This window comes from Lepisosteus platostomus, assembly GCF_059453375.1.
Source record: "Lepisosteus platostomus isolate fLepPlt1 chromosome 5 unlocalized genomic scaffold, fLepPlt1.hap1 SUPER_5_unloc_3, whole genome shotgun sequence".
NCBI classification, from domain to species: Eukaryota; Metazoa; Chordata; class Actinopteri; order Semionotiformes; family Lepisosteidae; genus Lepisosteus; species Lepisosteus platostomus.
The window spans coordinates 526,627-668,091 of NW_028291473.1; the positions used below are offsets into that span (position 1 = coordinate 526,627).

The window sequence follows — 141,465 nt, forward strand, 5'->3', positions numbered from 1 at the left end:
AGCCAGACCACAGACAGCACCATCATGTAACCCCCCTGTTCATTCCAACAGAAAAGCCGAACTGACCCCCACCAGCATGGCGACGCTGCAGCTCTGGTCACACCAGCAGGCCCAATGGGCTCAGAGCTGGGGGACATACAGATGCAGCCATTCAAAATGCGTGGGCGATACCGCATTATTTTCCGGTACGCTGTACGCAGTCTACCGCGAGTTACCGGTAAATACCGCTAGTTACCGTAAATTCTCCTATAATATGACAAGCAAAATAATAGTATCCGGAATTTCGGCAAGGTGGAGCTAATAAAGCTCAACCTCTCATGTTTGAGCTGTGGCCATCAAAGTCTTTAACGAAGATATTACTAATAGTATTAATAATGAATGACCTTGGACAAGCTGTAAGTGTAAACTCAAAGTATTGCCCTGGTCAACATTCTTTTTTTCATTGACCGTCTTTGTAAAAGTAACACCACAGCATTTCGCAATCACGCATTTGTTTCCAATCATGCAAAGTACAGTAATTTTTGAGAATCGATTCACCATGCCTTTCACATGCTCATAAAAGAGATTGATTTAGGAAAATAAACTTATTACTGTATGAAAACTGTACTGTATACAGTATGTATATGTATATTTAATGTCTTAACTGTGCCCGTTTAAGTATTGAATATTCATATCAAATTTTACCACTGAAGGGAATTCTTAGTAGCTGAGCATAAAAAGAATAGGAGCATACTGCTACGCGTGTGAAGGCCATAAACGATATTAATTTTGGAACATAAACATACAGTATATGGCTGGTCTCGGTACTTTAAAGAAAACATACACGAAACATGGTTTCATTATGACCAGAATCGGTCTTGAGATATTTTTAACTTGATTTTCAGTATTTGAGAGGTATGTCTTAACACCGATACTACAGTACGTAAATACTGCTCACGTATATGTTTCTAGGTTTATATTATGCATTTCATACGGTCAAATTACTTTTGAGCAACTAATAAGAAGCGCGAAACGGTATGCCCAGGGCGTTTTAGTTTCGTTTTACTGGGACTCTGCTTTAACAATGTCTGCTTTAACAATGTCGCCGTGGATTGATTAGAGATATCAAGTACATACAAGTCATTTTTTAATTGTTGTAGTTCGTCTTGTAAAAATGTTACGAGTACATCATGCATCAACAATTACACAGGTTCTGTTTCCATATTGCGGATTTTGGTTACGTAATATTATTTTCTAAATTTCACGTTGTGAATATATGATTTGGCAAACAGAGCCGCAAAGAAGTACATTATGGGTTGTTGTTTTTTTTTTGCAGTTTTATCTAGAACAAGCGATGCTTAAACCTTTGTCTGATTCTTGTGAAACTATCCACACGACAGTTACAGTACCTAGGAGTTGACTTCAGTGATGTCACTGATGGGATGTTTCTAAAAATCCATCCTCTGTAAAACGTCTTCTGTAGTTGTCCTGCATATGTATTCGCTAATGAAGCTGTGTGTTCTGAGCCTGGATCTCTACATTTCTGTATGAACCAGCTTAGAGGGCTAAAGACAGCTTGTGTTTAAATTGAGTGTAAGGCAATTTATGCTTCTAAAGTCATGGTCAGCATTTATTTTTGTACTGTGCTGTAAACTTGTTCTGTGCCAAGTTACATTATTTTATAGCGTTTTTATAGCGTTATCAAATCCGGTGGCGCTGTGTGTTAGTTTCCTGACTCCCATGTCACATGGTCTGTGATTGAAACCTGTGAAACCGGTTTAATTCATCACAGCCAGCACTCCGGCAGAGAGGGGGTTGTACTCGTAAAGTAGAAGCAGGCGAGATTTCCAGCAAAAGACACCTCGCCCCCCCCCCCCCCACCCTCATACGATTCAAATTGTATTACAGCATTGTAATTACACATTGTAATTGTATTACACATTGTACACATGCTTAAAAGAGAAGAGAGAAAACGCAAGCCTTCTTCAGGTGTGAGGGTCTTCTGCTCAGAATGAAACGCTAAAATGTAATGTAGGCTCTGAATGGGTTCAATTGTGATTTGGGCTTGATTAAGGTCGCTGCCTTTCATCTAAAACCCTACTTGAATCCTTCTAAACTAAAAATCAGTGTTAGTGAGTTCTAAATAAAGAGGTATCCAGGTAACAGTGAAACGGGCGGACAGTCTGGGGAGATCGCCTGTTTTCCATGTAAATAGTCCCTGGTTCCGCACCCCTTGGTGTTTCTCTCGCTCTCTCTCGGGTCACCTGATCATTAGCTCGAAAGATTTCAGTGCTTTGTGTATATTCTAATGGTAGTGGGGGCAGGGTGTGTGGGAACAGGTTTGGTTGAAATTGCTTTGGAGATCTATGTTCTTCACACCTGAAACATTTTCTCTTAAAGCATTTTCTTCGCAGTTTAACCGATCTTCTTACAGCATGTTACAGTTTACTATTATTAACCACATTAATTTTAAGTGCTTAATGCCATTTTTTGACCAGGCACGAATATTCTTAAGTCCATATCTTCGCAAGGGAATCAGTGCGAATTGCAATACTAATTAAATTAAAACTACTAACTACTAACTAATACTAGCTAATTAAAACAAACCATTGACATTGACAAAACAATGACATTACAAGTGGAAAGATTACAGATTTTAATTGTCTTTAATTTTGTTACGTTATTCATTTTAGAAACGTTTCATCCATACAAACACCACAAAACTATTTTCGATTGTATTTCTGAATAGTATGTTACACTTAGTTCACTGTTTTAAATACATCTAATTAAGAAAGTTAGGTGTTAGCATAAACTATTAGCAATCAATAATATTAAATTTAGCACTGTAATAAGCCGTTGCACTTTCCCCCGCATCTTGTAAAAATATATTTTCATTGTTCAAATATACATTAAGTCTGACTATCATATAATAAGTTAAATACAAAACTAAAGAAAAAATAGGGTTAAATATAATTCAAAATATTTTGCTAACAATGTTAACTGTTTATGAATAACAAAATGTATTAACTAAGGAGTAGGATGACACAGTTGTTAGTATGTTTTTTGTTTTGTTTCTTTTTCATAAATACAACAGTAGTACCTGATGTCTCAGTGACTTTCAAAATTAAATTATGCATGCAAACCTGTGAACTAGAAAGATAACTAAGATATCCATCTGTAGCGGCGAGGCTTAATAATAATGCAGAATTAAGTGTTTCTGAGCTTCCCAAATGAGGCCCCATTTCTCTGTTCATCTCTGTGGTGCAGCCACAGAGAAACTATTCATGCAAGATGTTTTCTTTTGATAAGGACAGCTCCCAAAGGGGGATGCACTTAGCTAAGCCTGGCTATCATGATCAATGGTTATCCATTGGCGCCTATCTGTCTAGGGAGTGCGAGTTGGACATCTGGACTGCATTACTAAGTGTCAGAACTAAGTGACTCATATCTCACCTTGATCAACCAATCAGGGACTGGCAGGGCCGAGTAACCCACGTGGGACTCTGATGCCCATGGAACTTTCAGCCAATCAACGAGCTAAAGTTCCCCCAGGTAAAAACAGGCAACACAGAGAGCCTGGGAGATTCAGATTCAGATTCAGACAAGATTCAGATTCAACAATTCTAAAGGGAATTCAAAGGAGAACTCCAGGGCAGGACGGCCCAGGAGCAGAAGGCTCCCAAGGGCAGGACATTCTCGCAGCGCGCCTCCTGACCATCCTGAGACTCAGCCCGGACAACCACGGAAAGGCCAGTGTGTCCGAGTGCCAGAACTTTCCTTTGTTCTTAGAGTCTAGAGTGGAGGTTGCCAGAGAGTAACCAGCAGCAGGCCTCGTGAACAGGTCGGAACTGTGGACAGCTGAATTACTATTCAGAACTAGCTCTTCATCAGGAACGAACCGGTCGTCTTCCTGACTTGCTGGGACCCACAGTCATCTTTTCTCCTGTGCACAAACTTTGCTAGTTAAAGCCAACAGTGAACATCAGCAGCGCACCGTCGCAAGCCGCACAGCACAGCCTGGCACCGAGCCAGAGAGCGCGGATTGGACGGCAACAGCCTGCAACTGTTTCTTTGTGCCCGCAGGAGATCTGAATCCCCAAAGATTGGATGAGTATTCAACTTCAATGCATTACAGCTGATATCAATTTAATTCCTAAGAGTTATGTACTTGTTTGAGTATCTAATGTAGAAGTTGTAACCAAGTTCACTTTACGAAACGGTCTAAATGAATGATATACTGAACGTATGTCCTCTTGATATGTGTAACACTTTGTAACTGATTGAATATATATCTTTTGTATTCTGATAACCCTCTCGATAAGATCTGTTAGGTTTATATGCATATTCTATGTATTAATAAATGTATCCTCGTGTATTAGTACCTGTGTGTGCGCGTTGTTTGAGTTATGTCGCATGGTTGGATTCTAAAGCCATCAAAAGAATCAACTTTGTGATTTACTGCTACAATTAATAATTGTCTCAGTAAATGCCCAAACCCTACAGAACTGGTGCCTTCAGAGAGCCACTATGAATCACTACATTATTTGGCGTCCCTGAACCGGTTTTCCCTACATTATTTGGCGTCCCTGGCACGGGCGTGGCAAGACTGAAATGAGTCAACCAAGCGGAATAATTCAATATAAAACGCCGCAGGTTTCATACACGACAATACAGTGTGTGCTGAAAGCCGAAAGGAAAAAAAAAGTTCCCCTTGCTCTTTAAGCAGTGCTTGATTGTTTTGTGATCTTTTGCGATCTACCGGGTTGATTGCATACTTGATCTTGTGGTTTTCTGTGGTAAAACTGTGATTTCGTACTTATAAGTAATACTCTTTAAGTTTAACGATGGTTGCTAAAAGGTCTGAATTCGAGTTGCTATTAAGCACTCTCTCTAGCAGCGACAGGTCTGACCACGATCTCTTCCATATCTCCGTCAGCGGAGCTAGGAGAATAAATCTCCATTCTCTGAGAGAGCTAGCGAAGGACATAGAGAGATTTGACCCCGCAGTGTCAGAGAGTAATATCGAGAGTTATATTCAAGACCTCAGGTATAACCTGCAGTACCTGCCAAACGCCACAGAACAGGAGAAAGTGTTTCTGGTTAGAAAAACTACCAGCAGAGCTGTACATGAGTGGATGGCTAAGCAGATGAAAGAAGTCTGTAATGATTTTGAGCAGCTTTGTCAAGCACTGATCGAAGAATACAGTGCGTTTATTGACCCGACCGCTGCGATAGCCGCCGCTCTTAACATTAAGCACGAGAGAGCAGAGTCCCCTCGCGAATATTACGAGAGACTTAGACGAACTTATTTTGCAGGGCGAAATGATGAGGGTTGCGAAGAGAACACACATTTCAAGGGTTTATTCATTGCGAATCTCCACCCGTCAGTCAGAAAGATGATCTTAATGCATACAGATGCACAGACCATGAAAATGACTGATATTAAGAGATTCGTGCAGAAAGCCTGGGAGTATGATGTCCAAAGTCGCTCTGAGCAAAAAGCTGCTAAAGCGACTGTGTTCGCCGTCAGAGCCAGCAGGGTTAATTCCCCCCTGCTCGAAGGAGCACAGGCTCCTGAGCTGGCTAAGCCCCGTTCCAAAGCACTCACACAGGACCGCACCCAGCGTCCTAAGTGCCATGAGAACGCCGGGGGAGGGAAAGGGCTAGAAAAAGCTGAACAAAAGGATTCAGTAGCCGCCCGCCTGGCCAGGCTTGAACAAGCTTTATTAGGACAGGGACAACCGCTCCCCAAGGCTGCCAGAAGCGTGAATGAGCTGATACTCTCCACTGGAGGAGGTGGAGACCCGCCCCCTCTCCCTCCCTCAGTCTATCTGATTGAGCGGAAGGGTTCCTGCCTGGATGAATTCAGCCACTCCCAAGTGAGTGCTGACTCCACCCCTGAAGTCACAGAGCAGGCAGTAAAACGCAGAGGAAAAGCAAGAAGCTTTTACTTCAAGGCTGCCATGGGAGATGTCTTACCCAGTGAGACACTGATTGACACTGAGGTTGAGAGGTGTTTGATGTCACACGGCAAGCTCAAACGGGTAGAAAAAGGAAAGGGCATGCGACTTGGAGAGGAACCTTTGGTGAATCACCAGAAAGGCAAGGTGTGGAAACAGGTCAAGGCTCCTAAGCCTTCTGTACAGAAGGAAAGGGGGGCCAAGAGGCAGACTGTGCTCACACAGTGCCCACCGAACACAGAAGCCTATGCGGAAATTCCTTCTGTTCCCTCTGGACAAGAAATAAAAATATTTCCTTGTTCCCCAGATATACAGGGAAGTCGTGTCTAGGCTGAGGTCCCAACAGCCTCCCTGCCACAGGAGCGCTGCTCCGAGCAGCCGCCTGATCCACCAGGTAAAGCACACCCCTTTTACATCCCTAAAGAGGAGCAGATCTCCCCACCTGGCGATGAAAAGGAGCTTTCCCTGTACACCCTAGCACCCAAGAGGGGTCAGGACCACCACCCCGCAGTGGTGGAAGGGATCCAGATGGCAGGAGAGCAGGTTGGTGATGTAGCCCTCACCCTTAGCCCTGAGAGGTCCTCTATTAGTGAGGATCTGCTTGAGCAGCTGTCACAGGGCCACCGCCAGGTGCCCCTGGTGCAACATTCACAGGTTAGACAGGAGGTCCAGCTCGACGCTGAGACTACTGCGCTGTGGACACACCTGATCCCAGATGCCGATTCCCTCTGCTTTGACCCAGGGAACCTGCAGTCAGGTAACATTATTTCTCACAACTACCAGGTAGTGAGTGAGACTGACCTGATTGTTCCTGCCTCAACGTCAGGGTTGCCAACACACCCAGTCCCCCAGAAGGGACAGGGAATGAAAGCCGAGCCGGTTTTCTTACAGCCACCAGCTCAGTCTGTCAGTCTGAGTCTGACCAACAGTGGTTCAGCCAGACTGGAGCTGGATGGTAAAGTCACCCGCCTGCCAGTGCAGGACATCGCAAAGAGAGGTGTCAGAATCCCCGCCTGCACTGACATGGGCCTGGTGAGTGATAGTGAGTTCAAAGACAGTGAACTAGCTATCCCAGTGCTGGGGCAGCTCCCTGAACCCCTAGCGAGGGAAGGGGGGAGCGAGCAGGTGTCCTACACCTACCCCCAGCGAACGATTGTAAACATGCCGATAGAGGGATTCCTCAATCAGGAAGTGTGCAGGGTGGACCTGAACAGTGAGAATGGGATAACAATCCCAGATCACTCAGGTGCTCCAGATGACCACTCAGCCAAGGGTCAGGCAGGCTCCACCGCTGCACCGCCCCCTGCAGGGTTCCTAGAGCACAGGCATGAACAAATCCAAAAAGCAGATGCCCTGGAAACGGAGGAGCAGCATCAGCCGCTGCGTCAGATCTCCCCAGATTTCCAGGATGTTGGTGCCCAAGATGCCACAGGGCATACTGAGAAAGACACCATGTACATGCTGCGCCAGCTTAGAAAGGCAACAGTCACTCAGAAGGAGATGACTGGGATCAGCCACCCGAAAAGACTTTTGGGAGGACTGATTGCTGCCACCACTGTTGTGCATTTGCTATTTCTGGTAGGTTTGTGTGCTACTGGCACTCTCACCCTGACTGCCCCAAGAAGGCAGGTGTCAGAGATGCCAGAGGGTAGTGACAGACTGTATCAACAGCAGCAAAAGTTGGAAAGCTTAGGGAAAACCCTACAGGCAACTTCCTATGCAACAGGGTTAAACCTTATTCCCCAACCAGTGGACATGATTGTTGGTGTTATACAGTGGGTTTATGCTTGTGTGCAACAGGCCAGAATGTTGACACAAGACCTGTTAAGGGAGCTTAGTGCCACTATAGCCAGTCTAGACATGGCACAATTCCCAACCCACTTGATTCCACTCTTCTCAGTAGAGGAGTATGTGGCATTAACCCCATCGCTCATAGCTCACCCAGAAGGCAAACCAAGATTGAATTTGGTTCCAAATCTTGAGATGGGTATGGCTACCAAAGCTATCCATTGGCTGTGTCTAAACGATTCACCAATGAAGGGTGTGAAGCTACTAATGGGCAGAGGGAGGTTAATGAACCCCATGAAGAGCAGGTGGGAAGTAAATGGCTGGTCAGCACACCACATTTAACAGACACTGTGACTTGTGACAGGTATGATACAGCTACCACAATGCAGCTACTTAATCAAACAGTTTTCCTGCAAGTTCCCGAGGAGGCCACAGTGTTCTTGAACTTAATACTGTACGGTCTGGAACCAGACAATTTAAGACCAAACTTGAGGTCGTAGATGCCTTCAGGTGCCACACTATTGAATTGGATAGAAATCCAAGAAACAGTAAGCCCTGAAGAGGTACAGGTAGTTAGTTTGCTTTAATGGAACAAACCTCCAAACCACCCTAGCAGACACCCAACACAGGTGTTGTGGTTTATCGGGGGGCTGGGAACAGGAACTGTTGTTGTTGTAAAACTACTGCCGAGTAGGTGGATCATGACTGACAGTGAACTTCCTGATGTGTAGTTCCTAGACTGAGATAATGTCTCCTACCGTGTTTATACATACTCCAGATGTTATTCATCCTGTTTGTATCCAATGCTGGTTCCGGTATGAATTCTCGAGGAGTAATGTAGACATTTAAGGTTAATGTTCTAATGGCAAGGGACATCACTTAACTCTGTTTTGTTTTGAAGGCAACAATGCCTCAGGACCTCGTGACCTTCAAAAAGGGGGGATATGTAGCGGCGAGGCTTAATAATAAGGCAGAATTAAGTGTTTCTGAGCTTCCCAAATGAGGCCCCATTTCTCTGTTCATCTCTGTGGTGCAGCCACAGAGAAACCATTCATGCAAGATGTTTTCTTTTGATAAGGACAGCTCCCACAGGGGGATGCACTTAGCTAAGCCTGGCTATCATGATCAATGGTCATCCATTGGCGCCTATCTGTTTAGGGAGTGCCAGTTGGACATCTGGACTGCATTACTAAGTGTCAGGAGTAAGTGACTCATATCTCACCTTGATCAACCAATCAGGGACCGGTAGGGCCGAGTAACCCACGTGGGACTCTGATGCCCATGGAACTTTCAGCCAATCAATGAGCTGAAGTTCCTCCAGGTAAAAACAGGCAACACAGAGAGCCTGAGAGATTCAGATTCAGATTCAGATTCAACGAGATTCAGATTCAGATTCAGATTCAACAATTCTAAAGGGAATTCAAAGGAGAATTCCAGGGCAGGACGGCCCAGGAGCAGAAGGCTCCCAAGGGCAGGACATTCTCGCAGCGCGCCTCCTGACCATCCTGAGACTCAGCCCGGACAACCACGGAACGGCCAGTGTGTCCGAGCGCCAGAACTTTCCTTTGTTCTAAGAGTCTAGAGTGGAGGTTGCCAGAGAGTAACCAGCAGCAGGCCTCGTGAACAGGTCAGAACTGTGGACAGCTGAATCACTATTCAGAACTAGCTCTTCATCAGGAACGAACCGGTCCTCTTCCTGACTTGCTGGGACCCACAGTCATCTTTTCTCCTGTGCACAAACTTTGCTAGTTAAAGCCAACACTAACTAGCCGGTCAGTGAGCATCAGCAGCGCACCGTCGCAAGCCGCACAGCACAGCCTGGCACGGAGCCAGAGAGCGCGGATTGGACAGCAACAGCCTGCAACTGTTTCTTTGTGCCCGCAGGAGATCTGAATCCCCAAAGATTGGATGAGTATTCAACTTCAATGCATTACAGCTGATATCAATTTAATTCCTAAGAGTTATGTACTTGTTTGAGTATCTAATGTAGAAGTTGTAACCAAGTTCACTTTACGAAACGGTCTTAATGAATGATATACTGAACATATGTCCTCTTGATATGTGTAACACTTTGTAACTGATTGAATATATACCTTTTGTATTCTGATAACCCTCTCGATACGATCTGTTAGGTTTACAAGCATATTCTATATATTAATAAATGTATCCTCGTGTGTTAGTACCTGTGTGTGCGCGTTGTTTGAGTTATGTCGCATGGTTGGATTCTAAAGCCACCAAAAGAATCAACTTTGTGATTTACTGCTACAATTAATAATTGTCTCAGTAAATGCCCAAACCCTACAGAACTGGTGCCTTCAGAGAGCCACTATGATTACATATTTGGCGTCCCTGGGCCGGCTTAATCTACAATGCGATAGTTCCACCACTAAGAGAAAGGATGAGAAATGGCTTTTATCTGTCACTTTTCATGTCAGAGGATCTCAATCTGCTTTCCCTGTACAAGAGGATGTCCAACTCATGTAGCTAAAGACGTAGACGACAGTGCTCCACTGAAATCTTGATCTCACAACCCTCGGCATGACTCCGCTGTGTTCTGCTTTAGACAAAGGGGGGAAAACACTTCTTTCATCACACGTTTTGCACTGTTTACGGTGTTTGCAGTGCTCTTTCTTAAATGAAAACCAGGAATCGGCACCATATGAGGTGAGACTAGATAATATTGGAACAAGTAGCCTCGCCATTCCATGCGTGACGTGAGCAAAGTGTAATTCCTGTCTTTATAGTGTGCTTGTTAGAGACATAGCTGGCACCCAGAGCGCTTTAAATCCGGGAGTCAGCAGCCCAAGACAAGAGAGTTTCCTTCGTCTATGTTTTTTGCGTGAAGGAGGAAACCATGCGTGTGCTGCAAACGATCTTAGTATCGAAGTGCCGTCCCACATAACCGATCCGAACAATCTGCTTTACAGAGGAGCACTGCCAGAGCTTATCGTTGGCACAACTTGACACAACTTTCTGGATGCGGCTGCTGTAAAAATAAAATGACATCAAGGGTGCTGTACGCAGAGGTCTGAAACCTGCTCCACAGAAGATCTTTATCCAGAGGTGTTAAAGAAGTCGAGATCTCGCCATGAGAGGGGAAGCATCTCAGAAAAAGCAGGTGCAGTCGGTTCCACGGTCATAACGCCACTAATTCGGGCGACAAGAGCAAAACCCACCCGGCTTCCTCCGGGCAAGTAATGAGACAAAGAGACAGTGCACAGCGGGTAGCGTGGCCGAGCGGTCTAAGGCGCTGGATTAAGGTTCCAGTCTCTTTGGGGGCGTGGGTTCAAATCCCACTGCTGCCAGGTGCTTCTGTCGAGACCCCCTTTCGGCTGGCTTCAGACGAAGGGAACTGCTTTTTGGCAGTCTCTCGAGAAACTAAGCAAAGTCTTTAAAGATACTTTCTCAGCTTGACATCAAGGCACAAAACAAAAACCTTCTTGCGTCCTCTCAACCCAAAAGCGCTTTGCCACTTTTTGTGTTATGCAGGGAACGACGTCTGCCCAGATCACTTTTGTGTCAATGCAAATCGTAGTGTGCCCTGCGTTTTAATTTTGGCTGTGCTGGCGTGCTGCTTCTGTCTGTGAAACTTGAATGTTCTGCTTCTTCACACCAAATCGTCGGCGGGGGTTGAGCTTGTTAAATCTTTGCGCATAGCGCTCCTTTGGAAGTACTTTGTCCAAGTTCAAAAGCAATCGTGGGATTTACTTCATGCGTGCAAAAAGCATGCCTCGCACGACAGATTTAAATGGGGAATGGAGCCTGCTTCTTGCTGTTTTTCCTGTGGTTGCAGTTACAAAGTTGATCGTGCTTTCACATTCTGTTAACAGTATTCACTGGCTGAGCTTTATCAGTTGGTTCGTAAAGGAATCTCTGCTTCGGTTCCAGAAAAGTCATCTGTAGTGTGTTTTTTTTCCGTGCCCATGGCAGTCTTTTAAAGCTGGTAGTAATGGCGGCGAAGTTAATTTTTTATCCTCTTTAAAAGAATAAGGACGGGCTGGGGCGAGCTCCATTTACCACTCTTTCAGCTAACCACCGAACTCGCGAACTGATTACACTGCAGAGCCACAGGCACCTCGCTTTTCTCCATTCTCTGGGTTAGGGTGAAAAAAAAACTTTGCTGGTATTAGCTGGCCTGCTGGGAGTACCTCTTCTTCACTGATAAGCAAGATTTGTGTTTCATCTTTCGCAAGCTGTATAGATTTCTTTCAAAACAAGTTGTTCCAGAAAGGAAACGAACACTTGCATGCACCTGAATTAAAAGGCATGGGATTTGCCCATTAGGATAAATTCTGTACAGTAAGACAGGAAGAAAGGCACCGCTGGGAATCGGACCCAGGATCTCCTGTTTACTAGACAGGCGCTTTAGCCAACTAAGCCACGGCGCCGGCAAAGTGCTGTCCTTTGACAGCCACTTGGACACGTCTCAACTGCTCTGAGACATCTGCGTTCGGTGTGTACCGAGCCTGCTCGCCTTGCAAGTTGCCTCATTTACATGCGATAGTTCCACCACTAAGAGAAAGGATGAGAAATGGCTTTTATCTGTCACTTTTCATGTCAGAGGATCTCAATCTGCTTTCACTGTACAAGAGGATGTCCAACTCATGTAGCTAAAGATGTAGACGACAGTGCTCCACTGAAATCTAGATCTCACAACCCTCGGCATGACTCCGCTGTGTTCTGCTTTAGACAAAGGGGGGAAAAGACTTCTTTCATCACACGTTTTGCACTGTTTATGGTGTTTGCAGTGCTCTTTCTTAAATGAAAACCAGGAATCGGCACCATATGAGGTGAGACTAGATAATATTGGAACACTTAGCCTCGCCATTCCATGCGTGACGTGAGCAAAGTGTAATTCCTGTCTTTATAGTGTGCTTGTTAGAGACATAGCTGGCACCCAGAGCGCTTTAAATCCGGGAGTCAGCAGCCCAAGACAAGAGAGTTTCCTTCGTCTATGTTTTTTGCGTGAAGGGGGAAACCATGCGTGTGCTGCAAACGATCTTAGTATCGAAGTGCTGTCCCACATAACCGATCCGAACAATCTGCTTTACAGAGGAGCACTGCCGGAGCTTATCGTTGGCAAACTGAAGACCAGGCTGACCTCTTCTGTGACTCTTGAACACTGAGTCTCAAGGTTGTGAATTCAAGCTCCACGCTGGCGGGAAATTCCATAGGTAATGATCACATTTTCTTGCATGCTAATCAAAAGAAATATTAAGAAACTTTTCCCGATACCAGTTTTTTACAAAAGTAAAGGCACACGGCACATGTGTGCCACATCACGTCCGAGTTTAGTGACAACTACCTCAGAGATTGTAAGCTGGGTAGTTTCAGATCAGATCACTTTTTGTATCAAAGGTTCAAGCAAACCCGAATACTTTTGCAAGAGACATTTCAGAATCCCAGTCAAATCCAGTACGATTGCTGGATCCTTTGAATTCGACTGAACTATAGCACAGATCTGCAGTCCACCATTAGAATACTGTGGGTGTGCTGTATAAGCCATACCGCCCAAAATAGTTCTAAAACAGGAGAAGCATCCTCGTTTAGGAATGTGGTATAAAGTGAAATGGTCTGGGAAGAGTCCTACGTTTGAACAGTTCAAAATAGACGTCAAGGGGTATTTACGGACTCTTTCGAAATGTAAGAACAAGCTGTGCGGACCTTATCTTTATTTACCTTGTGTAATCGTTTTTCATAAAGTGTAACTGTATTATAGCATTTGCCCCTGACGATTTTCTTGATACGTTATATGTGCTCTTGTTTGTATTGTATGTAGTTTTGTTGTTCAAATAAAACGTAAAAGACACAACTTTCCGGATGCGGCTGCTGTAAAAATAAAATGACATCAAGGGTGCTGTACGCAGAGGTCTGAAACCTGCTCCACAGAAGATCTTTATCCAGAGGTGTTAAAGAAGTCGAGATCTCGCCATGAGAGGGGAAGCATCTCAGAAAAAGCAGGTGCAGTCGGTTCCACGGTCATAACGCCACTAAGTCGGGCGACAAGAGCAAAACCCACCCGGCTTCTTCCGGGCAAGTAATGAGACAAAGAGATAACACACAGCGGGTAGCGTGGCCGAGCGGTCTAAGGCGCTGGATTAAGGCTCCAGTCTCTTCGAGGGCGTGGGTTTGAATCCCACCGCTGCCAGGTGCTTCTGTCAAGACCCCTTTTCAGCTGGCTTCAGACGAAAGGGAGGGAACTGCTTTTTGGCAGTCTCTCGAGAAACTAAGCAAAGTGTTTAAAGATACTTTCTCAGCTTGACATCAAGGCACAAAACAAAAACCTTCTTGCGTCCTCTCAACCCAAAAGCACTTTTTGCGTTATGCAGGGAACGATATCTGCCCAGATCACTTTTGTGTCAATGCAAATCGTAGTGTGCCCTCCGTTTTAATGTTGGCTGTGCTGGCGTGCTGCTTCTGTCTGTGAAACTTGAATGTTCTGCTTCTTCACACCAAATCGTCGGCGGGGGTTGAGCTTGTTAAATCTTTGCGCATAGCGCTCCTTTGGAAGTACTTTGTCCAAGTTCAAAAGCGATCGTGGGATTTACTTCATGCGTGCAAAAAGCATGCCTCGCACAACACCTCTACATACCCGACCACCACTGCATCACACAGGTGCCAGCGCACCTCACCGTGCCAGGCCACCACTGCGTCACATAGCTGCAAGCGCACCTCACCGTGCCAAGCCACCACTGCATCATACAGCTGCCAGGGCACCTCACCGTGTCAGGCCACCACTGCGTCACACATATTTCAGCGCCATATATTTCATGGATATTATGGAATATAATGGATGGATATCTTAGTTATCTTTCTAGTTCACAGGTTTGCATGCATAATTTAATTTTGAAAGCCACTGAGACATCAAGTACTACTGTTGTATTTATGAAAAAGAAACAAAACAAAAAACATACTAACAACTGTGCCATCCTACTCCTTAGTTAATACATTTTATTATTCATAAACAGTTAACATTGTTAGCAAAATATTTTGAATTATATTTAACCCTATTTTTTCTTTAGTTTTGTATTTAACTTATTATATGATAGTCAGACTTAATGTATATTGGAACAATGAAAATATATTTTTACAAGATTTTACATTAAGCACTTAAAATTCATATGGTTAATAATAGTAAACTGTAACATGCTGTAACAAGATCGGTTAAACTGCGAAGAAAATGCTTTCAGAGAAAATGTTTCAGGTGTGAAGAACATAGATCTCCAATGCAATTTCAACCAAACCTGTTCCCACACACCCTGCCCCCACTACCATTAGAATATACACAAACATTTTAGCGTTTCATTTTGAGCAGAAGACCCTCACACCTGAAGAGTGCTGGCTGTGACAAATTAAACCAGTTTTACAGGTTTCAATCACAGACCATGTGACATGGGAGTCAGGAAACTAACACACAGCGCCACCGGATTTGATAACACTATAAAAACGCTATAAAATAATGTGACTTGGCACGGAACAAGTTTACAGCACAGTACAAAAATAAATGCTGACCATGACTTTAGAAGCATAAATTGCCTTACACTCAATTTAAACACAAGTTGTCTTTAGCCCTCTAAGCTGGTTCATACAGAAATGTAGAGATCCAGGCTCAGAACACACAGCTTCATTAGCGAATACATATGCAGGAAATCTAGAGAAGACGTTTTACAGAGGATGGATTTTTAGAAACATCCCATCAGTGACATCACTGAAGTCAACTCCTAGGTACTGTAACTGTCGTGTGGATAGTTTCACAAGAATCAGACAAAGGTTTAAGCATCGCTTGTTCTAGATAAAACTGCAAAAAACAAAACAACAACCAATAATTAACTTCTTTGCGGCTCTGTTTGCCCAAATCATATATTCACAACGTGAAATCTAGAAAATAATATTACGTAACCAAAATCCGCAATATGGAAACAGAACCTGTGTAATTGTTGATAGATGATGTACTCGTAACATTTTTTCAAGACGAACTACAACATTTAAAAAATGACTTGTATGTACTTGATATCTCTAATCAATCCACGGGTCCCAGCACAAAACGAAACTAAAACACATACCGTTTCGCGTTTCTTATTAGTTGCTCAAAAGTAATTTGACCGTATAAAATGCATAATATAAACCTAGAAACATATACGTGAGCAGTACTTAAGCACTGTAGTATCGGTGTTAAGACATACCTTTCAAATACTGTAAATCAAGTTAAAAATATCTCAAGACCGATTCTGGTCATAATGAAACCATGTTTCGTGTATGTTTTCTTTTTCATCTTGAAATAACTAATTTCTAAATACCTTTTTCACTGTTAACATCTTGCAGCAACTCTGCAACAAAATATACACTCTGACAGTTCATCCTGCTACCAACATTAAATAAAACAAATCTTAAGATTTCTATATTTATGTCTTTATTTAGTGGTTTCATTAGTGACAAAGGCTAAACTTTCTTGGAAAAATGTCTTTTATGTGTTGCGGAAAAAACTGACTTGCTTTAACAAAATATGTTTACAAATCCTTTCACCTGGCATTTTCGTAGTTAGAAATTATGGAATGCTCTGTTAAAAGCAAGGGAGTTTTTATGTCCGTTGCAGTTCTTTTGCAACATGAATTTAATTATATCGTTATTAATTTCTTGAGATACGCGATTCCATATTATATTCCCTTTTAATCAAATTCTAAAAGTATGCTTGTTGACTCCGGTATCACGTTAGTTAAAGACTTCGAAGCTTACAATGTTTAGGGAGAAATGGAATACTGGTGTGTATTTTTTTCTTTAAAGTACCTAGACCAGCCATATACTGTATGTTTATGTTCCAAAATTAATATAGTTTATGGCCTTCACACGCGTTACAGTATGCTCCTATTCTTTTCATGCTCAGCTACTAAGATTTCCCTTCAGTGGTAAAATTAGATATGAATATTCAATACTTAAACGGGCACAGTTAAGACATTAAATATACATATACATACTGTATACAGTACAGTTTGCATACGGTAATATGTTTATGTTACGTGATTAAAAAATAAATAAATACAAATGAAAAGTCCAGCACCAGCTGGATTTGAACACACAACCTGCCAGTTGGTAGTCACACACCTAGACCAGTAGGCTACAAGACAGCTCGCATGAACAGGCAGGCGAAACAGCCCTACACAGCCCTGTCGCAGTACATGGATATAATCATACCGTTATTAAATTCTTGAGATACGCGATTCCATATTATATTCCCTTTTAATCAAATTCTAAAAGTATGCTTGTTGACTCCGGTATCACATTAGTTAAAGACTTCGAAGCTTACAATGTTTAGGGAGAAATGGAATACTGGTGTGTATTTTTTTCTTTAAAGTACCAAGACCAGCTATATACTGTATGTTTATGTTCCAAAATTAATATCGTTTATGGCCTTCACACGCGTTACAGTATGCTCCTATTCTTTTTATGCTCAGCTACTAAGATTTCCCTTCAGTGGTAAAATTCAATATCTACAACGGGCACAGTAAAGACGTTTACAGTAAGTCTTTCTACGACAGACCAACGGACCACGAGTGCCCCTGTCGGTCAACCAATCACATACCGCGGTATTTTGCGTCATCGCGCGTCACAATGCACGAAGCCGTAGCCAATTACCTCCGGTACGTGTCTGTACCGCGCACTTTGAATGGCTGCATCTGTAAGGAGATTGGAAAATATAAGAGCGTCTGAAACGTATAAGTACAGTACAGGTGGACGTAAAAGTAGTTAGATAAACAGTTTTTGTATTTTTATACAATTAGTTGCAATAGTGGAAACAATTTGGATTTTTTCAAATGTCTCGAAACCAGACATGCTGAAACGCTGTAGGTTTAGAATCGAGACTGGGGAGAATAACGTCTTGTGAGAAGGTCTGTTTACCTTACGATTAGATCCTGTAAATCCCTTGTAGCCTCCCTAAGTCTGTCCCAGTCCAGTGGATAAAAATGTATTGTTAATGGAGTGTTGGTTTCTCTGTTAGGGGATACTGGAGCACTACTGTCATGCTTGTTTCACTCCTCTGTTCAACAGTGTGCTATAGAGTAATGTATATGGGGAGACGGCAGGAAGCCACAGGAGTATTGGGGCAGCAAGTTTTACTTGCCGAGTACCAGATTTTAATGGGTGGTTTTATCCCAGATCTATTGGGTTGGAATATTATGCATTACAAAGAATGACTATCCAGAACAGGGTATCACGTGGCTTCAACTGACTGTGATCACTCAGTATGTTGATGGTATTCTGAGTTCTTCCCCTGACGAGGAAACCCACAAGTCTGAGTTGCTTCAGCTTTAGAGTGTCTAATATTAAGCAGTTATAATAAGGCCCTTTTGTGTCGAGCATTGTGGAATTTTAACAGGGCCAGGGTGCAATGTTTTTACGGGGTGAGCACAACTTTTAACAGATCTTCTTAAGGGGGGAGTGCAGTACAAGGACAAGATTGCCTTGGTTCCAGCAGCAAAAGCCGCCTGTAATAATTTGAAACAAGCTCTCTTACAGGTGCTGAGACTGGGGTTTCCTCAGATGGATCAACCATTCCTTTATATGTAAGTGTGGACAAAGGGTTACTGTATATGTATATAATGTATGTATTTGTTGCATGTAGGCCACAATTCTGGATGGCTATGGAGAAATAGGATTCTCTCACAACGGCAGGGACTCCAGTTAAGAATACTGGGCTTGTCTCTGAACTGATTTGTAGTTTTACAGCTGCCGACAGAAGCAGCTTGAGTAAGGTGTAAATAACACAATAAATAAAGAATTCCAGTAACTCAAGGTAACAACCATGCAGATGCAGATGCCAGACGAGCGGCACTGGGAGAGCGGGAGTCTGAGACCCCTGTGAAACCTCTATTGGGGAAAGGGGAGAATTCAGGTTGAGGGCTTTAATAGATGTTTAATAGTGGTTAGAACAAATGTGTAAAAATGTGGGGTTGTATAATGATGGGATGTGGGCTGGCACATACCCAAGTGTATGACAAAGATGATCCCGTGGTACGGACTGCCCTTCCCCTTGGATACTGATCTAGGGGCATACTACACTGGGAAGGTGTGCCAGGCTGTAATTGCCTCACTAGGGGTAAGTTAGAAGTCACATTGCCCCCATCACCCACAGTCTGAAAGACCAACTAAGGAAATATCAACTGAAGGAACACCGTGGGTAGATGCTCTACCTGCAGTCCTGTGCGGTTTGCGGGCTGGAGCAAACAGAACTGTGAGACTGAGCCCATTTGAGATCATCACGGGCAGCCAAAGAAACTCCCTGGAGGCCAAGTTTGGCTAACGCACTGATGAATTAACTAACTCTCTATTAAAGTATTGTAGGTTTGTTAACTGAAGCAGTGCACAGGGCTCGTGAACAGGTGCCGGACGCTTGGGGACCTCCAGTAGAGGGGAGACACGACCGGATACCTGGCGAGTGGGTGAAGGTGAAGAAGAGATACCCTGCCAGACGTTGCAATCCTGCTGGGAGGGACCATATCAAGTGCCACCAACTACTGACTGTGCCATCTGAGTGACAGGATGAGATCGCTGGATCCGCGTATCGCACTTTCACCGACCCACGGCACCAGAGACTGAGTGAACAGAAAGAAGGATGTTGTTACCGTTTCTGTGTCTGATGTTTCCTAAGACCAACAGTGTGCTTGTTAGGCCTGAGGAGCATTTCTGGGGATATGGTATCAATACATTCCGGGTGTTGGCATATCTATAAGCCAAAAAATTATAATCGGAGTTGGGTCAGTATTGCTGTTCCAAGATCCTGATGATAGATCTCCACATGGCTGAGGTTTGCGTTTGGGTCCTGGAGTAGGACTTTATGTATTTGTAGGATTAGGGTTGTTTTATATGTATAATTGTAACTATCACTTGTACAAAAACATCAATAACATATTGTTGTAACTGTGGAACACACAATGTCATGGTAATGCATGCCTGTACATCTAAAAAGGAAAGATCTGCCCTGACATTGTATGTGTAAAAATAGGCAGTCCTGACGTATGCCATATTTTATAAGGGGGGAATGAAGTAAGAGATAAGATGTAAAAAGGGTTAACTTAAGTTAGTTCTGCCTGAAAATTAGACTTCTAAGCAACAGGGGTTTATGGCAGGAAAGGGGGTTAACTGATAAGGATTCCAGATGCGAACAAGGAACCCCCTGGGGGCATAATCTTAAACTGACCATTTGGCCAGGGCCTCTTAACTGGCCAAATACCATGACCCCCCCCCCCTTACCATAACATTGAATGACGTCAGAAGCAGCAAGCAAGGACTATATAACCTAAAAGTTTGTACCGGCACATCGAACAATACTTCGGTTTTGTTGTTTCTTGCGGGAAACAAGACTTCGGCTTTATTGTTCCTTGCATGCAATAAACTCATCTGTTTTACTTCATCTTGGGATCAAGAACCTTATTCCTTCTGTTACAACAGTACCAAACGCACGTTTCTTCTGTGAAATGCTGAACCGTTTCGAACCGGGGACCTTTCGCGTGTGAGGCAAACGTGATAACCACTACACTACGGAAACGGTGGTAAGACGTGCCCAGCGGCCCAGCGCTGAGCTTCGCCAATGCGATTCAGCTGCTTCCAGTGCCTTTATTGGAGTGCGCTGATGGACCGTGCTCTCTCTCCAGAGACCAGCACGCCTGTCATGGACGGAGCAGGAAAGGCGGCGCCACATTCTACAGCCCTCTCCACGCAATCGACGAAATCGGGCTACTGAAGTGGAGAAAATCGCCTCTCCAGAAAGTGCAAATATCATCTTGGAGACTATAAATCCTATTGCCGAAGGTCAGCCCTGTCTACCAGAGTAACCCTCCCACAGCGATGATCAGCTCGTCTCACACGCGAGAAGTTTCGGTTGGAAACAAGCGCCCCCTCTTCTCGCACGTTTTGCACGTTCGAGTAGTTTTAATGCGGCTCTTTCGTACACGGTGCTGATCTTTTGGAAAGCAGGAGGCAAAACCGAGTCGAACCGCCTGGGTGAAAACCAGGAACCCTAACCGCTAGACTATATGGCAGCGAACAACCATGCTGTTCACGGCATCAAGCAAGCAAACTACATAAATATGAGAAAACACGCAAGAGAGTTGTCACTCAGAGTGTCGAAGGGTCGATGTATACTGGGGCTCAGTTGAAATGCAACGTCAGGACTTTTCCGAATTATGTCACACGAAGAGAGCACAGCCCTTTCCGCCCTGCCGCGTGTGTCTCGGTAACTCGCTGTGATCGTATAGTGGTCAGTACTTTGCGTTGTGGCCGCAACAACCCCGGTTCGAATCCGGGTCACGGCAGAATAGGGGCGTCTGCTTTTACTACTCGCACGAATGAAGGCAAAAAAAAGCCAATCGACGTGAACGAACGGCGCTTTACAGAGGAGTACTGCCTGACTGGATCGTTGATGAACGACAGAGGCCACTCCGACCTCTTCTCGGTTTTCTTCAATGACTTACTAAGGATCTTCTTCACATTCGCCCATGCAGGGGAAGCCAGTTACACCAAAGCAAACGCAGGAAAGTGCATTTCAAGCAGAGACCAGGAGGGACTTGTTTACACCGAGAGTGGGCGGAGAATGGAACAATGCGCCCAGCCCTGTTGCTGGAGCCGATTCTTGATGAGCTCTTGGGCTCACTAAGAGGCCCCCGCTGGATGCTAATCTTTCTGTTGTTCTTGCAGGTCCTGCGCTGCTTTTGAGCCGACAGAGCTCGACCTGGTCTGTCGGCACAGCCCAATTGCAAATGATCGGCTCCGCGTACAGAAGGAACGTGCGTTTGGTACAAGAGTGCACGAAGGCACCGGAAATACATTGGGAACAAATGACCGGTCGCTCAAGACCTCTGTGAAGTACAGGAGCGTGCAAAACGAGGCTGTTTCCGCCCGGTCTCGAACCGGGGACCTTTCGCGTGTTAGGCGAACGTGATAGCCGCTACACTACGGAAACCTGTAGGGACTGCTGCTGGTGTCTCGCTTGCGTTTCGGGCTGAGAAAGGGACGCGTCACTTTAGGCAGGTGGCGCTGGAGAGAGGAACAAAGGGCGCGATGAAACAGAATGCCGAAACCCGGGATCGAACCAGGGACCTTTAGATCTTCAGTCTAACGCTCTCCCAACTGAGCTATTTCGGCAGTGCGCAAAGCCCACAGCCACCTGCTCCAGCCTTCCTGTGTTGTGGCATGAGCGCACCAAGAGTAGCGGGAGAGTGTTGCAGGAACGTCACTCAGAAGGAAAGCCACCCAGCTGCGCCCTCTGAGCTCTGTCCAGCGCATCTTCCTCGCATGGACTCCTGCCTGCGACGGGCAGGAAACAATTAGCAAGAACAGAACGACACCCCATGGGTGTCTCATGACCGCACCTTAGGTTGTGACACGTGCAGGTGTGAGGGGTTGCCGGGCTACTTTGGAGCAGAGCTTGGGCGGAGGGGGGGCGGGAAAGCAGACAAAGAGGTGACACCTCAAGGTCTGCACGATCACAGCTCTCCGCCGCCCCAGGCTTCCGCTCGATAAGCTACTGGACACACCCGCCCCTCCTCACACAGACCGTGGAAAAGCCCCCGAGTGGGAGGGCTCGCTCTTCCTCCCAGGAGCTCTTGGACACGACGCCCAGACAGGGCGCGGGGAGCCGCCGCCTGCAAACACGGCTCCAGGCAGGACTCCACTCCGCAGGAGCCGCAGAGCAGAGGAGATGAGGGCAGCTTAGCTCCTGTGCAGAGACCTGAGCTGTTGTTGCTGTGGATGCTGTCTTTTCTGCACTCGGGGTAGGAGTGAATCTTGAGTTGCACTTAGAAATGAAGCAGAGCACTTCAACGGCACGGGTGTGTGTGTGTGTGCGCCCTGGTGATTCTGGGAGACAGATCGAACCTGGGCTAAAAGAGAGGGGGCTTAGCCCTCTTCCATTTGCTAGTTCAAAGTTGTACAACCCCTTTGTATCTGCTAGGCGGCGCAGTCGTCGTGCACAAAGAACACTTTGAAAAGCGTCAAAGGCAAGTCATTCCGAGTTGGTCGTTTGTGTTTTCCGTTCAGACGCGAAATGCTGACATGATCTCTCGGCTCCTCGGTTGTCATTTCTGCTCCGTAAAGGGATCACAGCACGCGTCGGCTTCCAGCATGCTGGGTCGGGACACGATGCCGGGGGTTGGAGAGAGCGATGTCTTCCTCGTTAGTATAGTGGCAAGTATCCCCGCCTGTCACGCGGGAGACCGGGGTTCGATTCCCCGACGGGGAGTAGCTTTTCTTTCACCTCCTTAGAGAAATGACTGCCTTTCACTTCTCTGTTTTCTTTCACAGCGTCGTGCACCTTTTCATTGCTCTCGCTTTCAGAGCCTCCGCACGGCAGTCGACTCGACATCAGGAAGCACATTGAAGTGAAAGCAGGAAGCGCTGCGACATGCACTGTGCAGATCCCGCCACACTAAGAGGTGAGTGGGTCTGTTCGATGCACAAAGAACGCTTTGAGAAGCGTCAAAGGCAAGTCATTCCGAGTTGGTCGTTTGTGTTTTCCGTTCAGACGCGAAATGCTGAAATGATCTCTCGGCTCCTCGGTTGTCATTTCTGCTCCGTAAAGGAATCACAGCACGCGTCGGCTTCCAGCACGGTGGGTCGGGACACGATGCCGGGGGACGGAGAGAGCGATGTCTTCCTCGTTAGTATAGGACCTGTCACCTGTCCCCACCTGTCACGCGGGAGACTGGGGTGCATCAGGATGCGCCTTGAAGTGAAAGCAGGATGCGCTGTGACATGCACTGTGCAGATCCCGCCACACTAAGAGGTGGGTCCAGTGGGTCTGTTCGATCACAGCGCTAGGCGAATCCCCAATCCCCTTTTGTGCCTGGCGACAAAAGATGTCTGTTTCCGCCCGGTTTCGAACCGGGGACCTTTCGCGTGTGAGGCGAACGTGATAACCACTACACTACGGAAACGGTGGTAAGACGTGCCCAGCGGCCCAGCGCTGAGCTTCGCCAATGCGATTTAGCTGCTTCCAGTGCCTTTATTGGAGTGCGCTGATGGACCGTGCTCTCTCTCCAGAGACCAGCACGCCTGTCATGGACGGAGCAGGAAAGGCGGCGCCACATTCTACAGCCCTCTCCACGCAATCGACGAAATCGGGCTACTGAAGTGGAGAAAATCGCCTCTCCAGAAAGTGCAAATATCATCTTGGAGACTATAAATCCTATTGCCGAAGGTCAGCCCTGTCTACCAGAGTAACCCTCCCACAGCGATGATCAGCTCGTCTCACACGCGAGAAGTTTCGGTTGGAAACAAGCGCCCCCTCTTCTCGCACGTTTTGCACGTTCGAGTAGTTTTAATGCGGCTCTTTCGTACACGGTGCTGATCTTTTGGAAAGCAGGAGGCAAAACCGAGTCGAACCGCCTGGGTGAAAACCAGGAACCCTAACCGCTAGACTATATGGCAGCGAACAACCATGCTGTTCCCGGCATCAAGCAAGCAAACTACATAAATATGAGAAAACACGCAAGAGAGTTGTCACTCAGAGTGTCGAAGGGTCGATGTATACTGGGGCTCAGTTGAAATGCAACGTCAGGACTTTTCCGAATTATGTCACACGAAGAGAGCACAGCCCTTCCGCCCTGCCGCGTGTGTCTCGGTAACTCGCTGTGATCGTATAGTGGTCAGTACTTTGCGTTGTGGCCGCAACAACCCCGGTTCGAATCCGGGTCACGGCAGAATAGGGGCGTCTGCTTTTACTACTCGCACGAATGAAGGCAAAAAAAAGCCAATCGACGTGAACGAACGGCGCTTTACAGAGGAGTACTGCCTGACTGGATCGTTGATGAACGACAGAGGCCACTCCGACCTCTTCTCGGTTTTCTTCAATGACTTACTAAGGATCTTCTTCACATTCGCCCATGCAGGGGAAGCCAGTTACACCAAAGCAAACGCAGGAAAGTGCATTTCAAGCAGAGACCAGGAGGGACTTGTTTACACCGAGAGTGGGCGGAGAATGGAACAATGCGCCCAGCCCTGTTGCTGGAGCCGATTCTTGATGAGCTCTTGGGCTCACTAAGAGGCCCCCGCTGGATGCTAATCTTTCTGTTGTTCTTGCAGGTCCTGCGCTGCTTTTGAGCCGACAGAGCTCGACCTGGTCTGTCGGCACAGCCCAATTGCAAATGATCGGCTCCGCGTACAGAAGGAACGTGCGTTTGGTACAAGAGTGCACGAAGGCACCGGAAATACATTGGGAACAAATGACCGGTCGCTCAAGACCTCTGTGAAGTACAGGAGCGTGCAAAACGAGGCTGTTTCCGCCCGGTCTCGAACCGGGGACCTTTCGCGTGTTAGGCGAACGTGATAGCCGCTACACTACGGAAACCTGTAGGGACTGCTGCTGGTGTCTCGCTTGCGTTTCGGGCTGAGAAAGGGACGCGTCACTTTAGGCAGGTGGCGCTGGAGAGAGGAACAAAGGGCGCGATGAAACAGAATGCCGAAACCCGGGATCGAACCAGGGACCTTTAGATCTTCAGTCTAACGCTCTCCCAACTGAGCTATTTCGGCAGTGCGCAAAGCCCACAGCCACCTGCTCCAGCCTTCCTGTGTTGTGGCATGAGCGCACCAAGAGTAGCGGGAGAGTGTTGCAGGAACGTCACTCAGAAGGAAAGCCACCCAGCTGCGCCCTCTGAGCTCTGTCCAGCGCATCTTCCTCGCATGGACTCCTGCCTGCGACGGGCAGGAAACAATTAGCAAGAACAGAACGACACCCCATGGGTGTCTCATGACCGCACCTTAGGTTGTGACACGTGCAGGTGTGAGGGGTTGCCGGGCTACTTTGGAGCAGAGCTTGGGCGGAGGGGGGGCGGGAAAGCAGACAAAGAGGTGACACCTCAAGGTCTGCACGATCACAGCTCTCCGCCGCCCCAGGCTTCCGCTCGATAAGCTACTGGACACACCCGCCCCTCCTCACACAGACCGTGGAAAAGCCCCCGAGTGGGAGGGCTCGCTCTTCCTCCCAGGAGCTCTTGGACACGACGCCCAGACAGGGCGCGGGGAGCCGCCGCCTGCAAACACGGCTCCAGGCAGGACTCCACTCCGCAGGAGCCGCAGAGCAGAGGAGATGAGGGCAGCTTAGCTCCTGTGCAGAGACCTGAGCTGTTGTTGCTGTGGATGCTGTCTTTTCTGCACTCGGGGTAGGAGTGAATGTTGAGTTGCACTTAGAAATGAAGCAGAGCACTTCAACGGCACGGGTGTGTGTGTGTGTGCGCCCTGGTGATTCTGGGAGACAGATCGAACCTGGGCTAAAAGAGAGGGGGCTTAGCCCTCTTCCATTTGCTAGTTCAAAGTTGTACAACCCCTTTGTATCTGCTAGGCGGCGCAGTCGTCGTGCACAAAGAACACTTTGAAAAGCGTCAAAGGCAAGTCATTCCGAGTTGGTCGTTTGTGTTTTCTGTTCAGACGCGAAATGCTGACATGATCTCTCGGCTCCTCGGTTGTCATTTCTGCTCCGTAAAGGGATCACAGCACGCGTCGGCTTCCAGCATGCTGGGTCGGGACACGATGCCGGGGGTTGGAGAGAGCGATGTCTTCCTCGTTAGTATAGTGGCAAGTATCCCCGCCTGTCACGCGGGAGACCGGGGTTCGATTCCCCGACGGGGAGTAGCTTTTCTTTCACCTCCTTAGAGAAATGACTGCCTTTCACTTCTCTGTTTTCTTTCACAGCGTCGTGCACCTTTTCATTGCTCTCGCTTTCAGAGCCTCCGCACGGCAGTCGACTCGACATCAGGAAGCACATTGAAGTGAAAGCAGGAAGCGCTGCGACATGCACTGTGCAGATCCCGCCACACTAAGAGGTGAGTGGGTCTGTTCGATGCACAAAGAACGCTTTGAGAAGCGTCAAAGGCAAGTCATTCCGAGTTGGTCGTTTGTGTTTTCCGTTCAGACGCGAAATGCTGAAATGATCTCTCGGCTCCTCGGTTGTCATTTCTGCTCCGTAAAGGAATCACAGCACGCGTCGGCTTCCAGCACGGTGGGTCGGGACACGATGCCGGGGGTCGGAGAGAGCGATGTCTTCCTCGTTAGTATAGGACCTGTCACCTGTCCCCACCTGTCACGCGGGAGACTGGGGTGCGTCAGGACGCGCCTTGAAGTGAAAGCAGGATGCACTGTGACATGCACTGTGCAGATCCCGCCACACTAAGAGGTGGGTCCAGTGGGTCTGTTCGATCACAGCGCTAGCCTATCTGTCAATAAACACGGCTCCAGGCAGGACTCCACTCCGCAGGAGCCGCAGAGCAGAGGAGATGAGGGCAGCTTAGCTCCTGTGCAGAGACCTGAGCTGCTGTGGATGCTGTCTTTTCTGCACTCGGGGTAGGAGTGAATGTTGAGTTGCACTTAGAAATGAAGCAGAGCACTTCAACGGCACGGGTGTGTGTGTGTGTGCGCCCTGGTGATTCTGGGAGACAGATCGAACCTGGGCTAAAAGAGAGGGGGCTTAGCCCTCTTCCATTTGCTAGTTCAAAGGTGTACAACCCCTTTGTATCTGCTAGGCGGCGCAGTCGTCGTGCACAAAGAACACTTTGAAAAGCGTCAAAGGCAAGTCATTCCGAGTTGGTCGTTTGTGTTTTCCGTTCAGACGCGAAATGCTGACATGATCTCTCGGCTCCTCGGTTGTCATTTCTGCTCCGTAAAGGGATCACAGCACGCGTCGGCTTCCAGCATGCTGGGTCGGGACACGATGCCGGGGGTTGGAGAGAGCGATGTCTTCCTCGTTAGTATAGTGGCAAGTATCCCCGCCTGTCACGCGGGAGACCGGGGTTCGATTCCCCGACGGGGAGTAGCTTTTCTTTCACCTCCTTAGAGAAATGACTGCCTTTCACTTCTCTGTTTTCTTTCACAGCGTCGTGCACCTTTTCATTGCTCTCGCTTTCAGAGCCTCCGCACGGCAGTCGACTCGACATCAGGAAGCACATTGAAGTGAAAGCAGGAAGCGCTGCGACATGCACTGTGCAGATCCCGCCACACTAAGAGGTGAGTGGGTCTGTTCGATGCACAAAGAACGCTTTGAGAAGCGTCAAAGGCAAGTCATTCCGAGTTGGTCGTTTGTGTTTTCCGTTCAGACGCGAAATGCTGAAATGATCTCTCGGCTCCTCGGTTGTCATTTCTGCTCCGTAAAGGAATCACAGCACGCGTCGGCTTCCAGCACGGTGGGTCGGGACACGATGCCGGGGGTCGGAGAGAGCGATGTCTTCCTCGTTAGTATAGGACCTGTCACCTGTCCCCACCTGTCACGCGGGAGACTGGGGTGCATCAGGACGCGCCTTGAAGTGAAAGCAGGATGCGCTGTGACATGCACTGTGCAGATCCCGCCACACTAAGAGGTGGGTCCAGTGGGTCTGTTCGATCACAGCGCTAGGCGAATCCCCAATCCCCTTTTGTGCCTGGCGACAAAAGATGTCTGTTTCCGCCCGGTCTCGAACCGGGGACCTTTCGCGTGTTAAGTGAACGTGATAGCCTCTACACTACGGAAACCTGCAGGGACCGCTGCTGGTGTCTCGCTTGCGTTTCGGGCTGAGAAAGGGACGCGTCACTGTAGGCAGGGGGCGCTGGAGAGAGGAACAAAGGGCGCGATGAAACAAAATGCCGAAACCTGGGATCAAACCAGGGACCTTCAGAGCTTCAGTCTAACGGTCTCCCAGCTGAGCTATTTCGGCAGTGCGCAAAGCCCACAGCCACCTGCTCCAGCCTTCCTGTGTTGCGGCATGAGCGCACCAAGAGGAGCGGGAGAGTGTTGCAGGAACGTCACTCAGAAGGAAAGGAACATGTGACCGGTCGCTCAAGACCTCTGTGAAGTACAGGAGCGTACAGAGGCTGTTCCCGTCCGGTTTCGAACCGGGGATTTTTCGCGTGTGAGGCAAACGTGATAACCGCTGCACTACGGAAACGGTGAGAAAAGAGACCTCCTGGCAGTGAGTATTGAACCTTATTGCATTACTGCTCCCAACCAGTTGATATCAATTTAATTCCTAAGGGTTATGTTCTTGTTTTGAGTATCTCATGTAGACGTTGTAAACAAGTTCAATTACGAAACGGTCTAAATGAATGATATACTTATGTCCTCTTGATATGTGTAACTCTTTGTAACTGAATGAATTTATATCTTTTGTATTCTGTTAAGCCTTACGATAAGATCTGTTAGGTTTGCATGCATATTCTATATATTAACAAATGTATCCTCGTGTATTAGTACCTGTGTGTGCATTGTTTGAGTTATGTCGCATGGTTGGATTCTAAGACCATTAAAATAATCAATTTTGTGATTTACTGCCACAAAAATAATTGTCCCAGTAAATGCCCAAACCCCTACAGAACTGGTGCCTCGTGAGAGAACACTACAACAGTGTGTGATATCCTGTCCCAGCCTGAGGAGCAGACAGCGAGCCTGTCTCTTAATAATGCTAATAATACAGTGTGTGATTCCCTGCCCCAGCCAGAGGAACAGACAGTGAGCCTGTCTCTCAATAATAATACAGTGTGTGATCTCCTGTCCCAGCCTGAGGAACAGACAGTGAGCCTGTCTCTCAATAATAATAATACAGTGTGTGATTCCCTGCCCCAGCCAGAGGAACAGACAGTGAGCCTGTCTCTCAATAATAATACAGTGTGTGATCCCCTGTCCCAGCTTGGGAAACAGTGAGTCAGCCTCTCAATAATTATAATACAGTGTGATCTACTGTCCCAGCCAGAGGAACACACAGTGAGCCTGTATCTAAATAATAATAATACAGTGCGTGATCTCCTGTACTAGCCTGAGGAACAGACAGCGAGCCTGTCTCTCAATAATGATAACCTAGTATGGAATGTCCTGTCCCAGTCTGAAGGACATACAGTGAGCATGTCCCTCAGTTATAATAGAACAGTGTGTGTTCTCCAGTCCCAGCAGGAGGAACAGACAGTGAGTCTGTATCTCAATACTAATAATACAGTGTGTGATATCCTGCCCCAGCCTGAGGAACAGACAGTGAGCCTGTCTCTCAATAATAATAATACAGTGTGTGATTTCCTGTCCCAGCCTGGGGAACAGTGAACCAGATACTCAATAATAATAATACAGTGTGTGATCTCCTGTCTCAGCCTGGGGAACACTGAGCCTGTCTCTCAATACTAATTATACAGTGTGTCATTTCCTGCCCCAGTCAGAGGAACAGACAGTGAGCCCGTCTCTCAATAATAATACAGTGTGTGATCTCCTGTCCCAGCCTGAGGAACAGACAGGAGTGAGCCAGTCTCTCAATAATAATAAAGCAGATTATGATCTGCTGTCCCAGCCTAAGGAACAGTCAGGAAAGAGCAGGTCTCTCTATAATAATAATACAGTTTGTGATCTCCTGTCCCAGCCTGAGGAACAGACAGGGAGCCTGTCTCTCAATAATAATAATACAGTGTGGGATCTCCTGTCCCAGCCTGAGGAACAGTGAGCCTGTCTCTCAATAATAAAAATACAATGTGTTATCTCCTTTCCCGGCCTGGGGAACACTGAGGCTTTCTCTCAATACTAATAATACAGTGTGTGATATCCTACCCTAGCCTGAGGAGCAGACAGTGAGCCTGTCTCTCAATAATAATAATAGAGTGTGTGATTTACTGTCCCAGCCTGAGGAACAGACTGTGAGCCTGTCTCTCAATAATAATAATAGAGTGTGTGATCTCCTGTCCCAGCCTGAGGAACAGACTGTGAGCCTGTCTCTCAGTAATAATAATAGTGTGTGATTTCCTGTCTCAGCCTGAGGAACAGACTGTGAGCCTCTCTCAATAATAATAATCCAGTGTGTGATCTCCTGTTCAAGCCCAAGTGAAGACACAGTGAGCCTATCTGTCAATAATAGTAATACAGTGTGTGATCTCCTGTCCCAGCCTGAGGAACAGACAGTGAGCCTGCCTCTCAATAACAAGCCAATGTGTGATCTCCTGTCCCAGCCTGAGGAACAGAGAGTGAGCCTGTCTCTCAATAATAATACAGTGTGTGATCCTCTGTCCCAGCCTGAGAAACAGACAGTGAGCCTGTCTCTCAATAATAATACAGTGTGTGATCCTCTGTCCCAGCCTGAGGAACAGACAGTGAGCCTGTCTCTCAATAATAATAATACAGTGTGAATTCCTGTCTCAGCTTGTGGAACATACAGTGAGCCTGTCTCTCTATAATAATAATATAATGTATGACCTCCTGTCCCAGCCTGGGGAATATACAGTGAGCCTGTCTCACTATAATAATAATACAGTGTCTGATCTCCTGTCCCAGCCTGAGGAACAATGAGCCTGTCAATCAATAATAATACAGTATGTGATGTCCTGTCTTCGCCTGAGGAACAGAGAGTAAGCCTGTCTCTCAATAATAATAATTCAGTGTGGGATCTCCTGTCCCAGTCTGATGAACAGACAGTGAGCCTCTCTCTCAATAAAAATAATACAGTGTGTGATCTCCTGTCCCAGCCTGAGGAACAAACAGTGAGCCTGTCTCAAAATAATAATAATACAGTGTGGGATCTCCTGTCCCAGCCTGGGGAACAGTGTGCCAGACTCTCAATAATATTAATAATAATAATACAATGTGATCTACTGTCCCAGATTGAGGAACAGACAGTGAGCCTGTCTCAATAATTATACAGTGTGTGACCATCTGTCCCAGACCGAGGAAAAGACAGTGAGTCTGTCTCTAAATAATAATAATACAGTGTGGGATCTCTTGTCCCAGCCTGGGGAACAGTGAGCCAGACTCTCAATAATAATAATACAGTGTGATCTACTGTCCCAGCCTGAGGAACAGACAGTGAGTTTGTCTCTCAATAATAATACAGTGTTATCTCCTGTCCCAGCCTGGGGAACAGACAGTGAGCCTGTCTCTCAATAATAATAATACAGTGTGTGATCTCCTGTCCCAGACTGAGGAACAGACAGTGAGACTGTCTCTCAATAATTATAATAATACTGTGTGAGCTCCTGACCCAGCCTGGGGAACATACAGTGAGCCTGTCTCTCTAAAATAATAATTCAGTGTGGGATCTCCTGTCCAACTCTGAGGAACAGACAGTGAGCCTGTCTCTAAATAATAATAATACAGTGTGTGATCTCCTGTCCCAGCCTGAGGAACAGTGAGCCTGTCAATCAATAATAATACAGTATGTGATGTCCTGTCTGAGTTTGAGGAACAGAGAGTAAGCCTGTCTCTCATTAATAATAATACAGTGTGGGATCTCCTGTCCCAGCCTGGGGAACAGTGAGCCAGACTCTCAATAATCTTAATAATAATAATACAGTGTGATCTACTGTCCCAGCCTGAGGTACAGTGAGCCTGTCTCTCAATAATAATATAGTGTGTGACCATCTTCTGTGGTCTGTTTCAAATCCGCCCGCGATGAGACACCGAGGAGAAATGAAGAGCCCCAGTCGCGCTAGAAAATCACCCGGGAAAGAGACTTTCAATGTAGGAAAAAAAAGTCGTTAGTAACAGACATAATATGTTTGTTTTGTTTTTTTAATCGCTGCGATGTGTGACTAAGCTCATACGACTAAGAGTTGCCCCCTTTGTCTAGATCTGGTAACCTGCTCGTCGCTGGTGGGCCAGATCGTGTCCCCCGTCACTACACTGGGGCATTAAGACCCACACAGAGCGCAGGGTGAGTGCCCCCTGCTGGCCCCACTGAGAGGTTGTATCCCACCTCCTCCGCTCTCTGCGAAAAGCAGTATCTTCAGGCCCTGACATCCCACCCCTGCCACTCTCTGCGTAAATAAGTATCGTCAGGCCCTGACATCCCACCCCCGCCACTGTCTACGTAAAGTAGTATCGTCAGGGCCTGACATCCCACTCCCGCCACTCTCTGTGTAAAGTAGTGTCATATGGCCCTGACACCAATCCCTCCACTCTCTGCATAAAGCAGTGTCTTATGGCCCTGAAACCCTCCCCTCCACTCTCTACATAAAGCAGTGTTGTCAAGCCCTGACATCCCTCCCCCACCACTCTCTGCGTAAAGCACTGCCGTATAACCCTGACACCCACCCCTCCACACTCTGCGTTAAGCTGTGTTGTCAGGCCCTGATATCCCACCCCCGCCACTCTCTGTGTAAAGCAGTGTCATATGGCCCTGACATCCCACCCCCACCACTCTCTGTGTAAAGCACTGCTGTATGGCCCTGACATCACACCGCCACCACTCTCTGCGGAAAGCACTGTCATATAGCCCTGACACCCACCCCTCCATTTTTTGCATAAAGCAGTGTCGTCAAGCCCTGCCACTCTCTGCGTAAAGAAGTGTCGTATGGCCCTGAAATCCCACCCCCACCACTAACTGTGTAAAGTAGTATCGTCAGGCCCTGACATCCCACCCCTGCCACTCCCTGCGTAAAGAAGTGTCATATGGCCCTGACATCACACCCCCACCACTCTCTGTCGAAAGCACTGTCGTATAGCCCTGACATCCCACCCCTCCACTCTCTGCATAAAGCAGTGTCGTCAAGCTCTGACATCCCACCCCCACCACTCTCTGTGTAAAGCAGTGTCATATGGCCCTGACATCCTAGCCCCGCCACTCTCTGTGTAAAGCAGTGTCATATGGCCCTGACATCCCACCCCCACCACTCTCTGTGTAAAGCACTGTTGTATGGCCCTGACATCACACCCCCACCACTCTCTGCGGAAAGCACTGTCGTATAGCCTTGACACCCACCTCTCCACTCTCTGTGTAAAGCAGTGTCATCTAGCCCTGACATCCCACCCCCTCCACTCTCTGAATAAAGAAGTGTCGTATGGCCCTGACATCCCACCCCTCCACTCTCTGCGTAATACGGTATCGTCAGGCCTTGACATCCAACCCCCGCCACTCTCTGCGTAAAGCAGACACGTTACAGACATTTACAACAAAGACATATTATAAAATATTGACATATACTGTAGGCGGCTGGAGCATTATTGGGAGACAGACTCACTGTTCCTCAGGCTGTGACAGGAGATCACATACTGGGCTGCCAGATCAACTGAGTTCACTCCTCCCTCTCCCAGTAGGATTGGGACCCGTTGTGATTCTGGCAGGTGTGGGAACTCTGGGATTAGATTTCTGAATTTCGGGAAGAATGTTTCTCTAATCCCAGAGTATCTGTCACAGTGCAGTAGGAAGTGCACCTCTGTCTCTATTTCTCCCCGCTGGCAGTGGGAGCACAGCCTGTCCTCTCTGGGCAGCCAGGTCTGCCTGTGTCGCCCAGTTTCTATGGCCAGGTTGTGGTCACTGAGCCTGTACTTCGTCAGGGTCTGTTTCTGTTTGTTATTTTTTATTTTGGTCAAATATTCAGCTAGTGTGTATTGTCTGTTTAAGGTTCTGTAGCATTCCAGTTTATGTTGTGTTTGTGTGTGTGTGTCCCAGTGTGTGAGATATTGCTGTTTGATCTGTGCTGTGATGTGGTTGAGTCTGGGTTGTGGTGCTCTAGCAGTGCTGTCCTGAGGCTGGTTAGTGTCGGTGTCACTCACTGCGAGTGTGATCTCAGCAGAGTCTCTGTACTCTTGGGACACTTGACTCACCTGTCTCTCTCTTTCTCTCCCTGTGCTGTCCCTCTCCTGCCCCCTCTCTCCCTCCTCGGACTCCAGCTGGAGGAGGTCCAATCACCACCTCCTGTGAGACAGAAGAAAAATAAGGTGGGTAATGCTCTGATCCTCTCTTTACATTTGTCCAGTGTCCAGTCAGTATCCAGTCAGTGTGTCTGTATGAACCCCTCTCTCTCTCTCAGTGCAGTGTTCATGTACTGGAGTGTCCAGTCAGTGTGTCTGTATGAACCCCTCTCTCTCTCAGTGCAGTGTTCATGTACTGGAGTGTCCAGTCATGTGTCTGTATGAACCCCTCTCTCTCTCTCAGTGCAGTGTTCATGTCCTGGAGTGTCCAGTCCGACTCTTAACGTGACTCTCCTGTCTCTGCTTCAGAAGCACTGGTGCGTCTTTTTAAAGTCCCTGAGCTGCGTGTCGGTGGAGACAGATGATCAGGACGAGCTGATGGAGGCGGCGGAGACCGTGGGTCAGGAGAGGAAGAGCGAGGGAGAGGAGGAGCAGGATGCCGGGAAGGACAAGTAGAGGAAGAGGAGGTGCAGGTGAGCATACAGGGGGGCGCCGCCCGGTCATGTCTGTGATTCAAGGAGGAGTCTCCTCTTGCTGTTTGATGTCATGGTGACGTCTGTGTCTGTGTCCCTCACACCTGCAATAACAATATTCTTTCCAGGTTCCTTTCCTGGTTCTGTGCCAGCTAAGATCTGGACTGGACTGGACTGGACTGGACTGGAGTGGAGCTGAGGGACGCCAGACTGGACTGCACTGAAGCTGAGGGGCCCCAGACTGAACTGGACAGGAGCTGAGGGACACCAGACTGGACTGGACTGGAGCCTAGGGACACCAGACTGGACTGGACCGGAGCTGAGAGACACCAGACTGGACTGCACCGGAGCTGAGAGACACCAGACTGGACTGGACTGGAGCTGAGGGACCCCAGACTGTGCTGGACCTAAGCTGAGGGACCCCAGTCTGGACTGAAGCTGAGGGACCCCAGACTGTGCTGGACCGAAGCTGAGGGAACCCAGTCTGTGCTGGACCGAAGCTGAGGGACCCCAGTCCTGACTGCACTGGAGCTGAGGGGCCCCAGACTGGACTGGACTGAAGCTGAGGGGCCCCAAACTGGACTGGACTGAAGCTGAGGGACCCCAGACCCCAGTCTGGACTGAAGCTTGTAATTTTTGTTCTTTTGTTAAGCATCAATAAATTTTTTTTAAAAAAAATCTATTTAGCTTTTGGTTTTTTCCCTCCCCCCCCCCAAAGTTGCTGCTGGGAGAGGTGTGAGTGGGGCCAGCAGGGGGCGCTCTCACCCTGTGGTCTGTGTGAGTCCTGATGCCCCAGTATAGTGACGGGGGACACTGGACTGTAAACAGGCGCCGTCCTTCGGATGGGAGGTCAAACCAAGGTCCTGACTCTCTGTGCTCATTAACAATCCCGGGGTGTCTCTGGAGAAGAGTAGGGGTGTTACCCCAGTGTCCTGGCCTGATTCCCCCCCTGGTCTTGACCCATCATGGCCTCCTACTCACCCCCCTCTCTGAACTGGCTCCATCCCTCTGTTCCCTCTGATGTGTGCTGAGCGGACTGGAGCATCATCCAGGTGGGGGCTGCACACTGGGGGGGCTGGAGGGGATCCCCCTGACCTGGGAAGAGCTCTGAGTGGAGAGTCCAGACGAATTAATTATTATTATTATTCGTGCTGCACTGGGCTTCAGTCCTGGCAGTGAGAGGGGGACTCTGTGATCAGTACAGATACTTATGACTGTATAATAATACACGATAGAAATGGAAAACAGGGTAGCGCTGTAGTCTCTTCGAAACGTTTTGAACTGTCAGAAGAAGTTTTCACAACCCGGACTCGTGAAGGTACAGGTCTTCTCCCATCGTCCGGAGCAAGGTGTATCGTGTCCTGGTGATTTCTCCCGTTTCGAACGGAGTTTAATGTCGCATTTCTACTTTATTAGAGATGGGCACTGAACATCCTGTGATGGACTGGTGTCCTGTCCAGGGTGTGTGAGGGTGTGTGTGTCCTGTGATGGACTGGTGGATCACAATATTAATTCTCCTCCTTGATTCCCTCCTTCATCACCAGAGTGAAAGCGGGACACGGCAGTAAAAGCTCAGCCCTGCGGGTGGTAGTCCTCTCGGCCACACGGGGGTGCTGTGGCTCCACGGGGGGCGTTATGTTCAAGTCCCGCTGGGAATCGCACCGACGCGGGAGTTCGTGAACGTCCCAGACACCAAGAAAACGAGAGAGAAAAAAGGTCGTTTTCGGGGTTCAAGAAGCAACCCCGAGATTCAGGGAGTTTCCCCGCTGAGCTTACTCTGCCGAAAACACGCAGGTTTTATTTTTTTCCCGTGCCCCCCCCTCACACAGGCCGTTTCTGTAGCGTGAAGTTGTGTTTTTTTGCGCGGCGGTCGGTGAAGGGCGAAATTGTATTTATTTTTTTCCCACGGTTTGAAACAGAAACAGCCGGGTGGTGTTGTAGAGAGGTCGACGTGCCCGGTTTTCCTTGTCTGCGAAGCCCGTTTTTTTTTTTGGGGGTGGGGGGGGGTCGTGAGGTCCCACGCAGCGCTCGGAAAAGAAAATGGCGTTTCTTTTCCCCGCAGGACAGGGGGGGAACCTGTGTTTTTTGGACGTGGCGTGGCCCGAAATTTCCGCCCTTGGGCGCTAGAGGGGGGTGGAGTTTGGTCTTTCTTTGATTTGGGGGTCGGCGGGGGGGTCTAATTTCACTGAACCAAACCCCACGGAAACCCGTGCTGGACGTGGTGGTGCTGAATGCGCCCTCGACGTGATTTTGTCTTTAAATTCAAGTGCAGCTTTTGTAAGCCTTGGGCCGGAAACAGCTGGACCCGTTTCCCCTGCCTGTCCGAGGTGGCGACTACCGGGGTCGTACAGGGACACCCGGCTGGCCGCCGAGAGTTGGGAAAAATAAAATGTCAGCAAAAAAAGCAGCAACCGTGAAAAATGTCGGCCATTTTTGTTTCGCGGCCGAGCCGTGAGCGCGTTTGGGGCGACGTCACGGGGGCGTCACAATGAGCCGCCTGACGTCACAGAGCGGGGGCGGCGCCGGAGCCCCATGAGCTCAGAGGAGTGAAGAGAGAAGAGGAGGAGGAAAGCGCTATATAGTCCTTTCTAAACACGTGTTTCTTCCAATAAAGTTACTTCGACTTAGATCGTTAGTTTCAGCTTCAGAAACGCTCTTCAGAATCCCCGTGAAATCGGTAAGTCAGTCAAAAGTGAGAAATAACAAAATAAGTGGAGAAATAAGTTGTTTTTTTTACCGTTACTCAACTCTTATGGGTGTGATCGTGCTGTAAAAAGATATTGAGAGGAGGTGCACCTCTACTCAGAGAGTGGTGGGGGTGGGGAACAAGCTGCCCAGCCCTGTGGTTGAAGCCGATACCCTGGCTTCTCTCCAGACACAGCTGGGTGAGCTCCTCCAGTCAGGACAGGAGGCTCTTCTGTACACAGAGGGTGGCGGGGGTGTGGAACAAAGCTGATAACCTGGCTCCTCTCCAGACACAGCTGGGTGAGCTCCTCCTGTCAGGACAGGAGGCTCTACTGTACACAGAGGGTGGTGGGGGTGGGGAACAAGCCGCCCAGCCCTGTGGTTGAAGCCGATACCCTGGCTTCTCTCCAGCCACAGCTGGGTGAGGTCCTCCAGTCAGGACAGGAGGCTCTTCTATACACAGAGGGGGGCGGGGGTGGGGAACAAGCCGCCCAGCTGTGTGGCTCCGCCCCCTCCCCTCCCCTCTGTGACTCTGCTTGTCTCGGCAGGACGATGGACCGACAGAGATGCCGCACGGCCGTGCGCGGTCGCAGCAGGACCCGAGCCCGGCGAGGCGTCGTAAGTCCACCCCTCCCGCCCGCCGTCCAGCGTCCAGCGTCCAGCCCTCCTCCGACTGACCTCTCCGCCCCCAGCAGCGCTCGCTGTATTATAATAATAATAATAATAAACTTCACTGATAGAGCACCTTTCACACACATAGCAGCGCAAAGCGCTTGACAGACCAGGTCTCACGGTAACACCTCCAGACGAGGAGAGACACTTCCAGTGGTGATCTTGACTGAGGACATGCCTCGGCTCAAGAGACAGGGTCGCGGGTCCATTATGGCCTTCTGAGAGCACAGATTGCCTCTGGACGTCCCAGACTCTTACTGGACACACTGTAGAGACTCACCTGTCCAGACTCTCACTGGACACACTGTACACACTCACCTGTCCACACTCTCACTGGACACACTGTACACACTCACCTGTCCAGACTCTCACTGGACAGACTGTAGAGACTCACCTGTCCACACTCTCACTGGACACACTGTAGAGACTGCCCAAGGCCTCTAGTCTCGACACGACTGGGCTGGGCTATGTGGTCAGAGCTGTCTTGGAGATGAGCAGTTTGGCGTCTTCACAGGTCACACCGGTCAGGCCGAACCCGGACTGGCAGCGGGAGAGATCCCGGCCCAAGTCCCGGTGCTTTTCCGTAAGTCTGACCCGGTCGCCTTCCGCGAGACTGGACCGGCCGCCCTGTGGTGGGCCCGGTGCCCCACATCTACCCTACAGCTCCCCACACTGACCCCTAAACTCCCGATACCCTACAGCTCCCCACACTGACCCCTAAACTCCCGATACCCTACAGCTCCCCACACTGACCCCTAAACTCCCGATACCCTACAGCTCCCCCCACTGACCCCTAAACTCCCGATACCCTACAGCTCCCCACACTGACCCCTAAACTCCCAATACCCTACAGCTCCCCCCACTGACCCCTAAACTCCCGATACCCTACAGCTCCCCACACTGAACCCTAAACTCCCGATACCCTACAGCTCCCCACACTGACCCCTAAACTCCCGATACCCTACAGCTCCCCACACTGACCCCTAAACTCCCGATACCCTACAGCTCTCCACACTGACCCCTAAACTCCCGATACCCTACAGCTCCCCACACTGACCCCTAAACTCCCGATACCCTACAGCTCCACACACTGACCCCTAAACTCCCGATACCCTACAACTCCACACACTGACCCCTAAACTCCCGATACCCTACAGCTCCCCACACTGACCCCTAAACTCCCGATACCCTACAGCTCCCCCCACTGACCCCTAAACTCCCGATACCCTACAGCTGCTCACACTGACCCCTAAACTCCCAATACCCTACAGCTCCCCACACTGACCCCTAAACTCTCGATACCCTACAGCTCCCCACACTGACCCCTAAACTCCCGATACCCTACAGCTCCCCCCACTGACCCCTAAACTCCCGATACCCTACAGCTCCCCACACTGACCCCTAAACCCCCGATACCCTACAGCTCCCCACACTGACCCCTAAACTCCCGATACCCTACAGCTCCCCACACTGACCCCTAAACTCCCGATACCCTACAGCTGCTCACACTGACCCCTAAACTCCCGATACCCTACAGCTCCCCACACTGACCCCTAAACTCCCGATACCCTACAGCTCCCCACACTGACCCCTAAACTCCCGATACCCTACAGCTCCCCACACTGACCCCTAAACTCCCGATACCCTACAGCTGCTCACACTGACCCCTAAACTCCCGATACCCTACAGCTCCCCACACTGACCCCTAAACTCCCGATACCCTACAGCTCCCCACACTGACCCCTAAACTCCCGATACCCTACAGCTCCACACTCTGACCCCTAAACTCCCGATACCCTACAGCTCCCCACACTGACCCCTAAACTCCCGATACCCTACAGCTCTCCACACTGACCCCTAAACTCCCGATACCCTACAGCTCCACACTCTGACCCCTAAACTCCCGATACCCTACAGCTCCCCACACTGACCCCTAAACTCCCGATACCCTACAGCTCCCCACACTGACCCCTAAACTCCCGATACCCTACAGCTCCCCACTCTGACCCCCACAGTCCTGATGGCCGAGAGGTCTCTGCTTGCTGTAGTGATTGAGTGAGCTCTGTGGACCTGACCTCTGTCTTGTGTCCTCGTTTCCAGCGTCTTCTAGTGGTCCGGCATTTCACACGACCTGAAGGTGAGATCTGGGGAGGAGACAGAGCACCCCCTAACACCCCTGAGCTGGGTTACAGGGTAAGACAGCTTCTTACTGTTGGACACACCTGTCCACACTCTTACTGGACACACTGGACACACTCGCCTGTCCAGACACTTACTGGATACACTGGACACACTCACCTGTCCGGACTCTTACTGGACACACTGTACAGACTCACCTGTCCACACTCACCTGTCCAGACTCTTACTGGACACACTCTCACTGGACACACTGTCCACACTCACCTGCCAACACTCTCACTGGACACACTGTACACACTCACCTGTCCAGACTCTCACTGGACACACTGGACACACTCACCTGTCCAAACTCTCACTGGACACACTGTACACACTCACCTGTCCACACTCTCACTGGACACACTGTACACACTCACCTGTCCAGACTCTTACTGGACACACTGTACACACTCACCTGTCCACACTCTCATTGGACACACTGTACACACTCACCTGTCCAGGCGTAGTCTCTGCTCCTCATCCCCCCTGCGTTGTGTCTCCCCCTCTCCCCGCTGGACAGAATCCTGTGGTGTCTTCCTGTTTCCCCGAGCTCGTCCAGAAGCTGGAGAGGGCGGCCGAGCTGCAGCTGGAGCTCCCGGGGTTGCCCTGCTCGTCCCGCTCGGGCTCGCCCGGCTCGTTCCGCTCGGTGTCCCCCCCCTCCTCGCCCGAGAGCCCCCTCCGCTCCCCGCCCCCGGCCCCCCCCTCCAGCCCCCTCAGGCCCCTGCCCGCCCCGCCCCGCCGCCCCCCCTTCCTCGCCGCCATGCCCCTCGAGCCCCCCCTGCTGCCCGGGGCGGTGCCCCTGCCCCTGCCCCCGCCCGTCCTGCCCCCCATCGCCCGCCCGGCCCCGCCAGGCCCCGCCTGGGGCTCCCCGGTGCGGAGGGCAAGGAGAGAGGCTGAGATGTCTGACGAGGCAAGTGGGGCAAAGTCCGTCTGTCCGTCTGACCTTCTGTCCGTCTGTCCGTCCATCTGTCCGTCTATCCTTCAGTCCATCTGTCCCTCTGTCCATCTGTCCTTTTCTCTGTCCTGTCCTTCTGTCCTTTTCTCTGTCCTTCTGTCTTTCTGTTCTTTTCTGTGTCCATCTGTCTTTCTGTCCTTTTCTGTCTTTCTATCCATCACTCTATCTATCCTTTTCTCTGTCCATCTGTCCTTCTGTCCATCTGTCTTTCTGTCCTTTTCTCTGTCTTTTTGTCCATCTGTACTTCTCTCTTTCTGTCTTTCTGTCCTTCTGTCTGAGTCTCTCTTTTTCTCTGTGTCTGTCCCTCTCTCCCTGTCTCTCTCCCTGTGTCTTTCCATGTCTCCCTGCTCTCTGTCTATCCTGCGTTGTCCCAGCTGGGTCTCTCTCCCTGTGTCTCTCCGTGTGTCTCCCTGCCTGTCTCTCTATCTGTCCTGCGTTGTCCCAGCTGGGTCTCCCTCCCTCCTCTCTCTCCGTGTGTCTCCCTGCTCTCTGTCTGTCCTGCGTTGTCCCAGCTGGGTCTCTCTCCCTGTGTCTCTCCGTGTGTCTCCCTGTCTGTCTCTCTGTCTGTCCTGCGTTGTCCCAGCTGGGCCTGTCTCCTCTGCTCTCTGACTTCAGCTCTGTTCGCCGATGTCCCGCCAGCCCGTCTCTCTCTAAGCCTGTCTCTTGACTAGCAGGAGGAAGAGGAGGTGGAGACAGCTCTTCCGGCAGGAGAGAGGAAGGAGGTCAGTGCTGGTCCCACCCTGCCCCCTGTCCTGTCTGTGGTGGAGTTTTGCCGTCTTGTCTGTCCCTGGGTCTCAGTGTCTCTTTCAGCCCTGTCTGTCAGTGTCTCTCTCGGCCTGCTGTCTGCCTGTCCCTGCCTCTCTGTCTCTCTCTATTTCAGCCCTGACTGTCAGTGTCTCTCTCCTCCTCCTCTCTGTCCTCAGTGTGTCTCTCTCCTCCTCCTCTCTGTCCTGTGGTGTCCAGTGGGTCAGTATTAGTGGGCTACACCCAGGCTCACTCACTGCGAGTGTGATCTCAGCAGAGTCTCTGTGCTCTTGGGACACTTGACTCACCTGTCTCTCTCTTTCTCTCCCTGTGCTGTCCCTCTCCTGCCCCCTCTCTCCCTCCTCGGACTCCAGCTGGAGGAGGTCCAATCACCACCTCCTGTGAGACAGAAGAAAAAGAAGGTGGGTAATGCTCTGATCCTCTCTTTACTCCTGTCCAGTGTCCAGTCAGTGTGTCTGTATGAACCCCTCTCTCTCTCAGTGCAGTGTTCATGTACTGGAGTGTCCAGTCAGTGTGTGTGTATGAACCCCTCTCTCTCTCAGTGCAGTGTTCATGTCCTGGAGTGTCCAGTCAGTGTGTCTGTATGAACCCCTCTCTCTCTCAGTGCAGTGTTCATGTCCTGGAGTGTCCAGTCAGTGTGTCTGTATGAACCCCTCTCTCTCTCAGTGCAGTGTTCATGTACTGGAGTGTCCAGTCCGACTCTTAACGTGACTCTCCTGTCTCTGCTTCAGAAGCGCCGATGCGTCTTTTTGATGTCCCTGAGCTGCGTGTCGGTGGAGACAGAAGATCAAGACGAGCCGATGGAGGTGGCGGAGCCTGTAGCTCAGGAGAGAAAGAGCGAGGGAGAGGAGGAGCAGGCTGCCGGGAAGGACAAGAAGAGGAAGAGGAGGAGCAGGTGAGCAGACAGGGGGGCGCCGCCCGGTCATGTCTGTGATTCAAGGAGGAGTCTCCTCTTGCTGTTTGATGTCATGGTGACGTCTGTGTCTATGTCCCTCACACCTGCAATAACAATATTCTTTCCAGGTTCCTTTCCTGGTTCTGTGCCTGCTAACATCTGGACTGGACTGGACTGGACTGGACTGGACTGGAGCTGAGGGACACCAGACGACTGGACTGGAGCCTAGGGACACCAGACTGGACTGGACCGGAGCTGAGAGGCACTAGACTGGACTGGAGCTGAGGTACATCAGACTGTGCTGGACCGAAGCTGAGGGACCCCAGTCTGGACTGAAGCTGAGTGACCCCAGACTGTGCTGGACCGAAGCTGAGGGACCCCAGTCTGTGCTGGACCGAAGCTGAGGGACCCCAGTCTGTGCTGGACTGAAGCTGAGAGACCCCAGACTGTGCTGGTCTGAAGCTGAGGGACCCCAGACTGGACTGCACTGGAGCTGAGGGACACCAGACTGGACTGGACTGGAGCTGAGGGGCCCCAGACTGGACTAGACTGGAGCTGAGAGGCCCCAGACTGGACTGGACCAAAGCTGAGGGACCTCAGGCTGTGCTGTACCGAAGCTGAGGGACCCCAGACTGTGCTGGACCGAAGCTGAGGGACCCCAGTCTGTGCTGGACCGAAGCTGAGGGACCCCAGACTGGACCGAAGCTGAGGGACCCCAGTCTGTGCTGGACCGAAGCTGAGGGACCCCAGACTGTGCTGGACCGATGCTGAGGGACCCCAGTCTGGACTGAAGCTGAGGGACCCCAGACTGCACTGGACTGAAGCTGAGGGCCCCCAGACTGGACTGATGACCTTTTGTTAAGCATCAATAAATTTTTTTTAAAAAAAATCTGTTTAGCTTTTGGTTTTTTCCCTGCCCCCCCCCCCCCCAAAGTTGCTGCTGGGAGAGGTGTGAGTGGGGCCAGCAGGGGGCGCTCTCACCCTGCGGTCTGTGTGGGTCCTGATGCCCCAGTATAGTGACGGGGGACACTGGACTGTAAACAGGCGCCGTCCTTCGGATGAGACGTCAACAGACGTTAATGAGACTCATTAACAATCCCGAGGTGTCTCTGGAGAAGAGTAGGGGTGTTACCCCAGTGTCCTGGCCTGATTCCCCCCCTGGTCTTGACCCATCATGGCCTCCTTATCACCCCCCTCTCTGAACTGGCTCCATCCCTCTGCTCTCCTCCCCACTGAGAGCTGCTGTGTGCTGAGCGGACTGGAGCATCATCCAGGTGGGGGCTGCACACTGGGGGGGCTGGAGGGGATCCCCCTGACCTGGGAAGAGCTCTGAGTGGAGGGTCCAGACTTATTAATTATTATTATTATTCGTGCTGCACTGGGCTCCTGTCCTGGCAGTGAGAGGGGGACTCTGTGATCAGGACAGATACTTATGACTGTCTAATAATACACGATAGAAATGGAACACAGGGTAGCGCTGTAGTCTCTTCGAAACGTTTTGAACTGTCAGAAGAAGTTTTCACAATCAGGACTCGTGAAGGTACAGGTCTTCTCCCATCGTCCGGAGCAAGGTGAGAGGCCACCCCCTCGGGGCGCAGTATCCCCGATGCACCCCCCCCCACCACCCAAAACGACACACACTTCTGTGACGATTGGGAGACCCCGGTTCGACCAGCCCCTGCGGTGGAGGAAACGACCCGCTGGAGAGAACACGCAGACTCCACACAGAAGGGTCACCTCGGCATTTATTCCAACAGCAAAACAACACCAGAGAGAAACGGTCTCCGAAAGAGAAGCGTACACCGGGAAAAACACGACAGGGTCATTACAAATGGGAATAGGAGTTCTTTTTTTCTTTTCCGGACGTCAGCTGTATCGTGTCCTGGTGATTTCTCCCGTTTCGAACGGAGTTTAATGTCGCGTTTCTACTTTATTAGAGAGAGACACTGAACTTTGGGGAACGTGACATCCACCCAGTATTACTAGTAGATTGATAAATGTAAATGTTCTTTTTCCCCCTGTATTATATACCTCGCGAAATATAACGATGGCCAACTCCTTAAGTCGAAATTTAAACCCTTTTCACGCTACAAGACTCCGGACGTTTCCTTTTTTGTCCTCTTTGGCCTCCAAAATAAAAAAAAAACTGGGATCCATCGTGGCGTTGCCAAATTAAAACGTCAACCACTTTTCGGGCTTTCGGAACTGTTTGTGTGGAGTCTGCATGTTCTCCTTGTGTTCTCCGAGTCCAAAGACAGGTTTTTGGGCTAATTGGCTTCTGGGAAAACTGGCCCTGGTGTGTGTGTGTCCTGTGATGGACTGCTGTACTGTCCAGGGTGTGTGAGTGAGTCTGTGTGTGTCATGTGATGGACTGGTGTCCTGTCCAGGGTGTGTGAGTGTGTGTGTCTGTGTGTCCTGTGAGGGACTGGTGTCCTATCCAGGTTGTGTGTGTGTGTGTCCTGTGAGGGACTGGTGTCCTGTCCAGGGTGTGTGAGTGTGAGTGTGAGTGTGAGTGTGTGTGTGTGTGTGTGTGTGTGTGTGTGTGTGTGTGTGTGTGTGTGTGTCCTGTGAGTGACTGGTGTCCTGTCCAGGGTGTGTGAGTGTGTGTGTGTCCTGTGATGGACTGGTGTCCTGTCCAGGATGTGTGAGTGAGTGTGTGTGTGTCCTGTGATGGACTGGTGTCCTGTCCAGGGTGTGTGAGTGTGTATGTCTGTGTGTCCTGTGATGGACAGCCTGGACACCCATGAGACACTGTCTTCCTCAGAAGACTCTCACGGAGGGCACACTGTCCCTAACCCGGGTCCAGAAGAAACTACAGTGATCTATAATTCCTGCGCCTCGGAAGGGGTTAAGACGTCTATGTCCGGCGCCCGCGCCCGCGGACCGGCGGTTCGGCGTCGCGCTCCGCAGCTCGAGCTTCGGTGCGAGGCAGGGCGGGAGGGAGTCGATGTGGCCTCGGCGCCATCTTTGCTGGTGAGTCAATTGTGACCGTTGCGGTACAATAAACCATCAATAAATCTTTTCCCACCCCGACAAGTATTTCTGTCGCGGCCCACGGTCCTTACAATCGACAACCTATAAAAAAACAGTAGCCCTTCGCAACATTACACGCCATTTTTTTATTTTAAACGTCCGTTAGATACGGAGGTGGCTCGATACCTGTCTTAACCTCGCCGGCGTCTTCAAACAGGCAAGTTAATTTTATTTGGGGTCCCTCAGAATTGTGACAGAAATGTCAGTGAACCACAATAAAAAACGAAACTTTTTTTTTAAAGGCGATGAATGGATTTTAAGAGTAACCGTGTAGCGACTGACGTAAGGAAAAAAAAGTTGTCTTTCCCTACGAAGACCTTTTGGTACAGGACTTTCTTTAAATATCAGTTGTGCATAGCGTTTTACAAAAAGTTGATGATGATCTTGGAGATAATTGCAAAGGAAAATTGAGATAACTACCAAAACATTACGTGTGAAACGACAGGACAGAACTTTGAACCCACAAAGAAACAAAGGTATGAAATATTGCCTCGTCATGGGGGGTTGATAATTGTAATAAGTGTTCCTAATTTTCGTAAAGAAATGTATACTATGGGAGTCACACGTGAGATTTAGTGTATATACGTTTCATATTGTGCATATATACGGGGTTAAAAAGTGGAATGAGTATGATTATAAACTCGGGTGTCCTATAATCAGATCATTTTTGAACAAGCTTTGATTAGACAGGTGAAAAACAACATCATAATATATTCTCACGTCTGAATATCAGCTTCTCCCCTCTGGCCAACATTTCAGGGCTCCCAGGTGTAGATCCCAAATTGAAACAAATATTCATTTGTTACCCAATTAAACAGTTAATAGAAGTGAGTGACCAGGGTAAATAAAGGTGGGTCAGTGTAAACTGTTTATTCTGGACCAGACTTTGTCATGTGTGATGTGTCATGACTTCTTATATTAAGTTTTATCTTTATATTTAGTTATACATGTGTAATAGATGCGATGTGTGTCCATAAAAAGGTTTCTCCAGGGGAAAATCAAGTTGGTTTTAAAACCGTGTTTCCTTTGTAGGGTACGTTTGCATTCCAAGTGTGGGGTTTTTGCCTTTTTATCATATTTTGGATGTGAATCCGTGGTATTTTTGCAGAGACAAGTTGCCTTTCTTATACGCAGAGGGATCTGCTCGTGAGATGTCCGCCCGGTCCATTTCTGAGCTCAGTATAAGGTGTAGAAAGCATGACTGTCATCATAACCCGCCTTTCACCCAGGTGTGGAATAATGTTGTGACTATTGCTTCAACAATAACATGCTGATTGCATGTTTCTAGATGGGTATAACAGAGATCTCAACTACTGAGGGGCTGAGCTATATAATTGCTAACACTTATATAGCGCTTTTCTGGACACCCCACTCAATGCGCTGCACAGGGAATGGGGTATCCCTCTACCGCCACCAATGTACAGCCCCCACCTGGATGATGCGACGGCAGCCATAGTGCGCCAGAACGCTCCCCACACACCAGCTCTCAGTGGGGTGGAGAGCAGAGAGATGAAGCCAGTTCAGAGAGGGGGGTTATTAGGAGGTCATGATTGGTGAGGGCCAATGGGAAATTTGGCCAGGACGCCTGGGTTACACCCCTACTCTTTTCGAGAGACGCCCCGGGATTTTTAATGACCACAGAGAGTCAGGACCTCGGTTTTACGTCTCATCCGAAGGACAGCGCCTGTTTACAGTATAGTGTCCCCCGTCACTATACTGGGGTATCAGACCGCAGGGTGAGCGCCCCCCTGTTGTCCCACTAACACCTCTTCCACCTCTTAGTAGCCAATGAAAAATGGTAGCTTCCTCAGAGACACCGCAGGAAGACAGGAGTTTGTGATGAAAGTTCGAGAGGGATGGCCACACCCTAGTTCGGTCAGACTCGGCTGTCGATATTTTAGCAATCACTCCTGACTCCTCTCCTGAAACACTGTCAATACTGCACGTGATCCCCCTCTCTCCCTCGCGTCCCTCTCCCACCCCGTCTCCACCTGTGTAGCTGCCCCCCCTGGTCACTCCTCCTCGCTGTGCAGGGGGGGTCCCAGCCTCCTCGTCCTCTGGCCAGGAGCCCTCAGCCAAGCGGGTTCAGCCAGATCATCACTCCATGATCCTTTCAGTATGCTAAATTCCTGGTGTTGTTTTTTTTCTCCCCAGAAAACTGACTGTCCGCCCCACCTCTGCGCTAAGTGGACGATGAAGTCAGGTTCCAGTGTGCCTGGTGTTTACAGGTAATACTTCAGACTGGTCGGCCTCACCTCAGGGTGTCTGGGCGTTTGATATTATACAGTTGCAATGCTGAGGCCTGTGACTGTGATGCTGTAAGGCTACAGGAGTCTCTCTGGAGATCCTGAGTGATTTCCGGCGTTCGTGCGGAAACACAGCCCCACCCTCCCGCGGTGTCCAGTCCACAGAATTTCCTGGAGACGTGGTCTCGCCGATGGGCGACCCCGCCAGCGAGAGACTAGCTGAGGCACAATGTTCTGTACAGTTCAGTTAATTAGACACGCACAGATGTTGAGCTCATCGTCCTTTTAATTGTGCCATCTATGCTAACTGTAGCAGAGATCGAACTATCAAGGTGACAGATCAATAATTTTAAATTAGATAGATGCATGATATTGCTAGCGCTGATGCAAGAGGCAAGTCAGAGGAACTGAACACAGAATGGATAGGAGTCGCAGTGAGTGAGAGAGGAATGAGCTAAATTATTTTTAATTTAAAAATAATTAAAACACTGAAGAACAGGAGACACAGTGAGAGAGAGGAGATCACAGGAAATACCTCAGTAACAAACATACTAACACACAGGACAGGAGACACAGTGAGAGAGAGAGAGGAGATCACAGAGAATCCCTCAGTAACAAACACACAGGACAGGAGACACAGCGAGAGAGAGGAGATCACAGGAAATACCTCAGTTTTAAGTGCAGACAACCGGACAGGAGACAGAGTGAGGAAGAGTAAATGAAACACAGTAGGATTGATAGGAGACGGGTTATGAAGAGATGGGACACACAGAGATGGAGAGAAGGGAGGCGACAGTTGAACTCGCTGGCTGAGTTAATTGACGCTGCTGTTTCTTTGGCAGATGAAGTCGGGGTCCAGAGTTTCGCTGACATGGCAGAACCGTCCCAGCTCGGTCTCCTCCCATTCCTGCAGGTCAGTGCCCCTTCAGTCAGACCCTGTGTTCGGGGAGACACACAGGGAAGTCGCACACTGTGACAAAAGGCTCCAGAGACATCGCCGAACCACAGAATAGCTCCAGAGCATTTGTGCACCTTTTGGAATTCTTCACGTATGGTGAAAGGTGAAAATAAAACCAAGAATGGGTGACGCGTCTTTACACAGAGGCGGGTGGGGAACAAGCTGCCCAGCCTTGTTGTTGATGCCGATACCCTGGCTTCTCTCCAGATACAGGTGGATTAAATCATGGGTCCAATTAATCACTAACTACCAGACAGGCTTGAAAAACCAAATGGCGTTCTCTCGTTTTTAACCTTTCTTCAATTCTTAGAAAACCTGCACGCAGAAAAAAAATAATTTGCATTTTTTTACTACTTCCAACGGTCAGGTCTGTGGGTATTTAAATCTGACTAGAATGTGTATTGTTCAAAATCTCTTGTTCACTATCAGTGTTGTTGTTTTTAGTGTCATTCTCATTACTCCTGTGGGTTTTATACTGTGGTAAAGAGTTAAAAAAGTCCTCACTTTGTGCTTCTCTCGGTTTGTTGACGGTGGCGTACTCCACATCACTGTTGGGTAGTGTGATGTCTGTAGAGAACAGGATACGGGTCAATACTTATGTTAACTTATACTATACAGGATAAGACTTACATTAACACCATACTGAACAACAGGGCTCACTGTTCACACGCGTATTGACACTGTTCAGACGACAGGACTCACTGTTCACGCTTGTATTCACGCTGTGCACAACAGCAGGACTCACTATTTTTACAAATGTTCACACTTGTGTTTAAACTGGACAGAGCAGCAAGAAGTTATCATGATGTTTTATTTCTGCTAGTTTAATAGATAGAAGTAAAAGATCCTCACTTTGTGCGGCTCGGGGTTTGTTGACTGTGGAGTATTCAACAGCAGTATCTGTCTGTGTTAATTCTGCAAAGAATAAAACACGTGTTCTCACCTGTAACACTGTGCAGAGCAAGAGGGAATTCAATGAGTTAACACTGTACAGAACCGGACTCACTGTTCACACTCGTATTGACACTGTACAGAACCGGACTCACTGTTCACACTCGTATTGACACTGTACTGAACAACAGGACTCACTGTTCACACTCATATTGACACTGTACTGAACAACAGGACTCGCTGTTCACACTCGTATTGACACTATACTGAACAACAGGACTCACCGTTCACACTTCTATTAATACTTTTTTGATCAACAGGACTCAGTGTTCACACTCATGTCGACACTTATCACACTCGTATTGACACTGTACTGACCAACAGGACTCATTGTTCACACTCGTATTGACACTGTACTGAACAACAGGACTCACTGTTCACACTCATATTGACACTGTACTGAACAACAGGACTCGCTGTTCACACTCGTATTGACACTATACTGAACAACAGGACTCACCGTTCACACTTCTATTAATACTTTTTTGATCAACAGGACTCAGTGTTCACACTCATGTCGACACTTATCACACTCGTATTGACACTGTACTGACCAACAGGACTCATTGTTCACACTCGTATTGACACTATACTGAACAACAGGACTCACTGTTCACACTTATATTGATACTTTTTTGATCAACGGGACTCACTGTTCACACTCGTGTCGACACTGTTCACACTCGTATTGACACTGTACTGACCAACAGGACTCACTGTTCACACTCGTATTGACACTGTACTGAACAACAGGACTCGTGTTGACACCGTTCACACTCGAATCGACGCTGCTCACACTCGTGTCGACACTTGACACTCATATCCAGTAAGCCTTTGCTACCATTATCAAACACAGAAATCGTTATAATTTAATTTTAAAAACATGGCTAAGCATGGGTTTAAAGTATATTCAACAGTGCAGGTGCATTCAAAGAAATAGAGTTTCCCAAGCCCTCGGAAAGAATTACCATTTCCAAAGATGTCTAGTCTCAAGCATTAACATCCAAAGTACCTGTCTTAGCTGGGGCAGGAAGTTTGCCAAGCCACCTGAAAGAATTACCATTTCAAAAGATGTCTGTTGTAAGCCAGGTTCAATCATTACCATCCAAAGTATCGGTCTTCCCTTGGGGCAAGAGGGTTTCCTGTGTGTCTAGGATGTGTACTTCCCTTAAATAAAGGATGAATATGGGTACCATAGGTATTAAATCTCTCAAAGCTCAGAGTTAAACTAAAAAACCCTTGGTGAGTGTGTTATAACATGGATGGGTATTTATAGTCCAGTGCCTCCTATTTTACTAGAGATTCTGTTTGGGATTCAGAACTCGGGATCAAAATACTCCTAGGTACAGAGTAATTTTCACACCTTCCTGCTACTATGATCAGAGCAGTATTAGATTAAATTTGTCATTTATTGAAAGCCCAGTTTTTAACAATCATTTTCATTTGAACTTACTTTTTTCAAAAAAGGATCTGAGGTTCACTTCTTGAATTAAATCTTTTGACAAGAGGTAAGACTTCTATTTTACATTTAAACCCATGTTTAGCTGTGTTTTTTAGATTTAACTGAACCAATTTCTGTGTGTGATAATGTCCTTGAATTCTGACAACATCACACTAAATTACATGATATAAAACAGCTAATGTTTCTAGAGATAAAGTTTCTGGGATGCTTCTAATTACTTTGCATTACCAGGGACAGTTTAATTAACCTTGTACAGTACTGAAAGACCAAAATGCTTTTTTTAAAAGTTATTCAACATTTTATAGAACTTTGTCTACTATGGCAACATGATGAGCTTGGCCACTTATCTTAGGATAAAGATAGGATAAAGGTTTATCTTTTGCACCTACCTGCCCCCCAGGGAAGGCCAATGCTTTCTACGTTGATGGTTCCCTACAGTAGACTGTACCTTATCTTCAAAGGTAATGTATATTGACCCAAATCAGTTTTGGAATCCAATCTACTGACGAGATGGAGCACATCCTTTTTTCAGGATTTTAGCATCATATGTTTAGTATATTTAGTCCCTAATGCTGAAAGAAATTATCATAGAACATTTGGACACTTTGTGGGCATGAAATACAAAGAAAATCATGTTCTATGGTACAAGATAAATACAAAATTTAAGCTTTTATTTTAATTAGATTTGTTGTTAAAGCATAAGCAATGATTTATTACATTAATATATGTGAAAATAACATTTTAGCATCATACGTTTAGTATATTTAGTTCCTAATGCTGAAAGAAATGATCATTTGTTTAACACGCACGGGTCTGTCTCAAAGGATGCAGTGCTCCTGAAGGCTCTCAAACCCTGCATTTCAGATGCCTAGCTGTATCCCTCAGAATGACTTATAACCTTACCTGTGGTGTCTTCAGTCCCTATTGCTCAATGCATGGTGTACGTACTACATACATGTGTCTTGAGAATGAGGAATGGGCCCCTGAGACAGTCATTTGCCTGTTTCACAAATGATCGTATTTTACTAGAGATTCTGTTTGGGATTCAGATGTGCATTCGGATTTATTGGTACATGCCCAGGGCAGTAAGCAGTCTGAGGATTTATTTCCAGACAGCATAGAGCAGTGAAGCAGTGAAGTAGTGCATAAAGCATAAGCAATCATTTATTACATTAATATATGTGAAAATAACATTTTAGCATCATTTTAGCATCATACGTTTAGTATATTTAGTCCCTAATGCCAAGGACTCCAGCAGTCTTACAACCACTGCCCTGTTTGCCTCGCCAGACACAATCTCTATTCTGTTGTAATCCACGATGTTCTTCAGGTGATTTATCATGTCCTTCCTCGCCTGTTGAGAGGCCATCCTGATCTCTTCTGCCGTGGCGTGCTTCATACACGCCCTCTTCAAGTGAGCAGGAAGCTGATCAAAAGTATTCAGGCACATCTTGCACACCAGGGGAATCCTCGTGGGTTTCCTTTGAAAATAAATAATACCATCTGTGTATAGAAACAAGCTAAGACTGATTTCTTAAATTATCCTTAATTTTCTCTCTCATAGTTTGAGCATAATGATTTTATTGTATTTATATAAGAATTGCTCATTGCTCCAAAATAAATAATGGTTTCATAAAAAAGTGAACACTTACTTGGTCTCAGTCACAGACTTTCCAATAGAAGCCATTGTGGAGTTCAGCAACTGCAGGTCCTAGAAGTGGGGAAGGAATTTTAAAAGAGAAATTGAATTACAAAACAGAAGGAATGGCTGAGGGATCACTGAAATATATATATATACAAATTCCAAAGACTGAGTCGATATCTCCTTTAGGTGAGGACAGACTGGATCAAACAAAAACAACATTTGAAGTGAATTGCAAATGTATTGAGTTGTGATGCAACTGTAACTTGAACCTAACATGACTGGGGCGTGCATTTTTGAAATTGCATTTTCACAGCTGAAATACAAAATGAAGCTGATCGCAGTCCAAACTCAAGGTATTGTTGTAAAACTAAATATTCAACATGTTTCTACCTGTCCCTTTTCAGCTCACTCAGAAGTCCACAGCCTGCAGCCTGGTGCCTCTCTGTCTCTCCCCCTCCACTGGAGTGATCCAGCTCAGCTCTCTGAGGTTTGGTAGATACATCTTCTTCATGAGTAATGTAGGATCAACTTCTTCAGGCTGGAGGAAGGGCTTGCATTTCGGCAGTAGTAACTGACTGAGTAGTGACTTCTAGGACCTGGTCTTATCAGGTTGCTTTGCCACGTTTGTCAGTTCTGCTGAAAAGACCTGTCTCTAGGAAATTTAGGAAGCAGAAGAATGACTATCTGAAAGGTGACACGATCTGCTGGCTGTTTGATGTGATGTGATGTGATGAATGACACAGGAAATTCAAATTCTTGCAATAAGACAAAACAAGATCCAAAAACACTGGCAGGAGTGCAAAATGTGAGAAGATAAAAAGACACCTGTTTCTGCCCAATTTCAAACAGGGGATCTTGCGCATGTGTGATGAACATGATAATCACAATATTACAGAAATGACAGCAGCATTGAACATGACGAGACGTAAAAGATTGTTAATTCCCTTCAAATACTCAGTGTGTTTATTCTGCTGTATTAATTTACTGTGCTCATCCGGCAGTAACAAACCTGTTATCTACACATTGCTCCCAGAGCTGGATAGGTGACTCCACATTCTACAGCTCTCTAGCAAAAGAGGAAGTCAGACTACAGAAATGGAGTAAATCTCCTCTTCAGAATGTGGAAATATATTCCTGAGAGAAGTCCTTTCTCGAAGTTCAACACTCTCTGCAAGTCACCCATTCCCACCTTGCGCAGTGTAGTGGTTATCGCATTCTCTTAACACACCAAAGGGTTTCAGTTTCAAAGCGGGCGAAAACAAGTGATCACTTTTTGCACATTTGTCACTGCTGAGGTTGCTTTATGGGTCTATTTTCTATACTGTGCTGATCAATTGGAAATCAAATGGCAAAAAAGACCCGTTCCCACACCTAAGGTCAAATATTAGGAATCAAAACTGCTCGAGTGTATGGAAGCACACAGCTTTATTAAGATTTCCAAGTGCAAGATCTTTTTATTCCTAAAAGACCCTATTTATGTTGTATGAGAAATATTAATATTAATACAGAATCTTTTTTCACCAAATAAATGGGCTTCCTGACTTCAGAAAGCCTTCTAGACAAATACTAAAAGAGCAAAAATTCCATTTGGTAAATGAAATGAAAACACATACCCTACCAAACCTTGAGTACAGGCCATTCAGGGTGATAATACAAAACCATTTATAATTCAACAAATAAAACCTGTCAACTGCTAATCACCACTTATCATAAAAAAAATAAGTAGCAATACACAGTATGGGACTCTTGGGTGCAAGTTAAATCCATGCAAGAAGGGGGTGTAATGTTATATTTCCAAATCAGATATGCAAATGAGAGATCTGGCCCAGCCAATCTCAAAGCTCCCTTGGTCTGGAATGGAGCTGCTCCCCTCTTCTAGTTATTCACACTGGAGTTAGGTTACATATTAGCACATTTCATCTAACAGTTGCTGCAGAAACAAAAACGTAAACAAATGACCTGGACTGTGACCACACCTATTAGAATGTAGTTCAACAGATAACTTGTAAACCTTGTCATAAGATTTTTTTGTTCTACAAAATATACTTTATTCCACAAAAAAAAAACATCTCAAAAGGAACATCTCACACATATTAACACTCCATGTAATAAAAAACAACGGCGGAACGGAGATTGATTGTCCGTTATCAATCTTTGCAAGTGGGGGCGGATTTGCGCAATTAAGAGAGTCCCTCCAAACCTACCACTCGCTATCGTCCTTTAATCCCTGTATATCCCAAAGTCCTTTCCAGCGCTCCCTCGCCGTGGGGAAACCCCATTTGGCGACGTGGTGCTTCGTCCTCCTCCTGAGGTCCGCCAGGATCCTCTCCTCCAGCTCCCTCGCCCCCCACTTTATGTTGTGCCGGATGAGAGTGTTCCTCGCCTTCCACAGTCCTTGTTTTGTGAGGGACAGCAGCAGCCCCCGCAGGTCCTGTGTCCCCTTGTCCAGTCCAGTGGGTGCCAGCCCCCAGCAGAATGTACTGGTAACTGAGCACCGCATCCGTTCCCAGGAGTTGCATAATGTTGTCCATTCTGCCCCACAACGCCTTGGCGAAGGGGCAGCTCCAGAACACGTGCTCCTGAGTCTCCTCGACGAAACACTTGTCCCGGGGGCAATGCGGGTTCCTGGTAAGCGAGTGTCTGTAGAGGACCTCTCTGGTAGCCAGTCACTTGTGTACAGCCATCCAGTTGAGGTCCTTCAGTTGGTTGTCCAGTTCTTTCGGCTGCGTTCTTTCCCAGACTTGTCTGGGAACTCTTAGCCTTTTGTGGCGACCAGATGCCCCCTCACCTCTTTGTACAGAGCTCTGTGGTTGCTGCAGGGCTCTGGCTGTCTCGTGGCTTCGTACCTCCTGCTCCACTTGACAGCATGGGTGTAGAACTCCGATCGCATCTCTGCATTGGGCCCAGTGTTTGACCACTGGACCAAGTGCCTCATGGGGACGGAGAGCCACAGCCTGACAAAGTACTGGTACTTGTGGCTGATGGGCTCCCGCAGCGCCCAACAGAGGTTGCAGTAGAAGATGCAGTCGAGTTTCAGGGGGAAATGTGGGACATCTGGACCCCCTTCCTCGACCAGCTGACACATCCGGTTTCTCGTGATGTACTCGTACTTGCCGCCCAAGACGAAGCCGAAGATCATCCCTTGCAGCGCTCGTCTGAGTCTAGCCGGCAGTGGGTACACAACTTCCAGCTCGCATAGTCTTTACGGAACAGTGCCTTGAAGTCGTCTTCCTCCAGTATCTCCCGGTTCAGTTTCCAGTACCCACGACCGAATGCCGGCAGGTTGGTGTTAGCCACCACCGTCAAGCGCTCATGGTCGGAATACCACTCCGGGGACACCGTCGCTGATTCCAGGGAGCAGGTCGTGTGCAGAAAGATGTAGTCCAGGCGGCTGCACACTCCCCGGGAGTTTTTCCATGTCGTTCCGGTGTCGTTAGGGAGGCACCGTCTGAAACCGTCTACCGGGGAGAACTGCTTGAGTAGCGACTCCAGCTCTGCCGAACTAGCGTCGCTCCCCTTCTCCCGGTCGTTGTCCGGGAGACCTGTCTGTTGGTGGTGCAGCAGCTGGTCAGGTCAGCAAACACTTCCTTCCGGATAGAGGGTTCCGTCGGAGCATAGACGTTAATTGCTCTCAACTTCTGCCCCCTCCAGTCGATGTCTGCGACCAGGATCCGGCCCTGCACCACCGAGAAGGAGGAAACCAGCGTCATTTCTGGGTTTCCGAGGAGGATTCCCACTCCAGAAGAGTGGACACCTCCTACGCTCCAGCATGATTCTCCCTTCGTCCATTCCCTGGTGAATGTCAGCTTGCGCTTTCATCCTTCAGGTGGACCTCCTGTAAAAAACAAACTGAGAAAGACTTTGAAGCCAGATCATGAAAGACTCCCCGTCTTTTCACCGGGTCTCTTAGCCCTCTCACGTTAGATGTTAGAAAGGTAAGTTTCACAGTCATGATTAAACAAGTGAAAGCTGAATGCTCCTCTCTTTGTGCTTACAGTGGAAAACTTGGGACTCTACATCTGGGCACTGTTTAGCCTAGATGTAACTCCTCTCGTTCGGGTCCTGGGGGGAATATGCTGGGCTCCCTCCAGGCCTCGCTGGGGACTGAAAGGTAAACATGCTGGACAGGTCCAGCCCTACCATCAGTCCCGGCTCCAGGGCGGCTTCAAAGTAATCCTCGTCTTCCTCAAGGATACTCTCCGCCACCGCTTCGGGAAGGCTTTTTTCTTCCCTTTCTCCAGGAGTTTCCGGGACCTCCAGTTGCTCCTGGGCCTTGGGGGAGGGGGGCTCCACTTCCTGGGATGCCTCTTCCTGTTGTTCCTGGGGATTGGGGGAGGGGGTTCCGACTTATTGGGCTGCCTCTTCCTGTTGTCCTGGGCCTCGGGGGAGGGGGTTACCTCTTCCTGGGCTGCCTCTTCCTGTTGTCCGTGGGACTCGGGGGAGGGGGGTTCTGTTTCCTGGGCTGTCACTTCCTGTCGTCTTTGGGCCTCGGGGGGGAGGGTTTCCATTTCCTGGGCTGCCTCCTCCGGTTGTTCCTGGGCCTCAGGGGAAGAAAGTTCCGTTTCCTCTAGGACGAGGAAACGGTTCTCGCTTACCACTCTTTTCTTTTGTCCTTCCGAAGGTGGATCCGCCCTACATCTCTTCTCCCCCTTTCTCTTTCCCTTCTTGCTGGGAGTTATTAGGGCCCTTCCTCCGGTCAGCCATTTTGTCCGTCGTCCTGGCGGCCATCTTGTGACACTGGTGCGGCTGGGGGTGTGACCTCGGCAGTTTCAGTTCTCTGCGGGGGAGGTGCGGGTTTTTTGTTCTCACCTCTCTCCCTTTGTCTTGAGACCGGTTTCTGCCGGCCGGCTTCCACCACCTGCGCAAATGAAGGTTTGCTTACCTTGCATTGGTGAAGGAGGTGTCCCTCGGCGCTGCATCCGTCGCACTTTTTGGCTGCCCGGCAGGTTTTTGCCAGGTGCCCCTCTTTGTTACAGTTGTGACATCTGACAATGTCACACGTGTTCTCCTTGTGACAGGACTTTCTGCACTTCTTGCAGAAATCCGGCATCCTGGGGTAGTAAAGGTACCCCCTGTCGGCTCCGATGTTGAAGCGGGCCGGGGGGTGCTGGAAACCGTCGACGCCCTCTAGGTCCTCTTTCAGGAGGACTCGGTACTGGCGTTTGCCGTACCAGACGCCGCAACTGTCCCTGATCTCCGTCGGTTTGCCCACCAGAGTTACTTACCTCCATAGGTACGCTGTTACCAGTTCCATTGGTACGTAGGGGTTGTATGTGAGGACTGTGATGGTCCTCTGGTTTGTCTTCCTCATAGGCTCCGGCCTGAAATCAGAGAAACGGGGGTGCTTACCTTTTTCTCTGATCATTTTCGTTGCCTTTTCATATGAGGCGACCGTGGCCATGTAGGCCTCCATGTATCTCTCTGCCTTGTTGTCTTGCAGGCAGTAGAGATCTCCGGCCACCAACTGCAGGATCCCTCTCAGGAAGGTATTGAAATAGGATCTCGCAGTTGGCATCGTCTCTGTTTTCTTGGTCCAGTGGAACCGGATCAGTGTCTTCTTGTCTGCCATCTGGAAAGGAGAAAAAAGAAAAAAGGAGAGAAAGAGAGAGAGCAAGGTCCTGTGGAGAGGAGGGTTAAGCTGCTAAAGGAGCAGCGAGTGAGCCCTGGACTTTGTCCTTGTGGGCAAAGCCCAGCTAGGTGCAGGCGCAGGAGGAGAGAGAGGGAGGGAGCGGATAGTGCTTCCGTGTCTCGAGGAAGAAAGCAAGCACCGCGGGCAGGCCACGAGTACCTACTCCCAGCCAAGAGGCCAAGGAGGCAGAAACAGAGAGAGAGGGAGCGGATAGCGCTTCCGAGTCTCGAGGAAGAAAGCAAGCACCGCGGGCAGGCCAAAAGTACCTACTCCCAGCCAAGAGGCCAAGGAGGTGGAGCAAAGAGAAAGGGGGAGGGGAGAGGAGAGAGCAGAGAGAGAGAACGTTGCTGCCAGATCCCACCCAGCTCAGCTGCTGCTTGGCCTTAACCCCCTAGGCTCAACCTCGGGCGATACCAGCTCAAGCACTCCTCAGGATCTTCGATCGCCTTCTAGAACTTTGGAAAGACAAGAACTGCGGGCATGCCACTTGAACTTGATCTTAGCCAAAAGGCCGATAAAATTTGATTCCAGCTCACTGGCCCTGCAAAACTTAGTTCAAGACTTTAAACTCTCAGACACATATAGATGTATATATCCCACAACAGCAGGATATACATAGTCAGGGAGGAATAGCAGCTCCAGAATTGACTATTGCTTTGTCTCAGAGAGAGTGAAAGTTGTTGGGGTCACTCTTCAGCCTGTCTTCTTCTCAGAACATCAGGCTTTAGGGTGTAGAGTGGAACTCCAAGGCAGGACTGTCTTTGGCAGAGGCCTCTGGAAACTCAACACAAAGCTGCTAGAGAACGAGGGGGTAGTATCCCGCTACAAGGAGAAACTATCACAGTGGCTGTCCTTGCAGTGTCTGTACGGGTCAGTAGGAGAGTGGTGGGAGGAGGTGAAGGTGAGGACAAAGGCCTTTTTCATGGCTGAGGGAAGGAAGGCTGCTGCCAGACGGAGAGGAGTGCTAGCCAGGAAACAGAGGCAGCTGCAGCGTCTCTACACGATGCTGCACGGTGGCTTCGATGTGCTTGAGGATATCACCCTTTTAAAAAAGGACATCCGGAGCATAGTCGAAGAAAGCAGTCGAGGAGTGCTGTTAAGAAGCAGAGGTCAGTTCTTGGAAGAAAATGAGAAGTGTACTCGCTTCTTTTTCAGGAAAGTGGTAGGCTCCAAGTCTGTCATGGAAAGTGTAGTTGATGAGGAGGGAAGAGAGAGTACAGAGCTGAGTGCTATCCTCTCCTGCATCGAGGCCTTCTTGTCACGGACGTCCAAAGGGACTAACCGTGGGGAGCAGGAGTGCGGAAAAAGACCCATATGCGTAGCGGCGAGACGGGAAAAAGGCCCGGGCTCATTAGTGCAAAGAGTTCAGGAATGCCGTATAGAAACCTGTGCCCTCAGGGAGCGGACGTGGGGCGCCCTGGTGCTAGGCGGGTCTCAGGACATCCGAACGTCAGTGCTGAGCGAGGACAGAGTGCAAGACCCGGAAATATATAGCCCAGGGGAAAGAGAGGGACAGGAAGGACAGCAGACCAGAAACTAGGGACAGGACAGAGAAGCTCTACAGAGCTAAAGGATGAAGAAATTCATTTTTTTACCTCAAAGCTAGAAAACGTTTTGAGTGAAGAAGATAGGGAAGTACTTGAGGGGGATTTGACAGTAGAAGAGCTGAGAGGCTATGGAGAGCTTACAGAAGGGGAAAACAACGGGTGCTGACAGGCTCCCTAAAGGGGCGTCTGCTTTTACTACTTGCACGAATGAAGGCAAAAAAAAGCCAATCGACGTGAACGAACGGCGCTTTACAGAGGAGTACTGCCTGACTAGATCGTTGATGAACGACAGAGGCCACTCCGACCTCTTCTCGGTTTTCTTCAATTACTTACTAAGGATCTTCTTCACATTCGCCCATGCAGGGGAAGCCAGTTACACCAAAGCAAACGCAGGAAGGTGCATTTCAAGCAGAGACCAGGAGGGACTTGTTTACACCAAGAGTGGTCGGAGAATGGAACAATGCGCCCAGCCCTGTTGCTGGAGCCGATTCTTGATGAGATCTTGGGCTCACTAAGAGGACCCCGCTGGATGCTAATCTTTCTGTTGTTCTTGCAGGTCCTGCGCTGCTTTTGAGCCGACAGAGCTTGTCCTGGTCTGTCGGCACAGCCCAATTGCAAATGATCGGCTCCGCGTACAGAAGGAACGTGCGTTTGGTACAAGAGTGCACGAAGGCACCGGAAATACATTGGGAACAAATGACCGGTCGCTCAAGACCTCTGTGAAGTACAGGAGTGTGCAAAAAGAGGCTGTTTTCGCCCGGTCTCAAACCAGGGACCTTTTGCGTGTTAGGCAAACGTGATAGCCGCTACACTACGGAAACCTGGAGGCACCACTGCTGGTGTCTCACTTGCGTTTCGGGCTGAGAAAGGGAAGTGTCATTTTAGGCAGGGAGCGCTGGAGAGAGGAACAAAGGGCGCGATGAAACAAAATGCCGAAACCCGGGATCAAACCAGGGACCTTTAGATCTTCAGTCTAGCGCTCTCCCATCTGAACTATTTCGGCGGTGCGCAGAGCCCACAGCCACCTGCTCCAGCCTTCCTGTGTTGCGGCATGAGCGCACCAAGAGTAGCGGGAGAGTGTTGCAGGAACGTCACTCAGAAGGAAAGCCACCCAGCTGCGCCCTCTGAGCTCTGTCCAGCGCATCTTCCTTGCATGGACTCCTGCCTGCGATGGGCAGGAAACAATTAGCAAGAACAGAACAACACCCAATGGGTGTCTCATGACCACACCTAATGGTTGTGACACGTGCAGGTGTGAGGGGTTGCCGGGGTACTTTGGAGCAGAGCTTGGGCGGACGGGGGGCGGGAAAGCAGACAAAGAGGTCTCAAGGTCTGCATGATCACAGCTCTCCGCCGCCCCAGGCTTCCGCTCTATAAGCTACTGGACACACCCGCCCCTCCTCACACAGACCGTGGAAAAGCCCCCGAGTGGGAGGGCTCTCTCTTCCTCCCAGGAGCTCTTGGACACGACGCACAGACAGGGCGCGGGGAGCCGCCGCCTGCAAACACGGCTCCAGGCAGGACTCCACTCCGCAGGAGCCGCAGAGCAGAGGAGATGAGGGCAGCTTTGCTCCTGTGCAGAGACCTGAGCTGTTGTTGCTGTGGATGCTGTCTTTTCTGCACTCGGGGTAGGAGTGAATGTTGAGTTGCACTTAGAAATGAAGCAGAGCACTTCAACGGCACGGGTGTGTGTGTGTGCGCCCTGGTGATTCTGGGAGACAGATCGAACCTGGGCTAAAAGAGAGGGGGCTTAGCCCTCTTCCATTTGCTAGTTCAAAGTTGTACAACCCATTTGTATCTGCTAGGCGGCGCAGTCGTCGTGCACAAAGAACGCTTTGAAAAGCGTCAAAGGCAAGTCATTCCGAGTTGGTCGTTTGTGTTTTCCGTTCAGACGCGAAATGCTGAAATGATCTCTCAGCTCCTCGGTTGTCATTTCTGCTCCGTAAAGGGATCACAGCACGCGTCGGCTTCCAGCACGCTGGGTCGGGACACGATGCCGGGGGTCGGAGAGAGCGATGTCTTCCTCGTTAGTATAGTGGCAAGTATCCCCGCCTGTCACGCGGGAGACCGGGGTTCGATTCCCCAACGGGGAGTAGCTTTTATTTCACCTCCTTAGAGAATGACTGCCTTTCACTTCTCTGTTTTCTTTCACAGCGTCGTGCACCTTTTCATTGCTCTCGCTTTCAGAGCCTCCGCACGGCACACGACTCGACATCAGGAAGCACATTGAAGTGAAAGCAGGAAGCGCTGCGACATGCACTGTGCAGATCCCGCCACACTAAGAGGTGAGTGGGTCTGTTCGATGCACAAAGAACGCTTTGAGCAGCGTCAAAAGCAAGTCATTCCGAGTTGGTCGTTTGTGTTTTCCGTTCAGACGCGAAATGCTGAAATGATCTCTCGGCTCCTCGGTTGTCATTTCTGCTCCGTAAAGGAATCACAGCACGCGTCGGCTTCCAGCACGGTGGGTCGGGACACGATGCCGAGGGTCGGAGAGAGCGATGTCTTCCTCGTTAGTAAAGGACCTGTCACCTGTCCCCACCTGTCACGCGGGAGACTGGGGTACATCAGGACGCGCATTGAAGTGAAAGCAGGATGCGCTGTGACATGTACTGTACAGATCCCGCCACTACTGGGCCCGATTTCCCCGGATCGAAACCGGGCGGAAACAGGCCCGTTTCGTTTGTTGCCACGCACACTGTTTGGGGATTCGCCTAGCGCTGTGATCCAACAGACCCACTTACCTCTTAGTGTGGCGGGATCTTCACAGTGTATGTCGCAGCGCATCCTGCTTTCACTTCAATGCGTGTCCTGATGTACCCCGGTCTCCCGCGTGACAGGTGGGGATACTTGCCACTATACTAACGAGGAAGACATCGCTCTCTTAGTGTGCAAAACACTTACTTGCAGCATTGTGGGTGCTGTGGTTTAAATGCTATTGGTTTGTGAACAGAATACCCCTATCCCAGTGCATTGTGCCACATTAAATAGAAGCAAGAGAAAAAGAGATTCAGAACGCAAAGCTGAGTCAGTGTTCTGTTTAAAAAATCGGTTTGAACATCAGGGGAGCTGTTTTTAATAAGGTGCTGAGTAAAGAATATTTTAATCTTCCTGCTGTCAGTAGTATTGTGCATATAGTTGACTCTTACCTGAATGAAAACAGGACGTAAAGGAAGGGTTTCAGAATTCAGACAAAGCTTTATTCCCGTGCTTACAGTCGGAGTAATTGGAGACTGCGCTATTCTGTTGCCTATGGTCATATACGCGTTTTTCGCATGAAGCCGTATTGAACAGTATTTCTCGCGTTGTGAACTTGTGTATACAGCGGTCCCCCAGGTTCCAGTTAGTGCGTAATTACGCATCGATGAAAAACCGGAGGTTTAAAAAAAGATAATTAGCTCACTGATACTTTGATGTAGAGGCTGTGGAAATATCTACATGTCGTGGTCTTTAAAATGCATTTGGTTTGAAGGCGTTCTGTGCTTCCGTTGCGAAGATATGGACAAAATAATATTCGTGATTGGTCAAAAAAATGTCATATAAACGAAAAAGTACAGGCTGAGAAAGCATTCACAATGTATTTTATACACAAAGCAAGTATTCTCGCGATTCTAAGAGGTTTCATGTAAACGCTACAGGCGTGCCAAAATCGTTTTCGAACTTCAAGCTAACTTTACCACGGGAAAATGTCATATAAACGAAAAAGTAAAGGCTGAGAAAGCATTGACAATGTATTTTATACACAAAGCAAGTATTCTCGCGATTCTAAGAGGTTTCGTGTAAACGCTACAGGCGTGCCAAAATCGTTTTCGAACTTCAAGGTAACTTTACCCCAGTCTGGTACCGTAGGTCACGTAGCTGAAAATCCCAGTCATGTTTTTTTTCCTATCTTGTGGTACATAACGTACCATTTCGGACTATCACAAAGGGCTTGAGATTTCGTTAAATGCATGTATTCATTTCCTTTCTGGAAAACTTGTATTTAAAGAAATTCACACAGCTTGCGAGAAATGAAAATCAATTCTTGATTATCAGTGCAGAAGAAATATTACCAGCTGGCAAAAAAAAGATTTTTTTTTAACCGAAATGTTGTGATGTGAGACACGGACCCACCATTCCATCTGTGTCGCTCGTTCGATTTCATAACTGAAAGGTTGGTGGTTCGAATCCACCCAGGGACGTGTTTCTTTTGCGATGTAAACATTGTCTTCACAAAGGTCGATTGGATTTCTCAGCGAAACCTTAACCATTTTAATTTTTGCAGGAAATGCGAGAGCTTAACACGTGTCAGAATCACCGGGAAATGTCCAATTACTGTATGCCCAACATCGCAACTCCCCAGAAAACCAAATTCACCCAAGAAAAAGTCGAGTCGTCATTTATACCCCCGTTGCATCCTTTGCTGAAATATTTTAAAAATACAATGCAGATTTGTTTAAGAACTTGCGAGCTTTGTTACATTAGCACCGTGCATTTGGACTTCGATATTTTGACACATTTACCTTAATTTTAAACATAAATACTGTACAATCTATTTTAATTTTGTTGTACTATTAAAATATGTTAGCTGAGGATGCAAAGGGGTGAAAGGGAAAGGTCAGAGGTGTAGTAACACCAAGGTTAGGATTGGTGGAGGTGATAAGGGTGTTGATGGTTTTTCTCTGTAGAGAATTTTGAGTTTTTTATCCTTCTCTGAAGTGAGAAACTGGAAGAGTTGGGAGTTGAGGGATCTGATAAGGTTAGTTATGGAAGGAAGTTGATGTGGAGCTTTTAACCGTAAAAACTCCTTAATGTCTTTGATGTTGTCATCAGCGATAAACTGCATTCAGCAAAGATAAAAAGAAAATTATCTTTGCTTACTGCCCTGTCTTTCTCACACCTGAAGAAGGATCCACAGCCAAAACATTGTGATTCTTTTCTTTTCAGCAGGAATAGTGCTTTAATTGTTCCTTTGCAGCCTACGCATGCTGACGCAGCTACCCACCCGATATCTAACATTCTATTATCACAACTATGAATGTCCACTTTGGGTATTTTTTCCATGCTTATTTATTATTATTATTTATTCTGTCATTGAAGCATATTTTATGTCATACTGAAGTGTCATAATCACTGAAAAAATATTTTTTTCATTTAGAAAGTAAGAAAATGATAAATCACTAGGAATTGCATTTAGCCTGTTCTGATCTAGATTTTCTATATACTTTAACATGCCATGTTCACAATGTCACAACTCAGAAATGAAACAGTGAAGTGTTGTAATTACAAATGTACATAGTGCCGGGACATTGAGATGTTTTGGTAATGAGGAAGGAGGGACATGCAATGTTCACAGGGTCAAATTTATAAAATGCTACAGTAAAATTTCTTGTATTTCGGGATTATGAGAGCCTGTTACATTGTGTCTCACACCTCAGTGTCAGAATTTTGAGACATTTTTATAACCAGGGGTAGGTTCATAGCAATAAGCAGAAAGTGCGATCATCCTTTGCTCATCCTCGGTTAACCATATATTCTCATATGTCATGTTCTGAATGTCCCATTTAAAACTGCTACATTAAAATTAAGACTTTTTATGATCAGAAGGCAAGGTTGTGGTAAATATGCATAAAGTGCAAATGAACTTATGTTTTGCCTTTGTCTTGTTATTGTGAGTTTTGAAAATTGGTTTTCGATTTTCTGAAATGTGTTTCACACAAAAATGCAATTTGGATAGTCACTACTTATATATTCCCCTTTACTGAGGATATGTACAGTAATCCATCCCGATTAGTACTTTTAAAATTACTGTAGAGAGCCATCAGAAAGGGAATGAAAACTTGCATTAAACAAAATCAAGCTGCATGTAATCATCCATAGTGATACATTTTGTAAGACAAGACAGGAAGAAAGACACTGCTGGGATTTGAGCGCAGAATCTCCTGTTTAATAGGAAAACACTTTAACCAAATCAGCCAAGATGCTGTCAGAGTATTAACATCATGTCTGCATCAGGGATTACAGCTGACTATCGCTGGAGGACAGTTCACTGTGAACAAGTCAGCCTGCATAATGAGGGGGAAGAGACTGACCTCTGTGATGCACTATAGAGTTACACTAACCTTCTATCCAACTGTTCTATGCGGCATTCTACCCTAGTGGTAAATATTGGTTTCCGTGCATGTAATATTCCTTTTTTTGTCAAATATTTTCAAGCACAAATTTTGCTGTTGAAAATAAGCCTTGTGGTTTTCAATGTTGTGATCCTTTTCCCCCAGTGTCACCTAAATTCATACACTGTGCTTTGGCAATTCTTCAGGCGATATTGTTTAGAGGAGCTCAGTTGAATTAGTTTGCGTATATAAAGTATTTCTTTTCCCTTTAATCCTTTAAAACATATTACATTTTCAAAACATTGTATCTTTCTTCCTACTAATTGTAGCGGCAATGCTTGTTAATAAGACAGAATTAAGTGTTGCTGTGCTTTCCCAAATGAGGCCCCATCTCTCTCTTCACCTCTGTGGTGCAGCCACAGAGAAGCTATTCAGGCAGGCTGATTTAAAGATGTTTTCTTTTGATAAGGGACAGCTCCCAAATGGGGATGCATTTAGCTAAGCCTGGCTATCATGATCAATGGGCATCCATTGGCGCCTAACTGTCTAGGGAGTGCCAGATGGACATCTGGACTGCATTCCTAAGTGTCAGGAGTAAGTGACTCATATCTCACCTTGATCAACCAATCAGGGACTGGTAGGGCCGAGTAACCCACGTGGGTCTCTGATGCCCATGAAACTTTCATCCAATGAATGAGCTGAAGTTCCTCCAGGTAAAAACAGGCAACAAAGAACTCCAAGACTATTCTAAAGGGAATTCAAAGGAGAATTCCAGGAGTGTGAGACAATTCCAGGGCAGGACGGCCCAGGAGCAGAAAGGCTCCCAAGGGCAGGACATTCTCGCAGCGCGCCTCCTGACCATCCTGAGACTCAGCCTGGACCACCACGGAACGGCCAGTGTGTCCAAGTGCCAGAACTTTCCTTTGTTCTAAGAGTCGAGAGCGGAGGTTGCCAGAGAGTAACCAGAGGATCCACCCGAGGTTAGCACCAGCAGCAGGCCTCTTGAAAAGGTCAGAACTGTGGACAGCTGAATCACTATTCAGAACTAGCGCTTCATCAGGAACGAACTGGTCTTCTTCCTGACCTGCTGGGACTCACAGTCATCTTTTCTCCTGTGCACAAACTTCGCTAGTTTCAGCCAAAACTAACTAGCCAGTATTCAGAGAGCATCAGCAGCGCACCGTCACAAGCCGCACAGCACAGCCTGGTACGGAGCCAGAGAGTGCGGATTGGACAGCAACAAGCCTGCATTTGCTTGTGCCCGCAGGAGATCTGAATCCCCAGAGATTGGATGAGTATTCAACTTCACTGCATTACTGCTCCAGAATTCTATTGTTATCCCAACCAGTTGATATCAATTTAATTCCTAAGAGTTGTGTACTTGTTTTGAGTATCTAATGCAGAAGTTGTAACCAAGTTAAATTACGAAATGGTCTAAATGAATGATATACCGAACGTATGTCCTCTTGATATGTGTAACTCTTTGTAACTGAATGAATATATATCTTTTGTATTCTGATAACCCTTACGATAAGATCTGTTTGGTTTACATGCATATTATATATATTAATGAATGTATCCTCGTGTATTAGTACCTGTGTGTGCGTTGTTTGAGTTATCTCGCATGGTTGGATTCTGAGACCATTAAAAGAATCAATTTTGTGATTAACTGCCACAATTAATAATTGTCCCAGTAAATGCCCAAACCCCTACAGAACTGGTGCCTCGTGAGAGCACACTACAACAGTGTGTGATCTCCTGTCCCAGCCTGAGGAGCAGACACCGAACCTGTCTCTCAATAAAAATAATACAGTGTGCGATCTCCTCTCCCAGCATGAGGAACAGACACCGAGCCTGTCTCTCAATTATAATAATACAGTGCGTGATCTCCTATCCCAGCCTGAAGAACAGACAGTGACCCTGTCTCTCAATAATAATAATACAGTGTGTGATCTCCTGTCCCAGCCTGAGGAGCAGACAGCGAGCCTGTTTCTCAATAATAATAGAACAGTGTGTGATCTCCAGTCCCAGCCTGAGGAACAAACAGTGAGCCTGTCTCTCTATAATAATAATACAGTGTGTGATCTCCTGTCCCAGCCTGGGGAACACTGAGCCTGTCTCTCAAAAATAATAGTACAGTGTGTGATCTCCTGTCCCAGCCTGAGGAACAGACAGCGAGCCTGTCTCTCAATAATAATAATAATATAGTGTGTGACCTCCTGTCCCAGCTTGGGGAACAGGGAGCCAGACTCTCAATAATAATAACACTGAGGAACAATGAGTTTATCTGTCAATAATAATAATACAATGTGATCTCCTGTCCCAGCCTGAGGAACAGTGAGCTTGTCTCTCAATAATAACAATACAGTGTGTGATCTCCTGTCCCAGCCTGGGGAACAGACAGTAAACCTATCTCTCAATAATAATAATCCAGTGTGGAATGTCCTGTCCCAGTCTGGGGAACAAACAGTGAGCATGTCTCTCAATAATAATAGAACAGTGTGTGATCTCCAGTCCCAGCCTGAGGAAAAGTGAGCTTGTCTCTCAATAATAAAAATACAGTGTGTGATCTCGTGTCCCAGTCTGAGGAACAGACAGTGAGCCTGTATCTCAGTAATAATAATAATACAGTGTGCTACCTCCTGTCCCAGCCTGAGGAAGAGACAGTGATCCTGCCTCTCAATATTAATAATACAGTGTGTGATCTCCTGTCCCAGCCTGGGGAACAGAGAGTAAACCTATCTCTCAATAATAATAATCCAGTGTGTGAGCTCCTTTCTTAGCCTGAGGAACAGACAGTGATCCTGTCTCTCAATAATAATAATCCAGTGTGGGATGCCCTGTCCCAGTCTGAGGAACAAAAAGTGTGCTTGTCTCTCAATAATAATAGATCAGTGTGTGATCCCCTGACCCAGCCTGGGGAGCACTGAGGCTGTATCTCAATAATAATAATACAGTGTGTCATCTCCTGTTCCAGCCTGAGGAACAGTGAGCTTGTCTCTCAAAAATAATAATACAATGTGATCTCCTGCCCCAGCCTGAAGAACAGACAGTGAGCCTGTCTCTCAGTAATAATAATACAGTGTGTGATCTCCTGTCCCAGCCTGAGGGACAGACGGTGAACCTGTCTCTCAATAATAATAATAATACAGCGTGTGACCTCCTTTCCCAGCCTTAGGAAGAGACAGTGAGCCTGTCTCTCAATAGTAATGATACAGTGTGGGATCTCCTGCCCCAGCCTGGGGAACAGACAGTGATCCTGTCTCTCAATAATAATACTCCAGTGTGGAATGTCCTATCCCAGTGTAGCGGCAATGCTTGTTAATAAGACAGAATTAAGTGTTTCAGTGCTTTCCCAAATGAGGCCTCATCTCTCTGTTCATCCCTGTGGTGCAGCCACAGAGAAACTATTCATGCAGGCTGATTTAAAGATGTTTTCTTTTGATAAGGCACAGCTCCCAGAGGGGGGTGCACTTAGCTAAGCCTGGCTATCATGATCAATGGGCATCCATTGGCGCCTATCTGTCTAGGGAGTGCCAGATGGACATCTGGATTGCATTCCTAAGTGTCAGGAGTAAGTGACTCATATCTCACCTTGATCAACCAATCAGGGACTGGTAGGGCCGAGTAACCCACGTGGGACTCTGATGCCCATGGAACTTTTAGCCAATCAACGAGCTGAAGTTCCTCCAGGTAAAAACAGGCAACACAGAGAGCCTTTAGTGTAGAATTCTGTGGACTTTTCTAAAGGGAATTCAAAAGAGAATTCCAGGGCAGGACGGCCCAGGAGCAGAAGGCTCCCAAGGGCAGGACATTCTCGCAGCGCGCCTCCTGACCATCCTGAGACTCAGCCCGGACAACCACGGAACGGCCAGTGTGTCCGAGTGCCAGAACTTTCCTTTGTTCTAAGAGTCTAGAGCGGAGGTTGCCAGAGAGTAACCAGAGGATCCACCTGAGGTTAGCACCAGCAGCAATCCTCGTGAACAGGTCGGAACTGTGGACAGCTGAATCACTATTCAGAACTAGCTCTTCATCAGGAACGAACCGGTCCTCTTCCTAACTTGCTGGGACTCACAGTCATCTTTTCTCCTGTGTGCAAACTTTGCTAGTTAAAGCCAACACTAACTAGCCGGTCAGTGAGCATCAGCAGCGCACCGTCGCAAGCCGCACAGCAAAGCCTGGCACCGAGCCAGAGAGCGCGGATTGGACAGCAACAGCCTGCAACTGTTTCTTTGTGCCCGCAGAAGATCTGAATCCCCAGAGATTGGATGAGTATTCAACTTCACTGCATTACTGCTCGAGAATTCAATTGTTATCCCAACAAGAGTTATGTACTTGTTTTGAGTATCTAATGTAGAAGTTATAACCAAGTTCAATTACGAAACGGTCTAAATGAATGATATACTGAATGTATGTCCTCTTGATATATGTAACTCTTTGTAACTGACTGAATATATACCTTTTGTATTCTGATAACCCTCTCGATAAGATCTGTTTATATGCATATTCTATGTATTAATAAATGTATCCTCGTGTATTAGTACCTGTGTGTGTGCGTTGTTTGAGTTATATTGCATGGTTGGATTCTAAAGCCATCAAAAGAATCAATTTTGTGATTTACTGCTACAATTAATAATTGTCCAAGTAAATGCCCAAACTCTACAGAAGCATGCAAGAAAATGTGATCATTACCTATGGAATTTCCCACCAGCGTGGAGTTTGTCTGTCTAAAGCAGAACACAGCGGAGTCATGCCGAGGGTTGTGAGATCAAGATTTCAGTGGAGCACTGTCGTCTACGTCTTTAGCTACATGAGTTGGACATCCTCTTGTACACGGAAAGCAGATTGAGATCCTCTGACATGAAAAGTGCCAGATAAAAGCCATTTCTCATCCTTTCTCTTAGTGGTGGAGCTATGGCATGTAAATGAGGCAACTTTCAAGGCGAGCAGGCTCGGTGCACACCGAACGCAGATGTCACAGAGCAGTTGAGACGTGTCCAAGTGGCTGTCAAAGGACAGCACTTTGCCGGCGCATTGGCTTAGTTGGTTAAAGCGCCTGTCTAGTAAACAGGAGTTCCTGGGTCCGATTCCCAGCGGTGACTTTCTTCCTGTCTTACTGTACAGAATTTATCCTTACGAGCAAATCCCATGCCTTTTAATTCAGGTGAATGCAAGTGTTCGTTTCCTTTCTGGAACAACTTGTTTTGAAAGAAATCTATACAGCTTGCGAAAGATGAAACACAAATCTTGCTTATCAGTGAAGAAGAGGTACTCCCAGCAGGCCAGCTAATACCAGCAAAGTTTTTTTTTCACCCTAACCCAGAGAGTGGAGAAAAGCGAGGCGCCTGTGGCTCTGCACTGTAATCAGTTCGCGAGTTCGGCGGTTAGCTGAAAGAGTGGTAAATGGAGCTCGCCCCAGCCCGTCCTTATTCTTTTAAAGAGGATAAAAAATTAACTTCGCCGCCATTACTACCAGCTTTAAAAGACTGCCATGGGCACGGAAAAAAACGAAGCAGAGATTCCTTTACAAACCAACTGATAAAGCTCAGCCAGTGAATACTGTTAACAGAATGTGAAAGCACGATCAACTTTGTAACTGCAACCACAGGAAAAACAGCAAGAAGCAGGCTCCATTCCCCATTTAAATCTGTCGTGCGAGGCATGCTTTTTGAACGCATGAAGTAAATCCCACGATCGCTTTTGAACTTGGACAATGTACTTCCAAAGGAGCGCTATGCGCAAAGATTTAACAAGCTCAACCCCCGCCGACGATTCGGTGTGAACAAGCAGAACATTCAAGTTTCACAGACAGAAACAGCACGCCAGCTCAGCCAACATTAAAACGGAGGGCACACTACGATTTGCATTGACACAAAAGGGATCTGGGCAGACGTCGTTCCCTGCATAACGCAAAAAGTGGCAAAGCGCTTTTGGGTTGAGAGGACGCAAGAAGGTTTTTGTTTTGTGCCTTGATGTCAAGCTGAGAAAGTATCTTTAAACACTCTGCTTAGTTTCTCGAGAGACTGCCAAAAAGCAGTTCCCTCCCTTTTGTCTGAAGCCAGCTGAAAGGGGGTCTTGACAGAAGCACCTGGCAGCAGTGGGATTCGAACCCACGCCCCCGAAGAGACTGGAGCCTTAATCCAGCGCCTTAGACCGCTCGGCCACGCTACCCGCTGTGTGCTGTCTCTTTGTCTCATTACATGCCCGGAGGAATCCGGGTGGGTTTTGCTCTTGTCGCCCGACTTAGTGGCGTTATGACCGTGGAACCGACTGCACCTGCTTTTTCTGAGATGCTTCCCCTCTCATGGCGAGATCTCGACTTCTTTAACACCTCTGGATAAAGATCTGTGGAGCAGGTTTCAGACCTCTGCGTACAGCACCCTTGATGTCATTTTATTTTTACAGCAGCCGCATCCGGAAAGTTGTGTCTTTTACATTTTATTTAAACAACAAAACTACATACAATACAAACAAGAGCACATATTACGTATCAAGAAAATCGTCAGGGGTACATGCTATAATACAATTATACTTTATGAAAAACTATTACACAAGGTAAATACAATTAAGGTCCGCACAGGTTGTTCTTACATTTCGAAAGAGTCCGTAAATACCCCTTTACATCTATTTTGAACTGTTCAAACGTAGGACTCTTCCCAGACCATTTCACTTTATACCACATTCCTAAACGAGGATGCATCTCCTGTTTTAGAACTATTTTGGGCGGTATGGCTTATACAACACACCCACAGTATTCTAATGGTGGACTGCAGATCTGTGCTATAGTTCAGTCGAATTCGAAGGATCCAGCAATCGTACTGGATTTGACTGGGATTCTGAAATGTCTCTTGCAAAAGTATTTGGGTTTGCTTGAACCTTTGATATAAAAAGTGATCTGATCTGAAACTACCCAGCTTACAATCTCTGAGGTAGTTGTCACTAAACTTGGACGTGATGTGGCACACATGTGCCATGTGCCTTTACTTTTGTAAAAAACTGGTATCGGGAAGAGTTTCTTAATATTTCTTTTGATTAGCATGCAAGAAAATGTGATCATTACCTATGGAATTTCCCGCCAGCGTGGAGATTGAATTCACAACCTTGAGGCTCAGTGTTCAAGAGTCACAGAAGAGGTCAGCCTGGTCTTCAGTTTGCCAACGATAAGCTCCGGCAGTGCTCCTCTGTAAAGCAGACTGTTCGGATCGGTTATGTGGGATGGCACTTCGATACTAAGATCATTTGCAGTACACTCAAAAAGCATAGACGAAGAAGGTGTCACAGTAAGGTGAACCCTATGGGCGAGGGATGTTCCTGCCTCGTGTACGACTACACCACCTAGCAATACAAACGGGGTGCTAGGGCCCCTCTACATTACCACAGGTTCTGTTATCTCCTAGAATTACCAATGCACACACAGACCAGCGACAAGCATTTGTATTGTATAAGTGCCCTGTTTATTTTCCAACTACATTCACATGCACTATCACCCAAAAACACAACGAAAACAGAATTCACAGCAGCAAGAGGTCCTTCCCAGGGTCAAAATGAATAGAGAGGGGCAGCAGTCTTTCCTGTAAAATACTAAAGAGAGGTCACTCGAACGTCTCTACTTAGTACCTGTAGTCTCTGATGGCCCACTTTGAGGAGAGGGGTATCGCCCAGTCCTATTTCCCCAGTCTCTGTTCAGGTAACAATAGCAATCCTCTGCGACTGTATTACATTCCTCTCAGTTTGAATCGGCTAACTGTGCCAGTTTCCTTGTTCCTCACCTTCAGGTGTTAAAAGTCTCTGTACAGTACCTCTGTTTCAATGCCAATGTCTCTCATTGTCGTCAGTTACTGAACCAGTAGATCCTTGCCTCCAGGTATTAGAAGTCTCTGCAGAGTACCTCCGGGGTCTTGCACTCTGCAGCTTCCCTTGTGCTGCCTGTGTCGTCTCCAGGGTCCAGTGGGAATCGGGAGCCCCCTCTGTTCTGTCTCAGGTCTTTTTATCCCTCTCCTTAGCCAATCCCTTTCAGGGGGGTTTCCACTGTCCCTGTCAGAAACAGGTCCAGGAGGAAGCTTGTGTTGTTTGAGGGGTGTTGGAGTGCTGAGCTAGGTGTCATGGAACCTTATCAGTTCACCCCTTGGTTTGGCTAAAACTGGCTCAGTGACTCCTCACACCTCCAAGTCTCGATACCTAATTGCTCCCTGAACGACTTGGGTTTGACTGTTTTTACTGACTGTTCCTGTATTGGGACAACTGCAGTCACCCCCTTGAGTGAGAGGCAACATTGACACCATCCTGGAAATCAACATAACCTAATCAATCACAGCCTGTTACTGCCTCAATGACCCACACCCTGTAACACAAATCAACATAACCCAATCAATCCCAGACCGTGACTGCCTCAATGACACACATCCTGCGACACAAGCTTCACCTGGAGCACAATGGCTGTGTTTTCAGCTACGGAAACTTCCTGTTGACAAGTTGGTGTTTGTGTTGCTTTTTCTGCTCAATGGAGCTGTATTAATGCAGGCACACGTGCTTCCACGGCAAGTTATTTTATTAGTGCTCACAAACCAACACACTGCAGACACCTCTGATACTGTCACTGCTTGTGGGCCACATGTTCCTGCCGTCAGCCTACTATACCATGTTCATGCACATGTAGAAATATTACTGCTGTAGTACAGGAGCGAAAGACGAAACGAAAGCACACCCAGTTTAAAAAGGCACATTTGTCAACTGCTGAACTTCACAAGGATGGGATTCACACCCACATGTGCAGAGCACAATGGATTAGTAGTCCATCGCCTTACCACTCCACCACCTCATCCCAGAAGTTAGCCTCCTGACATGAGTTAGTGCTCAAGATGGTCGTCTTTCCTCTACTCAAGGATCATTTTCCTCTTCCACCTGCGATTTCACCATTTTCCTTGAAGATGTCAAACATAAAAAGCATATTGAGCTCCTTGGACTTGAAATTACCAGATAAAAGCCATTTCTCATCACTTGCTCAGCGAGCAGGCTTCAGCGCACACAGAACGCAGGTATCTCAGAGCGGTGTGTCTAAGAGGCCGTAAAAGGAGAGTGCTCTGTTGGTGCTGTGGCTTAGCTGGTTAACGTGCATGTCTAGTAAATAAGCTTCTGGGTTCAAATCACCACAGTGCTTTTCTTCCTCTCTTGCCATGCAGAGTTGGTCGTTGTGGACAGCAACAGGTGTCTGCCTTAACTTTAATGGAAGTGTTCATTTCTGGAACAACTTTTTTAAAAACAAATTCCACACATATTGCGATAGATAAAATACTAATCTTCCCTGTTGGTGCAGAATAATTAGTGCCAGCTGGTATGAAAACGACAACAATTTTTTTTTGTCTTTAGCGTAAAACCTGTGAATGTAGAAGAAAAGATGACGAGTGTCAATTTTTATGGCACCGTGAGCTTGTCCTTCAGTCAAACACGTAGGTAATTCAAACACACCCAGAGATGCACTTCGAATTAGCTTTGACCTAAATCCTATCTACTCCAGATGTGATTGGGCCTCTTTCCACATCCTGATATATGCAGAGAACACAAGCTTTTGGCACGAGTGAATATAAATGTAAACATAAATACTATTCAATATATCAGAATTTTGTTGTATTTAAAAAATATTTTAGCTCGGGATCCTCAAATCAGGAGTGTAGAAAAGAGCACCGTTAAATACCATCGGGAGTGCAGAACGTGATAAAAGTGTTCTTTAAACAAAAAGTGAAAATAGTGAATTTGTCTTTCACTTAGATGTTCATTGAAAGCTCAGTAAACGATAAAGCAGTGGCTCGTTTTGTGAATTCTCCTCGCATCAGATTGTCTTGCTTCGACCTTTAAATTGTACACTGTGTAGACCCTTCACTCTCCCTAACTCAATTAAAGAGCCACAGGCAAAAGTGCCTGTCAGTTTAGTTCAGTGGTAGAGCACTTGCATCTCGTGTATAAGGCTTTGTTTTCTACTGCCACTCTGGATTTCTTTTTAAACGCAACATCTTATCTGTGATTGTCTTTCATGTGACATCCCCCGTGTGTGAATTTCAGCATGACACATAACATCGTTTGAGATGCTATTTTTAAAACAGACCAAATGAAAGACCTATTAGCTAAATACAAGTAGAAAACACAGGAATCTAATTGAGAAAATTTGGACCGGAGCGATGTATAGTATTGTAATGGTTGGGGACTCAGGTGGGCACCCTTGCCATTGCCACTTAAGTCAGCCCCCCACCGTCGGGGACTCAAACCTGCGACCGCTACCATACCTCAACCGCCACCATAGTTGGGTCCCTGTTGAGTGATGCCAGAGGCCTGGGTTTGAGTCCTTGACGTTGGGGGACTGACCTGATGTGGCAGTGGCGAGGATGCCCATGTGAACCCTGGAGCGTTACATTGGTGTCAGCAGTGGGATGGGATAGCCCTTTGTGAAGGTTGGTGAGTTAAGCGGGGGAGAGTGTAACGCATACGGCCACCATTGAGTGTGTAAGAGCCGGCTTACCAGAGCGGTGATGTCACCACCCTTCCCTGTAATAGCAGGGCCACAGCCACAGGACTGAAGGGAGATTGCTCTTTAGCTCAACAGGCTAGGTCCTTGTTGAGTGATACAGGAGGCCTGGGTTTGAGTCCCTGGTGGTGGGGGGCTGTTGTGAACACTGGAGTACTACAGTATTACTAATAGCAGCGCAAAGCTCACAGTGGTGGCTTTAGGGTATCAGAGCCAGTGGTGCAATGGATAATATGTTTGACTTTGGATCAGAAGATTGTAGGTTTGATTCCTCCCTGGCTTGTTAAGTTTTTAAACTACACTTCTCAGTGTACACAACCCTTCTATCGAGTGGATGAGTCTCCCGTTACGTCTCCAATTCTTTCCGCACATTCTGCTTGTTTCACCACCGTTACTGTTGGACCACAGCCACAGAATGGAGGAGAGATACGGTTCCGATAAACTGTCTTAAATAATCATGTTGAAAAAGGTGACAACGTTTTTTTTTTCTTTAAGATAACCTTACATTTGCCTGTTCAGTTCAAGTTATTTTCTGTACCTGCAAATTCCCCAATTTTTCTGCTGTCTCCTGAGAAAGACATGTGTCAAATCACAATAAGTAATACAATCTATTCAGTTAACACCCAGATGTAACAGAACACATTTAAGACTTACACCCCCTTTAAATATGTAATTCCTTCATTTCAGTTTTCTTACCTCCCCAGGATACCTGAAAGTTCACTATCCCATATTAAGGACTGTACATGCATTACCGGTAATACAGCTACTAATAAAGATATACATTAATCTTAATTATTAATAAATTACACTTTTATTAATAAAGACATGTATTGATCAAATTCATTGTGAATAGTTGTGGTGTCTAGAAAACAATTTTAGCTACAGTAAATATTTCAAGCGAGTGGTGCGTTTGTTCGTTACTTTGTGACCATATTATTTCCACTACATTCAGAACAGTTCAAATGCGATCGACTGTTCCTCTACTGAGCTACATAAACCCTGTGAAGAGGTGGTTTAAGTTAGTCTCCTACATCGGTAACATCTAATGGGCAGCATATGTTATTTTAGGTTTGTTGCAATTGAGAACAGGTTTAGTATGGAGCTGCTGACAAATTTCAGCAGCCACGTTCGTTGCAATGACCCGTTGTAGGGTCATTGCCAATCAGCTGCAAGAAAAAAAAACATAATTTGTGCCTTTATTTAAAAAAAAGAAAAACAGAGTAGTAGTTTATGTGGTAATTTCAGGTACAATGTAAGAACTTAAGTTAACTAGTCCCACAGTAATGCGTGGGGTCCTATCAATAGAAAAAAAATACTTGTAACCCAAAAACACAACAACCACGATGCGAGAAGCCTTCCGGGAACCTAGGTAAATCAGTGTAGTAGTCTAACGACTACAGAAAATAAAATAAAAAAAATACTTAAAGGAACAACTTCAAAACAAAAAGAACATTAAAAACAAATCTGGGAAACAACAAAAACAGAATCTAATGCCAGAGCTTTTTCAAGTCTTTGGTACCCCATCATGCTCCCTTAGTCCCAGTAGACCTCTCATCTAAGAAGATATCTCTCATCTATCTGTGTAGAGATCAGCTGGGGGTCCACAGCTGATGGGAATTTAAGTAGTGACCTGCGTCAGCTGCAAAGGAAAAAGTATAGGTTTATTCCATGCTGAAAGGAGAAGGAAACACAACATGGAACCTTCTTCGGGTGTGACGTGGAATAAACCTTTACCTGTTCCTTTGATGTTAATTTAGACCGGATTTCCAGCAAATACCTAACAGGCTACAATCTCGTTAGATAAAGTGTTAAGGACGACCTATAAGTAGCAGTATCTAAAGTGGACAGTTGCTTTCAGTAGCTAAAGACAGGACACGCTGCTCCAGGTGAGGCTTGAACTCACAACCTCGGCATGACTCCGCTGTGCACTGCTGTATAAGTACCGCGCGCTGACCGATTGCGCCACTGGAGCCGCGGAAAGTGCTTTCCCTTCACACACTGACGTTGCACAAACACAGGGTGAAAACGATTTCGGCACGTTTTCCGTCTCTCCGTGGGAGAAAGGGACAGCAAAAGAGCGAGGAAACTACAAGGGAAGAAAATGAAAAAATAGTGCTCACTGCAAAAGAGGGAGGAGAGAGATGGTCAGACACGTAAATCAGCTCGGCGGATTTACACTATTTATGAGTCTTCATGTGTCTGAAACTGTCCAGTTTGTATTTTCGTTTTAAAAATCCAGTAAACTTGAATAAGACAAGAAGGCACACACTGCACATCTGCGGAACATCACGCCCGATGTTTACAGTGACATCAGAGATTGAAAGCGAAGTCGTTTTTTATTAAAAGTTCAAGGAAACCTGAATATGTTTGCTAGACGTATTTCAGAATCACAGTGAAATGTAGTACGATTGCTGCACAGATCTGCAGTCTGCAATTAGAATACGGTTTGTGCGTTGTATAAAATATGCCATTCAAAACTTTTCTAAAACTGCAGAGATACATTTCGGAATGCGTCTTCCTGTAAAAATTAAATATCTATTTTATTTGACGGGCGCTATAAGCAGAGTCTGAAGCCAGCTCCACAGAAGAACTATATTCAGTGGTCCAAAAAAGTGAGTATTTCACTAAGTGAACAATTACTGTACATCATAATCATATTTGTTTTACTTCTCCTGCCATTGCAATTTGCGCACAGATTTTTTATTTTATTTTCAAAATATATTAGCCTTGATGGGAGAAAAACTAAATTGTGTGCGCGGTGGCCAAGTGGTAAGGCACCGGTCTCGTAAGCCGAAGAGCGCGGATTCAAACCCTGTCCGTGCCTGGTTTGCGTACCACGATATACCTTTATCTAAATCGTCAATTGTCTTGCAATGTAGAAATCTCTGTAATAATAAGAAAAGAAAAGTAGTTAATAATCCTTTGACAAAGTAACGGGCATCCTTCACTGCTTGTCAGGATGGCTGAGTGGTCTTAGATGCCAGCCTCAAGAACTCAATCGTGTGTAGTTACAGTTGTTATTCACAACCCGGATTTCTATGGAAGCCCGTTTCCGCCAGGGAGTAAAAAACAAAACCCGCTATGGTATCTCAGAATTCCGACTTAGCAACTCAGTATTGCGACTTAGTAACTCAGAATTCCTACTTCATATCTCACATTTGCGACTTCGAAATAGCCCATATTTCAATGTCTGTCCTTTTGTTATTGTAACGGATTCGGGTTCTAGGGCTTGTGCCCTCGCAGCTCCCACCCTAGTTCGTGCCTCACTGCATTGGCTCGAACTCAGGTCTTGCCAGCTGAGCTAAAGAAGACCCTTTTTAAGTAAAAAAGGACATACAATGAGATACCATAGCGCGTTTTTTTTTTACTCCCTGACGGAAACGGGCTTCCATAGATTTCCCTTCATGTTCATTAAGATGTGTAATTTGTATGTTGCTTATATAAGAACAGTTTCTTCAAAAGTTCTGTCAATTAACAGTGGAGAGCTAGCCGATGTACGTTTTCATGAAAACTCTCTTTAAGGCGATTACAAGTATCTTGAGCAAATCTGCGTCATATTTTTTTTTTAAAAGTTTAGCTCAAGATGCAACAGGAGTATACACGAATTCTCCCGCCCTACATTCCAAGATATGGAATCTTATTTTTCTTGAAGTGTCTGATGTTGGTCGTTATTGGAAATTGCCCGGTGATATCGACTCAGGTACTCAGTTGTTACGTGCTGTAATTCGATACATGCAAAGCATTTATATTCCCTCAAATTATTAATAAGGCCAATAATGTATTAAACATTACATGCCACTTTTTCTCTAGATGATATTCACGATGGAACAGTGAGAAAGGCATGCCTAGATGTGCTTGAACCAGCACCTTACTATCGTTTTAGTCCCGACCTGACCGCACTGAGCAATGGTACGACAGAGACTCCAACGGGTCGGTTTTCTCCTTTTACAGTTTTTGGGAAAAAATAATCTGCACTTTTAAGCAAGTATTTTATTTCAAATTTTGCATAGTGTAAGTTTTTCTTGGAAAACGTTGTTTCAGAAAGAAACTGAGTTGATGGGAATAGCCCTGTCAGTAGAATATCGAACTTTTCATCTCAGCTAGTTCTTCTGTGGAACAGGCTTCAGAACTCTAAGTACAACGCCTTTGATGTCATTTTATTTCTACAGCAGACGCATCCGGAATGTTTTTTTTTTACTTTTTATTTGAACAACAAAATAGATTCAATATAAACAAGAGCACTTATAACATCAGTAGAATCGTCAAGGGTACATAAAATAATACAATTACACTTTCTGAAAACGATTAAACTCGGTAAATCACCGGGGTAAAGTTAGCTTGAAGTTCGAAAACGATTTTGGCACGCCTGTAGCGCTTTCACGAAATCTCTTAGAGTTACAAAAACACTTGCTTTGTGTATAAAATACATTGTGGATGATTTCTCAGCCTCTACTTTTTCGTTTTTATGACATTTTTTTGACCAAGCACGAATATGCTTTTGTCCATATCTCCGCAATGGAAGCACAGAACGCCTTCAAACCAAAAGCATTTTAAAGACCACGACTTGTGGATATTTCCACAGCCTTTACATCAAACTATCGGTGAGCTAATTATCTTTTTTTAAACCTCCGGTTTTTCATCGATGCGTAATTACGCACGAACTGGAACCCGGGGGACCGCTGTGTGCACACGTTCACAAAGCGAGAAATACTGTTCAATACGGCTTCATGCGAAAAACCCGTATATGACCATAGGAAGCAGAACAGCGCGGTCTCCAATTACCCAGACTGTAAGCACGGGAATAAAGCTTTTTTTGATTTCTGAAACCCTTCCTTTACGTCCTGTTTTCATTCAGGTAAGGGTCAACTATATTCACAATACTACTGACAGCAGGAAGATAAAAATATTCTTTACTCAGCAGCTTATTAAAAACAGCTCCCATGATGTTCATACCGACTTTTTACACAGAACACTGACACAGCTTTGTGTTCTGAATCTCTTCTTCTCTTGCTTTTATTTAATGTGGCACAATGCACTGGGTAGGGGTATTCTGTTCACAAACCAATAGCATTTAAACCACAGCACCCACAATGCTGCAGGTGAGTGTTTTGCACACTAAGCAGGTCATCTGACTATTCCCAGCTTTGTTTTGGGTTATGGAACCTTTATTTTTTTATGATTTTCTGAAGATAACACTACAGGTGGGATGGGTGGGTTGTCTTCATGGCTCAATAGCATTTCGAATACAGCACCCACTCTGCTGTAACCAAGTGTTTTACACACCAGACAGGCCCCCAAACCTCATACAACCTTACTGTGGCTGTGGCCCCTTTCTTTAATTTTTTATGATTTTCTGAAGATAACACTACAGGTAATATAGTGCCATAGGTGGGTCATCTTCATGGCTAAATAGCATTTCAAATACAGCACCCACTCTGCTGAAACCAAGTGTTTTACACACCAGACAGGCCCCCGAACCTCATACAACCTTACTGTGGCTGTGGCCCCTTTCTTTATTTTGTAATGAGTTTCTGAAGATAACACTACAGGTAATACACTGGGACAGGTGGGTCGTCTTCATGGCTCAATAGCATTTCAAATACAGCACCCGCTCTGCTCAAACCAAGTGTTTTACACACCAGACAGGCCCCCAAACCTCATACAACCTTACTGTGGCCCCTTTCTTTAATTTTTTATGATTTTCTGAAGATTACACTACAGGTAATACACTGGGACAGGTGGGTCGTCTTCATGGCTCAATAGCATTTCAAATACAGCACCCACTCTGCTGAAACCAAGTGTTTTACACACCAGACAGGCCCCCAAACCTCATACAACCTTACTGTGGCTGTGGCCCCTTTCTTTATTTGGTAATGAGTTTCTGAAGATAACACTACAGGTAATACACTGGGACGGGTGGGTCGTCTTCATGGCTCAATAGCATTTTAAATACAGCACCCACTCTGCTGAAACCAAGTGTTTTACACACCAGACATGCCCCTGGACCTCGTACAACCTTGCTGTGGCTGTGGCCCCTTTCTTTAATTTTTTATGATTTTCTGAAGATTACACTACAGGTAATACACTGGGACAGGTGGGTCGTCTTCATGGCTCAATAGCATTTCAAATACAGCACCCACACTGCTGAAACCAAGTGTTTTACACACCAGACAGGCCCCCGAACCTCGTACAACCTTGCTGTGGCTGTGGCCCCTTTCTTTAATTTTTTATGATTTTCTGAAGATTACACTACAGGTAATACACTGGGACAGGTGGGTCGTCTTCATGGCTTCATGATTTTTTGACTGTAATCAAGTGTTGTGCACACAAGGCAGGCCTCCTGACCTTTCACAGTCATGCTTTGTTGTTAGAAACTTTAATTCTCTTTTTAGGATTTTTTGAACATGGGAACTTCCACCGAGATGAATGAGGTGCTCTTCAATAGCTTTTTCATCTATACACACAAGCGTATGTAACCAAGACACTCAGAACCAACAGAATCAACGTGAAGTCATAGAAAATCAAGAATGCCCCCGAGACATCTGCACCCCCCTCTTGGACCACTCTGGTATCAACACCCCCAAACCAATCCATACCAGCTAACAAGACTCAGAATCGGTGCAACCCTCCAACCTGGACCAAGAGCAGGATGGGACAAGTACCTGCACCACACTACGCACCCCTCATCCAGACCAGCAGGACAGCCAGACAGCACCATCATGACACACATAATGAGATCACTCTCTGTCAGTATGTGTAACATTCTGGGCCTGGGCTCCTCTGTATTTTGGCTGAAGGGAGTTCAACAACATTATTAAACCGACTGACATCATAATCTGACAAGATACATTGTTTAGGGGAGACTAAACAATGTATCTTGTGTGAACGAGAGAAAAAGAACAGTGTAAATTCACTACATTAGACTGACGGTGTGTATAGCAATGGATGGTTCCGATACATCGACCTCCGGGTTATGGGCCCAGCACGCTTCTGCTGCACCACTCTGCTGACAGCTGTCATGGTGTGATTCAACACAACTGCTCTATCTTTGCTTTCTAAAAGTGCGCCCGAGATGAAAAGTTTCAACGGCAAACACAGACGTCACTTTGAGCACTTGTCTTTTATAGTACGAATCATCACACGCTGCTCTACATGGGCGTGTCTTCAAGATCGTTGAGAACCAAACCTTTTGCTTTCCGAGGCAACTGATTCTTTCCTTGTTAATTCACAAATCTTCAATGGGAATCAGTGAAACGAAAACCAAACACGTACACACTCGCGTCCTAGCCTGAAAGAAAAATGATGGAAGCACTTGAGGAATAACAAGAGTAGTCTGAACAGCTCCAGTCTATCAACTGCTCTACAAAGTGATCGCTACTTCCACACCCAGTTTATAACGCTGAAAATGATTCAGGAAGCACAGCAAAGTTCTAAAAGCAGTGGTTGAAAAGCGTCTAGATACATAAAATGACAATTTCTCAAAAGTAAAATCTTCAGCTTTTAAATATTGTCATCCATATATTTTCGTTTTTTTCTTTTTTACATAACACGCTTTCGAGAAATAGACTGTCTTGTAATGAAGGCTGCATTAGAAAATGTGTGTCTAAATTAAAATCGGGTTTATGACTTCTGCGTTTTTCAGCTTTCTTAGCGCTTGGGTCTCGATTCAGATATTGCAATGAAAGCAACAGGGGAGTAAGTTTTCCTTTTCTAAATCAAAGGTGATCTGCTCACAAGGAAGTATAAAAACTTCAGCGTTTACTTTTTGAAGACCGCAAATTGTCGAAACACTATTGCTTCATAAGCTAATAAGTAAGGTTTCTGAGCACGCATTGTATTACTAATGCTGTTATTAATAAAAAAAAAGCTTAAATTCACATAATGGAATTTGGACGGCTCAAAGTAGTCTATTCTTTGTACAACTTTACTTGCCCGCTGAGTAGAGTTTAAAGCAACGGCAGCAGAAGTAGCAGTAATAGCAACAACGTGGTTTGAGTGTCACAATACACTCTGTGAAATTATTGCGGCTTCAGATCGTTTTGTTCTGTTGAAGCTGCCTACAGGCTCTGAATTGCTGACATTGGCTGTGATCTTTTTTCAGGTTTCATGTAATTCTTCACATATTTGAAATATTTAATTCGGGTTCGCCTAATACACGGTGCAAACCGTACCTGCAGCAGAATGCTGTGGCACATGAAGCCGTTTTGTTTATCGGTTGTAAGGATATAGGAGCGTACTACAAATCGAGCAAGCGAAAAGAAAATTAAACAGGAGTCACTTTTTGGATTGCTAATTCATTGTGCTCTGTTCGTCTAGGTTCAAATCCTATCCTTGTCATGGTTAAGGCCTGAGACGTGTGTGTTTTTTCTAAACGGTGTTTGCATTTGTTTCCTCTTTACTCCTGTAAACTCAGGATTTTTTTTTTCCTTGGTGGCAACAATACGCTTCTGTAATACAGTAAATGGTAGACTCTGCTTTCAAATGAGCTGCACCAGGCATTCGGATACAGAAAAACACAGGGATTTAAAATTCAGGAATATGAATGGCCAATTGCTTACAGCTAGGGTTTTTACGTTTTCTTATTTAGCGATTTGTGTATCAATCTTTTAACAATTCATTAAAATGCTAACAATATGTAAAATCAAAACAACAGCACCGTTAAGTGCCGGGGAGACAGGTAGTTTTTTTTTCATCAGATGCCAATCTCTAATGCTGTGTGTGAGAGCTTACGTACCTTTCCTTTTCTCACATTTTCTGACAACTATTCCAAAGGGGCACCCTGTCAGCTCCTAATACTTTTTAAAAGTCTGCCTGCATGTTTGATTATTGTCGTTTTATTTAGAAAAAGTTCAATATTGATCATAACTAAAGAAAATTAGGATCACGAAGAAAAAAAGGGCTGAAGATGCGAGTCGCTCTTGAATCAAAGCTGGGCGACACGGGCTTCTGTTCTGATATGATTGTACGAGAAGCAGGAGGAATCTCTTCTCTCCTATGGAGCATGAGCTGAATCAGGAGTGAGACATTTCGTATGCTCGTGCATATGTTAACACATTACCTACATCGTAAAACTAAATTAAAAACTAACATTAAGTTGTCAAAGACATTCATTTATATACAAACAAGAGACAGACATAGTAATGATTCTACATTAACTTGTCCTGCACTGATCAGACTAATTGAAATGTATGAAAGCCCGTTTCCGCCAGGGAGTTACAAAAAAACGCGCTATGGTATCGCAGAATTCCGACTAAGTAACTCAGAATTGCGACTTAGTAACTCACAACTCCGACTTTATATCTCACATTTGCAACTTCGAAATAGCCCATATTTCATTGTCTGTCCTTTTGTTATTGTAACGGATTCGGGTTCTAGCTAGCAAGGCCTGGGTTTGAGCCAATAATAATAATAATAATAATAATAATAATTGCTTACACTTATATAGTGCTTTTCTGGACACTCCACTCAAAGCGCTTTACAGGTAATGGGGATTCCCCTCCACCACCACCAATGTGCAGCATCCACCTGGATGATGCGACGGCAGCCATAGTGCGCCAGAACGCTCACCACACATCAGCTATCAGTGGGGAGGAGAACAGAGTAATGTAGCCAATTCATAGAGGGGGATTATTAGGAGGCCATGATGGGGTAAAGGCCAGGGGGGAAATTTGGCCAGGACACCGGGGTTACACCCCTACTCTTTTCGAGAAGCGCCCTGGGATTTTTAATGACCACAGAGAGTCAGGACCTCGGTTTTACGTCTCATCCGAAGGACGGCGCCTGTTTACAGTATAGTGTCCCCGTCACTATACTGGGGCATTAGGACCCACATGGACCACAGGGTGAGCGCCCCCTGCTGGCCCCACTAACACCTCTTCCAGCAGCAACCAATACAGTGAGGCACGAAGTAGGGTGGGAGCGGCGAGGGCACAAGCCCTAGAACCCGAATTCGTTACAATAACAAAAGGTCAGACAATGAAATATGGGCTTTTCGAAGTCGCAAATGTGAGAGATAAAGTCAAAATTCTGAGTTTTTATGTCGCAATTCTATGATTCTAAGTCACAATTCTGAGATACCATAGTGCGTTTTTTTTACTCCCTGGCGGAAACGGGCTTCCATAGGTTCTCAGTGCTGCGAAGCAAAAGCAATCTCTGGAAAATCAGACAAATTATTATCAGATCATGTCAAAAGCTGATCAGTATTTCTTTACTGGGAAGCAAAGAAATGCTTGTATTACACATTTTAATATGACATGCAATTACACATGAAAAATAGTAAAATTATTTTCATTGCGGTACGTGTTGATAGAACAGCCCCCTCGATAAAAGAAAGTGTGGACGGACTTGTCGCATGTTCCGTACTCTGTCTGACAGCGAGTTTAACACACTTTCCACGGAAATTAGAAACTAATTGAACAATAAATTAATCTGAGCAAATTTTACACGTGTGGGTGATTTAATTCTGTCGAAATTGCGTGGAACTCCTCCGCTGAGGTCAGATACACACGGGAAAATGTTCAGGCGGCTTCACGGAGTCCCGCCTCAGACTGAAATCAGGTTCTAATTAGACGCTGAGAACAATCCGGATCTCTGTATGTAATTGATTGTGTTGATTGTGTGACCAGGTGTGCGGTAACAGGTCCTGCCAGTATAAAAACCTAGTCACCGCGTTCACACTTTATGCTTTCTTGCTTCAACACAGTTTTGTGGTTTACTTATTTTACTCCTGTAGCAATTGAGCGGGACGTTAATTTGGCGATGCGCTCGTTTCTCTTTATGCTGTGCCTGTGCACAGGGGCCGGGCTCCCCGCACTGGTTTCCGCCGGGCCGGCTGGCTGGGACTCTCGGGAATTGGCGCTCCAGGCCGACCTCCCGGCTCCTGAAGACGCAGCCCAGTTGGAGGATTTGAACCTGGCAGATGCGCCCTCCGAAGACCTGTCTGCAAGCGAGAACGACTCGCAGTCCTTGGCTCCCGACTTTCGCCGCCTTCCCGTGTCCAGAGACGCGTACTCGCCCTACTTCGACAAGGAGAAGATGAAGCCCGAAGCCGGCAGCCGCCCCTTACCCGCCTACATCAAGAGCGTCCTGTTTCCTCCCCAGCGAGGGCGGCAGCCGGCTCGCCCGGCCATCGGGGGCACCCGAGGAGTGGCTGTGTGGTGTGACTCCAGCAGGATGTACGTGAGGGTCAGTCGGCTCCTGTTCGGCTTCAGCTGTCGGCCATCGGAGGTGACCTTGGGCAACTGCAGCGTCAGCCGAACCACACGCAGTTACTTCTACTTCATCTACGGGCTTCACGAGTGCGGCACCGAGCGATCGGTAAGCGGGTCTTCATCTACAGGCAGTGTATTGACGTGAGCTGTAGGGCCAGTGTCGGAGTTGCCTTTCCTGGGAATATACCTTCCTCTGTGACCCTGCAGGTTGTCCAGGGCCGCCTGGTGTACTCCAACACTCTCCGCTATGCCCCGCCCTCCTCCAGTGCACCTGTGCATCGCTTCATTCCCTTCTCTGTGCCGGTCAAGTGCTCCTACAACAGGTAGGCAGGCCTCTGCTGCTGAGAAGCCACTAGGAAAGTGTCCAGATGCCCCTCATCCCCTCTGTTCTGCAGGTTCCACTACTCCTACAAGGTTGGCTATGTCCCCACGTGGGCCAGGAGAAGGACCTTCTTCAAGGACCTGAAGAACAAACACAGCTTTGTGCTGCTCAGCACCAACTGTAAGCTCCTTGAGTGAGTGGCTCCTCCTGCCTGCAGGGGGTGCTGTGTGCAGGTGTAATGCTGCCTCTCTCTCTCCAGCCCGCTGGGTCCGGCTCTCTCCTAAGGATGAGTACTTCCTGGGTCAGCCCATGTACTTCCAGGCCACTGCCTACTTTGCCACAGCAGAGCAGAGGCTGTACATCCACTCGTGTTACGTAACGGAGAAACCAGACCAGCACTCCCAGCCCCGTTTCCCTGTGATCGACAACTTGGGGTACAGCCCCTTCTGGGAGGGGAGGTGGGCAGGAGCCCTGAGAGCCTGCAGGGGTTCATCCTTGTCCTTGTCCCCAGGTGCATGGTGGACAGCAAGGCAGATGGCTGCCTGTCCAGGTTTGTCCCCTCCAAGCAGAAGGATGTGCTCCGCTTCACAATTGATGCCTTCCTCTTCCAGAAGAAGCTGTCCAGGAAGGTACTGCTCTCAAAGGCTGCTCGGCCTTCTTGCTCTACTGATCCATGGTCTGCTTTCACATCCATGATCTAGATGTGAACCAGACTGTGGCAGCTGTAGTGCCTAGAGCTGCCAGCTTGCCTTCACTGATGGCAGAAGGTCCTTCTCTGTCCCTCTATTGGCCTTGATCCCTTAATGCTGTGACCTTCCCTCTTGCAGCATGAAGTGACTGAGCTGTACATGCACTGTGGCTCCTGCTAAAGCAACACCAGGGACCAAGTCCTGCACCTACAACAGGGAGGCTAAGAGGTACTTCTGCAAGGAGCCTGCTGAGGGTGCTCTGGGACATGTCAGGTTTAGGCCTCACCTGTCCTCCTCCTCTCCTCCAGGTGGGAGGAGCTGTATGGTGACCATGAGGTCTGTGCCTGCTGTGAGTCCAGGTGTGCTGGCAGTCGGAATAAAGGTGGGTCTGGTTCTCTATCCCTTGTGGATGCATCTCTGCCCAAGAGACAACCATGCTTGGACAACTGAGGAATGATCCCGTGCTGGACAAAGGGACTGTTTAGATGAGTAGACTGTGGGTCTCTGGGTATAGCGGATCCCTCACTCCTGGGTGCTGCTTGTCCACAGGTACCAGGAGCCTGGTGACCAGCAGTCGGGTGGCTGTGGCACCAGTAGAAGCTCCTCTGGATGTGGGAGCTGACTGGACTGAGGATGAGGAAGGAGACCCTCGGAGCTCCAGTGAAGATGCTGAGAGCACCAGTGAGGATATGGAGGGAGCAGATGACTTTGGAGATGTTGGCCAGTGGACAGGTAGGGTCTGGCAGGAGGAGCTCCTGTAGGGGTGGTGTCCTGCAGTGTAGCTGGATTGTTCTCCTTCCTCCCCAGGTGCCTGAATGAAGGCTCCAGCCTGGCCCTTGTGACTCTCCTGCCTCCACTTGCCTTGTAATGGCAACATCTCAATAAAGCTGTGAAAGACCCTTCTGCCTGCCCTTGTTTCTTTGTGGTTTATAGGTTTGAATGGGAATTCAAGGGAAGTATTTGTGGGGGTTCCCCTTTCAAGAATGCTTCCCGTATTGCTGCCAATGAGGACTGAAAATGGCTGGAGTAATAAAGCGTTGTACTGGGGGAAGATAGCCGCACTATTCCTTGGGCAGGTCATTGTGACTTTTTTTACTGGGGGAGAGACAGAGGTGTTCAATATACTGGCAGTCCTCCTGTTTCCTAGAGGGGTAGTGCTTATGGAGTGTCAGTTGCTACTGTAGTGCCCGGTAAGAGTGAGATCTGATGTCCTATTCTAGGCTGCACAAACTGACTAAAAGAAACACAAGGAAGGGATTATCAACAGGGGCTTGGTGTAAAGTAGGCCTTCCCTTCCTTAGCAGAGGAACAATTCTGGTGCCCAAACATCAGTGAATAAACGTACAGTTAGAATCTTGGAGGTCTTGTCTTATGGGTGTTGGTTTCACAGTATTGGACAGTCATGGGAAGTATTAGGATTGAGACTGGAGATCCCAGTACTTGATCTGGAAGACAGGTGTTCACAACCACCTCTACCAGCAGCACAGACTGTGTAGATTGAGACTGAATGCTTACTACACAAAGCCTCTCCACTGTTTCAGTGTCCCATGTCATGAATTTCAAGTAAATCCTAGTCTTCCTTTGTGACTACCTATAATTTGCACAAATCCTGCTGGCCCACTAACACTGTCAATTATTAGCCCTACTGCACTGCCCTATTAAAGCTTCAAGGATTTAGGATAAACTATTTAGTATAATGGTTCCAAAGGTGGCTTCGCAAAGTACTTGAAACAATTACAATAAGAATACACAGGATAAAACAATTCCAATAGACAGAGGAGACCATGGATGGTGGTACTAAGGAAAGTAGAAGCAGAGGGGTAAAGAATGGAACCAGTTCAGTAAAGGCTCTTCTACAGAACAAGGTGTTGAGTCTGAATTTGAAGGAGTTTAGGGAAGGTGACTCTGGTATCCTTGGGGAGAGAGTTCCAGAGCTTGGGGGCATAACAGGAGAAGGCCTTGTCACTCATACAGTGTGGATGGGCGTGGGGGACAGTTAGGAGACCAGAATAAGAAGAGCGAAGGTTCTGAGGTGGGGAGTAGGGTGATAATAGATCAAACTGCTACTGAGGTGCAACTGAAATGTGATGGCATGTTCTACAATTTATGCAAGAAAGGGTAATGTTAGGCTTTTATGGACCGTTGGTACAACAGCAGTGCTCAAGGATTCATTTCTAATATTGAGGACAAAGGGTTATATACCCATCGTTCTTACCAAAGGATCAGAGACCTTTTGCTATATAAAAAGACTCCTTTCCACCACTAATTTATACAGGTTTGGTTCATTTGGGTTTTATCAGTTAAACATTTAAGTGAAGTCATTGTCCTGCTCGCGGCCGAGCCCGACACACGGTACCGTCTGGTTTCTGTCGCTGGGCGCTCACCCTGCGGTCCATATGGGTCCTAATGGCCCAGTATATGGTAGTGCCAATTTCCCTAAGGAAACAAATACTCCACATTAGTCTGAATGCCACATTCTTCATTGGTCCCATTACATCACAGAAAAACAAAACTACTCACTCTTTAATCTCGTCTAATCCAAGACGCACCGAATATCACAGTCTTCTTTTAACACGCGTGCTGTGATTCCTCTATGTAGCAGAAATGACAACCGAGGAGCCGAGAGATTATTTCAGCATTTCGCGTCAGAACGGAAAACACAAACGACTAACTTGGAATGACTTGCTTTTGACGCTTTTCAAAGCGTTCTTTGTGCACGACGACTGCGCCACCAAGCAAACTACATAAATATGAGAAAACACGCAAGAGAGTTGTCACTCAGAGTGTCGAAGGGTCGATGTATACTGGGGCTCAGTTGAAATGCAACGTCAGGACTTTTCCGAATTATGTCACACGAAGAGAGCACAGCCCTTTCCGCGTGTGTCTCGGTAACTCGCTGTGGTCGTATAGTGGTCAGTACTTTGCGTTGTGGCCGCAACAACCCCGGTTCGAATCCGGGTCACGGCAGAATAGGGGCGTCTGCTTTTACTACTCGCACGAATGAAGGCAAAAAAAAGCCAATCGACGTGAACGAACGGCGCTTTACAGAGGAGTACTGCCTGACTGGATCGTTGATGAACGACAGAGGCCACTCCGACCTCTTCTCGGTTTTCTTCAATGACTTACTAAGGATCTTCTTCACATTCGCCCATGCAGGGGAAGCCAGTTACACCAAAGCAAACGCAGGAAAGTGCATTTCAAGCAGAGACCAGGAGGGACTTGTTTACACCGAGAGTGGGCGGAGAATGGAACAATGCGCCCAGCCCTGTTGCTGGAGCCGATTCTTGATGAGCTCTTGGGCTCACTAAGAGGCCCCCGCTGGATGCTAATCTTTCTGTTGTTCTTGCAGGTCCTGCGCTGCTTTTGAGCCGACAGAGCTCGACCTGGTCTGTCGGCACAGCCCAATTGCAAATGATCGGCTCCGCGTACAGAAGGAACGTGCGTTTGGTACAAGAGTGCACGAAGGCACCGGAAATACATTGGGAACAAATGACCGGTCGCTCAAGACCTCTGTGAAGTACAGGAGCGTGCAAAACGAGGCTGTTTCCGCCCGGTCTCGAACCGGGGACCTTTCGCGTGTTAGGCGAACGTGATAGCCGCTACACTACGGAAACCTGTAGGAACTGCTGCTGGTGTCTCGCTTGCGTTTCGGGCTGAGAAAGGGACGCGTCACTTTAGGCAGGTGGCGCTGGAGAGAGGAACAAAGGGCGCGATGAAACAAAATGCCGAAACCCGGGATCGAACCAGGGACCTTTAGATCTTCAGTCTAACGCTCTCCCAACTGAGCTATTTCGGCAGGGCGCAAAGCCCACAGCCACCTGCTCCAGCCTTCCTGTGTTGTGGCATGAGCGCACCAAGAGTAGCGGGAGAGTGTTGCAGGAACGTCACTCAGAAGGAAAGCCACCCAGCTGCGCCCTCTGAGCTCTGTCCAGCGCATCTTCCTCGCATGGACTCCTGCCTGCGACGGGCAGGAAACAATTAGCAAGAACAGAACGACACCCCATGGGTGTCTCATGACCGCACCTTAGGTTGTGACACGTGCAGGTGTGAGGGGTTGCCGGGCTACTTTGGAGCAGAGCTTGGGCGGAGGGGGGGCGGGAAAGCAGACAAAGAGGTGACACCTCAAGGTCTGCACGATCACAGCTCTCCGCCGCCCCAGGCTTCCGCTCGATAAGCTACTGGACACACCCGCCCCTCCTCACACAGACCGTGGAAAAGCCCCCGAGTGGGAGGGCTCGCTCTTCCTCCCAGGAGCTCTTGGACACGACGCCCAGACAGGGCGCGGGGAGCCGCCGCCTGCAAACACGGCTCCAGGCAGGACTCCACTCCGCAGGAGCCGCAGAGCAGAGCAGAGGAGATGAGGGCAGCTTAGCTCCTGTGCAGAGACCTGAGCTGTTGTTGCTGTGGATGCTGTCTTTTCTGCACTCGGGGTAGGAGTGAATGTTGAGTTGCCCTTAGAAATGAAGCAGAGCACTTCAACGGCACGGGTGTGTGTGTGTGTGCGCCCTGGTGATTCTGGGAGACAGATCGAACCTGGGCTAAAAGAGAGGGGGCTTAGCCCTCTTCCATTTGCTAGTTCAAAGTTGTACAACCCCTTTGTATCTGCTAGGCGGCGCAGTCGTCGTGCACAAAGAACACTTTGAAAAGCGTCAAAGGCAAGTCATTCCGAGTTGGTCGTTTGTGTTTTCCGTTCAGACGCGAAATGCTGACATGATCTCTCGGCTCCTCGGTTGTCATTTCTGCTCCGTAAAGGGATCACAGCACGCGTCGGCTTCCAGCATGCTGGGTCGGGACACGATGCCGGGGGTTGAAGAGAGCGATGTCTTCCTCGTTAGTATAGTGGCAAGTATCCCGCCTGTCACGCGGGAGACCGGGGTTCGATTCCCCGACGGGGAGTAGCTTTTCTTTCACCTCCTTAGAGAAATGACTGCCTTTCACTTCTCTGTTTTCTTTCACAGCATCGTGCACCTTTTCATTGCTCTCGCTTTCAGAGCCTCCGCACGGCAGTCGACTCGACATCAGGAAGCACATTGAAGTGAAAGCAGGAAGCGCTGCGACATGCACTGTGCAGATCCCGCCACACTAAGAGGTGAGTGGGTCTGTTCGATGCACAAAGAACGCTTTGAGAAGCGTCAAAGGCAAGTCATTCCGAGTTGGTCGTTTGTGTTTTCCGTTCAGACGCGAAATGCTGAAATGATCTCTCGGCTCCTCGGTTGTCATTTCTGCTCCGTAAAGGAATCACAGCACGCGTCGGCTTCCAGCACGGTGGGTCGGGACACGATGCCGGGGGTCGGAGAGAGCGATGTCTTCCTCGTTAGTATAGGACCTGTCACCTGTCCCCACCTGTCACGCGGGAGACTGGGGTGCATCAGGACGCGCCTTGAAGTGAAAGCAGGATGCGCTGTGACATGCACTGTGCAGATCTCGCCACACTAAGAGGTGGGTCCAGTGGGTCTGTTCGATCACAGCGCTAGGCGAATCCCCAATCCCCTTTTGTGCCTGGCGACAAAAGATGTCTGTTTCCACCCGGTTTCGAACCGGGGACCTTTCGCGTGTGAGGCGAACGTGATAACCACTACACTACGGAAACGGTGGTAAGACGTGCCCAGCGGCCCAGCACTGAGCTTCGCTAATGCGATTTAGCTGCTTCCAGTGCCTTTATTGGAGTGCGCTGATGGACCGTGCTCTCTCTCCAGAGACCAGCACGCCTGTCATGGACGGAGCAGGAAAGGCGGCGCCACATTCTACAGCCCTCTCCACGCAATCGACGAAATCGGGCTACTGAAGTGGAGAAAATCGCCTCTCCAGAAAGTGCAAATATCATCTTGGAGACTATAAATCCTATTGCCGAAGGTCAGGCCTGTCTACCAGAGTAACCCTCCCACAGCGATGATCAGCTCGTCTCACACGCGAGAAGTTTCGGTTGGAAACAAGCGCCCCCTCTTCTCGCACGTTTTGCACGTTCGAGTAGTTTTAATGCGGCTCTTTCGTACAGCGTGCTGATCTTTTGGAAAGCAGAAGGCAAAACCGAGTCAAACACGGGCCGCCTGGGTGAAAACCAGGAACCCTAACCGCTAGACTATATGGCAACGAGCAGCCATGCTGTTCCCGGCATCATGCAAGCAAACTACATACAGATGCAGCCATTCAAAGTGTGCGGTACAGACACATACCGCAGGTAAGATGACACGGGGTACCGCGGTGCGTGATTGGTTGACCGACAGGGGCACTCGTGATCCGTTGGCCTGTCGTAGAAAGACTTACTGTAAACGTCTTTACTGTGCCCATTGTAGATATTGAATTTTACCACTGAAGGGAAATCTTAGTAGCTGAGCATAAAAAGAATAGGAGCATATTGTAACGCGTGTGAAGGCCATAAACGATATTAATTTTGGAACGTAAACATACAGTATATAGCTGGTCTCGGTACTTTAAAAAAAATACACACCAGTATTCCATTTCTCCCTAAAGATTGTAAGCTTCGAAGTCTTTAACTAACGTGATACCGGAGTCAACAAGCATACTTTTAGAATTTGATTAAAAGGGAATATAATATGGAATCGCGTATCTCAAAAATTTAATAACGGTATGATTATATCCGTGTACTGCGGCAGGGCTGTGTAGGGCTGTTTCGCCTGCCTGTTCATGCAAACTGTCTTGTAGCCTACTGGTTCAGGTGTGTGACTGCCAATTAGCAGGTTGTGTGTTCAAATCCAGCTGGTGCTGGACTTTTCATTTTTATTTATTTATTTTTTAATCGCGTAACATAAACATATTACCGTATGCAAACTGTACTGTATACAGTATGTATATGTATATTTAATGTCTTAACTGTGCCCGTTTAATTGAATTTAAAAAAATTATTTAAAACACGAACATTAAGCTGTTTACATCTTCCGCCTGAGAACAGTCACCCGTTGCTACCCAACGCAGAATGGTGATTGGCTGACACCATCTGACACCCCTCTGATTGGAGAAAAAAGACGTGCTGGTGTGCTATACATACTGTACCAGGAAGAGGATTTCTTTCTATTCAAAACGTGTATTTTAAAAGTTTAAGAAGTAAAAACCTTACAGCGTACACAGATTTCTAAACTGATCAGGATCGTTATCTTTGTCTTATGCATAATAATGTTCACCGCTCTGTCCAGCAAATTAATAATAAACTTTATTTTATATAGCGTTTTAAACGAATAAGTAATTAGATTGCTCATAAACCTAATCACTTGCTTTTTCTTTTTATTTAGGCTCTGATTTCAACTATAGATCGTATTATTAATAACCATAATAACAACCAACCAACAAAAACAACCATATAAACATAATACCAACCAAAAACATAGATAACAACCACAATACAAAATCAAATAATCAAACCATTTTACTCTCGCAAAGTCCTCAATTATCATAATCCCGCCCCTTATGCAAAACCAAACCTTTCTCCCATCCCAGTTTATCCTGTTTATCATAAACAAAATCCACCTCAATTTTCAACATAAAGCATTACACAAAATCAATACCTCAACACTCTATACTCAACAACGATAATTCACAAACAACCAGAACATGTAACTCCACATTCCTAAATAGACCTTATTTCCATAGCCCCACCCCTTATGCAAAACCAACATCCCTCCCCTGTTCTCTCTCTCCGCTGGCGTTTGTAATCGTTTTTATTTTTAAATAAATTTTAGCAAAGTCATGTATTTTTTAAATCTTAAGATTTCTATATTTATGTCTTTATTTAGTGGTTTCATTAGTGACAAAGGCTAAACTTTCTTGGAAAAATGTATTTTATGTAAACCATGTTTGCTATTAATTCATTTAGGGCTAGAATATGTTCATTGTCTTCCAATGAAAGAATGGTTCCTTTTGCCGTAGTCGGGTAGACATTAGAAGCTTGCCACGCCCGGACTGTTACACCAAAGCATTAGCATGTTAAAGCGATTTCATTGAGGAGCCTAGCTTTCTTAACTAGTAAGTAATGTACTTTTGGAGGGGGGGGGGTGTCTTTCGCTGGAAAACTTGCCCCCTTCTACTTTGAAAATACCTGTGAAACCGGTTTAATTTGTCACAGCCAGCACTCCCGCAGAGAGGGGGGTTGTACTTGTTAATGTCTTAGCCGGAACACATCATTATATCTCATTTTGTATTTCTATAAAAAATCGTTTGCCCAGCCTAACACTATTGTTGTTATTGTTTTTATCCTGTAAAGCGCTTTGAGCAGCACAGCTTTCTCACCAGTTAGATTACTTTTTGATACTATCCTTACACAAAGCAGAAACTTCTTGTATTTTCCGATGACATACAAGTGGAAAGATTACAGATTTTAATCGTCTTTTTTCTGAACCAGGGAAAATCTGATCATGTTTCTCTATAACAATAATAAAAAACTTTATTTTACATATCACCTTTAAAAGTGGCATCTCAAAGCAATACAGTAGATGGAAACCACAGATTACAAAGTAAATACCCAGACAAACGCAAACGCGTTTTTAATAAAATGCTTTTATTCATTCAGCAGAGAGAGCGTAAAACCTGGGCATAACAGCTGTTCCTTTTTCTGATCACCCGCTCTCTGGATACACGTCTCACCTGTCCTGTTCTTTGTTTTCCTAATTTGCTGATTATGCCTTCTGCGATCCACTCCTGCCCTCACACCCAAAGAAGACTATTTTAAATTGATTTGCGCGGTCCATTGTGCAATTAACACTTGTATGTGCTGTCCTTAAGGTGATATCACATAAAGGTGATATGTGAAATAATGTTTTTTTATTGTTATAGAGAAACATGATCAGATTTTCCCCGTATCAGAAAAAAAGATCTAAAGTATACTAATTTGTCACTAGTATACTTTTAATACAGTCTTTGCTGTGCTCTTGAGGATCCTTGTAATATTTCAAGCTCTGGTTGAATGATAAGTGTAGCAGTTTAAATAATTTTCGTAGTTAGATATTATGAAACGCTCTGTTAAAAGCAAGGGAGTTTTTATGTCCATTACAGTAAAAGAAAATGCCTGACAAAGCAGGGCTTGGACAGATTCCAAGTGCATTTTTGCAATTTGCGTTGCATTGTGCTGCTGTAATACAGTTTAAAATAATTAAAAGTCTAAACAGTATCAGCTTTATTTATGGGTTGCAATTTAAAAAAAGTCAAAAACCGCACTCAAAATGCAATTTAGAGCTTTCTGGCAAGAGGAGACACCCAAATTAATAATGTAACATGCCACTGCATGAACAAGGTTATACTGCTATTTCCTTAGATACGCGATTAAAAAATAATTTTTATTAAATTTTTAATAAAATGTTTTTGTTCACTCATAATCTGACAATTTCAGGAAGACTAAGGAAGGACTAAGGGAATTGTCATCTGTTGTGAAAGGTCTGTGAGCTCTGTGACTTTGAGACCACTTGTTATCCCAGGTTGTTTGAATTGCCACAATTCAAATAGAGAAAAAAGAGCTGACTGACAAGATTTAAGATGTGGCTGTCAATGTTGGATTAAAAAAAACACATTGCCCGACGTTAGTTGCATTGCTTGAAAAATAATTTTATTTCGAGAGACTGGATAAGTAATTCAAGTGTTTTTTTTTTAACTTCCTGAAAAACAAATAATAATTTAACTTTATGTGCAAATGTTTTATGATATGTCGCTGTTGTGAATGTCTGTGGAGTGCCTGTCTGTCCTGGCTATGCTCTCTCGCTTGCTCGCCCTCCCCTTCTCTCTCTCTCTCAATTCAAGGTGCTTTATTAGCATGACAGATTGGTACAATCAGTGTTGGGTATTTACTTTGCTTTGAGATGCCACTTTTAAAGGTGATATATAAAATCAAGGCTTTAACTTGCTTTAACTCCGCAAGTCTGAGTTCTCGTGTCTGTCCTATCCAAACCCGAAAGTATTACAATATGTATCTTTATAGCAGGTGGTGTACAACTTTTTAGCATAGATTACACTTTTCTAAAATGTATTTTAAAAAAAAAACGATTACAATCTAATCTTTCCATGTTTGATCCCAGGATCCCAAGAAAAATAAATCTAAACGGGGAGAATGCTATGCTGAACGTTAATTAAGATACTTAGAAGACAAAGATATCAATTTATGTTGCATTTGTCTGATTGTGAATCAAAAAACACATATATTTAAACCTGCGTTTGCGATTTAAATCAAAACGCGATTTAAATCAATATAAATGTTTATATTGTAACACATAGGTGACTATTCATTGTTATTAAAATGACTTAAATTCGATCATGTTGTGATATTTAGAAATATAAATTTGTTTGGTGCGAGTGAGGTTTTATTTAATCTCTGACCCAGGGAAATGTTTTATTTTTTCAAAGAAATGTTTGTTGAAAAAAAAGTCATGACTCCAGCAGGATTCAAACACACAGCATGTGAGGTAGGAGCCAGGAGCCTAACCCACAGTGCCACCAGCAAGGTCACATGCAGAGTGCTGAAAAAGCACTACAGAAACATTATCAACAGACAATGTACAGCATGTACTATTCTTGTGTTGCGGTACATGAATATAATTATATCGTTATTAATTTCTTTAGATACGCAATTCCATATTATATTCCCTTTTAATCAAATTCTAAAAGTATGCTTGTTGACTCCAGTATCACATTAGTTAAAGACTTCGAAGCTTAAAATGTTAAGGGAGAAATGGAATACTGGTGTGTATTTTTTATTTAAAGTACAGAGACCAGCCATATACTGTATGTTTATGTTCCAAAATTAATATTGTTTATGGCCTTCACACGCGTTACAGTATGCTCCTATTCTTTTTATGCTCAGGTACTAAGATTTCCCTTCAGTGGTAAAATTCCATATGAATATTCAATGCTAAAATGGGCACAGTAAAGACATTTACTGTAAATCTTTCTACGACCGACCAACGGACTACGAGTGCCCCTGTCGGTCAACCAATCACGTACCGCGGTATTTTGCGTCATCCCGCATCACAATGCGCGACGCCGTAGCCAATTACCTCCGGTATGTGTCTGTATTTGTAAGCAAAGGAGAGTCCATGCTGCGTGTGAAACACATCAATAGTTCAGCATTTCTGAAACGTTTAATTGAATTGACAAAGAAATCCTCTCCTTAAACTTCAAAAAAGGATTATCTGTGGAGCCAGCAGGCGTAACACTGCAGTTGCCCGTTTCTCACAGGTGTTTGAAGTTGTGGATAACATTTAGTTAAACCTAATAACTGGTTGGGCCACCCTTAGAAGCAACAACTGCAATCAAGCGTTTGCGATAACTGGCAATGAGTCTTTTACAATGCTGTGGAGGAAATTTGGCCCACTCATCTTTGCAGAATTGTTGTAATTCAGCCACTATGGAGGGTTTTCGAGCCTTAACCGCTTTTTTAAGGTCATGCCACAACATCTCAATCGGATTCAGGTCAGGACTTTGACTAGGCCACTCCAAAGTCTTCATTTTGTTTTTCTTAAGCCATTCAGAAGTGGACTTGCTGGTGTGTTTTGAACTTGAACTTGAACTTTATTGCCATATGTAACCGGTACTGGTACAATGGAATTCTTACTTACAGAAAGTCTCTCGATTGTAAAACAAGTGTAAAAAACAAGACAAAGTGCAAACAGTGCATCAAGACAATGTACAAACAAACAATAGACAATGTGCAAGTAAACATGTAGACAGTTTGAATGTAAACAATACAGACGTGTAAACAATGACTGGAGATGTGCAATAGATAAGAAATCATAAAGAGGTAGATGGTGATGGTGTAGGTGTGGTCCGAGGGGGATGGCTAAATTTCTTCGCCAGTCTCACTGCTTGTGGATAGAAGCTATTGAAGAATCTAGTGTTAAGTGTCCGTATGCTCTTATATCTCTTGCCTGAGGGCAGTGGGGTGAAGAGCTCATGCCTGGGGTGGTGACTGTCCTCTGTGATGGCCAGAATTCTACCATGGCAGCGGTCCTCATAGAGCTGTTTAATCTCGGTGAGACCGCAGCCGATGATCTTCTGGGCCATATTGACCATTCTCTGTAGTGCCTTTCTTTCTCGCGAAGAGGTGTTACCATACCACACAGTGATCCCGTTGGTGAGGACGCTTTCGATGGTGCAGCGGTAGAAGTTCACCAACACATGTATTGGCATCCCGCATCGCTTGAGGCACCTCAAGAAATAAAGGTGCTGCTGAGCCTTCTTCATGATAGAGTCAGTGTTCACAGTCCAGGTTAGATCTTTAATGTGAATTCCCAAAAACCTAAAGCTGGTGACTGTTTCCACTTCCGTTCCATCAATACTGAGTGGGCTGTGAGTGTATGGCCTGTGTCTCCGAAAATCCACTATTAGCTCTTTCGTTTTCTTTATGTTCAAGTCCAGGTTATTGCTATGACACCACCTAAGCAGCTGTACAACTTCATCCCTGTAAGTGGACTTGTCATCATCACTGATCAGTCCTATTATAGTGGTGTCATCGGCAAACTTAATGATGCGGTTGTTGCTGTGTCTTGCTGTGCAGTCGTGAGTAAATAGGGAGTACAACCTTGGACTCAGACAGCAGCCTTGTGGGGTTCCAGTGCTCAGGGTGAGTGGTGTTGATGTTTTATTGCCTATCTGCACCACCTGTGGTCTCTCGATAAGAAAGTCCAGCAGCCAGTTGCAGACAGAGTTGCACAGACCTAATCCCCTGAGCTTTGTCACCAGTTGACTGGGTATGATGGAATTGAATGCTAAACTGTAGTCCACAAACAGCATTCTCACATACGAGTTCTTAGTGTCCAGTTGTTCCAAGGTTGTATGCAGAGCCAGGGAGACAGCATCATCCACTGATCTGTTGTTCTGGTAGGCGAACTGCAAGGGGTCCAGGGACTCTGTGATGGAGGAGTTGATGTGTGACAACACCAGCTTCTCCAGGCATTTCATCACCACAGATGTTAATGCTACTGGGCAGTAATCATTCAGGCATGTCACTTTTGTCTTTTTGGGGGTTGGAACAATAGTGTTTTTTTTAAAGCAGATGGGGACCATGGACTGTGACAGGGAGGAGTTAAAGATGTCCGTAAACACTGTGGTCAGCTGGGCTGCACATGTCCTCAGGACTTGAGGTGGTATCCCATCAGGCCCTGCAGCCTTACGGATTTTCACCCTGCTCAGAGTCTTCTGCACGTCCTGCTCTGAGAGTTTCAGAACAAACTCGCCCTGCACACTTGGGGTCTTCTCAGCATTGCCCGTGTTCAGAGCATCAAAGCGGGCATAGAATTTGCCCACTTTGGATCATTGTCCTGCTGCAGAACCCAAGTGCACTTCAGCTTGAGGTCACGAACAGATGGCTGGACATTCTCCTTCAGGATTTCTTGGTAGACAGCAGAATTCATGGTTCCATTTACCACAGCAAGTCTTCCAGGTCCTGAAGCAGCAAAACAGCCCCAGACCATCACACTACCACCACCATATTTTACTGTTGGTATGATGTTCCTTTTCTGAAATGCTGTGTTACTTTTACGCCAGATGTAATGGGACACACCTTCCAAAAAGTTCAACTTTTGTCTCGTCAGTCCACAGAGTATTTTCCCAAAAGTCTTGGGGGTCATCAAGATGTTTTCTGGCTCATCAGTGGTTTTCGTCTTGGAATTCTGCCATGCAGGCCATTTTTGCCCAGTCTCTTTCTTATGGTGGAGTCATGAACACTGATCTTAACTGAGGCAAGTGAAGCCTGCAGTTCTTTGGATGTTGTTGTGGGGTTTTTTGTGACCTCTTGGATGAGTCGTCACTGTGCTCTTGGGGTAATTTTGGTCTTTAGAAATGGCTTTATAAACTTTTCCAGACTGATAAATCTCAATCACTTTTTCACACAGGGCCATGTAGGTTTGGATTTTTTTTTCCCTTAATAATAAAAACCTTCATTTAAAAACTGCATTTTGTGTTTACTTGTGTTATCTTTGTCTAATATTTCAATTTGTTTGATGATCTGAAACTTTCAGTGTGACAAACATGCAAAAAAATAAGAAATCAGGAAGGGGGCAAACACTTTTTCACACAGCTGGCTCTGTGGCGCAATGGAGAGCGCGTTGGACTTCTAGGCCTTGATAGAATGAAGTCATTCAAAGGTTGTGGGTTCGAGTCCCCCCAGAGTCATGTGTCATTTTTATTGAACCTTTCGAAATCCTCTAGGGATTGGTGTTGATCAAGTCAAATACAGGACTTCTTAAGAGTCCACAGTTGAAAATGAACCAGCAGCCACAAGAAAGAAATAAGCACTGGACTGTGATCACATCACTCCTGTCCTGGAGTCCTTGCACTGGCTTCCTGTCAACTTCAAAATCCTCAAGCTCACCTATAAGGCTCTCCATGGCTTAGCACCTCAGTACCTGTCTGGGTTATCGCCCTACTCCCCACCTCACAACCTCCGCTCTTCTAATTGTGTTTTCCTATCTGTCCCCCAGTCCATCTACACTCTATGGGTGACAGGGCCTTCTCCTGTTTTGCCCCAAAGCTCTGGATCTTTATCCCCAAGGATATCAGAGAGTCACCTTCTCTAAACTCCTTCAAATCCAGACTCAAAACCCTCTTCTTTAGAAGAGCCTTTAATGAACTATTCTTTACCCCCTCTGTTCCTACTGTATTTAATACCACCATCTATTGTCTCCTCTAACTGTGTATTCTCATCCTGCTTATCTTGTGTATTTTTTTAACTTTATTGTTGTCATTCTGTAAAGTGCTTTGAAAAGCCACCTTTAAAGGCGCTATATAATGTAAAGATTATTATTATTATTATTAATAATGAACAGTGCATTTAACACTGAGCACATGCGGTCCTTCTTTGCAAAGGATTGCAAAGGTTGGGAATTAGCTTTTCACTCATGTTGTTGAAGACCGTATCCTGGCTGTGTTGCAGGAAATGTCTGGATGCCATCACCGGATCAAGGAGAGGATCAGGGTTTTGGGAAGTCTTTTTGATGCCTGACACTGTGTGTTTCCTGGTTGTAACGGGTGTCATTCTGGACCTAAACAACAGAGAACACCATTGAAATCGCTGAACTGCCTAGCGGACACTTTGTCGCCTTCTTCTGACCTGTAATTAATGCGATTCTCTGAAAACGTGGCACGTTGTATCTGTGCTACCTTTATGGAGGGTGACCATACTCATAAGGATCATAGATTCGATCACAAGCATCTAAAAACGAGAATGAGAAAATGACATCACGCTATAAGGCTGAATGGCACGAATTCTCCTGTTCCTTCTGCAGCAAATGTGAGTTTTTTTGCTTCTTAACACTGAGATAGTTGGAGATATTTGGCAGCTGTGGGATTCCAACTCAACCCTCAAAGAGACTGGAGCTTTAATCCAGCTCTAAACTAAAAACTGGGTGACTTGTAAGGGCTGGTAGGAGAGGAAAAGAATAAATGCTTCTTTTTTGGTCTTTAGCTACTAAAAGAAAGGAAAAAAATATTTGATTATTATTTATTCACCAGTTGTTTTGATCAAATCATTGTAACGCAGTGCCATATTAAGGTATAATATGTACATGAACGTCATGTCTGAGTCGATGATGGCAGCTGAGTATCGCTGGAGGACAGTTCATCATGAGTGGGTAAGCCTGCATAATGAGGTAGAAGAGATCAGCCTCTCTGACGCAGTGTCCAGTGACACTAACCTTCTGTCCTACTGTTCTCTGCTAATGTAGAGGGTGAATGTTTATTTAGGTGAATGTAAGGTTTCATTCTTGTAAAATATTTCCGAGCACTTTTTTTGTTGCTGAAAATTAATCTTATGCATTTGAATGAATTCCGATATTGTCACCTAATTCTATACATTGTTTCATCAGACTAGAACATTTAGAGGAGCTCAATTGCATTTATGAATTGCATAGTGATAGTATTTCTTTCCGTTTAAATACTTCAGTCAAAAATGTAGAGAAGGTGCTCCTGTTTTCACCATTATAAGAACTGTGATGCACCAGTAATATTTACTCTCACAAAAGTATTGTAATTGTATTGTTCTGTTCTGTAACAATCTTGAGTGACACAAACCTTCTGTTTTACTGCACTACACTTCTCCAGAGGCCAGTTCAGCACACAAGGATCCTCAGTCAAACAAACACTGCAATCGCTTGATAAAAGCCATTCCTCATCCTTTCTCTTAGTATTGGTGCAACTTTTGTATGCAAAGAAGGCGATTTGACAATGAAAGGTGCAATCATCTTAAAGAGAGTCTTCATGAAGGCATGCACAGCTTAAGGCACATGAAGCTGAATCCGTGAGCTGATTGACACAAAACAATGTCGCATCGCATTATCCGCAAAGCTGTTTTGCTTGTCTGACCACCTCTTCGTACTTTACAGTGAGCGCACATATTTCAGTTTCTTCTTTTGTATTTTCCTTACTATTTTACTGTCCCTTTCCCCCATGTGGAGATGTATCCACTGCCAAAACTGCTGTCTGATTATTTAAATTATCTGTAAAACTGTTACATGACTTCATCTAATTGTAAATTTATAAGACAGTCTGTGAGACATTTGTGAGAGTAACTGAATCCCAGGGCTGGTGTGGAATCACACACAGACAGGTCTTCTGTGTGATCTGAGTCCCACTGCTCAGAGCTACAGACTGGTCAAATGGTCACTATTGTAGACCATCGGACCATCGGCTACAAATAATCAATATACTGATCATAGTGTCACTACTGGTGTTTATTACATAAATACTATATATAAATAATAAGATAATTCCACACTCATGTGTGTTATAAAACATTTATAAATTTTGGGAGGCTGACATACAGTAAAGAAAGTAATACCGAAGGGCTGGAAGTCCTGGAAAGGGTTCATAGAAACTTCTTGCTTCTGACCTGGAACAGAGCCCACAGCTGCCAGATCAGTGACCCCTGAGCCCAGTTCACAGAGAGGAGAACCAGGAGCTCTTCTCTGTCTCTAAGAGGCTGTGAGGAAGGAGAAAAGGGGGAGATGTGACTTGAGTCCAGGCTGTTCTGATATTATTCATGAAGCAGCACTGATTGTCTGAATATTTTCTGGTCCTGGATTGTGAAGATAGTGAGCAGTATGGAGTTGAGCTTCAGTCTGAATGTTAGTCTACACTGTGAATCCGAATGAGAAGAGAATATTGATTTTTTATTCTGCCTAAGAGATTTTTTCTTCTTTGCCAGGTGGTGTTACATCCCCTTTAGATACTCTACACAGACTGCCAGAGAGAAGAAGAGAGAGAGAGATGGACAGATAAGAGCACACGCAGTGAGAGAGACATACGTCTTGATTTACTTTGAAGCAAATGTTCATTTCCTTTCTGGAACAAGTTGTTTCTGAACTTCAAGACATTCATACAACTTCTGAAAGATAAAATACAAATCTTGCTTATCAGGACAGAAGAAATACTGCAAAAAAATGTCAGTGATTTTTTCTCATTTTAACGAAATGTGCAGAAAAACAACGGCAGTGCATCTCCATCGTCTTGATTTAGCTTAATACAAGTATTCACTCCCTTTAATGAAAATAAAAACCTGTGAAAGATGAAATAAAGTTCTTGATTATTCTTCGTCAGTGCAGAAGAAGTACTGCCAGCTGGCAGGAAAATGCCAGTATTTTATTTTCTTAAACTGCAAACGTATGAATGGTGAAAATGTGTCTCTGTGCAGCTATTAAACAAAGAGCTGGTGGTTCAAGCACACTCAGGGACATGCTTCAGATTGTTATGATGTAACATAACCATCGCTAAAAATTGATGGGATTTCTTCCCAAACCCTCTTGAACTTCGCAGCAAATGTGTGTTTTACTTGTGTGGAACTACAAGTAAAGAATTAAGTACCTAAGTCAATGTCCAAGAAAACCATCTTCACATGGGGAATTTTTCTTCAACTGGCTGTTGGGAGAATTCATTTATACACCCGTTGTATCCTTAGCAAAAATATTTTAAAATTAGAACACAGATTTGTTGGAGAACTTGACGGTCCTTGACAATTATTATTAAATAAGTATTATACAAATGTGCATTGCTATTTTAAATATGTACCTTAATTGTAATATATATAAACATAAATACTTTGATATGGATATTCATATATTCAGCACACTTCCACTGCGCCACTCTGCTGACAGCTGTCTTAGTGTGATGCAACACAACTTTTCTATCTTTGCTTTCGAAAAGTGCGCCCAAGATGAAAAGTCTAAACGGTTAACGCAGACGTCACTTTGAGCACTTGGTCTTTTATAGTACGAATCATCACACGCTGCTCTACATGGACGTGTCTTCAAGATCGTTGTGAACCAGAGCTTCTTCTTTCTTAGGCAACTGATTCTTTCGTCGTTAATTCCCAAATCTTCAATGAGAATCAGTGAAATGAAAACCAAACACACTCGCTTCCTAGTGTGAAAGAAAAATGATTGAAGCATTTGAGAAATAACGAGAGTAGTCTGAACAGCTCCAGCCTATCAACTGCTCTACAAAGAGATCGCTCCCTCTACACCCAGTTTATAACACTGAAAATGATTCAGAAAGCACAGCAAAGTTCTAAAAGCAGAGGTTGAAAAGCGTCTATAAAAAATAAAATAAAATAAAAATAATAATAAAAAAAAGCGTCTGGATACGTAAAATGTCAATTTAGTAACATCTTCAGCTTTGAAAGATTGTAATCCATATATTTTTGTTGCACTCTTTTTTACATAACAGGCTTTCGATAAATAAACTGTATTGTAATGAAGGCTGCATTAGTAAATGTGTATCTACTGTAGCATTGTTAAATAAAATCGGGACATGTGCCAGTCTCGAATTAATCACTCTTTGCAGGCACATTACGGAAACCTGCAGATGTTCGCTGGGAGAAGTGACTCCTGCAAAGAGTGTTAATCGTCGAGAAAAGCACTCCTCTCGGGAATATATTTCCAATTTCTGAAGAGCCGATTTTCGCGATTTTTTCCCCGATATTCTTTTTCCAGTGCGGTTATTGATCGCGTTCGAAAGATGATTTTCATAATGGACGTGTTGCCTGCAAAGTCACAGTGAAACTGTTAATGGCGAAAAGATTCAGAATATTTTTTTTTAGAATACCCATTTAATTTTTTAGCATTCTTACAAGCAAATTGTTTATGGAAACGCTAGTGTAAATTACAGTGTAAATAGACAGGAGCTATTACTATTTTAAACACTAGTTGTGATAGCTGTAGCTCTTATCTGCATCTGAGTTCCCGGTATGAATACTATAGGTTATAATTTATCTGCTCGGGCTAGGATACGTTCCTGTTTCTCAGTTTGATCAAATATGTACTGAAAATACATTGAAAAAAACGGTGTCGGTGACACCCCCTACACATCTCGGTGGAAGTTGCCATGTTCAAAAAATCCTAAAAAGAGAATTAAAGTTTCACACAACAAAGCATGACTGTGAAAGGTCAGGAGGCCTGCCTAGTGAGCACAACACTTGATCACAGTAAAAAAATAATTAAAAAATAAAGAAATGGTCCACAACTCAAAGCAAGGTTGTATAAGTTTAGGGAAGCTGTCTGGTGTGTAAAACACCTGGTTGCAGCACTGTGGCTGTTGTGCTTGAAGAGCTATTGACTCGTGAATACCACCCGCCCATCCCCATGTTCCGCCTGTCTAATGGTGCCATATTGAAAAAATCATAAAAAATAAAGAAAGGGGCCACAGCCACAGCAAGGTTGTATAAGGTTAGGGGAGCTGTCTGGTGTGTAAAACACCTGGTTGCAGCACTGTGGCTGTTGTGCTTGAAGAGCTATTGACTCGTGAATAGCAGCCCCCTATCCCCATGTACCGGCTGTCTAATGGTGCCATATTGAAAAAATCATAAAAAATAAAGAAAGGGGCCACAGCCACAGCAAGGTTGTACAAGGTTAGGGGGGCTATCTGGTGTGTAAAACACTTGGTTTCAACAGTGTGGCTGTTGTACTTGAAATGCTATTGAGCCACGAAGAAGACCCACCTATCCCAGTGTATCACCTGTAGTGTTATCTTCAAAAAATCATAAAAAAATTAAGAAAGGGGCACAGCCACAGCCAGGTTGTATAAGGTTAGGGGGCCTGTTTGGTGTGTAAAACACTTGGTTTCAGCAGTGTGGCTGTTGTATTTGAAATGCTATTGAGCTGTGAAGACGACCTGTCCCAGTGTATAACCTGTAGTGTTATCTTCAAAAAAGCATACAAAAATAAAGGTTCCACAACCCAAAACAAAGCTGGGAAAAGTCAGAGGACCTGCTTAGTGTGCAATACTCTTGCAGCATTGTGGGTGCTGTGGTTTAAATGCTATTGGTTTGTGAACAGAATACCCCTATCCCAGTGCATTGTGCCATATTAAATAAAAGCATGAGAAAAAGAGATTCAGAATGCAAAGCTGTGTCAGTGTTCTGTGTAAAAAATCGGTTTGAACATCATGGGAGCTGTTTTTAATAAGCTGCTGAGAAAAGAATATTTTAATCTTCCTGCTGTCAGTAGTATTGTGAATATAGTTGACCCTTACCTGAATGAAAACAGGGCATAAAGGAAGGGTTTCAGAAATCAAACAAAGCTTTATTCCCGTGCTTACAGTCTGGGTAATGGGAGACTGCGCTGTTCTGCTTCCTATGGTCATATACAGGTTTTTCGCATGAAGCCGTATTGAACAGTATTTCTCGCGTTGTGAACGTGTGCACACAGCGGTCCCCCGGGTTCCAGTTCGTGCGTAATTACGCATCGATGAAAAACCGGAGGTTTAAAAAAAGATAATTAGCTCACTGATAGTTTGATGTAAAGGCTGTGGAAATATCCACAAGTCGTGGTCTTTAAAATGCATTTGGTTTGACGGCGTTCTGTGCTACCATTGCGAAGATATGGACAAAAGAATATTCGTGCATGGTCAAAAAAATGTCATAAAATCGAAAAAGTAAAGGCTGAGAAAGCATCCACAATGTATTTTATACACAAAACAAGCATTCTCGCAACTCTAAGAGGTTTCGTGAAAGCGCTACAGGCGTGCCAAAATCGTTTTCGAACTTCGAGCTAACTTTACCCCGGTACGCGCTAACTGATTGCGCCACAGAGAATGACTGGTAAGGTCATTTCTCGAATCACAAGTTTTCGGTTAAAAAAAAATCTCTTCCCGTTTATTTTGCCAGCCGGTAATATTTCTTCTGTACTGATAACCAAGAATTGAATTTCATGTTTTGCAAGCTGTGTGAAGTTCATCAAAAACAAGTTTTTGAAAGGAAATGAACACATGCATTTAACAAAATCAAGCCCTTTGTGAGTGCCCCAAATGGTACGTTCTGTACTACAACATAGGAAGAAATACATGGCTGGGATTTGAACCACAGTTCTGTTGTTCAATAAAGAGGCACTTTAACCAACTAGGCTACGGTGACAGGACCACCATCACCTTTTACAGCCACTTGGACACACCGCTCTGAGACATCTGTGTTCAGAAAGCGCTGAACCTGCGCTCAGAGCAAATTGCCTCTTTTACATACAGTAGCAGCCCCGACACTGAGAAACGAAGAGAACTGGCTTTTATCTGGCATTTTTCATGTCCAATGCATTTGACATCTAACAAGGGCGACAAAGTTCTTTTGCAACACTATTTCTTCTTCTTTTTTATTTCTGTACGCTTTGATAAAAAACGAGAAATCGTGCAACGGAAAAATGTTTTTTTTTCATAGACAAAACGTGCACCAGGAAATGTTGTGTTGAGAAGAAATGATTTAACATGATACGTGACCTAATTTATCCGAGCAATTGCTCGACCAGCAAGATCTGGAGAGGTTGGAGAGTCTGGTGGATGTGATAATTATACGGTGTTGTGGAAGAAAACAGTCTTTCTTTGAATTCTCAGTCAGAATTTCAGTGCGAAACATAAACCCCTTGTCTGATTTAAAGAGATTATATTTTAAAACTCATAAAAAATAAGAAAACACATGTTTCTCACTTTGAAATTTTAGACGGAGCGGTGTATTACTAGTAGCGGCGCTGAGCACACTATGGGGGAATTCAGGTCATGTGAAATGCCAGCGGTTTAATAAGCAATGCGTCTGATTTCGGATCATAAGATTGTAGGTTCGACTTCTACCTGGCTCGTGTAAATTTTATTCAAGCTCCTCAGTAATAGCTGTATATTATGTAATGAACCGCACCTGAAAGCAAACGTTGGGTCTGTTTCCTTTGTTTTCCAGCATGAAATAGCAAATCGTTACAAAAAGCACCTGCTAATGTCCAATAGCGGGTTTTGTTTTCAAATTACAGTTTCAGGCTTCAGACACTTTTTAATAAAACAAAAGTGTCCGGAAACTCATTAACTTTCAGGTTTGCTTGAACCTGTATTAAAAAAAGTTATCTGAAACTTCCGGGATTCCATTAGCTGATGTAGCTGTCTCTAAAGTTGGACGTGATGTTAAGCAGATGTGAACTGTGCCTTTTCTCTTAAAAAAAAAAAACAAAGTTCTTTTTTCCCCTCCACTCCAATGCTGGAGACTGTAAGCCTGTGTGAGCTCCACACTGCGTGTCCTGTACTGCTCTATTTTGTTTTGATTATCTATGTGGTGTACAGATAGAACTCAACTGCATGGGGTGAATTCCGTGTTCAGGACCAGCAGAACCTGAAAAAGTAACAGCTGACCTCGACATGATTTGAACACGCAGCCTTCTGATCTGGAGTCAGGCGCGCTACCGTTGCGCCACGAAGTCACGGTTGTCAGTGCTGTTGAATTTCCCAAAGGAGACAAATCAGCTTCACAAAAAAAAAAATCTCCTGTGAAGAGCGCAGCTCTCCGAAGAGAGTCTCTTCTTCACAGACCACATTTTATTCTTCCTGCGCAGCTCTTGTGCAGGTGTTGTTCTCAATTACAGATCCAGGAACACTGATTTTTTTTCTATTTTTTTAAATTAAGTACCCCATGGTGCACCGGTAGCACGTCTGACTCTAAATCCCCAAGTTCATTTTCAAAGTATATCGGAGTCAACTGATACTGATCAGGTTCTGCTGCTACTGAACCCGCAGTCTTCACCTTAAGGTTCAATTCCTCAAGCCTTTTGACCTTATATGTCCATCCCTTCTCGTCAAAACTCGTATTTTCACAGAGTACCCTTCAGAAATCGCAGTATAGAATGAAAAAACTCCAGTAGATCTCGGCCGCTGTTGGTGATTTTCTCTGGAAATTTTACGGAGTGTATCACTTTCACTGAGACCGAGAAGTGTTAAGCTGTACATGAGTCTTTGTGGTTCGGTTGTTAACCAAAAGGGTGGTGGTTTGAGCCCTCCCAGGGACACTATGAGCCTTTTAATGTACACACCCGTCTCACTTTATCTCCACGGTCGGTCTTGTACCGCAATCAAATACAGAGCCCGTAGGAGGGAGTAAGCTCGCATATATAGCTCACCGTGTATATAATGAAGAAGCAGAGGTTAGTTTCTCATCTGCGCGTTACAGAGCCTTACGCAACTCGTACTGTACCAACAGCTAGGGTTTGATCCCTGCACGGGCTATTAGTTGAAAAGCCATTGTAAATGACGTGTAAGAGATTTATAGATACTGTAGATCAGTAGTTCTCAAACTGTGGTACGCGTACCGGCAGTGGTACGTGGAGTGCCACCAGGTGGTACGCCAAATGACCCTGGAACTGTGTAGTGTGCACTGAAAAATCGGGACGGGTTTTCATATTTTGTATTTTAATACTTGTCGAATACGCAGCCTACATACTACGATACAGTGCGTGCTAATACTTCAGTGGACACAAGAGATACTCTGTAATTCTATACCACTCTATAGGAATGCGTGCTATGGATGCAAGTGACCAATTGTATTTAAAAAAAGCTATTGTATCTCCAGCAAATAGGGAGAAAGGAGAATTAGCGTGATTTTGGAACAATGCCAACATTGTAAACACAGGAATGTATAGAAATACGTGCTACGAACGCAGGCAATCTTGTGAGCACACGAAAGCGTGATAGAAAAATATTTAAGAACTGTTCGAATTTGAGAAAAATACACCGAGCGTCTCTGTGTTTCGCTCCCATGCGCATGAAATAAAAACTTTAAATAAATACGGAAATAAAAACGGAAACGCGGAAAAAGCTTGCGGATTGCTAAAGCAGGTAAGCTACACTATTTTTGAAGAACCTTATTTACAGTTGGCAAAAGAGCTGACACGTATTATGTGTGGAAAAAAAGCTGCTAAACAGCTCGACCTGCTGCCCCCCTTCCCCTGAAAGACACAGTCATTCATAGAATTATTGAAATGAAGGATTATATCAAAAGTACACTGATAGAGCGCGTTAAGATGAGCAGATGTTTTTCACTGCAATTAGATGAGTCTGTAGTCGATTTGGCCAATTTGCTCGTTTACGTTAGATACGAGTTTGAGGGTATGTCTCATGAAGACTTTCTGTTCTGTAAACCGCTACCAACAGGAACTACAGGAGAGCACATATTTCAGCTTCTGAATGAATTTATCGAAGAGAATGACCTCGACTTGATAAAATGCATCTGAGTTTGTACCATTGTTCTCCAAGAAGGAAAGCTGTTTAACACTGACATCACTCCTTTTTATTTAACCCAGATTGTGAAGACAACTCCACCCTATCAAAGGAAAATGTTGCACAAAAGTTGGAAAGCACACTCTGAATCCATCTGTACTGTATATTTGATTTCCGCGATCCGTTCAAGGCTGCTTGGTGCTTCGCAAGCAAGTCATGTTCAGGGAAGAAACTCAGCTTAGAGAACTACTGGTGCATTTTCACTCATTGAATTTGATCTTTGTACTCTCTTTACATTCTCAGCTATAATATTTCAAAATTACAGTTCGGATTTGTTGGAAAACTTCACAGGCATTATTAAGTTAGGACTGTACAATTGTATTTTAATATCTTGGTATATTTACCTTAATTTTAATATGGATGTAACCATAAATGTTGTACTTTTGTCGTACATTTTAACTGAGGACACACGACAACTATTATACCTTGTGATACATGCAAGACATCTGTAAACGAAGATGTAATTAGTCAAATTGGCAATTAACAGAAAACCACAATTGTATAATATTATTTCTCTATGTCGATGATCAGTTGAAGGATTTGAAGAAACTATATATTATTCCTCGATATCGATGATCAGTTGAAGGATTTGAAGAAACAGCAGTGATAGCAGGTGATTTTGGTTTTGAACCCATCTTTACACCTCAATAATCCATTTGTCCTCGAAAAAAGAAAAGACAGGCATGTTTTGAGTCTCATAATGATCATCTTCTCGATCCAAAGAAACGTATAAATTCGATTCCTTCCGTAGTATTTTGGATTTTCTTACGAAGATCTCACGAAGTATTGCCAGGATCTATATTTAGCGTTCGGTAGCGATAACACTGCTGATATTGATTGAGTAGAAATCTATGATGTATTGACAACTTTATCTGAAGCGAGAAGTCCTAGAACGCTGCCTATGAAGTGTTAGGATTCATACAAAGATATACTTTATGTTTTCAACCCAAAATGCTGCTATTGCATTACACATTATGTGAACATTACCAGTTTTGGTAGCTTCTCTGCATGATTTTTCAAAACTGAAACTAATTACAAAATTACTTAAGATCAACCATTACAAACAATAATAAATCAGGGCTAATATTAATATCAACTGATGTTACTACAGAAAAAAAGATTTAACTGAAATATGAATAAGACTATGCAAGCCTAAAAAGTAGAACAATTCAATTTATATACAGTGCCTTCCGAAAGTATTCGGCCCCCTTGAACTTTTCAACCTTTTGCCACATTTCAGGCTTCAAACATAAAGATATAAATTTTTTATTTTATGTGAAGAATCACCAACAAGTGGGACACAATTGTGAAGTGGAACGAAATCTATTGGATTTTTGAAACTTTTTTAACTAATAAAAAAATGAAAAGTGGGGCGTGCAAAATTATTCGGCCCCTTTACTTTCAGTGCAGCAAACTCACTCCAGAAGTTCAGCGAGGATCTCTGAATGATCCAATGTTGTCCTAAATGACTGATGGTGATAAATAGAATCCACCTGTGTGTAATCAAGTCTCTGTATAAATGCACCTGCTCTGTGATAGTCTCAAGGTTCTGTTGAAAGCGCAGAGAGCATCATGAAGACCAAGGAACACACCAGGCAGGTCCGTAATACTGTTGTGGAGAAGTTTAAAGCCGGATTTGGATACAAAAAGATTTCCCAAGCTTCAAACATCCCAAGGAGCACTGTGCAAGCGATCATCTTGAAATGGAAGGAGTATCAGACCACTGCAAATCTACCAAGACCTGGCCGTCCCTCTAAACTTTCAGCTCAGACAAGGAGAAGACTGATCAGAGATGCAGCCAAGAGGCCCATGATCACTCTGGATGAACTGCAGAGAACTACAGCTGAGGTGGGAGTATCTGTCCATAGGACAACAATCAGTCTTACACTGCACAAATCTGGCCTTTATGGAAGAGTGGCAAGAAGAAAGCCATTTCTCAAAGATATCCATAAAAAGTCTCGTCTAAAGTTTGCCACAAGCCACCTGGGAGACACCCCAAACATGTGGAAGAAGGTGCTCTGGTCAGATGAAACCAAAATCGAACTTTTTGGCCACAATGCAAAACGATATGTTTGGCGTAAAAGCAACACAGCTCATCACCCTCAACACACCATCCCCTCTGTCAAACATGGTGGTGGCAGCATCATGGTTTGGGCCTGCTTTTCTTCAGCAGGGACAGGGAAGATGGTTAAAATTGAGGGGAAGATGGATGCAGCCAAATACAGGACCATTCTGGATGAAAACCTGTTGGAGTCTGCAAAAGACCTGAAACTGGGACGGAGATTTATCTTCCAACAAGACAATGATCCCAAACATACAGCAAAATCTACAAAGGAATGGTTCACAAATAAACGTATCCAGGTGTTTGAATGGCCAAGTCAAAGTCCAGACCTGAATCCAATCGAGAATCTGTGGAAAGAGCTGAAAACTGCTGTTCACAAACGCTCTCCATCCAACCTCACTGAGCTCGAGCTGTTTTGCAAGGAAGAATGGGCAAGAATTTCAGTCTCTCGATGTGCAAAACTGATAGAGACATACCCCAAGAGACTTGGGGCGGAGCGGTGGCTCTGTGGCTAAGGATCTGCACCTGTGACCGGAAGGTTGCCGGTTCCACCCTTCATGAATAATTGAAATGAATAATTTATTTTTATATCCAGTCACATGGGCGACGGTGGTTGATTCTTCAACGGGGGAGTGCGTTTTTCTACCTCCTTACTCGACTGTCTTTCAATTATGTTTTCTTTGAAACCTTTTTGCATCTTTTAAGTGCTTGCGATTAAATTACACATAGAAAAACAGCAGTACAGTTGATGTTCATGGACCGATGCACACAACTCCAGTGATAAAGCCCTTTTGTAAATATTGTAGAAGAACGTTAAAGGGCGAAACAACGCTCCAACCACGTGAATGGTAACAAGAAGGATCGTGTTCTTATTTAATATGTGCTTTTGAATTGCCTTGTCAATACACACAGGCTTTAGAGATGGACAAATAATTTACAGTGGTGTTTGTAAACAAAGATGGAACATGTTATTTCTATACCAGGAAGAAAGGAGCAGACTCTTAAACTTTAAGAGACAGAAACAACACCTCATCACAGCTAACACTAATTAAAACGACATCACAACAGAAGAGTGAAGCCTTGAGTGAATCAAATTAGTTTTTGTTGGTCATCTGTGTCTTCATAACTTTGTAGGTGAGAGAGAGGATTGCGAAAATGTGCAGGTGCTTCTCAGAAGTGCGTTGGTGGTATAGGTTCCTTCAAATAACTGAGCCAGTGCATCCCCAAATCTTTTCAAGATGATCTGTGATCTGGTAACACTCCTGAAACTAACATTCGAGGTAGGAAGTGTGCTCTTAAACAACAAAACACTCAAAAAGGAAGAAGCAGATCTCTGTACACAAGACGGTAGTGCGATATTAGAATTTCAGAGTTCTTGACAGATTCAGGCTCCTTCTCAGAGGTCCTTGCTCGCCAAATAACTTTGCATCTGAGGAAGAGCACCACGGAAAAAACCCAACTCAACAAGAGAGCGCGTTGGTTGCTCTTGCTCTTAATGCAAGGAGCTGTTTTTTTTTCCTCGCAATAATAATTATTAACCAGAAACAGCAGCACAGGTAGGTCGCATTTGTGATTATGTTACTTCTCTGCTTCAGCAAGGTCAATAAAAGACTCTGAAAGTAGTAAAGCAAAACTGAACTCAAAATCATATTAGGAATTCTGAGCGATATCTCCATACAGGTAATCCAACAGAACGTTGAAATATTTGAATATCATCTCTCTGTATATTGCGCTGCTTTTAACCTAGAGTAAAACTATTGGATTGAAGGAATGCTAACCGCTGGGTTAAAATGTATAGTTGTTATTTGGAGAAATCTGTAAACTCGTGATCTTATATATTTTAAAAGACAGCACAGGAAAAAACAGTGTTGATTATTTTCCGGAGACGGAGCACTGATGACCTATCCGAGCTAATCGATAAAACCCACCCAGTGGATACTCTAGCAGAACGTCAAAGAACATTCACCTTTGTATCCAAAGAAACCACAGGAACAACATCAGGAAGCACAATCAATTCCCCTTTTAAATCTTTCCTGTAAGGTATGCTATGTGAATTCATGAAGTTAATCCTCTGATCTCTTTTGATCACGAACAAAGTACTTCTGATGGAGCGCTATGTTCAAAGATTTAATAAGCTTTACCCCTGCCAATGATTCGGCGTGAAGAATTAAAAGTTTCACAGACAAAAGCAGCTCACCACCACAGCCAATATTAAATGTACTTGCCGGTACACTATGATGTGCACTGCCTCAAAAGTGATCTCGGCAGATGTTGTTCCCTACATAAAGCTGAACGTGCCAAAGAGAATTTCTGTTGAGAAAACAAAATATTTTTTCTGCCTTGATGTTAAGCCTGTCTTTTAGAAAGTCTATCTCTAAACACCTCCCGCAGCCTAACAAAAAGCGCTTTTACTGATCGTATTGCAGGTCTTAAAACATTAACATTTGGCAGCGGTGGGATTTGAACCCACGCCCCCAGAGAGACTGGAGCCTAAATCCAGCGCCTTAGACTGCTCGGCCACGCCACCTTCCTCCAGCCCCATCTTCCTCACATTGCTGGCTTGGACTGGGGGGGGCTTCAGCTCTTGTCGTCGGATCTAATGATATCATGACATGTGGAAGTGGCTGCACCTTCATCTTCCGAGATGCTTTCAATAGCACAAATGCTACTTTCACCTGCACAAACATAGCAATAACGAAGGAGGTGAGTTTCATCCTTTGTGCTGTTTGTAGGGGCGCAACTCTACGTCGATCTACTGACTTGAAGAGCAAAAATCAAAATCCTCTCCTACTACTATTGCTTTTTTCATAGTTTCTTCAAATCCTTCATTTGAACGTCGATTTTGAAGGATATTGATGATAATACCACATAAATTGTGGTTTTCTTGTGATCGCCAATTTTATTCAAATATCAGCCTTTTTTACGGTTCCTTGCGTGTTTCACAAGGTATAATAGCCCCCCTCGCATCCTCAGCTAACATATTTTAAAATTACAATAGATTATACAGCATGCATGTTTACATTTATATTAAAATTAAAGTAAATATACCAGAATACATACAGTGCTAACCCAATAATTCTTGTCAGGTTCTCCAACAAATCTGCGTTGTTATTTTAACATGTTTCAGCTGAGGGTGCAACAGGAGTATAAATGAATTTTCCCGCCAGCCGTTCAAAGACCAAATTCCATGAGTGAACATTATTTTCTCAGAAGCTGCCGGTATTGGACTTTGCCGGTGGTAATGAATTATGTCCACAACTGTTGTAGTAGTTCCTTCTTGAAATTCGACACGTGCAAAGCACTTGTAATATCATAGGTGTTAAAGTTCGCTGAGTCTATTCGAGTCATGGTGTGTATCCCTGCCTATCATTGGGAGACGGGTAGCTTTTTTACACTCAGATTCCAATCTTCAATGCTTTGTGTCAGAGCTTACATAACTTTCATTTTCTCACATTTTCTGACGACTGTTCCAAAGGGGCACCCTGTCAATTCTGAATACTTTTCAAAAATCTGCCTGCATGTTTGATTATTGTCATTTCATTTCAAAAAAGTTCAATATTGATCATAACTATCAACTAAGAAAATAATGATCACGAACAAAAAAGGGATAAAGATGCGAGTCGATCTTGAATCACAGGTGGGTGACACGGTCTTCTGTTCTGATATGGTTGTACGAGAAACAGGAGGAATCGCCAATCTCCTATAGAACATAAGTTGAATCAGGAGTGAGACATTTCGTATACTCGTGCATATGTCAACGCCTGACCTACATCGTAAAACTAACATTAAGTTGTCAGAGACATTCATTTATATACAAACAAGAGACAGACCAAGTAATAATTCTACATTAGTTCAGGTGGGTAAACCTGAACTAACTAACTAATAAACCTATTAATAATTCTAAATTAACGTGTCCTACACTGATCAGACTAATTGACATGGTCTGATTCAGAGCCTGTGCAGTTCGTGCTAATTACAACAAGGACAGTTCTGAACCCTCATCACCGAACTGAGCACAAGTTCAGCTGTTCTCCAGTTTTGTTACGCATGGTTTTTCATTGCAATTGAGTTCAGAGCTGGAGCTGAACTCCAGACAGTACAGTGTTTTGGGTAAGTTGTCGAAATTCGCATGAGGCTGCAGACAACTTACCTAAAGTGTGTTCTATAGCTTTCAGGTGGAGTTCATTTATATAAAAGAATGTAAGTGGTATAAACGAAACAAGCCAGACGGCAGTCCAACCTACAGTATAATTTTCTGATGGAAGTCCTGACACGTTATTCATTACGCCACTGACCCTGCTATTGTAGTGCTAAAATAAAACACGTTTTCTACATTTATGTCTGTTTAAAAATTACTATCTAAAAAAGACAAAGGGTTTGTGTGTCGCGCTAAAATTCCGCTTCATTTCGAATGCAAATAAAAACCATTTTGTTCCAAGAAATCATAAATTTGTCACATCCTTCATACTACTAATAAGTATACGAATAAATACTCGGAAGAAGCCGCTCAGGTATTAGAGAGATTTAAAATCAGATCAGAGGATTTAGAGTCCAGACTGCAAACCAACAGCTGACACAGGTCTTTTATAGAACCGTTTTGATTTCCTCTACTTTGTCCCTGTGACGTCATTGTCCTGCTCACAGCCGAGCCCAACACACGTCTGGTTTCTGTCGCTGGGCGCTCACCCTGCAGTCCATGCGGGTCCTGATACCTCAGTACAATGACGGGGACACTAAACTGTAATCAGGTGCCGTCCTTCAGCTGAGACGTAAAACCGAGGTCCTGAATCTCTGTGCTCATTCAGGAGAATGGTGGTGGTGGAGGGGAGTCCCCATTACCTGTAAAGCGCATTGAGTGGAGTATCCAGAACAGCGCTATATAAGTGTAAGCAATAATGATGATGATGATAATTATTATTATTATAATGTAAAATGCAATAAAAAAAATCAAACTTTGATTCAAAATAGATTAATGTAAAAACTGATAAAGCTAATGCTTTTTTCAGGGCTATATCAACTTTTTTTTAAAAAAGCGAAGTCTGTCGCGATTGTGAGAGTTAGAGAATGTGTTCCAGCGGGTGCCTTCATATCATGAGCGTCAGTCTCGCCCGTAGCTGCGAGAAGGTTAAAAGCGCACAAGTGATCTGTAGACGATGTTCGGGGAAGAAATAATTCTGTTTTCAGCAAAGGGAGTGAGAATGAGCTCAGCCCGGCTCCCAGCAGAATCCATTCTGGTTTGGTTACTGTTAGACTGTGCGTCTGAGGCTCTTTGGATCGCAACGTAAAAAAAACAATTGCTCACATCGTGTGACTTCCACGACAGGAAGGAAAGATGTCACTTTAAAAAATCAGAACTGAAGATTTGGATCCTGGGCCTCAACTTAAAAATAAACAGAGTTTAACGACAGGAAATTGATTCCAGTTGTCAGATCACGTATACGCATACCTTAGCTTTGTGCAACAACCTGAAACTTTCAGGTACCATAAATAATATTATTGCTAAACATATGCCATTCTAATCTGCAATCTGCATTCTAAAAATGCATTAAGTCCTGTTCTACACTTGCATGCTTTGGAAGCGCTGGCCTACCTGTATCAAAATATCAGATTGTGTTTCTGCAACATTTCGTGCATAGTACGCCATTTTATCTAAAACAGTCACAACAAGGGCTTTACATGCAGTCTGGGGTATTTTCCCCTTTTATATTTTTGCCACTTTATATCGAACCTGTTATACTCCCAGAAGTGCACAGTAGCTTGTACTTAATAAAAATGTACAATTCACCGCTGGTATAAACAGATGTGTGCCGTGTTTGCCTTTGTAAGCATTTGTTTAAAAAATAAGTTCACAATACGATAAAAACACAGAAAGCACAAACTTTATAATACAACGATACAAAATCAATACCAAATCATTATGCCAATTAAGTAACTATCCTTTGAAAACAGAGAACACCTTTATATCTACAAAAAACTTGACATTTGTATGTATTTTTGAATTACAAAGCAGACAGTCTAGTCCCTTAATTCAAAGATCAGATATTGGCCAAAACAAGACAATCAGACGTGGGCTGAATTCGGAACAGGAGCCTTTGCTTAGTCGATTATTGAGCTTTTGATCAATGTCTGAATAAAATGTTTTTAACTCTTTGATTAAATTACACAAAAAGCACCTTCCTTCGAGCCGGAATCGAACCAGCGACCTAAGGATTCCCAGTTGACTCCACTACAGTCCTCCGCTCTACCAACTGAGCTATCGAAGAGATGCTGTGGCATTGTGTTCTGGCACATACTGCCCAATTAAGTAAAATGTGAAATGGGTGATTTAAATCCCACTTCGACATCAAGTTTCCAACTCGTTTCCTTAGTCTCATTTACCTTGAATTTAAGCCACGAACCAGAATTCTACTGTATAAACTTCCAGGGATATTACAAAATGTTTGATGGGGCATCAATCATTCCAGGCGGAAATTGATTCCTTTTTTTTCTCGAGGGATCATATTAAACATTTCATTAGTCTCGAGAGGCGGATCACCATGAGACACAAAACAAACAGTTTCTTTCTGTCTTTATTAGAAAGTAGCGTTTGTGCTACATTAATAATATTTTCGTGAAAATAAAAAAGTTGTAAATTTTAAAAATTTATATCTGAATCGAAATGTGGTTTTAAGTTAAATATTAGCGTGTTCGTGTAATTAGTTTGTGTTTGTCATTAATATATATATATATATTGCCATGTTACTAGAATTTTTAACTGAAGTTTACTAGTTGTGTTTTTTATAATGATTAGACATTTGAATACAATATTGTATATAATGTATAATTTGAACTACATATTGTTAAGGTGTGAATAATTGTATATTTTAAGAATACATTTCTAAAACAAATCATTGGCTTTATTTACTAGTTTCTACACCTATTAGTTTCTACACCTATTAAATCTCCAGGCTGAACTATTAAATCTCCAGGCTGAACTACGAGGAGACCCGCGGGGTGCTGAAGGTGTTCCTGGAGAACGTCATCCGCGACGCCGTCACCTACACCGAGCATGCCAAGAGGAAGACCGTCACCGCCATGGACTTGGTGTACGTGCTGAAGCGCCAGGGCCGCACCCTGTACGGCTTCGGAGGCTAAACAGGAGCGGAGCTTCACTACCGGACCCCGACGTATAAACCCAAGTGACCCAGTGACATTTGTCACTGCTGAGGTTGCTTTATGGGTCTATTTTCTATGCTGATCTGTGCTGATCAATTGGAAATCAAATACAAAAAAGACCCGTTCCCACACCTAAGGTCAAATATTAGGAATCAAAACTGCTCGAGTGTATGGAAGCACACAGCTTTATCAAGATTTTCAAGTGCAAGATCTTTTTATTCATAAAAGACCCTATTTATGTTGTATGAGCAATATTAATATTAATACAGAATCTTTTTTCACCAAATAAATGGGCTTCCTGACTTCAGAAAGCCTTCTAGACAAATACTAAAAGAGCAAAAATTCAATTTGGTAAATTAAATGAAAACACATTCCCTACCAAACCTTGAGTACAGGCCATTCAGGATGATAATACAAAACCATTTATAATTCAACAAATAAAACCTGTCAACTGGTAATCACCACTTATCATAAAAAAATAAGTAGCAATACACAGTAGGGGACTCTTGGGTGCAAGTTAAATCCATGCAAGAAGGGGGTGTAGTGTTATATTTCCAAATCAGATATGCAAATGAGAGATCTGGCCCAGCCAATCTCAAAGCTCCCTTGGTCTGGAGTGGAGCTGCTCCCCTCTTCTAGTTATTCACACTGGAGTTAGGTTACATATTAGCACATTTCATCTAACAGTTGCTGCAGAAACAAAAACGTAAACAAATGACCTGGAATGTGACCACACCTATTAGAATGTAGTTCAACAGATAACTTGTAAACCATGTCATAAGATTTTTTTTGTTCTACAAAATATACTTTATTCCGCAAAAAAAAAAAACATCTCAAAAGGAACATCTCACTCATATTAGCACTCCATGGAATAAAAAACAACGGCGGAATGGAGATTGATTGTCCGTTATCAATCTTTGCAAGTGGGGGCGGATTTGCGCAATTAAGAGAGTCCCTCCAAATCTACCACTTGCTATTGTCCTTTAATCTCTGTATAGGGCCCAAAGTCCATTCCAGCGCTCCCTCGCCGTGGGGAAACCCCATTTGGCGACGTGGTGCTTCGTCCTCCTCCTGAGGTCCACCAGGATCCTCTTCTCCAGCTCCCTCGCCCCCCACTTTATGTTGTGCCGGATGAGAGTGTTCCTCGCCTTCCACAGTCCTTGTTTTGTGAGGGACAGTAGCAGCCCCCACAGGTCCTGTGTCCCCTTGCCCAGTCTGGTGGGTGCCAGCCCCCAGCAGAATGTACTGGTAACTGAGCACTGCATCCTTTCCCAGGAGTTGCATAATGTTGTCCATTCTGCCCCACACCACCTTGGCGAAGAGGCAGCTCCAGAACACGTGCTCCTGAGTCTCCTCGACAAAACACGTGTCCCGGGGGCAATGCGGATTCCTGGTTAGCGAGTGTCTGTAGAGGACCTCTCTGGTAGCCAGTCTCTTGTGCACAGCCATCCAGTTGAGGTCCTTCAGTTGGTTGTCAAGTTCTTTGGGCTGTGTCCTTTCCCAGACTTGTCTGGGAACCTGCAGCCTTTCGTCAGCGACCAAATGCCCCCTCACCTCTTTGTACAGGGCTCTGTGGTTGGTGCAGAGCTCTGGCTGTCTCGTGGCCTCGTACCTCCTGCTCCACTTGACAGCGTGGGTGTAGAACTTCGGTCGCCTCTCTGCCTTGGGCCCAGTGTTTGACCACTGGACCAAGTGCCTCATCGGGACGGAGAGCCACAGCCTGACAAAGTACTGGTACTTGTGGCCAATGGGCTCCTGCAGCGCCCGACAGAGGTTGCAGTAGAAGATGCAGTCGAGTTTCAGGGGGAAATGTGGGACATCTCGAACCACTTCCTCGACCGGCTGACACATCCGGTTTTCGAGTGATGTACTCGTACTTGCCGCCCCAGATGAGGCCGAAGATAATCCCTTGCAGCGCTCGTCTGAGTCTGGCCGGCAGCGGGTACACCACCGCCAGGTAAACCAAAGCCGGCAGGATGTCTGCTTTCAACACCATCACTTTCCCTGTGTAGGACAGCGACCGCGTTTTCCACAGACCCAGCTTCGCATTCACCTTGGCGATCCTCTTGGTCCAGTTGTTGGTCTCGTTGTCCTGGCTCTGGAAGGAAACCCCCAGTATTTTGAGGGGCTCCGTGCAGAGCTTGAGACCCTCCGGCGCTGTTGTCCTGTGCTTCCAGGGCCCGAATAACTTCAGTTTTCTCTTTCGGCGGTTGAGTTTCGACCCCGAGGCTCTGGAGTATTGCTCCATGACCTGCAGGGCCCTCCTTAACCCCCTGTCCGACCTCAGGAACAGCGTCGTGTCGTCGGCGTACTGGGAGATTTTCAGGGTTTCCCCCACGCCTCCCGGTATCTCCAGGCCGTCGATGACAGGGTCCCGTCTCACCGTCTCTGCTAAGGGCTCTTGAAGAGGAGATGATGCCCTCCCTCATGGTGTCTCCGATTTTCTCCCGGCGGAAGATCTTCTGCGCCACTTCCACCAGATCTGCCGCCAGGGTGTCCCAGAAGCAGGTGTAGAATTCCTTGGGGAGTCCGTCCGGCCCCGGCACCTTGCCATTCTCTATGGACAAGAGCGCTGCCTTCAGCTCCTCGGCTGCGATCGGACCCTCCAAGTCCTCCCTCACCTCCTCCGGTACTCGTGCCTTCAGCTCTTCCAGAAAAGCATCGCCTGCCTCCACCTCCGTCTGCTTTTCTGAAAAGAGCTCCGTGTAGAAAGCGGTGGCCGCTTCTACCTTGTCGCTCTCGTCCAGCACTTCCTCTCCATCTCCTCGTCTCAGGCCGTGGATCACCCTCTTTTTCTGGGCTCCTCGGACCTGATTGAATTTGCGGAGCCTCTCCTTCAGGTCCCGTGCCCGGGCTGAATTGAAGGCTCCTCCCCCGTTAGCCGAGCTGTACTCCTCCTCTAGTTGTCTCTGGAGTCGTGCAGCTTCCTTCCTCTCCCTGGCCGCCTTCCGTCTGCAGTACGTCTGCGCCAGGGTTCGGGTCCTGTCTTTCACCGACTCCCACCATTCCACCATGGAGCTGTAGCCGTTTCTCAGATCGACCCAGCTTGCGTAGTCTTTACGGAACAGTGCCTTGAAGTCGTCTTCCTCCAGTATCTCCCGGTTCAGCTTCCAGTACCCACGACTGAATGCCGGCAGGTTGGTGTTAGCCATCACCGTCAAGCGCTCGTGGCTGGAATACCACTCCGGGGACACCGTCGCCGACTCCAGGGAGCAGGTCGTGTGCAGAAAGATGTAGTCCAGGCGGCTGCACACTCCCCGGGAGTTTTTCCATGTCGTTCTGGCGTCGTTAGGGCGGCACCGTCTGAAACCGTCTACCAGGGAGAACTGCTTGAGTAGCGACTCCAGCTCTGCCGAGCTAGCGTCGCTCCCCTTCTCCCGGTCGACGTTGAAGTCCCCGCCAAGCACCACCTGTCTGTTGGTGGTGCAGCAGCTGGCCAGGTCAGCAAACACTTCCTTCCGGATAGAGGGTTCCGTTGGAGCATAGACGTTAATTGCTCTCAACTTCTGTCCCCTCCAGTCGATGTCTGCGACCAGGATCCGGCCCTGCACCACCGAGAAGGAGGAAACCAGCGTCATTTCTGGGTTTCCGAGGAGGATTCCCACTCCGGAAGAGTGGACCCCTCCTACGCTCCAGCATGATTCTCCCTTCGTCCATTCCCTGGAGAATGTCAGCTTGTCGCTTTCATCCTTCAGGTGGACCTCCTGTAAGAAACAAACTGAGAAAGACTTTGAGGCCAGATCATGAAAGACTCCCCGTCTTTTCACCGGGTCTCTTAGCCCTCTCACGTTAGTTGTTAGAAAGGTAAGTTTCACAATCATGATTAAACAAGTGAAAGTTGAACCTTCTCTCTTTGTGCTTACAGTGGAAAACTTGGGAGTCTACATCTGGGCACTGTTTAGCCTAGATGTAACTCCTCTCGTTCGGGTCCTGGGGGAATATGCTGGGCTCCCTCCAGGTCTCACTGGGGACTGAAAGGTAAACATGCTGGACAGGTCCAGCCCTACCATCAGTCCCGGCTCCAGGGCGGCTTCAAAGTAATCCTCGTCTTCCTCGAGGATACTCTCCGCCACCGCTTCGGGAAGGCTTTTTTCTTCCCTTTCTCCAGGAGTTTTGGGGACCTCCAGTTGCTCCTGGGCCTTGGGGGAGGGGGTTCCGACTTCCTGGGCTGCCTCTACCTGTTGTTCCTGGGCCTCGGGGGAGGGGGTTCCGACTTCCTGGGCTGCCTCTACCTGTTGTCCCTGGGCCTCGGTGGAGGGGGTTACCTCTTCCTGGGCTGCCTCCTCCGGTTGTTCCTGGGCCTCGGGGGAAGAAAGTTCCATTTCCTCTAGGACGAGGAAACGGTTCTCCCTTACCACTCTTTTCTTTTGTCCTTCCGAAGGTGGATCCGCCCTGCATCTCTTCTCCCGCTTTCTCTTTCCCTTCTTGCTGGGAGTTATTAGGGCCCTTCCTCCGGTCAGCCATTTTGTCCGTTGTCCTGGCGGCCATCTTCTGGCACTGGTGCGGCTGGGGGTGTGGCCTCGGCAGTTTAGGTTCTCTGCGGGGGAGGTGCGGGTTCTTTGTTCTCACCTCTCTCCCTTTGTCTTGAGACCGGTTTCTGCCGGCCGTCTTCCACCACCTGCGCAAACGAAGGTTTGCTTACCTTGCATTGGTGAAGGAGGTGTCCCTCGGCGCTGCATCCGTCGCACTTTTTGGCTGCCCAGCAGGTTTTTGCCAGGTGCCCCTCTTTGTTACAGTCTTGACATCTGACGATGTCACACGTGTTCTCCTTGTGACCGGACTTTCTACACTTCTTGCAGAAATCCGGCATCCTGGGGTAGTAAAGCTACCCCCTGTCGGCTCCGATGTTGAAGCGGGCCGGGGGGTGCTGGAAACCGTCGACGCCCTCTAGGTCCTCTTTCAGGAGGACTCGGTACTGGCGTTTGCCGTACCAGACGCCGCAACTATCCCTGATCTCCGTCGGTTTGCCCACCAGAGTTACATACCTCCATAGGTACGCTGTTACCAGTTCCATTGGTACGTAGGGGTTGTATGTGAGGACTGTGATGGTCCTCTGGTTTGTCTTCCTCATAGGCTCCGGCCTGAAATCAGAGAAACGGGGGTGCTTACCTTTTTCTCTGATCATTTTCGTTGCCTTTTCATATGAGGCGACCGTGGCCATGTAGGCCTCCATGTATCTCTCTGCCTTGTTGTCTTGCAGGCAGTAGAGATCTCCGGCCACCAACTGCAGGATCCCTCTCAGGAAGGTAATGAAAAAGGATTTCGCAGTTGGCATCGTCTCTGTTTTCTTGGTCCAGTGGAACCGGATCAGTGTCTTCTTGTCTGCCATCTGGAAAGGAGAAAAAAGAAAAAAGGAGAGAAAGAGAGAGAGCAAGGTCCTGTGGAGAGGAGGGTTAAGCTGCTAAAGGAGCAGCGAGTGAGCCCTGGACTTTGTCCTTGTGGGCAAAGCCCAGCTTGGTGCAGGCGCAGGAGGAGAGAGAGAGAGTGCTTCCGAGTCTCAAGGAAGAAAGTAAGCACCGCGGGCAGACCACGAGAACCTACTCCCAGCCAAGAGGCCAAGGAGGCGGAGCAAGAGAAAGGGGGAGGGGAGAGGAGAGAGCAGAGAGAGAGAACGTTGCTGCCGGATCCCACCCAGCTCAGCTGCTGCTTGGCCTTAACCCCCTAGGCTCAACCTAGAGCGATACCAGCTCAAGCACTCTTCAGGATCTTCGATCGCCTTCTAGAACTTTGGAAAGACAAGAACTGCGGGCATGCCACTTGAACTTGATCTTAGCCAAAAGGCCGATAAAATTGGATTCCAGCTCACTGGCCCTGCAAAACTTAGTTCAAGACTTTAAACTCTCAGACACATATAGATGTATATATCCCACAACAGCAGAATATACATGGTCAGGGAGGAATAGCAGCTCCAGAATTGACTATTGCTTTGTCTCAGAGAGAGTGAAAGTTGTTGGGGTCACTCTTCAGCCTGTCTTCTTCTCAGATCATCAGGCTTTAGGGTGTAGAGTGGAACTCCAGGGCGGGACTGTCTTTGGCCCAGGCCTCTGGAAACTCAACACAAAGCTGCTAGAGAACGAGGGGGTAGTATCCCGCCACAAGGAGAAACTATCACAGTGGCTGTCCTTGCAGTGTCTGTACGGGTCAGTAAGAGAGTGGTGGGAGGAGGTGAAGGTGAGGACAAAGGCCTTTTTCATGGCTGAGGGAAGGAAGGCTGCTGCCAGACGGAGAGGAGTGCTAGCCAGGAAACAGAGGCAGCTGCAGCGTCTCTACACGATGCTGCACAGTGGCTTCGATGTGCTTGAGGATATCACCCTTTTAAAAAAGGACATCCGGAGCATAGCCGAAGAAAGCAGTCGAGGAGTGCTGTTAAGAAGCAGAGTGCAGTTCTTGGAAGAAAATGAGAAGTGTACCTGCTTCTTTTTCAGGAAAGTGGTAGGCTCCAAGTCTGTCATGGAAAGTGTAGTTGATGAGGAGGGAAGAGAGAGAACAGAGCTGAGTGCTATCCTCTCCTGCATCGAGGCCTTCTTGTAACGGACGTCCAAAGGGACTAACTGTGGGGAGCAGGAGTGCGGAAAAAGACCCATATGCGTAGCGGCGAGACGGGAAAAAGGCCCGGGCTCATTAGTGCAAAGAGTTCAGGAATGCCGTATAGAAACCTGTGCCCTCAGGGAGCGGACGTGGGGCGCCCTGGTGCTAGGCGGGTCTCAGGACATCCGAACGTCAGTGCTGAGCGAGGACAGAGTGCAAGACCCGGAAATATATAGCCCAAGGGAAAGAGAGGGACAGGAAGGACAGCAGACCAGGAACTAGGGACAGGACAGAGAAGGACCGCCCTCTGGCTGCAGAGCGCGTGACACTTCTACTCAAGACTGTACAGCTCTACAGAGGTAAAGGATGAAGAAATTCATTTTTTTACCTCAAAGCTAGAAAACGTTTTGAGTGAAGAAGATAGGGAAGTACTTGAGGGGGATTTGACAGTAGAAGAGCTGAGAGGCTATGGAGAGCTTACAGAAGGGGAAAACTCCGGGTGCTGACAGGCTCCCTAAAGGGGCGTCTGCTTTTACTACTTGCATGAATGAAGGCAAAAAAAAGCCAATCCATGTGAACGAACGGCGCTTTACAGAGGAGTACTGCCTGACTGGATCGTTGATGAACGACAGAGGCCACTCCGACCTCTTCTCGGTTTTCTTCAATGACTTACTAAGGATCTTCTTCACATTCGCCCATGCAGGGGAAGCCAGTTACACCAAAGCAAACGCAGGAAAGTGCAATTCAAGCAGAGACCAGGAGAGACTTGTTTACACCGAGAGTGGGCGGAGAATGGAACAATGCGCCCAGCCATGTTGCTGGAGCCGATTCTTGATGAGATCTTGGGCTCACTAAGAAGCCCCCGCTGGATGCTAATCTTTCAGTTGTTCTTGCAGGTCCTGCACTGCATTTGAGCCAACAGAGCTCGTCCTGGTCTGTCGGCACAGCCCAATTGCGAATGATCTGCTCCGTGTACAGAAGGAACGTGCGTTTGGTACAAGAGTGCATGAAGGCACCGGAAATACATTGGCAACAAATGACCGGTCGCTCAAGACCTCTGTGAAGTACAGGAGCGTGCAAAACGATGCTGTTTCCGCCCAATCTCGAACCGGGGACTTTTCAGGTTTCAGCGTCACTTTAGGAAGGGGGTGCTGCAGAGAGGAACAGAGGGCTCCATGAAACAAAACGCTGAAACGAGAAAGGGAAGCGTCACTTTAGGAAGGGGGTGCTGCAGAGAGGAACAGAGGGCTCCATGAAACAAAACGCTGAAACCCGGGATCGAACCAGGGACCTTTAAATCTTCAGTCTAACACTCTCCACACCCACCTGCTCCAGCCTTCCTGTGTTGCGGCATGACCGCACCAAGAGGAGCGGGAGAGTGTTGCAGGAACGTCACTCAGAAGGAAAGCCACCCAGGTGCGCCCTCTGAGCTCTGTCCAGCGCATCTTCCTCGCATGGACTCCTGCCTGCGACGGGCAGGAAACAATTAGCAAGAACAGAACAACGCCCAATGGGTGTCTCATGACCACAACTTAAGTTGTGAAAGGTGCAGGTGTGAGGGGTTGCCGGGCTACTTTGGAGCAGAGCTTGGGCGGAGGGGGGGCGGGAAAGCAGACAAAGAGGTGACACCTCAAGGTCTGCACGATCACAGCTCTCCGACGCCCCAGGCTTCCGCTCGATAAGCTACTGGACACACCCGCCCCTCCTCACACAGACCGTGGAAAAGCCCCCGAGTGGGAGGGCTCTCTCTTCCTCCCAGGAGCTCTTGGACACGACGCACAGACAGGGCGGGGGGAGCTGCCGCCTGCAAACACGGCTCCAGGCAGGACTCCACTCCGCAGGAGCCGCAGAGCAGAGGAGATGAGGGCAGCTTAGCTCCTGTGCAGAGACCTGAGCTGTTGTTGCTGTGGATGCTGTCTTTTCTGTTCTCGGGGTAGGACATCAGGAAGCACATTGAAGCGCTGCGACATGCACTGTACAGATCCCGCCACTACTGGGCCCGATTTCCCCGGATCGAAACCGGGCTGAAACAGGCCTGTTTCGTTTGTTGCCACGCACACTGTTTGGGGATTCGCCTAGCGCTGTGATCGAACAGACCCACTCACCTCTTAGTGTGGCGGGATCTGCACAGTGGATGTCGCAGCGCATCCTGCTTTCACTTCAATGCACGTCCTGATGTAACCCGGTCTCCCGCGTGACAGGTGGGGATACTCGCCACTATACTAACGAGGAAGACATCGCTCTCTGCTTAGTGTGCAAAACACTTACTTGCAGCATTGTGGGTGCTGTGGTTTAAATGCTATTGGTTTGTGAACAGAATACCCCTATCCCAGTGCATTGTGCCACATTAAATAAACACACGAGAAAAAGAGATTCAGAACGCAAAGCTGTGTCAGTGTTCTGTGTAAAAAATCGGTTTGAACATCATGGGAGCTGTTTTTAATAAGCTGCTGAGTAAAGAATATTTTAATCTTCCTGCTGTCAGTACTATTGTGCATATAGTTGACTCTTACCTGAATGAAAACAGGACGTAAAGAAAGGGTTTCAGAATTCAGACAAAGCTTTATTCGCGTGCTTACAGTCTGAGTAATTGGAGACTGCACTATTCTGTTGCCTATAGTCATATACGGGTTTTTCGCATGTAGCCGTATTGAACAGTATTTCTCGCGTTGTGATCTTGTGTATACAGCGGTCCCCCAGGTTCCAGTTAGTGCGTAATTACGCATCGATGAAAAACCGGAGGTTTAAAAAAAGATAATTAGCTCACTGATACTTTGATGTAGAGGCTGTGGAAATATCCACATGTCGTGGTCTTTAAAATGTATTTGGTTTGAAGGCGTTCTGTGCTTCCGTTGCGAAGATATGGACAAAATAATATTCGTGATTGGTCAAAAAAATGTCATATGAACGAAAAAGTAAAGGCTGAGAAAGCATTCACAATGTATTTTATACACAAAGCAAGTATTCTCGCGATTCTAAGAGGTTTCGTGTAAACGCTACAGGCGTGCCAAAAGCGTTTTCGAACTTCAAGCTAACTTTACTCCGGTGGACCTTTCGCGTGTGAGGCGAACGTGATAAGCACTACACTACGGAAACGGTGGTAAGACGTGCCCAGCGGCCCAGCGCTGAGCTTCGCCAATGCGATTCAGCTGCTTCCAGTGCCTTTATTGGAGTGCGCTGATGGACCGTGCTCTCTCTCCAGAGACCAGCACGCCTGTCATGGACGGAGCAGGAAAGGCGGCGCCACATTCTACAGCCCTCTCCACGCAATCGACGAAATCGGGCTACTGAAGTGGAAAAAATCGCCTCTCCAGAAAGTGCAAATATCATCTTGGAGACTATAAATCCTATTGCCGAAGGTCAGCCCTGTCTACCAGAGTAACCCTCCCACAGCGATGATCAGCTCGTCTCACACGCGAGAAGTTTCGGTTGGAAACAAGCGCCCCCTCTTCTCGCACGTTTTGCACGTTCGAGTAGTTTTAATGCGGCTCTTTCGTACACGGTGCTGATCTTTTGGAAAGCAGGAGGCAAAACCGAGTCGAACCGCCTGGGTGAAAACCAGGAACCCTAACCGCTAGACTATATGGCAGCGAACAACCATGCTGTTCCCGGCATCATGCAAGCAAACTACATAAATATGAGAAAACACGCAAGAGAGTTGTCACTCAGAGTGTCGAAGGGTCGATGTATACTGGGGCTCAGTTGAAATGCAACGTCAGGACTTTTCCGAATTATGTCACACGAAGAGAGCACAGCCCTTTCCGCCCTGCCGCGTGTGTCTCGGTAACTCGCTGTGATCGTATAGTGGTCAGTACTTTGCGTTGTGGCCGCAACAACCCCGGTTCGAATCCGGGTCACGGCAGAATAGGGGCGTCTGCTTTTACTACTCGCACGAATGAAGGCAAAAAAAAGCCAATCGATGTGAACGAACGGCGCTTTACAGAGGAGTACTGCCTGACTGGATCGTTGATGAACGACAGAGGCCACTCCGACCTCTTCTCGGTTTTCTTCAATGACTTACTAAGGATCTTCTTCACATTCGCCCATGCAGGGGAAGCCAGTTACACCAAAGCAAACGCAGGAAAGTGGATTTCAAGCAGAGACCAGGAGGGACTTGTTTACACCGAGAGTGGGCGGAGAATGGAACAATGCGCCCAGCCCTGTTGCTTTAGCCGATTTTTGATGAGATCTTGGGCTCACTAAGAAGCCCCCGCTGGATGCTAATCTTTCTGTTGTTCTTGCAGGTCCTGCGCTGCTTTTGAGCCGACAGAGCTCGTCCTGGTCTGTCTGCACAGCTCAATTGCAAATGATCGGCTCCGTGTACAGAAGGAACGTGCGTTTGGTACAAGAGTGCACGAAGGCACCGGAAATACATTGGGAACAAATGACCGGTCGCTCAATACCTCTGTGATGTACGGGAGCGTGCAAAACGAGGCGGTTTCCGCCCGGTCTCGAACCGGGGACCTTTCGCGTGTTAGGTGAACGTGATAGCCTCTACACTACGGAAACCTGCAGGGACTGCTGCTGGTGTCTCGCTTGCGTTTCGGGCTGAGAAAGGGACGCGTCACTGTAGGCAGGGGGCGCTGGAGAGAGGAACAAAGGGCGCGATGAAACAAAATGCCGAAACCTGGGATCAAACCAGGGACCTTCAGAGCTTCAGTCTAACGCTCTCCCAGCTGAGCTATTTCGGCAGTACGCAAAGCCCACAGCCACCTGCTCCAGCCTTCCTGTGTTGCGGCATGAGCGCACCAAGAGGAGCGGGAGAGTGTTGCAGGAACGTCACTCAGAAGGAAAGGAACATGTGACCGGTCGCTCAAGACCTCTGTGAAGTACAGGAGCGTACAGAAAGAGGCTGTTCCCGTCCGGTTTCGAACCGGGAATTTTTCGCGTGTGAGGCAAACGTGATAACCGCTGCACTACGGAAACGGTGAGAAGAGGGACCCACTGGCAGTGAGTATTGAACCTTATTGCATTACTGCTCCCAACCAGTTGATATCAATTTAATTCCTAAGGGTTATGTTCTTGTTTTGAGTATCTCATGTAGACGTTGTAAACAAGTTCAATTACGAAACGGTCTAAATGAATGATATACTTATGTCCTCTTGATATGTGTAACTCTTTGTAACTGAATGAATTTATATCTTTTGTATTCTGTTAAGCCTTACGATAAGATCTGTTAGGTTTGCATGCATATTCTATATATTAACAAATGTATCCTCGTGTATTAGTACCTGTGTGTGCATTGTTTGAGTTATGTCGCATGGTTGGATTCTAAGACCATTAAAATAATCAATTTTGTGATTTACTGCCACAAAAATAATTGTCCCAGTAAATGCCCAAACCCCTACAGAACTGGTGCCTCGTGAGAGAACACTACAACAGTGTGTGATATCCTGTCCCAGCCTGAGGAGCAGACAGCGAGCCTGTCTCTTAATAATGCTAATAATACAGTGTGTGATTCCCTGCCCCAGCCAGAGGAACAGACAGTGAGCCTGTCTCTCAATAATAATACAGTGTGTGATCTCCTGTCCCAGCCTGAGGAACAGACAGTGAGCCTGTCTCTCAATAATAATAATACAGTGTGTGATTCCCTGCCCCAGCCAGAGGAACAGACAGTGAGCCTGTCTCTCAATAATAATACGGTGTGTGATCCCCTGTCCCAGCTTGGGAAACAGTGAGTCAGCCTCTCAATAATTATAATACAGTGTGATCTACTGTCCCAGCCAGAGGAACACACAGTGAGCCTGTATCTAAATAATAATAATACAGTGCGTGATCTCCTGTACTAGCCTGAGGAACAGACAGCGAGCCTGTCTCTCAATAATGATAACCTAGTATGGAATGTCCTGTCCCAGTCTGAAGGACAAACAGTGAGCATGTCCCTCAGTTATAATAGAACAGTGTGTGTTCTCCAGTCCCAGCAGGAGGAACAGACAGTGAGTCTGTATCTCAATACTAATAATACAGTGTGTGATATCCTGCCCCAGCCTGAGGAACAGACAGTGAGCCTGTCTCTCAATAATAATAATACAGTGTGTGATTTCCTGTCCCAGCCTGGGGAACAGTGAACCAGATACTCAATAATAATAATACAGTGTGTGATCTCCTGTCTCAGCCTGGGGAACACTGAGCCTGTCTCTCAATACTAATTATACAGTGTGTCATTTCCTGCCCCAGTCAGAGGAACAGACAGTGAGCCCGTCTCTCAATAATAATAATACAGTGTGTGATCTCCTGTCCCAGCCTGAGGAACAGACAGGAGTGAGCCAGTCTCTCAATAATAATAAAGCAGATTATGATCTGCTGTCCCAGCCTAAGGAACAGTCAGGAAAGAGCAGGTCTCTCTATAATAATAATACAGTTTGTGATCTCCTGTCCCAGCCTGAGGAACAGACAGTGAGCCTGTCTCTCAATAATAATAATACAGTGTGGGATCTCCTGTCCCAGCCTGAGGAACAGTGAGCCTGTCTCTCAATAATAAAAATACAATGTGTTATCTCCTTTCCCGGCCTGGGGAACACTGAGGCTTTCTCTCAATACTAATAATACAGTGTGTGATATCCTACCCTAGCCTGAGGAACAGACAGTGAGCCTGTCTCTCAATAATAATAATAGAGTGTGTGATTTACTGTCCCAGCCTGAGGAACAGACTGTGAGCCTGTCTCTCAATAATAATAATAGAGTGTGTGATCTCCTGTCCCAGCCTGAGGAACAGACTGTGAGCCTGTCTCTCAGTAATAATAATAGTGTGTGATTTCCTGTCTCAGCCTGAGGAACAGACTGTGAGCCTCTCTCAATAATAATAATCCAGTGTGTGATCTCCTGTTCAAGCCCAAGTGAAGACACAGTGAGCCTATCTGTCAATAATAGTAATACAGTGTGTGATCTCCTGTCCCAGCCTGAGAAACAGACAGTGAGCCTGTCTCTCAATAATAATAATACAGCGTGTGATCTCCTGTCCCAGCCTGAGGAACAGACAGTGAGCCTGCCTCTCAATAACAAGCCAATGTGTGATCTCCTGTCCCAGCCTGAGGAACAGAGAGTGAGCCTGTCTCTCAATAATAATACAGTGTGTGATCCTCTGTCCCAGCCTGAGGAACAGACAGTGAGCCTGTCTCTCAATAATAATAATACAGTGTGAATTCCTGTCTCAGCTTGTGGAACATACAGTGAGCCTGTCTCTCTATAATAATAATATAATGTATGACCTCCTGTCCCAGCCTGGGGAATATACAGTGAGCCTGTCTCACTATAATAATAATACAGTGTCTGATCTCCTGTCCCAGCCTGAGGAACAATGAGCCTGTCAATCAATAATAATACAGTATGTGATGTCCTGTCTTCGCCTGAGGAACAGAGAGTAAGCCTGTCTCTCAATAATAATAATTCAGTGTGGGATCTCCTGTCCCAGTCTGATAAACAGACAGTGAGCCTCTCTCTCAATAAAAATAATACAGTGTGTGATCTCCTGTCCCAGCCTGAGGAACAAACAGTGAGCCTGTCTCAAAATAATAATAATACAGTGTGGGATCTCCTGTCCCAGCCTGGGGAACAGTGTGCCAGACTCTCAATAATATTAATAATAATAATACAATGTGATCTACTGTCCCAGATTGAGGAACAGACAGTGAGCCTGTCTCAATAATTATACAGTGTGTGACCATCTGTCCCAGACCGAGGAAAAGACAGTGAGTCTGTCTCTAAATAATAATAATACAGTGTGGGATCTCTTGTCCCAGCCTGGGGAACAGTGAGCCAGACTCTCAATAATAATAATACAGTGTGATCTACTGTCCCAGCCTGAGGAACAGACAGTGAGTTTGTCTCTCAATAATAATACAGTGTTATCTCCTGTCCCAGCCTGGGGAACAGACAGTGAGCCTGTCTCTCAATAATAATAATACAGTGTGTGATCTCCTGTCCCAGACTGAGGAACAGACAGTGAGACTGTCTCTCAATAATTATAATAATACTGTGTGAGCTCCTGACCCAGCCTGGGGAACATACAGTGAGCCTGTCTCTCTAAAATAATAATTCAGTGTGGGATCTCCTGTCCAACTCTGAGGAACAGACAGTGAGCCTGTCTCTAAATAATAATAATACAGTGTGTGATCTCCTGTCCCAGCCTGAGGAACAGTGAGCCTGTCAATCAATAATAATACAGTATGTGATGTCCTGTCTGAGCTTGAGGAACAGAGAGTAAGCCTGTCTCTCAATAATAATAATACAGTGTGGGATCTCCTGTCCCAGCCTGGGGAACAGTGAGCCAGACTCTCAATAATCTTAATAATAATAATACAGTGTGATCTACTGTCCCAGCCTGAGGTACAGTGAGCCTGTCTCTCAATAATAATATAGTGTGTGACCATCTTCTGTGGTCTGTTTCAAATCCGCCCGCGATGAGACACCGAGGAGAAATGAAGAGCCCCAGTCGCGCTAGAAAATCACCCGGGAAAGAGACTTTCAATGTAGGAAAAAAAAGTCGTTAGTAACAGACATAATATGTTTGTTTTGTTTTTTTAATCGCTGCGATGTGTGACTAAGCTCATACGACTAAGAGTTGCCCCCTTTGTCTAGATCTGGTAACCTGCTCGTCGCTGGTGGGCCAGATCGTGTCCCCCGTCACTACACTGGGGCATTAAGACCCACACAGAGCGCAGGGTGAGTGCCCCCTGCTGGCCCCACTGAGAGGTTGTATCCCACCTCCTCCGCTCTCTGCGAAAAGCAGTATCTTCAGGCCCTGACATCCCACCCCTGCCACTCTCTGCGTAAATAAGTATCGTCAGGCCCTGACATCCCACCCCCGCCACTGTCTACGTAAAGTAGTATCGTCAGGGCCTGACATCCCACTCCCGCCACTCTCTGTGTAAAGTAGTGTCATATGGCCCTGACACCAATCCCTCCACTCTCTGCATAAAGCAGTGTCTTATGGCCCTGAAACCCTCCCCTCCACTCTCTACATAAAGCAGTGTTGTCAAGCCCTGACATCCCTCCCCCACCACTCTCTGCGTAAAGCACTGCCGTATAACCCTGACACCCACCCCTCCACACTCTGCGTTAAGCTGTGTTGTCAGGCCCTGATATCCCACCCCCGCCACTCTCTGTGTAAAGCAGTGTCATATGGCTCTGACATCCCACCCCCACCACTCTCTGTGTAAAGCACTGCTGTATGGCCCTGACATCACACCGCCACCACTCTCTGCGGAAAGCACTGTCATATAGCCCTGACACCCACCCCTCCATTTTTTGCATAAAGCAGTGTCGTCAAGCCCTGCCACTCTCTGCGTAAAGAAGTGTCGTATGGCCCTGAAATCCCACCCCCACCACTAACTGTGTAAAGTAGTATCGTCAGGCCCTGACATCCCACCCCTGCCACTCCCTGCGTAAAGAAGTGTCATATGGCCCTGACATCACACCCCCACCACTCTCTGTCGAAAGCACTGTCGTATAGCCCTGACATCCCACCCCTCCACTCTCTGCATAAAGCAGTGTCGTCAAGCTCTGACATCCCACCCCCACCACTCTCTGTGTAAAGCAGTGTCATATGGCCCTGACATCCTAGCCCCGCCACTCTCTGTGTAAAGCAGTGTCATATGGCCCTGACATCCCACCCCCACCACTCTCTGTGTAAAGCACTGTTGTATGGCCCTGACATCACACCCCCACCACTCTCTGCGGAAAGCACTGTCGTATAGCCTTGACACCCACCTCTCCACTCTCTGTGTAAAGCAGTGTCATCTAGCCCTGACATCCCACCCCCTCCACTCTCTGAATAAAGAAGTGTCGTATGGCCCTGACATCCCACCCCTCCACTCTCTGCGTAATACGGTATCGTCAGGCCTTGACATCCAACCCCCGCCACTCTCTGCGTAAAGCAGACACGTTACAGACATTTACAACAAAGACATATTATAAAATATTGACATATACTGTAGGCGGCTGGAGCATTATTGGGAGACAGACTCACTGTTCCTCAGGCTGTGACAGGAGATCACATACTGGGCTGCCAGATCAACTGAGTTCACTCCTCCCTCTCCCAGTAGGATTGGGACCCGTTGTGATTCTGGCAGGTGTGGGAACTCTGGGATTAGATTTCTGAATTTCGGGAAGAATGTTTCTCTAATCCCAGAGTATCTGTCACAGTGCAGTAGGAAGTGCACCTCTGTCTCTATTTCTCCCCGCTGGCAGTGGGAGCACAGCCTGTCCTCTCTGGGCAGCCAGGTCTGCCTGTGTCGCCCAGTTTCTATGGCCAGGTTGTGGTCACTGAGCCTGTACTTCGTCAGGGTCTGTTTCTCTTTGTTATTTTTTATTTTGGTCAAATATTCAGCTAGTGTGTATTGTCTGTTTAAGGTTCTGTAGCATTCCAGTTTATGTTGTGTTTGTGTGTGTGTGTCCCAGTGTGTGAGATATTGCTGTTTGATCTGTGCTGTGATGTGGTTGAGTCTGGGTTGTGGTGCTCTAGCAGTGCTGTCCTGAGGCTGGTTAGTGTCGGTGTCACTCACTGCGAGTGTGATCTCAGCAGAGTCTCTGTACTCTTGGGACACTTGACTCACCTGTCTCTCTCTTTCTCTCCCTGTGCTGTCCCTCTCCTGCCCCCTCTCTCCCTCCTCGGACTCCAGCTGGAGGAGGTCCAATCATCACCTCCTGTGAGACAGAAGAAAAATAAGGTGGGTAATGCTCTGATCCTCTCTTTACATCTGTCCAGTGTCCAGTCAGTATCCAGTCAGTGTGTCTGTATGAACCCCTCTCTCTCTCTCAGTGCAGTGTTCATGTACTGGAGTGTCCAGTCAGTGTGTCTGTATGAACCCCTCTCTCTCTCAGTGCAGTGTTCATGTCCTGGAGTGTCCAGTCCGACTCTTAACGTGACTCTCCTGTCTCTGCTTCAGAAGCACTGGTGCGTCTTTTTAAAGTCCCTGAGCTGCGTGTCGGTGGAGACAGATGATCAGGACGAGCTGATGGAGGCGGCGGAGACCGTGGGTCAGGAGAGGAAGAGCGAGGGAGAGGAGGAGCAGGATGCCGGGAAGGACAAGTAGAGGAAGAGGAGGTGCAGGTGAGCAGACAGGGGGGCGCCGCCCGGTCATGTCTGTGATTCAAGGAGGAGTCTCCTCTTGCTGTTTGATGTCATGGTGACGTCTGTGTCTGTGTCCCTCACACCTGCAATAACAATATTCTTTCCAGGTTCCTTTCCTGGTTCTGTGCCAGCTAAGATCTGGACTGGACTGGACTGGACTGGACTGGAGTGGAGCTGAGGGACGCCAGACTGGACTGCACTGAAGCTGAGGGGCCCCAGACTGAACTGGACAGGAGCTGAGGGACACCAGACTGGACTGGACTGGAGCCTAGGGACACCAGACTGGACTGGACCGGAGCTGAGAGACACCAGACTGGACTGCACCGGAGCTGAGAGACACCAGACTGGACTGGACTGGAGCTGAGGGACCCCAGACTGTGCTGGACCTAAGCTGAGGGACCCCAGTCTGGACTGGACCAAAGCTGAGGGACCTCAGGCTGTGCTGTACCGAAGCTGAGGGACCCCAGACTGTGCTGGACCGAAGCTAAGGGACCCCAGTCTGTGCTGGACCGATGCTGAGGGACCCCAGACTGGACCGAAGCTGAGGGACCCCAGTCTGTGCTGGACCGAAGCTGAGGGACCCCAGACTGTCCTGGACCGAAGCTGAGGGACCCCAGTCTGGACTGAAGCTGAGGGACCCCAGACTGCACTGGACTGAAGCTGAGGGGCCCCAGACTGGACTGATGAGCTTTTGTTAAGCATCAATACATTTTTAAAAAAAAAAATCTGTTTAGCTTTTGGTTTTTTCCCTGCCCCCCCCCCCCCAAAGTTGCTGCTGGGAGAGGTGTGAGTGGGGCCAGCAGGGGGCGCTCTCACCCTGCGGTCTGTGTGGGTCCTGATGCCCCAGTATAGTGACGGGGGACACTGGACTATAAACAGGCGCCGTCCTTCGGATG

At 46.3% G+C, this 141,465-nt stretch overlaps 1 protein-coding gene, 5 long non-coding RNA genes and 22 other non-coding genes across 28 annotated transcripts; 11 read left to right on the plus strand and 17 right to left on the minus strand.

Moving 5' to 3' along the window:
• The first annotated feature begins 10,950 nt into the window (after window positions 1-10,950).
• On the plus strand, window positions 10,951-11,032 carry trnal-aag (transfer RNA leucine (anticodon AAG)). Its single transcript has one exon. It is a non-coding gene; the product is annotated as a tRNA-Leu (tRNA).
• A 1,009-nt stretch (window positions 11,033-12,041) lies between these two features.
• On the minus strand, window positions 12,042-12,115 carry trnat-agu (transfer RNA threonine (anticodon AGU)). Its single transcript has one exon. It is a non-coding gene; the product is annotated as a tRNA-Thr (tRNA).
• Window positions 12,116-13,793: 1,678 nt separating this feature from the next.
• Window positions 13,794-13,875, plus strand: trnal-aag (transfer RNA leucine (anticodon AAG)). Its single transcript has one exon. It is a non-coding gene; the product is annotated as a tRNA-Leu (tRNA).
• Window positions 13,876-21,608: 7,733 nt separating this feature from the next.
• Window positions 21,609-21,681, minus strand: trnav-aac (transfer RNA valine (anticodon AAC)). The gene has a single exon. It is a non-coding gene; the product is annotated as a tRNA-Val (tRNA).
• A 109-nt stretch (window positions 21,682-21,790) lies between these two features.
• On the minus strand, window positions 21,791-21,863 carry trnaf-gaa (transfer RNA phenylalanine (anticodon GAA)). The gene has a single exon. It is a non-coding gene; the product is annotated as a tRNA-Phe (tRNA).
• A 1,024-nt stretch (window positions 21,864-22,887) lies between these two features.
• On the plus strand, window positions 22,888-22,959 carry trnad-guc (transfer RNA aspartic acid (anticodon GUC)). Its single transcript has one exon. It is a non-coding gene; the product is annotated as a tRNA-Asp (tRNA).
• Window positions 22,960-23,580: 621 nt separating this feature from the next.
• On the minus strand, window positions 23,581-23,653 carry trnav-cac (transfer RNA valine (anticodon CAC)). The gene has a single exon. It is a non-coding gene; the product is annotated as a tRNA-Val (tRNA).
• Window positions 23,654-24,992: 1,339 nt separating this feature from the next.
• Window positions 24,993-25,065, minus strand: trnav-aac (transfer RNA valine (anticodon AAC)). The gene has a single exon. It is a non-coding gene; the product is annotated as a tRNA-Val (tRNA).
• A 109-nt stretch (window positions 25,066-25,174) lies between these two features.
• On the minus strand, window positions 25,175-25,247 carry trnaf-gaa (transfer RNA phenylalanine (anticodon GAA)). The gene has a single exon. It is a non-coding gene; the product is annotated as a tRNA-Phe (tRNA).
• A 1,024-nt stretch (window positions 25,248-26,271) lies between these two features.
• On the plus strand, window positions 26,272-26,343 carry trnad-guc (transfer RNA aspartic acid (anticodon GUC)). The gene has a single exon. It is a non-coding gene; the product is annotated as a tRNA-Asp (tRNA).
• A 1,105-nt stretch (window positions 26,344-27,448) lies between these two features.
• Window positions 27,449-27,520, plus strand: trnad-guc (transfer RNA aspartic acid (anticodon GUC)). The gene has a single exon. It is a non-coding gene; the product is annotated as a tRNA-Asp (tRNA).
• Window positions 27,521-41,976: 14,456 nt separating this feature from the next.
• Window positions 41,977-43,750, plus strand: LOC148638235 (uncharacterized). The gene is made up of 5 exons (XR_015931102.1): window positions 41,977-42,020; window positions 42,417-42,464; window positions 42,795-42,958; window positions 43,087-43,300; window positions 43,426-43,750. It is a non-coding gene; the product is annotated as an uncharacterized LOC148638235 (long non-coding RNA).
• A 4,392-nt stretch (window positions 43,751-48,142) lies between these two features.
• LOC148638236 (uncharacterized) lies at window positions 48,143-53,808 on the plus strand. Its single transcript, XR_015931101.1, has 3 exons — window positions 48,143-48,219; window positions 49,080-49,150; window positions 53,658-53,808. It is a non-coding gene; the product is annotated as an uncharacterized LOC148638236 (long non-coding RNA).
• LOC148638237 (uncharacterized) lies at window positions 52,748-53,400 on the minus strand. The gene is made up of 2 exons (XR_015931100.1): window positions 53,261-53,400; window positions 52,748-53,089 (listed from the first exon to the last, which is right to left on the minus strand). It is a non-coding gene; the product is annotated as an uncharacterized LOC148638237 (long non-coding RNA).
• Window positions 53,809-54,781: 973 nt separating the features above from the next.
• LOC148638238 (U7 small nuclear RNA) lies at window positions 54,782-54,839 on the minus strand. The gene has a single exon (XR_015931111.1). It is a non-coding gene; the product is annotated as a U7 small nuclear RNA (small nuclear RNA).
• A 17,768-nt stretch (window positions 54,840-72,607) lies between these two features.
• Window positions 72,608-72,689, minus strand: trnal-aag (transfer RNA leucine (anticodon AAG)). The gene has a single exon. It is a non-coding gene; the product is annotated as a tRNA-Leu (tRNA).
• Window positions 72,690-78,912: 6,223 nt separating this feature from the next.
• On the minus strand, window positions 78,913-79,006 carry trnai-uau (transfer RNA isoleucine (anticodon UAU)). Its single transcript has 2 exons — window positions 78,969-79,006; window positions 78,913-78,948 (listed from the first exon to the last, which is right to left on the minus strand). It is a non-coding gene; the product is annotated as a tRNA-Ile (tRNA).
• An 8,721-nt stretch (window positions 79,007-87,727) lies between these two features.
• LOC148638241 (zona pellucida sperm-binding protein 3-like) lies at window positions 87,728-88,763 on the plus strand. Its single transcript, XM_088623390.1, has 3 exons — window positions 87,728-88,350; window positions 88,452-88,567; window positions 88,640-88,763. Exons 1-3 carry the CDS (start codon window positions 87,793-87,795, stop codon window positions 88,761-88,763), a joined length of 798 nt encoding a protein of 265 aa, XP_088479516.1. The 5' UTR covers window positions 87,728-87,792.
• Window positions 88,764-89,046: 283 nt separating this feature from the next.
• Window positions 89,047-89,639, plus strand: LOC148638242 (uncharacterized). The gene is made up of 3 exons (XR_015931099.1): window positions 89,047-89,195; window positions 89,394-89,483; window positions 89,564-89,639. It is a non-coding gene; the product is annotated as an uncharacterized LOC148638242 (long non-coding RNA).
• A 169-nt stretch (window positions 89,640-89,808) lies between these two features.
• On the plus strand, window positions 89,809-90,154 carry LOC148638243 (uncharacterized). Its single transcript, XR_015931108.1, has 2 exons — window positions 89,809-89,987; window positions 90,063-90,154. It is a non-coding gene; the product is annotated as an uncharacterized LOC148638243 (long non-coding RNA).
• A 2,642-nt stretch (window positions 90,155-92,796) lies between these two features.
• On the minus strand, window positions 92,797-92,869 carry trnav-aac (transfer RNA valine (anticodon AAC)). Its single transcript has one exon. It is a non-coding gene; the product is annotated as a tRNA-Val (tRNA).
• Window positions 92,870-92,978: 109 nt separating this feature from the next.
• On the minus strand, window positions 92,979-93,051 carry trnaf-gaa (transfer RNA phenylalanine (anticodon GAA)). The gene has a single exon. It is a non-coding gene; the product is annotated as a tRNA-Phe (tRNA).
• Window positions 93,052-94,772: 1,721 nt separating this feature from the next.
• On the minus strand, window positions 94,773-94,845 carry trnav-cac (transfer RNA valine (anticodon CAC)). The gene has a single exon. It is a non-coding gene; the product is annotated as a tRNA-Val (tRNA).
• An 8,423-nt stretch (window positions 94,846-103,268) lies between these two features.
• Window positions 103,269-103,361, plus strand: trnar-ucu (transfer RNA arginine (anticodon UCU)). Its single transcript has 2 exons — window positions 103,269-103,305; window positions 103,326-103,361. It is a non-coding gene; the product is annotated as a tRNA-Arg (tRNA).
• An 8,471-nt stretch (window positions 103,362-111,832) lies between these two features.
• Window positions 111,833-111,904, minus strand: trnaw-cca (transfer RNA tryptophan (anticodon CCA)). Its single transcript has one exon. It is a non-coding gene; the product is annotated as a tRNA-Trp (tRNA).
• Window positions 111,905-118,260: 6,356 nt separating this feature from the next.
• On the minus strand, window positions 118,261-118,342 carry trnal-uag (transfer RNA leucine (anticodon UAG)). Its single transcript has one exon. It is a non-coding gene; the product is annotated as a tRNA-Leu (tRNA).
• A 3,647-nt stretch (window positions 118,343-121,989) lies between these two features.
• trnay-gua (transfer RNA tyrosine (anticodon GUA)) lies at window positions 121,990-122,078 on the minus strand. Its single transcript is given in 2 exon segments — window positions 121,990-122,026; window positions 122,042-122,078. It is a non-coding gene; the product is annotated as a tRNA-Tyr (tRNA).
• A 1,181-nt stretch (window positions 122,079-123,259) lies between these two features.
• On the minus strand, window positions 123,260-123,315 carry LOC148638251 (U7 small nuclear RNA). Its single transcript, XR_015931113.1, has one exon. It is a non-coding gene; the product is annotated as a U7 small nuclear RNA (small nuclear RNA).
• Window positions 123,316-141,465: the final 18,150 nt, after the last annotated feature.

Coding starts and splice junctions, on each gene's coding strand:
- LOC148638241 (XM_088623390.1), top strand. CDS start 87,793: ATGCGCTCGTTTCTCTTTATGCTGTGCCTGTGCACAGGGGCCGGGCTC. Junction 88,351..88,451: donor AGTGCGGCACCGAGCGATCG/GTAAGCGGGTCT, acceptor GTGACCCTGCAG/GTTGTCCAGGGCCGCCTGGT. Junction 88,568..88,639: donor GTCAAGTGCTCCTACAACAG/GTAGGCAGGCCT, acceptor TCTGTTCTGCAG/GTTCCACTACTCCTACAAGG.